The 118,632-nt window shown below is 50.8% G+C and overlaps 1 protein-coding gene across 1 annotated transcript; it reads right to left on the minus strand.

Annotated features, from left to right (window-relative positions):
* Window positions 1-32,843: 32,843 nt before the first annotated feature.
* PCDH19 (protocadherin 19) lies at window positions 32,844-93,405 on the minus strand. Its single transcript, XM_074882836.1, has 5 exons — window positions 91,265-93,405; window positions 87,914-88,241; window positions 65,479-65,537; window positions 62,284-62,453; window positions 32,844-37,716 (listed from the first exon to the last, which is right to left on the minus strand). The coding sequence occupies exons 1-5, from the start codon at window positions 93,403-93,405 to the stop codon at window positions 37,127-37,129; spliced, it is 3,288 nt and encodes a 1,095-aa protein (XP_074738937.1). The 3' UTR covers window positions 32,844-37,126.
* Between the last annotated feature and the right edge of the window lie 25,227 nt (window positions 93,406-118,632).

Raw genomic sequence — 118,632 nt, forward strand, 5'->3', positions numbered from 1 at the left:
CTCATTTATTGCTTATTTCTTATATAAGCTCACTACAAACACAGGAGTCCTCATCCTCTTTGTATTGTTTGGAAACAGTGAGAATGAATAGGATCTTTTCTTTTTCTCTCTTCTTTCTATGAAGGGCTGCAGTAATGAGCAGAGGATATAGTTCACTTCTCTGAGAGGGGAGGCTATTAGAGCTGGTGCTAAACACCCACATCAGAGTGGCTGCAAAGCAACGGCTCCCTCCTCTCCTCCTCCGGGAAGTCACAATCCGGCAGCTCCACTCAGGAGAGACAAAGAGAAAGGCACTACTAAAGGACACTGCCGAAAGGATTGACTTCTCCCTGTCCCACGCATGAGCAGATCCCCTTCACAATGAGGTTTTGCTGTGGGCAGTGGGGCTGAGGATGGGGGTCAGCCCCAGGAGCCAGAACGGGGCATCTGCAGGGAGCAGGGCTGACGGGAAGGGGATGCTGTGGTTGGTATCCAGCCGGATGCCTCCTGATGCTGAGGAATTTAGGTTCTCTGAAAACCCCTGCCGAGGCCAGGTTGAGATCTGCTGTGACCCTAAAGTGATTATCGCCTTAAAGTAGGTTAGTGTGTTAATAAATTAATTATGCACTGAGGTAGCCAGTTGTCTGAGGAGAGAAGGATTAAAATTACCTCCTAGATAAATTAGGAGCAAGATGTCCTGCGGGGAAGGCAAAGAAGGGAAGATCTGAACCCTAAGGAGTCCTGCAGGAAAGCCAAAGAAGAGACTAGATGTAAAACCTGTCCTGCGTGCCCATCATTGGAGTGCGTGCCTTGGTGATGGGGAGCCTGCCTGGAGTCGGCATCCCCCGTACGCAGTAACTGTCACCACCACCATCACCCAGCAAACAAACTGCACGGGGAGGCACAGGTACTGAAGGGGATGCCAACTTGCAGCTAAAGGTGCCACAAATTCAAGGCCTGTCACCAAATTATCAGTGGGATGAGATAAATGCTCCAGGAGTGCCTCGTCCCTCCTCCCCTGAGCAGGCAGTGATTACTAAGGACATTTTCATGAGCGGTGTATGATCTTTATTTTTTTCATGCACAATGACCTTTAAAAGTACTGGCTAAGCTATTTGCATTGCCTAGCCCAGAGTTTCAACAGACAGCAGGAAGACGAGCATTAACCTTAATGGCTAAATCACTTCATGCCACTCCGAAGATGCAACACTCCCATGAGTCGGCAAAAGACCATTTTCATTTGATGATTATATATTTAAACAGCAACAAGCGTCTCTAAAAGCTCAAAGTTACATGCCTGCCAATGGTCCCCTGGTTTTCTGGAGGGTCAGCCCAGGAAACATCCTGCCTGAGGCTTGAGCAGCACTTTGGGATGCTTTGCGGAAGTAGCAAGACACCTTTGAAGGCACCTTGCCGCGCTGAGGTGGGGTGGGAGAGGCCATGCCCCCAGCACAACCATGCTACATGCAATGGCTTCTCTTCTCCCACCACACAGGAGCAGGCATCGGAGAGCTGTGAATTCAGGTCTGACCCCCAAACCACCCTGCAGCACTTACTGAAGGTTTGCGACTCCTTTGCGCTGGGATCTCACACATTTTTTCAGAGAAAAAGGATTTTGTAACACGTAAGTTATATTTATACCCACAATAAAGAAACAGCATAAAGAGCATGTAAATAAAATCACAGCCCCCTCAGCACGCTGCTTAGCTGAAAATACCTGCTTTGGAGCAGGTTTATTTGTATGTTCATAAACATGAAGCCCAAAAGGAGTAAATAAAGCTGAAATAAATTCCTAGAAATTGCAATGCTCATGGCAAAATGTTGTGTGTTATTCAGCCAGCTCTGATAATTAAAACCTCCCATCCAGCCAAGGTCAAAATATGGCCCTTGGCCAATGCATATTTACTTCCATGGAAAGGTTTGCACTGATCCTAAGAGATTCCCAGTCAAGATCAGTTCACTATCCCTCCCACAGGCACACAGCCACCTCCGATAATACAGCTGTTTCCTAGCAGCTCACAGCATTGCTCTGCAATGATTTTGAAGGAAGATGAGAGCAAACGCTACGGTAACCAAACTGCAAGGTGTGCGTGCATGCTCTGACCCAGCCAGGGCACCCGCTCGAGCCTCTCCCCCTTTATCACATCAGCTTTAATGACTATTTAAAATCCGGACCTTGCAGAGATTGCAGCACCCGCTAAGCCTCAGCCAGTGCTCTAATTCTGATCCAGAGGGCTGTTATTAAGCATCGATGTCACCTCTCACAGCAGATGCCTTGCAGCCCACCCCAGCACTGAGCACGTTCTGCTCCAGCAGCTGGGTGCGACTGAGCAGCACCTATATCTCCATATATCTGTATGTGCAAAGAAAGGACACGCTGCCTACCCATGCGCAGAACAGCATTTCTCACCCAGCTCTGCTTACCGCTTGCTTACTTCTCCTGCTCACCCTCCTAAACCTGGGCTACCCCTGACAAAGAGCGCTCCACGCTGCAGAACCTCGGGGCTCACGATCCACCCCACATACAGACAGCAGGGATGATATGGGGTTGTACCTGGCCCAGCCAAAATACAAACACAAAACGAGCCATGGTGACAAGTCCAGAAGCATGGACACGGAGGGGTGAACATGCCCAGGAGACACACAGGAACCTGGAGAAGCCAGTTCCCTGCCTGAGAGGTCGGTGGCTGCTGGCAGAGGGCACAGGAGACACCGGTAACATCTCCAGCTACCAGGGGAAGATTTGACAGAGGACATCTGTCAAAGCCCTCGTACTACAAACTACTCGAGAGGAAGCATGTGATCGTATTATTGGAGCTTGTATTGTGCTGCTGAGCAGTGCTATTCTTCATGTCCTTTTGTCATTTAAGAAAGACTTTTGTGACAGCATTTGCCTATCGCTTGTAATTCCATGCAGGTTTGTGAAGTGCCCTATTTTAAAAAAACACCATACATTAGATTTTCCCATTCTCATTTTTCTTGATGTACAATACTGTCTGAATCAGTTTAAGATCAGGCCTGTACATCATCACTGGAAATGAATACAAATACCTCTTATTCCAAGTCAAATTAAATAATCAGGAGATACAGCGGCCACTTGCATATTTAATACGAAAAAACGCAAAGCCCGGCGCTTCCTGCTCCTGAAAGCACCCACACCGCTACCTCTCCATCCCCGCCGTGGCCGCACTGGGGAGAACTGATGCCAGCACCGTTCCAGCCAGGAGAAGGGCCATGAGGGTGACACCAGCCCTGCACCAATAGCCGCATCCAGCAAACCCTGCAAAGGCACGGCCCGAGCAGGATCTCTGGTGCTGCCAGAGCCAAGGACAGCACCGGCCCCCCCGCAGCATTGCTGTGCCCTGCAGCAGCCCCGGGGGCCACAGGTGGTCTGCCAGGGGTTCCCTGGAGAGCCCCCCACCACACTTCTCCTCTCCAAAAGCCAGAGGAATGCAGACACGAAGCATTGCGTTAGCTGGTTGCCAAGGGCCTGGGGACTGCCCCCAGTCACATTTAAGTTTTCATGCACATTTAATCCAAAACATACCTTGCACCTTCACACTCGCTGCCAGTCCTGTCTGCCTGGCCCAGCACGGGCTGTGGGCTCCCCAGGCACTCGGCAGCCTTTGCCCTCTCCAGGACCAGTGAGGCCAGGGCACGGCTGTGCTTGCTGCCCAGGGGCAACCACAGGCTCCTGGGCTTGTAAAAGGTGCTAACAAGGAGCAACTGCCTCATAGCAGCTCTAGCAGCCTTGGTGGAAAGAGAGATTGGGACAGCACACAGCGCACCTCTTGAAATCCATTACCTCCTTTTAATTAGCTGCAATTATTCTAATTGGATGCACAGAGGAGGAGCAGGCATGGAGGCTAGCAGCAGGAGGCTGGGGGGGACTGCTGGGGCTGCAGGTACTGACCCCCCGGGGTTGTTCCTGTATGGGGCCACAGACACCTTTCAGCTGCAGGGTGCTGCAGGGTGCTACGGCCCTTCAAGGGGCAGTGAGCGTGCAGGGGCACCCTAGCCCTCCCCTGGCTGCCACATCTGTCCCCATGGGCTCAGCAAACCCCATCACTGCCTGCACCCTGCATCTCCCCTGGCCTTTCCCCGCAGCTCCAGCAGCTGGCTCGGCCACCCAGCTACCTACCCGTGCTTTGTATGCCCGGCCATGCCTCCAGTCATCGGTATTAGCCTCCTCCTTGACTGCTACAGCATGATTTTGTTTGGGTGATGGAAGCTGAATGCAGTAGTCAAGGCTGACACATAACGCTGATTGATATATTGGTGCATAAGAGTTTTTATGTTACTGGCAAGTGACTATCAGGTGGTGTGACTAGCTGCATGCCCCTTTTCAACTCACCAGCAAAAAAATAAAGCAGTAGTGAATGCAGCAGGAATGCTAAGGGAGAAACTGCCCTGATGGGCAGGCTCCAGAGAGCAGTGCCTGCCCCAGCCCCAGGGTTTGCTGCACAGCCTGAGGGGCAGAAACCATCTGTCTGTGACAGAGGCAAGCAGTTCTGCTGCAAAAAGACAGGACCCCCTGGATAAAGGAGGCGCCAAAACTTGTGCTTGGGATGAACCACAGGGGCTCAGAGCCACCAGCGTCCTGCCCTCTCCCTGCCTGAAGCTGTGCCTGGGGATGGCCAAGCATACCCCTATCCCCTTGTGCTCCCTGAAAAGGACCTGGGGCACCCTCACCAGAAGCATGTTTGGTCTAACTCTGCACTGGCATCACCACTCAGCCCCGCAGAGCCGCGGGTTCACCAGGGAAGAAGCAGTTGCTCTCTCCTCCACTGCCCAGCTTCCCAGCAGCATCGGCCAGGATCACTGCTGCCCGCGTCAGAGTCCCAGGCAGCGAGTGAGGGAAGTGGACTCGAGCACAGGACTTGAGTAGCAGCTTTTATGAGCTTTACACAAAAAAATTATGCCTTTATAAAAGCTTAACAGCAGGTAGGCATAAGGCCATGAGAAACAGGGAGGTGGTAATGGTCTTTTGAAAGTAATTCCTTTCAACCATAAAACCAAGACTTGATGAAAATGATAAGCCATGGGATGTGGCTGCCTGATAGCGTATTAACATAAATGCTTCAAGTAGCAGCCGCAGCGGCCCCGCGAGCCAGCAGGAATGGGGGGAATTAGCAGCCTCATCAGCCAACGTGGGGAGCTGCTGCACAAAGAGCCCCACGAGGGAAGCGGCAGATAATTAATTGTTGGGCTGGAAATAGGCCCACCTGCGTGAGCCTTCTCTCCCACCCCACAGCCCAGGCAGGGGCAGGGTGGGGAGCAGGTGCTGGGGAGTGAGAATAAGACGTCTGATCCCACCCCACCTCACCCCATCCCATCCCATCTTACCTCATCTCATCTTGTGCCATCCCACCCCAGCCCATCCATTCCAGGCAAAATACTTCATTATTGCCCAGTGTTTGCTGTGGAGAGCAGGAGATCTTGTTTCTACCTCATTTGCCATCTTTGTGTTTTCTTCCTCCTGCTCCTTGGGAGACAAGCAGATATCCCTGCAGATGTGTGGGAGACAAGCAGCCATCCCTGCTCTCAGGAGAGCTGTTCCCAAATTCAAATCACCATCCCCCAGAGGGATGCTCACCTGCACCAGACTGCGGTGTTGGCAGGCTGGGGACACCCTCCCTGTCCCGCACCGCCGGCGAAGCTCCCCCTGCCCGCTCCCTGTAATGGACCCATAGTTAGAAACACACTTCTGACAAATGAATTTTCAGAATTCAAATGTCCCTTTACAAAACTAATATTCCAGTTCACTGGTGTCCCTGCCAGGAGGATGCGATTTGGTTGCACAGTCTATTATGTTCCAGAACGTGAAAGGTCAGGCTTAAATGGGATTTTTCATTGTAAAAGTCACCTACATGAATGACACGCAGTACCACCACAAGGCATTTGTAAAGCAGAATCCAGGATTATGGATGCACCATTTACTTCTGTTTATCCCCCAAATAGAAAACTGGAAAATATTTTCCTCTCCTGAGCCTTCAGTTTAAGAAATTTTCTGGAGCTCTGTGGACTTTGGGGACAGGCTGTCAAACAAAAGAGAAACGCCGGGAGCAATTAGCACAGCTGGGGGTTCAAATCCTGCCCCAAAGCTTCATTCTGCCTTGGGTCCCATCTCAGTGGGCTTGAAGACCCTCTTTGGTTGGGTCCAGGTGCTGGCAAAGCAGGATGTTGCCTGCAGCACAACGGGCTGCGAGCGCCGGGACGCTGGTGTGCCGGTGGGTGCTCTCTGTGGCCTGGAACTGCGTGATGCGGGCACATGGGGCTCGGTACTGTGCCACGAGGATGGTCACGGTGAATGGACTAATGGGATGCATCATCTGACCACACAGTGGTTCACGAAGAGATGCAAGTGCCAAAGTCAATATGTACCGCAATGGGTTCCCCTGCCGCTCAGTAGCATCCCATCCTGTCCCAAACCCGCTCTTCCTGGGTATAAGCCCCATCTCTCTGCATCATCTTTCAGATTTCTCTTCACACTTCTGATTTTTACTACTGGGATAAAAGGGTTTTGAAAGCAGCCTCCTCCGAGGACTGAGGAAAAAAGGATCAAGATGTGAGAGTCGGGCTGAGAGGGGAAAGGTTTTGGGGACAAAAGAGAACAGAGCCGCTTTGCCCTTTCAGGATCACGCATCCTGCTCTGGCTTACTGCAGAAGATCCAGAAGAAAGGGAGAGCCCTTTCAGCATGGAAAAGCAGAGAAAGGTTCAGCACAGAGAGCAGCAGGAGTGAGAGCAGCCCCATTATCTGACAGAAGTAGAAATAAGACTGGGGGAAAGAATGACTTAAAAATAAAAGGAACATTAAAACCGATGTTTCCCAGAGCATACGTGTGTGTGTTTCTTTCCATGAGGAGGGCATTTGGAGGGATAAGCAGGGTTAAAGAGCCTCATTCATCTTCCCCTTACAACTGTGCTGACTCAGAACCTGGTCAAACAAGTTTAATCTTTTTAGCAACAACAAAGAGAAGTGGAAGGAGGGTGGAAAGGAGCCAGCTTCGATGGGCAAAGAGGGAGAAAAAGAAAGCACGAAAGAAAACTTCCCTTTTACAGCTTTCAGTTATTCGTTCCACCACAGAAATCTGGCCTGATGGGCTTAGGGAGAAAAACAATGTCAGTAGAGCTGTGGGTCTGCATCTGTCCTCTCCCAGTGCTGCCGCAGCAGGATGGCGGGATCCGGTGGGGACAGCGCCGGTGCTGCTGCCCTCAGCCCAGGGCATGGGGATGGCAGAGGGAGGGTGGTTGGTCAAGCAGGGGCAGGGCAAGGAGATGCTCCAGGAGGTCGCTGGTGGGGATGGAGCCAGAACATCCCCACTCCCAGACTCACAGGCTGCGCACGGTGCCTGCCCCACCACCAGCACCTCCCGCTTCCAGGGCACTGGGAGCAGCCGCCCAGCCCGCTAACCCTTGAAATACAAACCTCAGCCTCCATCTCAGCCCTGAGTATCTTCGAGCTCACTGGGCCAGAAGAAAATCAGGGAGGGGTAAAGGAACAGCTTTTTTCCTTTTTGGAGAAGAGCTGCATGAGGACAATGCTGTTGTGTCTCTCTTGAAATGGAGGCATTCATTAGCAGCACTGCTCTGTAAGGAAAATGGCCATCATCTACGAGGGAGAGAATACTTTAAAAAATCAAATATACTGTACAAAATAATCCTACACTGGCTGGAAGATGAGGTCTTTTTCATCCTTAATTTCTGTAATTCCCAGTCATGCTGAGTATGATGCATCCTCATTTATAATGTAAGAGTTAAGGTTGGGGCAACAATTATTTTCAGGATCCTATAGTCTCAACTGTAAAATTTCACCCCAGGCTGAAAATGAAAGAGCAAATCCTCACTTTGGCATGAGCTGTATAAGACACAAAGCACTTCCACTGCTAGCGAGTTACGCAAATATAAATGCACATTAGATTCCCCACTTAACGTTTTTTTTCTGATCTTGAGCCAAAAATAAGATCTGAACTGAAATATGAATTTTTCATCGCATGTTTCTGATTCAAGATGTAAAAACAGACTTCCGAGGCTGCAAGCATCTACCTGTTTTCACCCACCTCCAGAGCCCTGGAGATGGGTTTGCTGAGCACACACCCTGCAGACAGCTACATCATCTGACTGTGCTGCCGGCTGCTGCAAAGCCTCTCCAAAATGCCTCTCTCCAGTCCTGCTCCGGATCCACACCTGGCTGCACGCTGCCAGTCAGCTCTAGAAATTAAAGAAAAAAAAATTCCTGGCTCAACACAGCAATATTAGCAAATGCTGCAAAACATAGACCCCCTTGGAAAGGCCTGCACAACAACAACCGTGCGCATAAACACAAAATCCCAGCTCAGCAGCCAGCATGCAGAGCAGCATCTGTACCCAGCCTGGCCACCATTTGCTCTGGTTTGTGTTGCCGTGAGCTCTTCTGACTCAGCCACACTGCTTTGGGAACACCCAGCCTCGGAGAGGAAATTTTTTGGTGGGAAAGTTCATGCTCTCCCAGATCTGCTCTCCTCCAGACCCTCAACAGGGCGTTTTCGCTGGGAAAGTGGATGATCTGACATGCGTGTGTTTTGCAAATGCAGACACAGGAGCCCTGCAAAGCACAGCAAACACCGAAACCATGAGAGCTGGGGCGAGCAGAGACCCACGTGGATTGATGCCGACTGCAGCTCCTCAGCACCCGTCACCAGAAAACACCCACGCGTGTGGGAAAACCTGGCCATGGCACAGTGTGACCTCTGCTCCTTTGGTTTGGTTTGATTTTTTTTTCTTCATTTTATTTATTCCTTGCCGCTGGGTCACTGGCTGGCAGGTTGGGCAGGGCTGGCAGCGGGATGGGAACCCACGCGCAGAGCTGCTGCCCCTCCTGTCTGAGCACGGGGATGCAGGAGAGGAGCCCAACAAGGCGAAAGGACTGAAGCATTTCTTTTGGTCATAAAATCTGATGGTGCTACGGCAGACTGGGGAAACATTAATTACCATTATTGTTGCTCTGGCCATTAAAAGGAGGAATGGTGTCTGCCCTGGAGAGGTCTGCCCTAGTCTGATCTGGGAAAGCATCCCAGGACAGCCCTTACATACCTGCTTAAAATTCAGCTCATGTCGAAGTGCTACCCTCATTTGGGCTGGAGTAAGCAAGTGCTTAAGGGATTTCTTTTTCTCCAAGCAGAGCCAGACCAAGGCCACACAGACACAGTGCTGGGAGGAAGAACAACAGGGGAGGCTTTTCCCTTTCAAAACACCAAGATGCTTTGAAAGACACAGCAAGGCTGAGTCTGCAGGAGAGCCCACGCCACTAAGAGGAGAGGAGGGGTGACAGATGCATTTGCAGGCCACGAGGGAGAGGGAGGCACCGAATTTCTGTGCAGCTGCAGACAGCTGTGGGTGCAGCTGTGCAGGGAGGGGCAGACCCTCAGCCCCTGCGCCTGCGCCTGCCATAACTCAGGCAAGCACGCCCAAAATGAGCTTCAGGCAAAACCCTTGTCTTCAGTTTAAGAGTGTAAGTGGCTGATCTAAACCAGCCCGGCTGATTTACCTGGAGCGGATGGTGGCAGGGGCTGCTCCATCTGCAGATGGCAAGAGTGGCAGCCCCAGCCGGCAGCAGTGAACACCAGAGTGGGACGTGCCCCCAGTAACTGCCCCAGCACCAGCTGAAGAGTGGAGACCCCCATCACTGGGTAGCCTGCAACAGCTCCCCGAGGACCTCGCTGCTGATGCTCGTGGTGTGAGAGGAAAGTCAGAGCACCAATTTTTAAACCTGACTAGAGTATTTACACACATGTACATAAGGCTGAGGGATGACAGAATTATATAATTTGCTTGGTACAGATTTGCCGCTCAATTTTGCAAAATGTAGCGTGTGATGCAGATTGCTATGAGTGTTTGTTTTTAAATACCAGATTAAATGGGCACATAAAATTACCGTAGCCTTGAGCTGATCCATTGCTCTATGACATTTAACGTTGGGTTGCATCAGTCATGCCATGTTGCGTTGCATCACATAATGTAATGTGACATGACTGATGAATCCAGACCTCCTGCTCCATCACCAGGGAAGCCTCACCAGCCTGAGAGTCATTGCTCGGACCGATGGCGCAGCTGGTGCTGCTGCGCTGCTGCTCCTCCGTGGGCTCTCCACCCAGGGCCCCCCCCAGATGCCCAGGCACAAGGGAGGCACAAGCAGGGTCACTGGAGCCTAAACATGCTGTAACAGGCTTTTTTTTTTTTTTAACTCCTTCTCTTGGCTCTGGAGTTGCTCCACAACGAGCTCGCCTGGTGCTCGGCACTCCCGATTATGCCTCAGCCCCTAAGGAGCCCTCAGCATAGGCAGTCTGCCGGCAGGGTTGAAATGCCTCCAGGCTGGCAGAGGGCTGCACACCCTAAGTGGGCTGACGAGATGGGGATGAAAATCCACACTAAGCTGCAGGGAAGCAAAATGGATTGGAGAAAGCATTAGCTAAATCCCCCGGTGAAAGAAGCAAGGGGGCTTGCTGTGCCGCTGCTGCTGCCTTTGAAGCATGGGAGATAATGCTCCTCCTCAGGCTGGGAGGGAGGAGGCAGCCCAAGGACCTTGTGGTGGCTGACTGGAGGTGAAGGAGAGAGGACAGGTGCTAAAGAGGCAGATAGAGCTGTGAAAGGGTGCCCTGCACCTCCTGTCTGTCCTAAACCTGCTCTGAGAGGGAGATGAAGAAAATCACAGTTTTTTTTCCCCAAACCCACCATCAAAAGATGACCGACCGCTTTGCAGCACTAAGTCCACCTCCGCAGGCCCAGCTGTGCTGCAATGATGCAACTCATCGCCCTCCATGAGATGGAAATATTGCGCCTACGCCCTGCAGGGTCCCTCCGTCACCCCCCAGCGCAGGCCGCAGCCTCAGCCTGGGATGCTCAGCCCCCCATGGCTTCTCCCTGCAGCCCACCTGCCTACAACTCCTTCTGGGCATAGCCTGTAAATCAGATCAAGGAAATGATCTGGGCTAAAAATAACACAGATATAATCCTTTAAACTGCCAGGGAGGCAATCAAAATTACGATATTTAGGGATTTGCATGCAGTAGCTAAACGAAAATTATCATATTTAAATTAGCAAGGGAAGGAAGGTCCATCCAGCAGGGCCAACGCAGCGGTCCGCACAAATGCTGGCAGCAGCAGAGCCCCGCTCCCTGCCCGCTCCCCAGCAGGACCAGCCCCTTCACGGCAGAGCCAGGATCCAGCCAGTGCCTGGACTCACCGCCCCAGTCACTCTCGGCAGAGAGACAGTTAATTGTAGTAAAATGGGAACAAACGAAGGGAGCCAAATTGGCATTTAGTACTTGGAACAAGTGTTATCCCCAACAGAGCGTGCATGACTGCCTTCCAGAGAACGACGAGTCGCAGGCGTGCAGGGCACATTCCCTCAGACAGCACTAAATAAGCGCAATTTATTCATCTACTTCCACTCACATAATTTTTTATAAATAATTATTCCCTATATGTGCCACTCTGCCTGGATGCTTAGCATCAAAGACACAGTTGGAGCAGGGTCAGTGTGTTTTCTGACCAGCACGTCCACAGCAGCACGCAGTAACACATCCAAACACATGTGGTGGGAAGGGAATGGGCATCTCACCGTACCTGCTGGGTGCTTGCTGGTCCTAACCCAGTGTATAAAGCCTCCGGGGATGCACAGGGCTTAAGCACCAAAATGCATGGGATTTAGGAGCCTCACCCCTGCTGAGCCCACAGATGTGGGCTGGGACACAGGAGCACCGCAACTGTCACGTGCGTACACCCCAAACCACAATAGAAATGATCTGTGGAACATAAAAAACTGAACCAGAAAACTGCCCTAAACCCAACATGAGGTTAAGTTTTGAAATATCTTGCCACAGGATTTTGCAGATGATGAAAATTTACTTGAGTTCAAGAAAAGAAAGGAAATGAGTAAGAGAAAATTCTCTCAGTGGCTGAGGCATCCCATCCCATCCCATCCCATCCCAGCTCCCCCAGCCCCACCGCAGTGCTGGGGGCGGCGAGAACCCTCGGGGAGGCAGTGAGGCAGGTTTGCCTCTTCCTACGCGCTTCCCAGGGCTTCGGCCAAAGCCCCTCCCAGGGCCAGCAGCTCAGGCTGCCTGGCCCTTTGCTATGACCTGTTATGACTGCTCTTAAATCCTTAAAACAGCTTAGTTTAAATGTCAGTGAAAGATCACAGAGTAAGAGCACATCCGAACTCGACTATCACGGTTCAGCTGACAGGAGGTAATTTGTTATGCTGCTGTAACTCGATCCTATCTCTGGCAAGTCCGCAGATGCTAACATTAGTTTTAAAAATGGGGCGTGGGCAGTCCAGACATGAAAGGGGTTTAGAAAACTTTGCCCAGGGTAGAGTGACCGCCATCAAATTCCCCTAAAACATAAAATCCCTCCTATCCCTTTATTCCCAGCAAAGGTGGAGTTAAACATTCCTCTGCAACCCTATATGCACTGATAGGTTATTTAATACCCTTCCATGAAGACTTGCAGGTCTCCCCAGTGCTCGTAGGTGGTGAGGGCTGCGGGGGGACAGGGCACAGGCCATCCGTACAGTGGGGTTGGGCTGCTCTCCATCACAGCCACAGCCCAGCTCACCTCTTTTCTATGATTCTCTGGACACTGTAAATAAAATCCATTTTTAAGGTCTCAAACCAATGAATTTTCCCAGCAGATCTTTACAAAGTTATTTAGTTCAAGTGTCTTTGTAATTGTGATAGATTGAGACAATTCGTCCCAGCTGTAGAATGGGCAGCAGGAGGGAGTGGGGACAAACGTGGACATCGGCTCAAGCCCTTGTAACGGATTTTATTTACACCGGGGACATTCATCAGGGCATGGCAGCCTGAGAGGCACAGTCCATCTTCAGCTCAAGGGGGAATGGTGGAGGGAGGCACAGCCCTGGGAATGAACCTGTGTCGAGGGCTGTACAGAGCCAGGCTAAGGACAGCAGCCTTCCCCTTCGGACAATCTGCAGGGCTTAAACAGCAGAGTCATCGGTCACCCCAACTGACTGGCATGATTTAAAAGCCTTCCAATTCTGATCCTTTAAGGAACAAGATAGAAAACTATAGCAGTACCAGGAAAAAGAAGTCGCTAGGACACCCCAGATCCTGAGAGTCAGCCAGCGGGAGCAGCAAGGAAGCTGCTATAGCACAATCTGCTGTAAGGTTTGATGCTAAAAGAAAAAGAATTAAATGTATAATTTTACACAGCACTTTAAAAAAATCTATTTTCATTTTCAGAGATTGGATATCCTCCTTGTCCTTCTCCCAGGTCATTTTCTCTCTACTTGGCCTTATCCTGGTGATTTCTATCATGCTTCCAGCAGGTGTGAATGGCGAGTTGCTTTGCAAACTCTGCTCCCTCTAGACTTAGATTATTATTTGCTATTGATTCATTGCATCCATCCACAAAGATACGTATTGCAAAATATCCAGGAGCAGTACAAGAAAAGCAATACAAAATACCATTAAAAATGTAAAGAACCAGTCATCCAGACAAGATGCAGGATATGAGCAACTGCAGGTTCGTCAGGCTGTGGCATTGGCTCCCAGCTTCTCTTCAACAAACCCTAAGGAATTTGAGGCAGAAGAAGAGAAAGAAAAAGTTAGTGTCTAATCCTGGCTTTGACCACAAAAGCACTTCCATGGGAGCGAAGGCAGCAGCTGTTGCAGGAGGTAACAGTGGCAGGTCCAACTTCTCCCCAGTCCAGCCAACAAAGGGGAATATGTGATGGTGTGCATCATGGCAGCAAGGAGGGATCCCAAATCCCCTAAAGCCCAGTGTCAGGCACCCCACTCTGTTTTCTAGTGATCTAGAGCAAAAAAACTTCCACCCTGTGTAACCCCATACTCTACAGCTGCCCAAAGCCACAGATGATGTAAGTTCCTTGTGGTCAACCACACTGAAGGACCTGGTTGTGAGAGGACCCTCAAAAGCAGACCTGCTGCAAATGCAGGCAGGATGCTGAGGGGCTGTGACCCCTCTGTCACAGCTTCAGGGGGGTGAGGGATCCCATTCCCGCCCCAGGCAGGGCTCAGGCACGGGGACTAACCAAGATAGTTCCTCTCTGGGAAGAGCAGCAGAAGGCACTTCCCCACCACCCTCGCTCTCCCGGTTGCAATCCAGGTGTGCAATTTAAAGCTTATCTTTGCAGACTCCTCTCTGCAGACTCCGCTGTGAGCAGCACCTCACCGTGATGCTCCGAGGGCACCCAGAATTTCCCCATCTCCCTTTTCCTGGTCATTCCCTCCACATTGCTTCTTATCCTGTGCAAAAATGAAAGAGAAAGGAAGGGGAAAAATATATAGCTCACTCTATACTCCAAGCAGAAAAACCTATGTACGCAGAGCACACAAATCATCTAATTCAGGCCTTTGTTTGCAGGAGTTTAATATTCATAATGCACCTATTTTTATTTTAGTGCTACCCATGAATATAACTGAATAATTGCAGCTGATTAAAGACAAAAAAGAAAGGAAATGTTAACACTGAGACAAACAAACACTGACTGTGTGGTAAATAGAAACACTCAAGGATTTAATTCCCTGAATAAGAGAAGAGAGGGGGCAGTGAGAGCAGAGAGCTCCTGCCGTTGAATTCCTCAGAACTGATTGCAGCTCGTGTTCCTGGTTGTACTTTCCTACAGCTAATTTATAGTGCTAATGTAGTTTTCGCTGTACAAACGGTCGTAGCCCCAGTGTAATACTAGAAGATTTTCTTTTCCTATCAAATACAAGACTGAATTCATGTCTTCCCTCCTGCGCAGGGCATCACTGCCTCTGCCACAGCTTCTACTGGTGGATCATGTCCAGCTGAGCCGGGCAGGCTGGGACCACTTCAGCAGGGCAAGGGGAAAGCAGTTTCCAGGGGATGGGAGAATGACACTGGGAAAAAAATCCCTCTCCCTCCACCTTTCCATGCACTTGGCCCTGGTCCTCACACCTCAGCATGGGGAGGTACCACCAGCACTGGGAGATGCACTGTGTCCCGCTGCATCCCCTGCCCTCTGCAGGGAGCATCCATCGGTCCTTCTTCTCTATTCCTCCGTCAGGCAGCAATCTTGAAAAAACACAATTGATTTTCTGACTTCTGGTCAGATTTTCCACCAAATTTAACACCCTACATGTCGTGCTTAAAATACAGGCTCTAAGAGCATAAGGCATTTATTGTTAAGGTTTATTTTATTATACAATATTACAGCCATTCGAGATAGATTGTATCCCCTGGCAGTTTCTGGAAAGTTTTTTTCTTGTATTCATTAGAAGGAAAATAAAGTGCTTGCAAAAACTGGGAAATCCCCAATTTCAGTTAAATTGAGAGCATTTCAGGGACTTCACCTTCAAGAAGGCAGCAAGATAATTTACATTCTGACCTAGATTTCTAACCCAAATGTATTTGCCTGAATGTGAAATGACATTTCATTTGCTCAAGGGTTCTATTTATTTATTTAATTATCAAAGAAAAGGCGTGAGGGGAAGATTCTCTTTCTCAGATCCTACCAAAAGTGTTGGGAAGAGATGAGACTAATCCCCTGGTCACATGTAAGTCGGGGTTAGAGTGGTCCCTGAGAGGTCACTGCACCCACACATCTGCTTCATGTGCTATGCAAGTCCAAAAGCTGTGCTGAAGCTCCAGTAAGTGCTTTTGCCCAGTGGGACCTTAGCCCATGGTCACTGAGCTCTGGTCAACATGGCACCAGGAGCTAAGATGACAATGTGAAAGTCCAAAGATGTTTGGGATAATACAAGATGCTCCCAAATGTTTCCAGAAAGCTGGAGTCCCAAACAATGTGAAATCAAGGTTTTTGCATGTAGGAAAAATACTATCTCCATCTATGGGAGAGTCCATGAAATAGCTCTGAAAGACCTTCAACCACTGAACAGTTTACCTTCAGAGTTTGGGAACCTCTGTGTTTCTTCCCCAGGTAATTCATCACTTTAGAGCTGAGAAGGACCAACAGTTGCTGTTTTGCAGGACAGAGAGCAGCAGCCAGCAATAGAGCAGGCAGAGAGGGGAGTCCTGGTGACCCCACACCTCCTACGGGCCCTTCCACATCTCCTCCTGAACCCTTGCTCACATGCTCCTCTAACTCACAGCATAGCTGCTGCCTTTATAAATGTGTAATCTCACCAAGAACAGCACTGCACCTAGTTTCATGTGATAATCTTTCTCTGTGCCTCTTCTCCCCCTGCACATTTCTGACAGAGTCATACCGTATCGGGCGGTTTCCTGCTCCGGGAGGAATGAGGGCAGCAGCAGATCTGAGTCAGGCAGTGGCAGGACTCTCCAGCAGGCCCTTTGAAGCTCCCCACCTAACAGACTCTGTAAAAGGCACATAAGGACAAAAAAAGAGCCTTAATATTGCCCCACACAGCTAATCATCATGGAGAAAAGCCTTTGTGCATTGCGAAGTGCAGGTCAAAGCAGCTCAGCTCGAGTGCAGTCAACAACCCCTTTTTCTGACACAAACAGATGCTCATCACAGAGAGACAGATGAATGGAAAAAGCTGGAGAAAATGACATAATCACAAAGTAGCACCTTTGAATATGAGTGTGCTAAGATAAAACTTGCCCCTGCCCTCCATCCACTTACCGGCAGGTCCCTGGAATAGTTATGCCTGGTACATGACAAGAATCTAGTCATTAGCTCTGTATTTGCTGGCAGCCAATGCCTGACCTGCTGAATTCATCTGGCTAAGAGGTTTATTTTCCTCTACTTTACTCCTGACAGTGTCATCTTTCAAAAGGCACGTGTTTCTCTGTCCTAGAAGCAGCTTAGAATGGTCCCTCTGAAGACAGGAGACACTCAGAAAGATTCCCAAGTGGAACACCTGAAGTGCACCTTGACTCCTCTCACTGGGGACCTGTTCCTCAGGGTGTCTGTGTCCACCAACACCATTTAAGTCATCGGGAGCTAAAAACTCTCTTATAGCAACCATGGAGTGTCCCTCAGGAGTCCCTGCCTCTTGGCTTTGCTGCTGAGCTTCTGGCCATCAGGGATAGCCCCATCCTTACAGCCTGTAGCTTTCTCCAGATGCCTCTGGAGATGGCCCCACCACTCTCATGGCTGAGGCTGTCCTTGTGCATGTGTCTGCACCCCAGAGGAGCCCTATCCCTTGGCACCAGCTGATAATCACCCCAAGGTGCTGTGCTGTGAGCACCCAGGTCTTTACCTCCAGCCATTCCTCCCCTGTTCAGACTCGGGAGATGCAGAGTTCAGCCCCTGTGTGTGACTCATCTGGGCGATGGGTGGATAATGAGAGGGGCGAATGTTTGTGCTCCACGGAGCTCCCATTGTTCCCTGCTCTTTGTCTTCCCGCCTGACGCTCACTGGCCACCTGCCTTCCTCCCCGGTCTTTTGAAGAGGGATTCTAGGGATTCTTTGCTTCCCTTTGTTGCTCTCGCTGCCTGTGCCACAGCGAGGCAGGCTCCGACCTCTGAAAGGAGCCAACAAAGAGGCAGGGACACAACCAGCCTGGGATGGGGAGCACCGCGGCACGGGATGGTGGGAAGAGCAAGACTAGGTAGTAGTCCAAGAGTTGATCTCCCATGATAGAAGCAAACAAAATGAAACGAACACAGCAGAGGAAAAGTATGAAAGTGAGCCCGCCGTTCATTACAGGAAATATTCATAGAGTGGAGGCTCCTCGTAAATTATACAGGAGGTTCTTGATGAGAAAGGCGGTGAGCCTGGCTAGCGCCTTCCCCCACTGGCCCCAGCCGCCATGCCCGGGCAGCAGGCAGAGGCTGGACCAGGCATGGCGGCATGCTCGCCGCTTTCCCCACACTCCTGCGAGCTGTGCCAGGCCCCGCCAGCAGCAACAAGGGCTGCAGCCGGGACACGGCTCCAACCTGGGCGGGCGGTGACACAGAGAAGTTGCATGTGGCAGCATCCCTCAGCAGCAGCCAGGCCCGAGCAAGACTTTCTGCAAGCACAACTGGCAGCACGTGTCTGTCAGGGGGATGCAGTTTCTATTTCGTTCTTGCATCATCCAGAGCCATTAGCGTCTGTACAAAACTCCGTGCTACCTCTTTCTGCCATAACAGTGGCTCCAGGAGGCTGTGAGGGCTCCAGCCCTGCAGCCGGCAGGGATAAGCCTTCTGCTGTAGGTGAGTGTGTTGTGCCCACATGCCCCAGAGGACCCTGCTTGGCCATGGCCAGCTGCCTGGCATACACCCTGCTCCCCATCAGAGCCCCCGCTGCCTCGGGGTGTGAAGCCTTTGCATTGCCTCCCCACAGCTCTCCTGCCCAGGAGGGGGAGCAGCCACTTGGGCACCACCGAGGAGGGACTCAGCTGGCACCAGCCACGAAGAGCAGAGCCACAGCATGAAGAGGTTTGGCAGTACAGGCCTGTTCTCACGCGTAGGAGCCACGTCCAGCCCGACCACGGTAGACAGGGTGACTCTGCTCAGCTCAAGCCACATACTCCTGCACTGATCTATGTTCAGGACAGAAGACAAGTCTCTCCACAGGCATAAAACCAGCACACTAAAATGAATAACTATCCATTCAAGCCTGCAGACTGTGGATGTAGTTAAGGGAATAAATTGCTCCCAGCTACTGGGTGCCCTCCTGGCCCCAGCCCACTAACGTATTTGTGCGAATGCCTGCAGGTCACAGCCTGGTTCACCCTGCCTCACCTGACGCATCCCAAAATACCAACCCCCTCAGGCAAAAATCACAGAGCTGAATTAACTATGGTAATCAGCTCCACGCATTTCTCCTACCAAACCCAAGCAGCACAGCCTCTGTCGCCTGCAGAGCCAGGCTCCACGCCGAGATGGCCCTGTCTGGCAGGCTGCTCCTGCCCGGGCTGCAGCTGCCTTTGCAGCGTGACCCTTCCAGCCCCTTCCCACCCTGGAAAGTCTGTGTAGGTGCTGTACTGCTGCAGGACATAACTGCTGCTGGGAAGCTGCTTTACACTACAAGGAGTGCTTGCATATAAAAAGGCTTACAAAAAGCTGCTATAAGGAAGCTACTTATTGCTGTAGCTCCAACCTAGTAGAAATATAGCGGGTACCATAGCCCACATCTGCTTAAGACCCAGCAGTGTAAGGTTTATTTTTTACCTAAGTTATTTTTTACCTCCCTCTGGTCCTTGATTTATCCTGCATGGGAGGATGTGTACCCTCCAAAGAGACTGCAAAAGGCTTTGCAGAAGAGTGCAAAAGAAGGGCAAAACATTTAGCAAAGATGAAACATACGTGCATTCACTGCACCGACACTTGCTGCTCCCATATCCTAGAGGGCTGGAGGTGGCTGGCCAGGGCTGTGGGAAGGGCTGCAGGGAGCACCAGAGAAGTGAAGGGGGCTGCTGGGTTGGCCACATTAGCAGCTCTAAGCCCAGCCCTCCCTCCCGCCTTTGCAGTGCCAGGAGGGGGGACTGAAGGCAGGACAGGCAGGAGACCACTGGATGGGCAGCAGGAGGTCTGGGAAAAGCATCACCTTGTCTTGTTCAGCCTGCAGCTGTGACCTGCCTGGCACAGGGGCATCGCCCTGTTTGCCCCCTGCAGCCCAGGGACCTGGCGGGGAGATGCAGCTCATCCCTGGCCTTGGCCACGACGGGAACTAGTGGCCTTGGCCAGACGCCCTCAAGGATTTTGGCACACGCTTCCCACCATCGCTAGCAGGGACACAGCTGCAGCGGTGGGAATTTGTCGGTAGAAATCCCTCAGTGTCAGCAAGGCTGTGTGAAGGGGAGGGCAGGGGGAACCTCTCCCCCAGCCCAAAGCCCCATCCTATTAGCACATCCTGATTCCCATTCCCAGCCTGTTAGCACCACATAGTCCCCTGCACTACATCCCAGGACCTCAGGGAGCAGTCAGCAGGCACTAACCTTCTCACCCTATTTAAACCAGGGAGCTGCTGTGCAAAGAAAGGGGAGCAAAACCCAAACACCCTTCCACCAGCCACCCAGATGCTTGACTCTGGGTGAGCAGCATTCCATGAGAGCCGTATCCGGGAAGGTCTGATGGGACAGAAAACATGCACAGGGGGTTTAGCCCAATTTCCTCAGGAAATGAGGCTGGCTGAGTCACAACTATTAGTCACAGTGCCTAATGAGTTCTGAGACCTTTGGCCAATTTCAGACAAAATTGACTGAAAGAGGAGTCCTTGAGGCACCACGTTCCTAGGAACTTTGGCGGGTGGCAGCCCGGGCTGCAGAGCCTGCTCTGAAGGGGGATGCAGGAACCCACCTCGCCAATCCCACTGCTAGCAGGACTCTTGGCTCTAGCCTGACTGATGTGACCTAAATCAGGAACCGCAAAGGGGAGGCTTATCCAAATGAAACACCCACAGCCTAAATTTTCTCTGTGGTGCATTCCCAGGGAGTGGGGACACCAGGACGGGCCACAGCTCACCCGAGGGGCAGTCAGCAGGAGCAGGCTCTGTGCCCAGCAAGGAGTTTGCTCTGCTCCAGCCCATAGTTTGCTGATTTATGTTTAAAACACAGACAATTAAATTACATGGGAGCTGATGCTGCTTAATGCATAAAGGCACTGAAATGCCAGGCCTCATCGGGTTGCCATGTAAATCACCATGGTTAAGCGGGTAACTGAGAGCACAAATAGCAGGGGCTGAGCATGCGTCACCCAAAACTCCCTGCCGGCAGCAGAACCCAGAGGTGTTTTGCAAGGATGAGCAGGGCTGAAGGGGAGCAGCCCTGCCAGGGCACTGCCAGCAGCGGGTAAGCTGGCACAGAGGGCTTGATCCCCCCAGGGGATATTTTGTTTTGGGGATTACACCCCAAATCAGACAGACACACACAGAAGGGAGAGCCAGACTCCAGCGATTTACACACCAAGCGGTTCAGGTTCCAGTGAACTAAAATCAATACAAATAAAGGAATAATAAGAAGAGACACTGCGAGGATGGATGGGAAAGAAATAGCTAAGCATCCCGCTAGGAAAATAGCACAAATCCTGCTGAGCTCCAGGCAGCTCTCTGCAGGGCAGGTTTAGGGTGCTGTCCCGCTTCCCCCCTCATCCTGGCCACATCACCCTGCCTTAGCCCAACACCAGTGCTTGGCTGGTAGGGTGCTGAGCCGGGTCGAGCAGCTGAACCAGCAGAAAAACTAAACCTGTAAAACACAGCCCAGTGCTGGTGGCAGAGCACAGGAGGAGAGCTTACAGCTGGCTGGGCTGTTGCGGAGGCAGCAAGCCCTGGTCCCTGCGCTGAGCGGTGCAGCTGGCTCAGCTGCAAGGCTGAGAAGTGGTGGAGCAGAGCACTGTCCCAGCTGCCAGTCACATCAGGATCCCTTGCAAATCACCATCCAAGCCATGCCAGGATTTTCTCCTGCAGGGAAGAGTTTGCTCCTCTCCAGGATGCAGCCCAGCCTGGGAAGCATCTGCAGACGTGCCAGTGCCCTGAATGCTGCGTCAGAAACAGGCCAGAAGCCACCAAAAGTGGTGATGCTTTGCTTCATTTGCCCTTGCTTAATAACTCTGAGCACCTGAGTTTTGTTGCTCATTAATTAACCCGTTGTGACAAAGCAGCTTTCCTGTCATGTGTCATGGAAGAGGGAGCTGATTGTGGGGATGGGGAAGGCAAGGGGGAGCAGGGGGAACGCATGGGAGACCAGAGGAGCAGCTCCTCTCAGCCGGTTTTCTCAGCAGGAGCAAGGGAACGTATGGAGCTGTGGGGATTTCATGGGAAACATTAGCACTGCCAAAGGTCACCCGTTTCTGCAAGAGCTCCACAATTCAAACAAGCAGCCCTTGCAAGCCAATTAGCAGCAAATGTGTCAGATCTGGATTTTATTTATGTAGCATCTAGCAAACAAAAGCAGATTCCAGCACCATCTAACAGGGACACAGAAGTTGGCAGGGCCACGTGCCAGGTCACCTCGGCCTGCTCGGTGCATTCAGTGTGCCCCTGTGGGTGTCAGGTCTTTTACAGCACCACAGGCTGTGGCAAGAAGAACACCCTGCAAATTACCACTAGTGCCACAACGACATTCCCAACCCATCCCTGGGCATATGAAATTATTAGGTAGTAAATTTAAGCTGAAAAAAAAAGGAAACCCTTTTCCACACAGAAAGCAATTACATGGTACAGTTTATTACCACCAGATGTTGCGGTAGCCAAGAGCACAAGCTGCTTCAAAAGAGACCAGACATATAAACAGGGGAACAGATCAGCTGGCTACCAAGCCCTGCGGCCTGGCTGCCATCCTTGCCTCGGGGCATCCCCATGCTCCTCGCTGCTGGAAGCCAGTAGGCTCTGCTATGGGAAAGCTCAGCCCCTGCTTCTGAGACCTTCTCCCCAGTGTCTGCTGCTGGCCGGTGTTGGAGGCTGAGCACGGAGCGGAGCCCTGAGCTGGGCTGACACAGCCACCCTCGTGCTCTACTCACAAGTGGGAAAGTGCTAAAGAGCAAACCTGGAGTCAACGGCACCCTGGTAGGAGCCTGCAAGTGATCCAGCTGTGCGCTGCAAGGCAGGCGTTTGAGGGATGGTTTAGATCCAGGCACCAACTCCTGGTTGGGGGTAACTACCTGCAGAGGATGTCGAGCTTTTTCCTTGAAATCAGTATAATGTGCAACAAGTCAGTCCATCCTCATGGCTCAGACCATAGGCTTTTCTGGGGCGCTGCAGCAGACCCTGGGGATGAATTTCACTTGCCTTGGCTGGACTAGCACCGCTGGGCACCAAGGGCTGGAAGCTGGAACCCCCCTGGCAGAACAGAGCAGGAGTCCATCCCTGACAGCCCGGGCAGGGCATCCCTCCTTGCACTGCAGGCAGGAAAGCCTGTGCGAACACGGGGTTCACACCAATGCCCCCCAAAACCTCCTCCACACCTGAGGACAAGAAAAACTACTCCACCCCCTTTATCACCAATTTAAATCCAACGTGCTGCTGCTTTGTCCACTCCGCGAGTCGTTCAGCAGCAAAAAGCACATGGTGCTGTTGGATTAATCACTGCCACTCACTGGCACGGTTCACACACACATCAGCCCAGCAGGAGTAGTACCGAGCTTTGTCATCGCAGAAGTACTTTTCAAATATACATATAACAAACCTAACATCAAAGATCCTGAAAGAGAAACTTCTTTCAGATGATATCCCAAGCTCAGCCTCTACAGAGCACAAACAGAAGGGATGAATGATGCTGGAAACAACAAAGAAGTAAATTGTCTCCTCTGGATGAACTCAAGCTTAAAATCTAAAAAAGGAACTTGTCTTGCTTTTGTCTCTGCTGAAAATCCACCTCCTGCCTGGACAGTACATGGCTGTTCAGGAGGCAAAAGGCAGTTGGAGAGCTGGGCTAGAGCCTGGTCAAGCTCTATTTACCACCCCCCAGCTCACCAGAGAAACAACAGAACCTGAGCATTTGCTTTGATCAGCCTATTCAGATCTTCATCATATTAATGTAATATGTTAATTAATAGCAATAGGTCACGCTTCTGAGGTGCCTTTCATTCAATGATCAAGACAACTCTACCAATGCTCATCTGCAACCCCCAGCACCAAGGTACACCAGGGTCTTATCTCTCCCTCTGAGATGATTAACAGACGAAGAGGGAATCTGAGCTGCAAACACATGAGGGATGCTGGGCTGGAATGGGCTTTACAGGGTGGCCCTTGGACACCTGCGGATGGCTCATACAGAGAAACACCTGGCATCCTGCTAGAGCTAGCCAAAGTAGCTCAGGCTTCAAACCCTCGCTGCCAACCACTTGAGCTGCAGTCCCTAGGGTGGCAAATGTGTCATGGCATCATCAGGGATCACGTCCCCTGGGCAGCAGGAGAACAGACAACACCCCTCTCCGACAGGCAGTGGTGAGCCAAAGCTGCGAAACACAAAGCAACACCCAACCACCGCATGTCACTTGAGGAGAGGCATCCCCAGCCATTATATAAATTGCTGATTCGCCATTTAACAAGTTAGCATTAATATTTATTGCAGCATGTTCACAATTGTAAAGATCTTCATTTAAAATGTTTTGTGCCTCACACCCTGTCAGCAGGGAAAGCACTATAAGGCAGAAAGCAGGCTTGCAGGCTCTAATGCAAAGTGATGGCTCCAACTTCAGAAGGGAAGCCTATTTCCAGCAGGAACATCTGCTCTCAGCGTGGAAAGCGGGTACCTAGTCGAGAAGGCTGGGAGCAGATGGAACCGGAAGGTTTCTCCTCCTCTTGCTGCAGAGCCGCAGCGAGTGAGGTTCACCACCTTGCCAGATTGTCTGCTGGGTGGTGCCGCCATCCCAGGCTGCATCCCCATGCTTTCTTCCCTTCTTGCTCCAAAGCAGGCAGGGAGCCGGTGGGAGAAAAGCACTTTAATTGTTCGGTGCAGCAAGAGCAAACCCGATTTAGATCTGGTGCCAGAAGCCACGCCGCTGGTGGTGACGCAGTTCTCCATCTCTCGCATGCCTGCGGAGTCGCAGTGGGGCTGGTGAGGAGAGGTTCGCGTGGTCTGCATCGCCGACGTCAGGGAAGGTGAGAACTGTCTGAGTGTCAGGAGGAGGAAGGAGGAGAGGTTGAGCTGAACCAGGCAAGGGAAAGGTGAGAGGACTGTGAAGCAAAATAAAGATTAAGGTGGAAAAGTGAGAAGAACTTAATGCTAAGATCTGTTAAACCTCCCTCTTGCAAAGCCTTATGCCGGTGCTTAACTTTGCAGGCTGTGAGTAATCCAATTAAAGTTGTTAAATCCCGCAGAGACTTAAATTCAGGGGAATTAATGATAGCGCGCAAAGTTAAGCGCACGCTTACTGGGTGAAATAGTGTGAAAAAGACTCCTTAGGAGAGAAAGCTTCGTGACTTGGAACTTTTAGAAGTGGAAAAAAAACCACCATTGGATATATCAAGAAATAATCTTGCACTGGGTTGGAAGAAGCGTTTGATGTGACCTAAAAGTCTCTTCCATCTCCGACTTCTATTAGTCTGTGACAAGACTTAAAAGGTCATCTAGTCCACCCCTTTGCTAATGCAGATTATTCCCCACAGCACAGTGCCTGTTACTTTGTCCAGTCCAGTTTTAAATGAAAAGCCTTGCAAAACTTCCTCTTCCCAAGGACCATTATCCTCCCAATTCTAATGTGCTTCTTTTTGTCAATAGTTCTGTCAGTATAATGAAATCCTCACTGTGCTAAATTGCTAAAAAAGATCTAAAAGTCGAATCTTCTTCTAATATGACATGAAAGTGCTAGTATAAAAATAGGATTGTATTAGCGATTCTCCACTGTATTGTATTAACATCCTATTTCACTTAAGAAAGGCAGGACTGAATTATCTGCGGATTCTTCCAGCCACTACTCTTACAAAGCTGTGTATTTGGGGTTCAGAGCTGCATGACTTCCCATTAAAGCAATACAATAAAATCCTATGCGGCATGCAAAATGCTGAGGCAGGAGTTTAGGGCACACGTGCCAAGCATGGAGCCCGACCCCGTTCTTCCTTGCACCCAAGCAAAGTCCACAGGCTCTGCGAAGCTGGCGGGGATGTGGGAAGAGGTGTGGGAAGGCAGTTAGGCAAGACTTGAGGCCCCAGGGGTAGAAACAAGGACAGGCAAAAGTCTAAGAAAATGCAAGGGTTAAAACATTCATCCTGGAAGTGCAGTGCAGAGGTGGGATGGGAGTCCTGTTTCTCCCATTCACAGGTCAGGGCTCCCGGCCAGCCCAGGTGAGAAGAGGAAAGAGCTGGTGGCAGAGACTCTGCATCCTCAGTACAATCAAAACGGGCATTTGTAGCCAACGTTGAGGGCATGCCAAGAAATTCAGCTGCCAGGAGGAGGACTGATGCTCACAGCACACTTCGAGGAACGAAGCTCCTGGCATCCTTCAGAAGGGATGGGGAGCAGCAGCGGAGGGGTTTGGGACCGGCATCGAGCCAGTGCCTCGGCTGGGAGCCGGGACAGGCAGTGCCCAAGCAGGCAGAAAACAGAGGCGATGCTCTGAGCTGTCTCAGCCACCGTCAGCATGGCCCCAACCCCAGCTCGTCGGCGGTTTGTGCAAAACGTCTGCCTGCTGCTCGGTGGCAGGTACAGATGCTTCCCGACTGAGCTGCGGCTTTGAACAAGCTTTTAAACTAGAAACTTTGCACATCCCATCCATACGCAGATTCAACAGAGTTCAGTACATTTTTGCATTATGTTGCAATAAAACCCAACACTAATATAGCTCCATTTTTTTCCTGAAAAACAAGTTTGGATGCTTTGAAGGCCCCTGACCTTCAGTAAGCTGTCCATAACATCCCATTTACCAGGAATCTGGAAAAAACAGTTTCATCTTGTTTCAGCCCTGTTGTAGTCACTATTCCCAGCATGTTCTGCTGCCGTGCCCTCCCTGGGATTTACAGGGGCTTATTTTCCCAACACATGCTCCCTCGTTGCTATTCTTTTTCTTTTTTTTTTTTTTTTTTTTTTTACTGCATAGCAGAAAGCTATTGAGTAGAAAGCCAGTGGGAAGCCACAGCTATTGTATCTCTGGTTTAGTTCCTTATCTGCTGAGGGGTCCTTTTGTGATTGTGTTGAGGAAGGACATGCAGACAGTGCCTTTTATCACCAGCACGGCATCTCCGGAATGAAAGGAGAGGCAGCAGGGATGCAGATGTGACGTTAAAGTATAAAAATCCACCATATGGTAAAGATTGCTTCAGCTACAGTCTGGTCAAGATGTTGACACTTTGGTTATGAAAAGCAATATGTATCTCTCTCTTGGTGGTTTCTGTTCAAATTAAATGTTTTGTATCAGGCAGAGAACTAATAACGAGCCAGGTTTTCCCTCGACAGAAGAGTAGTAACAAATATGGAATAATGTGAAAGCTGACTTGAAAATTACTATTCCCAAAGACGCAATAAATGTAGAGATAAGATTTGCTTAGAGGACTCGAATGAGATAAATGTTAAAGGTGCTGCTGGTGGGAAGAGAGTCCAAGGGGAGCGGGCAAAAGTGAAAAAGTAGCATTTAAAAAACACAGTCTGACCTGTCAACATTTCTGTTAACACCAAATACCTCCCAGACACCAGAACCTGCTTCAGCCTTCTGCAACACCCCCGCCTCCTTCCTGCAGCTAAGCATAAGCAAAAAAACAGAAAAAAAAAAAAAAGGGTGTCTGGGTGCGAACCATTGTGCGTTCAAGCCAAAACAGCCAGGCATGCCTTTTTCAGTGCCTTTGAAAGGGATGAGATGTCCCAACACATCCGCACAGACATGTGTCCGGAGGCCAGGTGTGCTGCCGGGGAGCAGCTCTGCAGGCAGGGCTCAGGCACAGCCCCTCGGCCGGGGTTGTGCTGGGGGTGACATGGAAACGCAATTGCAGCCGCACCAAGAGAAATCGAGGTGCAAAACCAACACAAAACTAGCCGAGGTTGTTCCTCCAACCAACTGCATTCTAGAGGAGCAACAATTCCAGTCTGACTCAGGCTAAAATAAACTTTGCACATCAAATATTTAATACCCCAAAGTCTCTTCCCGAGGCTACGCCCCGCGGCTGTGTACCCCGTGCAGACAAGCTCCCGTCCCAGCGTGCCGAGCTGCGCACACCTCTCCCTGTGCACCCAGCATCTTCCGGTGCTTAATGCGAGTTAACAGCAGTGGCAATGACTTATTTAAGAGCAGATCAAGAAATATCCCAGCTCTCTTTGCAGACTTCAAAAGCAGCTGAACGCTACCGGTATCCTGCGATAAAGACACAGCTTTGGTGTACCGTCTGCCTCAGGGGAACCTCGCACTGCCAGCAGTGGGAAGGGGAGATGTGGCCACTGTAGGGACATCTCTGCAGAGGGGGGACCCTGCCACCGTCCAGCCCCAGCTCTGCAGCTGCAGGACCCACTGGAGGTGGAGGGGAGCCAGGGTGACCCTTCCTCTGACAGGGGCCGCATCCTGCCCATGGCTCTGGCGGACACTCAAGCTGCCCAGCCAGACCCCATCACCTGCCAAGGAGGTGGGATGCAGTTGCTATGACAACAGGAAAAAAATAAAAGGAAAAAATGTTTTTCTGTGAGGGCAGCATGGCACTGGAGCCCCCAGTGCGGCTGTAGGTGTCAGTGCTGGGCACCTTCCCTGTGCCACGAGCCAGGGAAGGGGCACTGGGGGATACAGAGCCCTGCTGGGGTTTGGAGACTGGGACAGACAACAGAGCAGGGACAGTGCAGGCAGCCAGACTCACTCCTCACTGAGCCCATCTCCTGCCTCCCCCAGCCAGGCCAGCCATCGCTGCGCTACGCCTTCACACCTATGAGTACATTCCCCACAGAGGCAGCGAGTGAGCAAGAGGAGGGCTGGGGAGGGGTTTGGCAGGCGGGTTGGAGGCTTTCCACTGAAATTTAAAGCAGGAGACTTCAGCCTTTGTCTCAATCACAAGCATGGGCAGGTGGGGTTGGAGCAGGAGGACAGCAGAATTGCCATGCTTTAATAGAGACCTTGGGAACGGCTTGCTGGCTGAGGACGAAAACGTCCTCCATCAACACATGACATTTCCCATTGGGAACTGGGGAACCAAAGCCCCATCGCCAAATTCTCCACCCCAGGCTGAGGTTGATAGAAGATTTGATATTGATTCACTGGGGCCAGGATTTCATCCTGTGATTTAAACCTAACTTCTCCAAAGAGAATAAGATCAATTTTACAGAGAATCAAATAGATAAAGAACAGCCTTTGAGCCAGTGTGCAGGAGAGGCAGAGAGGGGAGTTAAGAAAAAAGGTTCTTTCCTTATCAGGAAAGTTAAAAAAAAAAAAAAAGAAAAGATAGAAAGGAACCTGGAGAATGTTGTTTGTTCATTTTTCCTTTTCCAGTCAAAACAACCCCGCCTCTGTCTGCTCTCCGCATGGGCACCGCTGGAGCAGAGCAGCAGAGGGTTTCTCATAGCAGGGCTGGCATGGAGCTGCTGCAGTCCCCAACCCTAGAGCCCCCCCGCTCCCCCCATGTCCAGCCATTCCCAGGTGGCCCCTGCCCCAAGAAGCTGCCTCAGCACTCCGGGGTGGCTGAGCAATTCCAAGGTGCTGGGGGCTCACACCTGCAAAGCCTGCCCCAAGTGATGGGAGGTGACGAAATACACTGGTGATACAGCATCGGTCTGCATGGGCAGGAGAGCCACCTGCAAAAGGGGCTGGGGAATGACAGCAAGGTGAGGAAGGCAGAAATTTGGGGCTGGAAAGGGGAAACCAGCTCTGCCACAGCAGGGGAGCCAGGCCATACTGGAGCCCCCAGCACCAGGGGTGCAGGGAGCCCCTGCTCCAGCTATGCCCACATCTGGGGACATGAGCTCCCACCAAGCAACCCCCACTCCTCCTGTCCAGGAAGCTGGAAAGCCATGCATTGATCTTCTCTCTCTTGGAGGTTTTATTATCGTAATTCCTTTTTATTTTGGCCTTGGAAGGCAATTCATCACCCTCAGGCAGCACAGACTGGCCCCCGCCAAGGCTGCTGCTCTGCTCCTGCGCCGTCTCCCCCTAAAGCACCAGGCCAACTTTGAGGTTCTTCTGTCCTAAAGCTTTGCAAGGGATCAGCCTCGCGTTTGTCTTTGACCCTCTGCGGCCATCCCAGCCACCTTCACTCGCCCTGGGCAGGGGCACCTGCAAGCAGCATGGGACCCGTGGCAGAGGCTTCTGGAGACAGCCATCCCCCTGCCCGTTATTTAACTGCAATCCAGAGACAATTTTTCTTGGGAAAAGCTTTTAAGCTTGATCAGTGATGGGGTTAATATTGTTTGCCCTGTGTCTCAATTTTTTATCTGTATTAATGGAAAGTGCCACAGCAGGGTTTTCTACAGCAGTACTACTGTGGCGCTTTGCTGGGTTGGGGTTTTTTTTTTTTTTAAACTCTGGGTTGCAATGACTGATCACGCTGCAGTACAGCAGCTACCAACCACGTCCCCTCAGAAGCTGCCCAGACACCCCTGCCAACAGCATGATGTCTACCCTAAAGCCCAGAGTTTGTCCCCAAAGAGCCATCCTTCCTGCTGCAGCCTGTTCCCGTCACCGAGGGCTGGGAGCAGAGGAGGGAGCCATGCTGGGCTGTGGCGGCAGCAGAGGTGAGCTCTATAATTGTACACCTGCCTGTGTTTGTTCTCTGACAGCTCTTTGGGGACACTTGGTTACATCACATTCAAAAGAAAAGGACAACAACACAGAACAAAAACCAGATGCAAGTTAAACAAGTGGAAGGCCCATTGGGGCTGCCGGTGAAGTTGGACTCTGGTTTCTGCCCAAGGTGAGCGACTGCAGGCAGCTACGCAGCAGGAAGCCAGTCCCACGCCTTTCCCCACCAGCACCACCCCATGGGAGCAGAACCAGGATCCAGGAGCAACAGAAATGCAGGACAGGGACCTTCACTCTCCCATTCCCTGCCCTGCCCAGCCTGCAATATTCTGTGTTTGCAGAGCCCTGCTTCAAACAGAAATATGTTATATATATTTTTGCTCTGTGCTTTCAGGCCTTTGATCCCTTCAATTTATTTGTTCTTGTCTTTGTGGGCTTAACAGTCAAAAGTGTATGATAATTCATTGCTTGTTAATCCAATTTGGCTCTATTTAGATATTCCAGTTTAACATCAAATATAATATAAACTAATGTCCAGAAGAAACAGAAATGAGATCCATGTGTATGAACCAGCTCTGAACCTTGGCCAGTGAGGGCTGGCTTCTTTCTTTACTAATTTATTCTCTCTCTGACTTCACTGAGCTGGTCTTTGTGGCTGAGCCCCTCCCCACAGCCAGGGACACAGCAGGGCAAGGGGCTCTGCACCCCTAGAAGCTCTCTTCCATGGGAGAGCAGGGACAGCCAGCCACTGGCACAGCCCCGGGACGCCTCTCCTAGGAATTCTGGGGAGCTCAGGGGACCATGAACTGGGTCCCCCCAGGTCTGGGGCAGTCTTGGGGGGCAGCAGCTCCCTGGGGAGCCCAGCCCACTCACAGCACCCAGCTCTCTATACCAACTGCTCCTGTTTATCAGTCAAGCATGGCACAGACCAAAGCCTGCAGCCCAGCAGTGCCAGGGAGAGACCTGCCTGGCCACAGCTAGCCCAGCTCCAGAGACCTTGCCGGGACTTGCTTCAGCTCAGGATCCAGCCCCCAGTGCAAGGCAGCCTGCCAAGCAGTAAGATTTAGCACACCCTTACGGGCCAGCAGCATTTCCAGACAGGCACACTTGAAAGAAGAATCCCTTTTTTATCTGCAGTGGACTCTCAATCACGCTCCCTCCTGCCGCCCAGCTCGGCCCTTCCTGGCACTGTTATTTACGCAAACTTCAATGCCGTCGCCACTGCTGCTGCTGTCTCAGCAGAGGAGATGCTGCAGCTCTTTGGGGTACTCCAGCGGGGACAGAGGATGGCGACAGCTGTCCGGGGAGCACAGCGGGGACGTGTCACCAACCTGACATCTCCAAGCCCCCAGCTCACTGCGAGCAGGAGCCCACAGCCAGCGCAGCAAGCTGACTGGCACTGGAGGGGTTTTATAAATCAGGAGCGAGCCCAGCACCCCTGGGGTCCCAGCAGGTTCTGAGTGAGAGCTGATCTGGGATGCCTCAAGGGGAGTCCTCCCTCTGGGCAGTTTTTAGCCCTGTTTTGGCTCTCAGCGTGCACTCAGCCTGTGCCGGGCCCCTGGGGTTGAGGCTCTGCATTTCCCCGCTCCCAGCCCCCTGGTGAGCACCAGTGCAGCTTGGGCAGCCCCACAGCTGCTGCCTGCCTTCCTCCACCTCCCACCACTGCTGTTCAAGGGCCGCTCACTGGGGCCATTCCCCCCCTAGATGGGGTCAGTTCCTACCTGGGAGATGAGCCCATGGTGCTGGCACAGCTCCGGCACTGGGTCCCTGGTGCAGGCAGTGGGCACAGCTCAGGGATGCTGTAATAGCCCACTGCCTCTTCGGGCATGGGCATCTGTGTACAGCAGCAGCACTACTCCCCAGACAGGTTGCCAACCCTCAACCAAGCCCCAGCCTCCCCTCCACAGCCTGGCTTTATCTCCTTTTACCCACCTGCCAAACAAATCACTAACGAGGGTGCAACCTGGCACCTGGTTGGCTGCAGACCATCGCCCTGGGGTTCCCCTGCCAACACACACCTGTGCTGGAGCTGACCCCAGGCAGTCGGCCAGACCCAGCTGCATCGCTGGAGCCTTTACCGTGGGGTTACAGTGGTGGGGGGCCCATCCAGGTGTGGCTAACCCCAGCTGTCCCCTGCTCCCTGTGTGCCCCAGCCATGCGGGATGATGCTCGGGTGTGCAACTCAAGAGTCTTCCCGGCGCAGGGAAGGGGCTTCCCATGTCGATGCTCTTGTTCCAGTTCCACCTTGGTGTCACCCTGGCTGGGCCACTGAATGAGCAGAGCTGATTAGGGGAGGGCATTTACCCCTGCTAGCCACAGAGTGCTCAGACACTCTATGCATAAGAGCAGTCCACGAACAGACCGTTAATTCAGAGGCGGCGGACGCTCCTCGCCATCTCCCCCCAGCCTCCAAAGTGCCCTCCTGAGAACCTAGGGAAAATAAGTCTTTTCTACTGTGTCTCAGTGGAGGAGAAGTGTGTGTTGGAGGTTCTTCCTACCCACACTTAGCCCTCTCGGAGCTGTTTCCCCCGAAGGTGAGGGGGTGGTGGTGCGGAGGACTGGCACCGTGCCCGGTTTGGTGGGGGCAAGGAGAGGGGCTCTGCCATGGCCAGAGCCGCGACAGGGCTCAGAGCCTGCCTGCCCCACCGGGTCACCCATGGGGACAGTGATGACCCCTCCTCAGGGCCAGGAAAGCTCTGCCTGAGGCTTGCAGCCTCTCAGGTGCCAAAGCGGATCAGCTGTGGGAGAAGCGGATGGGAAAAGGACTGGGGTGGCACCCAGGGGACCACACGGGCGCCCAGCCGTGCGCTGGCTTCTGCAGGACCAGCACCTGGAGCCCGTCAAAGCTAACCCACTTAGGCATATTTAACCAAACACTTACTTTCCATTTTATTCAATAATTGCTTTAATACTAAAATGCATTAGATGCTCAAAGCAGAGAAAAGAAAAAATCACATTTAGGTGGAAAACAAAGTTCTCATCAGATGAAAAAAACCCAATGTGGCAGGTACACCATTTTGAAACAGAATCATAATAATTTAATAAAGCTGCTTCATCATCTTCATAAAATAGACAAAATGGTGATTCTTTTTTTTTTCCTTTTTCCGTTTTGTTGTTTACAATGATTCAATCACTGTGAAAATGTACATAACATACATATCAGCATATACAACAATTTATTCTTCATATACTCAGCAACGGAGACACCATGACGAGACGTACCGCGCTCAGTCCCGCGGCAGCCCTGCCCGCTGCCGCTGAGCAGCGATGGTGCCGCCGCCGGCTCTTCCCGCAACGGGAAGGTGCTGGTGTTCCGGTGCGAGGGCCGCGGCTCGTACCTGCCGCCCTGCAAGGCTGCGAGGAGGCGCGTGCTGCTGAAAACCAGTTTGCATTAGATGTGTTCGAAGATTACATCCCAGCTTAGGTCAGCTGAACATCAGCTGATGCCGATAAAGGATCCGTCTCAGCAGTGCTCGCAGTGGGGTCGGCTGGGCTTCTCCCCGACGGGGACCGCAACTCACAGGTTGGATCAGAGATTACCCATAGCTGCGAAAGCAGCTGTAGCAACAAGATCATCAATTTTCCCCAATGACAGACAAATGTGTTTCCATTCATAATTAGATTTTTTTTTTCCCCCAAGAATAGTTTCAACATATTCATCAGACAGTGTGTTCTTTACAAAAGCAACTTGTTTCCTATTTGGAAAAAAAAAAAAAAAAGGAATTCACTTCTGCACAACGTGTGATCCACAGGCCACCTCCAGCTTCACAACGAACAGGGAACGGCAACAACGTCAGCAGGACGGTGCTCGGGGGGTATTTCTCCAGCCGTCAGTCGTCCCCCCCAGCCCTCCGTCATCCCTCCCGGTGCAGCCCTGCAGCCTCGAGGGTGGGAAAGGCCAGGGGCTCCCCAGGGAGCAGGGAAGGGTCCCTGGGCCAGCATAGGGTGGGTTCAGCCCCCTGTCCCCCAGCCCTGGGGCTTTTCCAGGTGGGGTCCTCCTCATGCTCGTGGGAGAATCATAGGTGGTTGCTGCTCTACTGGATAAACAGGATAAACAGGGGAGCAGAGCAAGTTTGCCTGAAGAAAATTAACAGATCCCAGCTATTTTTCCTAAACCAAATCTGAGGACAGGTTTAAGTTATTAAAAAGCACAATAATTACATCTGGAACCCCCCCACACCCAACCCCCCTCCCTGCAGCCTTGAACATTTTTGCATGACCAGTTCCAATGCAATAGGAAAAAAACCAAGAGAGACTGCGATTTGCCCAGGAGCCCTGAACTCATCTCAAGTGACACAGAGGGACAGTGACAGGAGTAGCAAAATATTCAGGAGAGGGACGAGGCGGCAGATCCGGGGCCGCTCTCCGGCTCTCCCCTCGGCCCCGCAGAGCGAGGACATGCCAGGGAAGGGCCCCTCACTCAGCATCCCTGGCTGCAGCCCGGGTCAGCCCAGAAAACTGGTGTTTAAACGATTTTCTTGGAGGCATAAGGGTTTACTGACCTCTTTAATGCCCCCTTTTAATACAGAATTATTTCACATTCCTCCTCGGCTGTGCTTTTATTCAGAGTGGCAAGGAATGTTTCCTCTGGGTAAATTAGAGAAATGTTTCTTGTTTTTTTTTCTTTCTTCCTTTTCAGTTAGCATCTATTTTTCATCCAAAACACTGGGCTGGTGGTGGCAGCTCCTCAGGCAGAGGGCAATGCTCAGCAGAAATTAACGGCTGGCACTTTTCGGGCAGCTGGGGATGATGATGGGGCACCCAGGGACCAGGGGAACCTGTGCTCCCCATCTCTGCGATGGGCAATGGGGGGAGCCGTGTCCCATCCTGCTGGAGGTGGGGGGTGGACAATGGGGTGACGTGGGGCTGTGTCCCTGTAAAGCCAAGAGGATCTGACAGACAGGGCATCGCAGGCTCTTGTCACTCAGCAAACACATACGAGAAGCTTCCCCCCCAAAAAACACCCAGAGCTGACAAAAACAGGTAACGTCAGAATGAACCCAGCCTAACAGTTACAGAAAATCCAGTTACTCCAGCAGCCCCAAGCCAGCCCCTTTCTTCTTTGCTTGTGTTATAATAAAACACGCATTTGTGGAAAAAAAACAGAAATAAATGACAGCAGTAACAGTACACAGGCAGGAAACACTGCAGGAACAGAAATAACATATCCCTGAAAAATGGGCTCAAACTCCAGAACAGAGGGGAAAATCCCCAGTTCGCTTTCCAGAGGGATGCAGGACAGCACATTAACGCGTGGGATGGGAGCTGAATGAGGTAGTCATCAACACCAGCAAGGGAAGTGTCACAAATTTCATTAGACAACCGTTTTTTGTCAGTTCTTTCCCAATTCCTGGCCCTAGTGAGTGACAGGGGGAACAGACTGACTGTGGACCTGTCTTGGACCGGCTACAGCTTCAGGCAGGATCAATTTGCCCCGAAGCCTGGCTGGAGCTTAATTTTATTTTGAGGATAATAATGACTGGAGCTTGTTTTCTTGTTGACATTTTTAATTTAAATAAATCAAAGTAACAAATATTTTATCATGATATGTAGACCTAGAAAGACTATTTCTCTAGAAACCACTAATTTCAACTTGCTGGTACAGCAAACATTGGCAAGAGCTATATATTTTCCCTTCCATAATCAATTTTAAATTCTAGGAAACATTATTTAGGGTAGGAAAATCTGGTGAAGGGTTAATAATAATACTACTACTACTATGCTAACTGAAATCCTCCTACCTTACTCATACCTCACTGAGGAATTATCACTGCAAGAGAGCAGAGAGCTGTGAAACCCCTTCCCTCTCTCCCTTCTACAAAATGGCTATTAAAGTAGCTCAATTTTTAAATCAATTTTATATGAGTAAATTTGTACCCACACAAAAAAGTCCTTAATTATGAGAAAAAATAATGAATTTCTTTCATTTTTTCTCCATTAAGAAGGCACATTAATTGAATTAGTAGCGTTGTTACATATCACCTGTCTGCCCCTAAATTAACATCACTATTGCTCATTCCATACTTATTTATGATGCAGGGATAGAAAGAAATCAGAACAGTCTAAAATCCATGCCATGATGACATACAAGCACACACATACTTGGCATAATCATGGTTGGGAAATGCTGACTTGGAAGTGTGTGTCTAATTGAGAAGGTAATTTAGATCTCTTAAATAATTCCATCACTTTGACTTGGAAATGATTGGAGATGGGGGATATCTAAATCTGGGAACTGGAAAAAAAACAACCAACCAACTTTTGGAAAAACTTTCCATGCATTGCCTTGAAATTATGCAAAAGAAAAGGATAAGGGGAAAAGTTCGGCACAGTGCATCCAACAATTGCAATCCAGGCAGAATTTTCCCCAAAACGCCTTCCTGTAATGCCCTGTCACTGCCCTGAAAGAGCCAGGGGAGGCTGCAGGCGATGGTGGGGGCTGGAAGAAGCGCTTGCTCCACCGGGTCTGAAAACTGCAGGTTCCCCAAAGTTTAAGTAAGATGGTTGTGATTTTTTTTTTTTTAAGCTTGAAAGCCTTTTGCCATCACTAGACATACAGTAATTTGCAATATCAAATACAATAATAGTACAGATAAGCATGTGACAGCAAAAGGATTCATAAATGCAGGGGTGCCCATAGCAAAACAGCAACATCTTCAAGTACAACCAACCTTGCATTGGGCGAATATTAAAACTCACCCGACTGTTGTTTTGAACAGTCGCACACAAGAAATGGCCGCTATTTTGTCTAGACTACAAAACCACCAGGGTGATTACTGAAGATGTCCGAATAAGGAATTTGCCATTCAATTCTTTCCAGGAATGGAAGTTTATCTTCATTTTGATCTATAAAAATATATAAACCCCGAGGAGGGGATACCGAGCGCTCCTGAGGACCAGGGGGGTCTCGCCTCTCCCCCCGCCACCCACCACCTCCCGGCAAAAGCAAAACACCCGCTACTTTGCTCCGGCTGCACACCCCTGCTGCCTGTTGAGACAAGTGGGATTGTCACATTAACGATAGCTTCATTTATAAACAATACATTTAGGGAAAGCTTTTAAATACAGCAATCTGTGAACCATTGGTAAGCGATAAAAACAATCTGCGCTGGGAGTCGTGCGGTCCCTCATCCTCCTCCTCCTCCTCCTCTCGCCAGGTGCCGCTCAGAGGACGATGTCTTTTAGTCTCCGGGCGCCGGGCGAGTCCTTTTCCCGGCGTTCTTGCAGGAGCGGGTTGCCCTCCTGCCCGCCGCTCTCGCTGTCCGCCCCCCGGGGCTCTGCCTCCGTTGGCCGGGAAGGGCCACTGTTCCCAAAAGGCTCCCGTTCCCGGTTGCCGGCACAGTGCCCGGCACTGTATGGTGCCGCCGGCTTGCCGGACAAAGGGCTCTTCAGGTGGAGGGGCGAGGTGACGGGGCTGACGGCCTCGCAGCCGTTGCCCGCCTCGCGGACGGCGCCGCTCACCTTGGGGCTGCAGGCGGCCGGGTCCACCGTTCTTTTGCCTTTGGGGTTGGCGAGCCGCTCGTCGGCGAGGGGCTCGCCGCCCTCCTTGCCGAAGGTGGCGAAGGTCCTTTTTGTGCTGCAGTCTGCGTAAGGCTCCGTGTCCACCGCCGTCGCCTCGATGGAGAGGGCGATGACATTCCTCCCGTGCTCGGGGGACTTGGCGCGGCTGGGGACAGCGCCGCGGGGCATCCAGCACCTGTCCGAGTGGCCCAGGATGCGGCACTCCTCCCTGCAATGAAATCCTTCGCTCTGATCTGTGTGGAGAAAACACAAGGGCCAGTGAAGGGGGGAGCCCCGCCGGGGGTGCCTGCTGCCCCCCAGCCCACACGGGGCGGGGGACCCCCCGCCGAGCCAGGCGCTGCCCATCACTCCCACCCAAACAGCGGTTATCCTACCCCAAACAGCAATCATTTTTAAGGCAAGGCTTGGAAGAGGGATTTTTACTGCCATTTCTCTGCTGCTCTAAAGCCTGGAGTTCAATTTCCAACAGGTTGTGTGTCATCTGCCACCGCCAGACCTGGAACCTGGGGAAAGGAGCTACGGCTGCGGATCCACCACCCTGGGTCTGCCCCAGGTGTCAGCCGCTCACAGTCAGCAGTTTCTGGGTTTAGTAACCAGTACTAAAAGCCACCAGGCTTGGTTTGACACAACATTTAAGCTTGACTTTTTGCAGAGGGGAGAAGGGAGTGGAGGGAAGAGGGTGGTTTCTTTTTTTTTTGGGGTGTATACGTGTGTTTTAACTTTTCGCTTAATCCCCACTGACCTCCCACACAACAGAGGCTTTATAAATCTCCAAAACTGCCCACTCCACTGAAGATTAAATGTGTCATTCCCAGCGCTGGGGCTTTATTCATATGAGAGCAATAAAGATCCTTTCTCTCAACTTGGGGCTGTCCCAACACCACTTTACAGGGCTGAAATATGGAGTGGTGGTTTAACCCTTTCCAAGGACCTTCCATGCCCAGATCTGAGCTCCCCCAGGCAGGTGCAAACCCTCGTGCCTGGTGCTAGCGTGCATCCCCACGCTGCCAGCCGCCACCAAGGGACTGCACGGCCTCTCCCCCGCACTGTGAACAAACAAACAGGGGCCCAGGGAAGCAGCCAGGCTCAGCCAAGTGCAAAGCTGGAAATCAAATCCGGGAGTCTCAACACCCCCAGCCTTTGCTGAGCATCCTACCGTGCCTCCTGCTGAACACTACAGGCTCCCAGCTGCTTTTCAGTCTCAGCTTATGACTTTTCCTTCATTTGATAAGAACTGGTAATTGCAGCTAGCCCTCACAAGCACAATCTTACCCTATGCAAAGACACAGCTCCTTCCTATCGTAACCTATATACACACAAAGCAGCATTAAAGCAGTAATGCCATTACCTATACAAGACTGCGCTCGGTCGGTGCCAGTTTGATGGATTGAAGCCTGCAAAGGTGCAGACTCAGCCTGGGTTTGCTTCCCGTCCATCTGCAAACCGTTCATTTTGATGCTTTGTACATCTGTGTGCATAACCTCCGCTCCTCAGACACATTGGTATTTCCACCACATTCGAGCACTAGGGCGGCTGATAAAAATTCTCAGCACATAGCACAATGCACCAAAATATGAGCAGCTTAACACTTACAGAGAATAAACGAGTAAAAGGCAGACCTCAAAAAAAAAAAAAAAAAAAAACAAGAAGGATTTTTTTTTAAAGGAGAAGAAGCCAATTAATTGAAAAATCTATGGGTAAAACATTGGCTTTTTCTCTACATCACAGCAGCTAGCTGGTGGTGCGGAGCGCGGCGCCGGGTAGCTGTGTAGGAGGTCTGGGTTTCGGCAGCCACCTTTACAGCAGTTTGAGAGAAGGATGCTCTAAGCCTTACATGCAGAATAACCTGCACTGAGATCTAAAAGCCCATGCTCTTATACTTTGATTCTGTTACTTTCAAGTACTTGAACAAAATAAAAAAAAAAAAGAAAAATTGCCCAGAAAGTGTTGCTGTCTGCCTATTTATCCACAGCTTAACTTCAAAAGGGTGCTACAGGCATACAAAGTTGTGTAGTCTGGCTGTGATAGCAGAGGACTTGGTGATGGCTGGAGGGGCTACAGAAATATCTTGGGTTCCCATCTCTGATGAGACACTGATTTATTTTGCTGTGTGACCTTGGGCACGTTGCTGGAGCACACATCACTTCAGTCTCTCCACAGACGTGAAATGCCAGATCCGGGCACACACTTGGCTGGCTGGTCCAGCACAGGAGGGCACGGGGGGAGCTGCTGCTCCTCACCTTCCCTGCCCAGCATCACAGCTCAGCCCCAAATCCACGGGACTACCACAGCCAAGGCAAACCGCACTCCGGACAGAGCACAGGCAGGTTTGTCTTGCCTTGACCCATTTATTCCAAGTTGGCACATCTTACAGTTAAAAACAGATTGAAGACTTCACTGATTACTGCACTGCAAGTGGATATTCCTCAAACCCTAGAAAGGGACCCATGCTTTAAGAGCAGTTTTATTAAAGACCACTGGCGTGGTGCCTATCTGCTGGGGAGATGATCGGCTTTGGACACCAAGATGTTTGTCTGCAAGTCGCACCAGCGGCAGCTGAAATGCAGGCAAGAGAAGAGATGAAAAGCATTACATTAAACTATACTGTTTCAATCTTTTATTTTATGAAGGGAATGTAACAAGTACAAAAAACGCTGTGCTGACAGGCAGAGGGGCAGGAGTCACCATCCATTCACAGACCTGAAAACAACAGGTAGCTCCACAAGACATTCTGCCTTCCTGCTCCTGTCCCCACCACATGACTCAGCTTTGGTCTGCAGAGACCATGTCCCACAGCCAGAAACCATCCTGTTCTCGGGGGCAACACGTGTCCAGGCTGCCCAGACCAGCCCCGACCTGGCAGCAGACCCAGAGACCAGCACAGAGCCCTGAGCAGCAGCCGCCCCTCCATGGCAGAATGAGGACCTTCAGCTACCCACTCATCACTGTCTTAACCCTGTAGTTGATATAAAATACTATTTTCATGCCACAAGCATGCCCTGTTGATACACATGAACACCATGCCACTCCTAGGTCCAAAGACAGCAAGCTCAGAGGGGTCTGGGCTCCTCCAGTGGGCTGGACCCAGGGCTGTCACCTCGCATCCTACTCCTGCGCAGGAGGAGCTGCTGCCCCAAAGCAGAGGCAGGCACGGAGCCGCCAGGCACCGCTCCTGGCGCTGCCCTTTGCAGCTACGTCTGACTCACCCAGCCTTAACGGCACCCAGGACAGTCATTCACATTCACGGGCTCTTTATTGTACTGTTCTGTCTTGTTTTTTACCACTTTAACAATCGGAAATAGGACAACAGGAAATTCTTTTACAGCCCTAGACCTGCCCTAGTCAATATGACTGTTACTGTCTGCACTAAAAAATGTTCTTAATGCAAGGAGCAAAGCCCAGGTAATAACCACCACACTACGCATGACATGACGAGTGGCAGACAGCCAAAACAGGCAGCGTCCCACCTCCCTGCCCACCACACCGATGGCAGAGCTTGAGCAAGCTGGCGTGAAACTACTGCCCGACGAGAGGCAAAAGGAGGAGGAAACAACGGAGGGGCAGCACTGGGTGAGCAACACCACAGCTTCAGCACTGCTTTGCACAAGCCATGGAGCAAATGCCTCATCCCACACAGGAGTGCCCGAGGAGCCCGACCGCCCCGCTCGCTGGAGGAGCCCAATGCACTGGGATGGCAAGGAGCCGCCAGCTGGCACAGCCTGGGGAAGGGCAACACCATGGCCCGGGGCTCTGCAAGCACCTGGAGCTGGGCTAGGCTTTCTCACAAGCCAAGCACATCGCGCACACACTGTGGGGAGAATCCTATTGCAAATCTGGCTGTAGGGATACCCGTGTCCCATGCAGGCTGTCCTGAGTGATGCTGAACAGCTCACCTGAACACAGGTGCCATGCACGGGTGATGGCTGTGCAGCCTGGCACATGGCGTGTGCAGGTCCCACAGCAGCAATGTCCATTTTTCAGCCAGTCTGCCTTCACCCAGCACAAATCCAGAATCTCGTTTCACAGAATCACAGAATCATCTAGGTTGGAAAAGACCTTGAAGATCCTCCAGTCCAACCATGAACCTCACACTGACTGTTCTCAACTCCACCAGATCCCTCAGCGCTATGTCAACATGACTCTTAAACCCCTCCAGGGATGGGGACTCCACCACTTCCCTGCGCAGCCCATTCCAACACCTAATAATCTGTTCTGGAAAGAAATGCTTCCTAATATCCAGTCTAAATCTTCCCTGGTGCAACTTGAGGCCATTACCTCTTGTCCTATTGCTTGTTACTTCGTTAAAAAGACTCATCCCCAGCTCTCTGCAACTTCCTTTCAGGTTTCAGAGCACCTTAGGGCAGGGTCGTTTTTAAAATGTTCCCCAGGTACAAAACGTCCTGGCAGACGTTCAAGAGGTAAGAAGTTATCCTGAAGTCAGGCTTAGCAGAAAAAATGTGTCATTGCTACACATAAGCTCTCACATAGCAAATATGAAATAAAATAAAACCAACATCTATCCCTGGAATAAATATGCTCCTCAACAAGTATGGCAAAATCCATGTTGAGCTCCAGATTTCAAACCTGCTCTACTTGCACCTCGGGGGACCAGCAGAAAGGCAACTAATAACGAGCCCCAGCCAGCCCCCTGCGGGGTCTGAGCCAGGCAGTGGGCTGCTGAGAACCAGCGGCTGCAGGAAGACCTGGTGGGAGAGACGACAGCACCCGGGGCTCCTCTGCGGGCAGACACACAGCCCTCATCACTGGTGGGGAGCGGGAGCTGGCAACAACGGCGTGGCGACACAAGAAGGAGGGAGGTGACACGAAACATGGGGATGGCCTGAATTCCTGGGGCCGAGTGCCCTGATGCCTGCCCAGTCGAGACCCTCAGCATTTTCCAATCCCACTGTGAAAGCTCTTGGCCAGAAGAGGAAGGAGACAGGATGGATGCCTGAGAGCTGGAAGCCAAGAGGAGCCCAGGAGAAGCTGGCAGAGGACACGGGGTGGGCACTAGAGCAACAGAGCCTCCAGCTTCCCCCTGCACAGGGCTTTCTCTGGTTTAAAGGAAGGATTTAAAAATGTCCAGGGTGTACAAGTGCTTTCAGTCTGCTATTCAAAGCCTGCATACCTGCGGCAGAGCAACATGAAGCTGGTGTGCAAGGCGCCCATTCAGCTCTCAGAGCAATTGAATTATCTCCAGTGGAATCGCAGCGCTGGCCAAAGAGACAAAGTTAAATCGTAGCAAGGTGCAAGTGCCTGGGAATGTAATATTCCTGATAAATGGCCAGATGACATGTGCTGTTATACAATCTAAGGTGCAATTTGGGCGATGACAATAGTCCCTGGAGTTTCCATTTTCAAACAGCCGCTCAGTTCAATCCAATCCATGTCAGAGCAGCTTTGCCGAGGTGAGTAAGTAGAGCTCATTTGTGCTATTACATGGGGAGCAAGGAAAAGGAGCAGAGGAGTTGCTTGAAAATGAAAAATAAGAAAGAAAAGGCCGTCTGGAAGAATCGCAGCCGGGCTGGGATGTGCACAGGGCAGGGGGTGCACGGGTGAGCATTGTGCTGAGCAGCCCTGGCCCAAAGGCCCCAGCTCCGTGCCAGCCCGGGGCACGTGTGCCCGTACCTGGGCCAGTACCACGGCTACCCTCATGCAGGAGCCTGGCTTTATCTCTGCATTTCGATGTTTCTTCAGCAACCGTATGATTATACTGTAATCACGATGACACTGCTCCTGGGTACAGCAAACAGCACGATCATTAAAAAATTCATTTCAAAATCTTCCTGGAAGCTAATAAATTTTACAGCAGTTTCAATCCTTTCTCATTGCAACAAAGAAAAGCTTAGTTCCAGACAAATTAAAAGTAAATTGATTGCCTTAGGGGAATCTATTCAAATATCACTTTTCCATGTTAGAAATCTCTTCCTGAAACAAGAAGAGGAGAGCCAGGGAAGCCAGCACGGGAATGATGTGGAAAAGCAAATCATTAAATCTCAGTTCATGAAACTAAGGGGGGGAGGGGTGGGGTCGGGTGGGAAATCAAACTTAAAATAAAATGCAAATGTCTCACTGGGGTGCGGGCCTAACATTTGTGATGGAATTTATGAATAATAAATATGAATAAATAGTAAACATGAAGGGATCAAACACTGCTGTTGATGTTTACTCATGGTTAGCCATCTTTCATGGACAATGCGCAACTGCATTATTTAACACTCTTCTTCCAGCTACTTTGGGGTTTATTTTCAACTCCAGAACCTTAATTTTCTCGGGGATGTATGCCACAAGGCGCGAGGCATGTCCCCAAGCCCCCGTGCAGCACCCACTACCCTCGGCACGCCAGCAGAGCCCACCTCCCCTCCACCCCGCCAGGAGCGGCTGTTCCCGGCTCAGGAGCAGCGATCCACCGCATTACACTCCAGATAAAATAATAAGCTCGAGCAAAATACAAACAGTCCCCAGCCATGGCTCATCATTTGCTTGTAAATTAAGACTCTGCACCTCTCCCTTATCTTCTGTAATAGCATAATATCAGGAAACAAGAGGTGGGGAATAGTGTATTATATTTTTGACCTATAGGCTTTTACAGAGCCTTCTTCGCCTTTCCTAATAAGAAATCTCCAGTCTATGCAGAAATGTAATCCTGGCGTGGCTTCCCTTGCACAATGCTCAGAGGATACTAATAACCAGGGACAGTGACAAATGCTCTTTACCACAACGAGGAGCCTTTCTTTTCCTCTCTTTCGCCATTGTTCAGGATTTATGCGAGCTAAAAAATGCCGTATTTTTAATCCTGGATTGTCTGTCCCGACACAGGAGGTCAACAGTGCTTGGACAAAGCAACTGCCTGCAAGGAATTATTTTAACAAAACAAGGGATGTGAATTAGATTAATTTATCAGGCAATTGCTGATAAGGACTCATGGCTGAATGCAGCTCATGGGCAGCGCTTCTATAGTGGTCTAATGGAGAGATGCGACGGGGCTTGTGCTTCCAGCTGCTGCAGACACACACAGCTCCCAGGAAGTGCCAAGGACCCACACTGATTTACACCAGCTGGGGCGTTGGCCCATTCACCTCTTCCTCTGCTCTGTATGACCATTAATAATGCCCTTTCTTCTGCAGAATGGTCCCTGTATCATGAATGAAGACAGACACACCGACAGATCTGGGTTGCCTGGCTAGCTACACACCAGAGGGCTAAGGATAGATTTGATACAAAAGATTTTCTTCAGAAAAATGCCTTCCTGGGCACGCTGAAGCCGTTGGGATGAGAAGGTGGCTTTGGGAAGGAGAGCGATCACGCGAAGCAAGAGGAGCTGGTGTTTGGGCACGCCGTGCACTCCAGCAGAGTCAGACCCAGAAGGGTCTGGGATGCAATTTAATGCTGGCTGCCCCCCTTTATCCCGGGACTGCAGACCAATCCCCACCTCATTCACGAGGCAAAATTAATTCCCTTTCAGAGGGCCAGCAGAACACACCATTTAAACTCCAATTAATCCTTTTCTTAAGTGGTCCGAAGAGCTTGTGCTGGCCCCTGAGCGGTGGGGATTTCACCTCCGAAACTCCACTACTCATGCCTTGATACAGGGTTCATTAGCATCCTAACCGATGTTAGAATGCAGGATCTGGTCCTCGGAGAGGAGAGCACTCTGGGATCCGATAGACCTTTTCCATCTCAAACCATTACAGCTCCGTAATTCATAGGCACAGCTCCCATTAATGCTAATGGCAGTTACTGTGCTGCCTGCACGAGTGCAGAATACAACCCTTTGAGTTCATTACTGGAATTCAATTTCATTAACACTGGATACAGAGGGATTGTCCTAAATACACTCTTTCTTATATTTTTTTCATGTTAATGTAACCATTTGAGTATATTATACCCTGCAGAGATGGAAACATTTCTAGTCTGTTTAAACACATTTCCCACAATTGGGAGCAAAACTTTGTCTCCGTTTATGCCTTTGACACCAGCTGCCTTCCATTTAATGGGACTTTAGTCGCTAAAACAAATTAATCCAAAGGTTGCTTTTCTCCACTATTGTCAAATCCAAAACAGACAAATTCACATATTCTGTCGGGGTAACGTGGGACCAGCCAGGCAGCCACATTCCAACAGCAGCAATAAATCGAATTATTACCCTGTCCCATTCAAAATTAGGCGTTGCTCAGAAAATAGCTACTCGACAATTCTGATAAAAATCCAGCAAAATAGAAATGACAGTTGGGGGAGATAAGAAGCAATTCCCGGCTGCTTGTACCGTGCCAGCTCCTGGCCCAGTGCCTGACGGAGCAGCATCCCTGCCCTCGCTGCAGCCGTACTGACGTACACCCCTCAGGGGGCTCATGGCGAACGTGTTACCATAACCAGCACCTCCCTTGGCCAGGACAAAGCAGAACAACCCATCCTCATCCTCTCCCCGCAGGGAGGCGGAGGGCCAGGGTGCTGGCAGGAGCAGGGATGCAGGCGAGACCCCCGCCTGCCCCCTCCACCCGCATACCCGCCCAACTCAGCTCTCCCTTCCCTACAAGGTTTCTGATGCTTCCACAAAACAAGTGAGAAATAAAGGAGCTGAGGTTATAAACGCTGATACATAATTTACTCCTATTATCAAGATTAAACACATCTTTGCATGCTTAGCATAAAACAACTGCCTTTCCCCAGATTTCTCAAGGACATGCATAAACTTCATTATTATCTAAATAATCAAAAGAGTATTTCAATAGAATATTTAACTGTCTGCCTACTGGAAACTCACAGCCTTAATCTAACACTGATCCTCTGTTGTCCTTCATGTAAATATTGTTGGGACGTCAGCCAAAGCCTAGGGAAGTGAGCTTCATCTTGGTGGATGGGAATCTCTCGTGTCAGATACAGTCAGCCTGACTAATGAGACCTACAGCTTGCCAAAACCTACAGCCTCGCTGTCTGTTCCAGCCATTGAACGCGCTCAGAAACCCAGTGGCACCAGCCCAGCAGTCTACAGATCCCAATCAACTATCAATAGCTTAAGTGTAAGTGATTGTGTATGAAGTACGAGCCAAATGTGTTTCCTTTTTCAGTTTTAGGACCTCCAGTATTGTTATTGCACCAGTAATGCTTGCACGGAATTAATCATAGACGTACCCACAAGGCAAAACATTATGAGAAGCTCTTTGTACTTTCTAAAAGTGCGCAGCTCTGAAGAGTGGAGGAAGCTGGAAGGCTTCCCAGCACGATGGGGCGTTCCCCACTGTCAAGAGATAGCTAGGGAATTTTTCCCTTTTTTTTTTTGTTTTTTTTAAACCAAAAGCATTGGTTGCTGGCCATCTCTCATCATAATATTGACCTCTCACTCCTCTACCCTGAAGCCCAGCATTATCCCCTCCCTGGTACTCTACTTTAACTCTTTTTTGGATGAACATTTTTTTGGATGCTGGTGGATCCTCTCCTCTGAAGCACAAGGATGTCCCACAGAAATTGCACAGGGAACTGGGCTGGCCGTGGGGACAAGTCTGCAAAAGCTGGTCTACATTGTCCAGCACCCAACAGCACCCCCAGTCTGGTCCTGCACCACGACTCACCGTGACACACGAATGTTCCTGTTCCTCTCTGCCCTGGCCATGGAGCTACACGGAGGGCTCAAACAAGGCTCCAGCTCCATGTAAAGAGAGATAATGGTAATGTGAGGGGAACATCAACTGTGGGTTAGACTGGCCCCATGGCCACCAGAAGAGATCATGGCATTGCCAAAGCCTGGGAATCTGGCCCATTTAATTCTGTCAAAACTTTGTTCTGGTAATTAAATTTACCTTCATTAATTAAGAGTGTGATCATAGTGCATAAATATGCATGTAAAATTACTATAAGGTCAAGAGTCAAATCTGAAACCTCATTATAAGCTTAGGGAAACTACATTACCTGCGAGTCACGGATAAGCTCGGTTTCCAGCAATGCAGGTGGGATCCCACCCCATTCCTTCCCATCCTGTCGGCCCCACAACAGTGGGGGCAAGATGGAGAACAAGCCCTCAAGTTTGTCTGCAGCTGTAAACTGAAGAGCCACGGGGAGATGGCTGAGCAAGGGGAATGGAGAATAACCATATTTTCATGATCTGTGTAAGTACTGCAAGGAAAGCAGTCAGTTCCGTGGCTCCAGCCCTCTTGGCCCAGCTGATGCCAAACCACAGGCACCCGGGCACTGCTGCTGAGCCCACGGCGGGGGTCTGAACGCTGCCCTGGGGTCCTGCCACACACCCCCTTGCTGTGGCTCCCACCCAGGGACAGGAGGCTCCTGCTCCCCCAGACAGGCTGCTCCAGCGCTGCTGGGGCACAGTGGACTTCTGGCCCAACCTCTGCCTGCGCAGCCTCTGATGTTTTCTGATTTCTCCGAGGCATGTTTCTGCAGCACTGCCCCGAGGTCAGGCTGGATTGTGTTGGCTCCTGGCCCCGGTTCACAGGGCTGTCAGCTAAATTGCACCACGGCATCGTTACTCCCGGTGATGGTGTGACAGACAGACAGAGCCCAGCTGGATTTTCAAAACCTAAGCACTTTGCAACACTGACAGGCAAGAAAAAAAAAAAAAACCACCAACCCACAACCCTCTTAGTCTGAGCAGGTTTTATCTGGAAAAACCCAAAGCTAGTAAGTATAAGACCCCACAAAGTCACTCCTCCTGAACCACTTTTCTGACCAAACCTTTTAACTGTCACTGGGAAATAAAAGTGCAATAGGTACCAGCCCCAGCCGGCGTTACCTGATTAGTCTAGTCCCTACCGCATCCTTAACGCAGCCTTTCTTCAAAGGGATACAGCAAGGCTGAAATGACTGATGTAATTTGGTGCTTTCAGACAGAGTTAGCACGAGGAGAAGAGTCAAGTTCATTACACTGGAGTTCGCCACAGGGCTGCAGAAGCTGAGAAGATGTGGCTGGTGCTGGGGCTGAGCCACCAGCCAGGTGCCTGCTTCTGCAACAGGAGCATAAGATGCATCATAAGCAAGTAGGTTTGACCCAAACGTGACCCTCTGCTGTGGAGTTAGCCTGATTTTCCCCCCGAGCATAAGAAGGGGCATGCAACGGGAAGGCGGGCAGTGCGGTCCTGCAATAATTCTGCTGGAGCCTCTTTACAGGGATCCACCCTCACTGGCTGCAGCACACAGATGTAATGCTGCCTCTTTGCCACTGCACGCTCGCCTCATTTCTAAAACACTTACACATGCAGCATGCATTAGAATTAAAAAACCATTAAACCTCGGAAAGGAAAAACTTTGACAGGATGCGTAATATACTAAGTATAATTAATTAAATTGGATGAGGCACTGGGGGACGAGAGAAGAGTGGATGGAGACTGTTCTTGGAAAAGGGATGGTAATGCACTAATGTTCAGTGTGTGCCATTAAGTAAGAAACAGCCTTGGAAGAGACGAGGATGAGCGACGGGGGCTTCAAGAGCCGGCACCAGCCAGTTGGGCACCTCGGATGCATAGCAAAGAAGGTGATAGCACGGAATGCGGCCAATTAGAGCTCTAAAAAAATTATAACAAAGGTGGAAACGGCACCCGAGAGATGGAAGAGCAAAAATGGTATGCAGGTTGCTAAATATGCCCTACCAGTGACAGCCTCCTCCAGAGAGCTCCTCTCACCCACCCCACCAGGGCTTGGGGCGATGGACCACCTTCATCACCCAGCACCAGGCTCCTTGGGGCTGGCACAGCCGTCGGAGCAGGTGAGAGGAGATTCATACTGGAAAGCATCTGGCTCTCCATGGGGTTATTCTTTAGTTATTTGTACCCCCGGGCGCAGTTCCCGAGCACGGGTAGCACCCTGCTGCATCCATCCCCCTCAGTGGGTGCAGGCAGCTGCTGAGGTGGGGTGGGAAGCAGCAGCCAAAGCTGGGGCCGGGGAGGGAGCATCAAAGGCAGCCCCAGTTGACACAGCAGGCTCAACATGATGAGACAGCCACAGTCTGGCTGTTCAGCAGGACAAAGTTTTAACAGGCTTAACAACAGCATCAGCACTGATCATTAGGCAATTACAACCGCTGAAAGTTGACAAAGCACCAGGACCAAATGAATTATCTCCCCAAATCCTGCAGGCAGGAGTATGGAAAAGAGAAAAGTCATCATCAACAGCCTCTGATAGCTCACCGAGTGCAGAAGCAGTAACTAAAAACTAAAGTGTTGCTCGTTTACTTGCTGTTTGGAGAGATAAAAGGGAAAGGCCAGGAAATGAGGTCTTCAAAAACACTCTCATCATTTAGGGAGCGGTGGGAGGGAAGGTCCTGGAAACACTGATACAGCCAAGATTGCTCAGCCCCTGGGGATGGCTGATTCAGCGAGGAAGGGACTGTGTCTGCTCGGAAAGGGAAGGCAGATTTTGGCTGGGGGAGTTCACTCCTGAATCATCCCCAGCGTGGTTACTTGCTCAGTTCTGCACATTTCTGCACATTCCTGCATGGCGCCAGCCAAGGGGATGGCCATGAGCTCTTCTCCTTGAGGACGTGCCAAAACCCACTCTTCTGGGGATCTGCAGAGCTTAATCCATGTGGGACCACGGTGACTCCCTGCTCCGCTCCCTTGCAAACCACGGGATGCTCAGCTTTGTCACGCTGTGCTTCTCAAGCACAGCCCTTCACTTTGAGTGACTAGGCACGCTTTTAGGAAAAACATGCAAATGTGATTTAAAGACTCTAAGTGATACAGAATATATCACATCCCTTGGGAACCTGTTCCAGGGGGTAATTATTCTAATTCCTAAAATCATGCATCTCATTTGCAGCTAGAATTTTCCAAGGCAAGCCTCAATCCTCCAGCAGCAGCTCTGCCTTGTTCGCTGAATTAGAGAGATTCTCAGTAGCAGATTTCTTCTCCCTGAGTTAACTTCTGAACACAGGCTTAGATGACCGATATGTCAAGCAAAGTTCAGAGCACGTCCCCCGAGGATGCCATCTCTCTTGGGTCCTATTTCAAGCTCAGTGGTCTCAGCTGAAAGAGTCCTGCTGGATTCAACAGGCTTTGAGTTAGGTCCTAAATCTCCAGACTCATATTTGGAGAATGAAAGCCACTGCCTTCAGCTATACCCAGAAGCTCCTGATGCAGAACAGTCTCCAGAAAGCAAGGGGACAGTTTTGCACTGACAAAGCATCTCCTCTCCACCTGTCTGCCATAGCTCGGTGGTCCCTGCAAGGCACGTCTGCCCAGTGAAAAGCTTGTGTGGATTTTTATAGTGAATTAATTGGACATATCTACCCAATAACAATGGAGGAAGACTGACAAAGCAGAGGTCAGGCGATGAGGGAATTGCAGGCGGAATTGTTCATTTTAATTACTTGTCTTCATTAATGTGAGGTTCCTGGATCATACAGTGATGACTAATGGGTCAAAATATTTGCATGAGTGACTATACTTTCGCAAAAGGACATGTGGCTAACGGGTGGAACAGACACAGAATTTTCTTTGGATTTTACACTGGCGTTTCCACCGCAAGATGAAGTAACTTCCCAGAGCCCAGCAGCATACCAGAAGGGAGCAACCCTAAATGCAAGATAAACATTTTTGAGGCACAAAAGTGCACAGAAAAAGCATGGCTGAAGGTGGAAATAAGTGATGAACGAGGTAAAACATGGGTTATACCTGACCTGTTTGTGTCTCCCTGGCACCTGAATGAGTTGGATACAAGCAGCACGGCTACCTGTTCTCCTGACAGCACCGAAAGGAAACAAAAGTTTGGAACAAGCCAAACACATTCAATTTGCCTGAATAATTTAAGCTGCTGAGTTATCATGCGCTTCATGGACTGTCATTGAGAAAAGCTGTATTGCAGGGGAAAGGTCTGTAAATCAATGCATCTGAGGGACCAAAACTAATCAGAGAGCGGCTGCAAAAGCACCGCCTGTCAGAACAGATGCAGGACATGGAAGTCAACCGGGAAGTGCCGCGAGGCAGCCGGCAGCCCCGTGCTCCCAGGGACAGCTCTCAGCAGCTGTAGGAGATGCAGCGAGGCCCGGCAGAGTGGAGCATCGAGAAGACACGGCTCCTGTTGAAACATGCTGGTGAGCAGTGATGTCAGCAGCACAAATAACTCAGCTGGTAAATGCCAAGAGTGAAAACCAAATGAAGGTGCTGTGTATATATAGTGCCCACCTGAGTGTGCCAGACCCTCCCCAAAGGTATTTATACCCTCCACTAATGCACCTACTACTCACAAAAATACTTCTGGCTCTCTGACCTTTCCTGAATTATTACTATGAACAGTTTTGACTTCAGATTTCTAGCCAAATTCCTCTTCCCAAAAGGGAGATGCCCCTTTATAACTTCTCACTGAGCTGCATCAAATCCAGAAGCACAGTTAGTTGAATTGAGAAGGCTCTCCCTTCCGCAGGGCAAATCCGGAGGCTCCTCGCCTGGCTCAGGAGCGGTTCACCTATTCAACAAGCTGACTGGAGAACGTGCCCGAGCAGACGAGGCAGGACCTTCTGCTGTACTCGCACCAGCTACTCTCCTGCCTCGTCTCTTTAATGTAGCTGACACTTCCAAAGCAGTCAGAGGAAATCAAGTGCCCAACCTATTTTGGTTTGCAAGCAATGCAGACACCCACCTTCCTCGGGCTTCTCGCAAAAATTTCCAACAACACTCTTTGCTCTTTCATTTTTCACATAAACCAGTGTAAGAACAACCACAAAACCTAGTCTCTCCAGCACGCACCCAGCAGAGCAAAGTTTTCACCCTAGAAAGGACCAGAAACTCCTCACCTTTACCCTGCCATCAGCCGCAGGTGCTCAGCACCCCACAGGACGTGGCACCCCCCTGCCTTGCAGCCAGCCCCTCCTTGCTGCAGGGATCCTCCCGTGGCCGTCCCCACACCTCCAGCCGTGTGCCAGGGAAGCTTTGTGGCGTACAGCTCTCAAGTGCTTCCGTAAGATGTAAGGTAGCATCTGTGGTGAAATCTCACCGAATGATCCAAGATAGTTTTCTCCAGCTGGGACTGATTGAATATAGCCTGGGCACCGGATGATGTGGGAAATCAGTCGTAGCAGAGCACAAATTGCATGCATAGAGGTAATTACTGCAGCACAAGGTTGGTAGCACCACTACCCACATGACAGTTTATCTCAGCAATTTTCATTTCCTATTGCTTCAATTCAGAGAGGGGTTTTTTCATCTTTTTTTTTTTTTTTGGTGGTTCAATTTTCTCCTTTTCCTACAGGGACTGACGTTAACTCAGGATTTCTTCAGGATAAAGCTCTGCTTTCACTACAATTACTCATTCCACACATCCAGACATCCTCCTATTTACTACACCCAGACCTTGAGCCCAACCCAGCTCGACCTGACTCCACTTCCTTGCCCCAGGTGTGACTGTCACTGCCCAAAGGTGAAGTGACACAGTGGTGACCGTTGGTCACCCGCTGCAATGTGCTGTCACCCGCAGCTGGCTGCGGATATCAGTAATGAAACACAACATGTGAGTAGCTAATGAAGCTGGTTACAAAGCAAGTCGTTCTCCACACTTGAAAAAGGGTGAAAATACAATAAGGAAAATGGAACAAAAAAAGGGTTTCTGCTGAAAAATAAAAACACTAAGGGAGCTAATGCCAAGAGTGGGGAAGCTGATCATTACTATTAAAGATACTCAGAAAAAATATGGCCACATTATGCTTACTGTGATTACACACATTGTGGCTAGCATATATCTATAATATACTAGCTATAAAGAACTTATTTTCCAAACAGACACAGGGGTTAAATGCAGGATGGAGAGGGAAATCACTGAGCAAAGGAAACACAAACCCAGCCGGAGCCTGGCACAGCCCTGTGCTCCTGCTTCCCAGCCCAGCCCGCCCTGCTGCATACCTGTGTGTCTGCCGTGAGGAAAGGCTGCCAAACTTCTTAATAATTCTGTGACCCATTTAAAAATATCTACTCTCTTACATTCATATATGCTGTATGAGAAATAAAATATAGCGCTTGTGAGTTTTGAGTGGCAGCACTTCCCTTAAGACGGATAAAAGCTGCAAGTTCTCTTTGCTGTTTTGTGCCAATTATTACAGAGTTTTGACTTATATATTATTACATAGATCATTTAGTAAAACAACCTACATACAAACCCAGTGGTATGTCTCCCTTCAGCAGCTATCTGCTGGAACAGGAGCAGTTCAGACACTTACCCATATACACCATATTTCAGAGACAAGTGGGCTCCTTCCTCTGCACCCAGGGGAGATGCAGTCCCCTGCCCTCCAGCTCTCTGCAGTACACAAGCGTAATTAAGAGAAATTTATCTTTATCGCACTTACAAAGTTAACTGCACCACTTTTTTTTTGGGGGGGGGGGAGATAAAAACAGGCACCTAACTTGTACCACCCCCTCCGGAGACGCCGGTCCGGCACTGTACCCGAGTCACCCCTGCGGTGCCGGGTGCATGATTTGATAGAGCAGGAGGGGATTTAACCTGATGGCACCTTCCTGTGCCCAGAAGGCTGCTCCGAACCTCGCCGTGCCGCACACCCCGCGCCCGCAGAGCCGAGGGTCAGCGCGCTGTTTGTGGCGATTATTCCTTTAATAAAGGGCCCTGTATTTTCCAGCGGCTGCAAAATTGATGCAGGTTGCCATGGTAAGCACACACTTTCCCATTTAGTAGAATAATAGACAGCTTTGTATAATTCACTGATTTCAGATGATTTCTCACCCCAAGAGCAAGTCGCTCAAGTTACATAAGTCACCTGTTGTTTAGTCAATCTGGCAATTTTAATTAGAATAAATTTTTATGATTCCTCTTCGCAACACTTAGAGCTGCTCTGCCACCAGAATGCCAAGATGTCTGTAAATTATACGGGCTCCAATCACATCTTTTTTTTCTGTTTTAATTACAGTAACATTGCAGCATTAATCATGTAAGACTCTGTTAAACAAGTAACAGCCATCCTCCATCATAATTAAAAAGAAAGGCCAAGCAAACAGGAGCTTTGGAGTTTACCATATTTCCTCTGAAAATTGTATTTTAACTTAAGAGTTTCACAAACAGTAGTTTTATTTGGCTCTAATTAGTGTTGTGAAGGAAACACCGAAAGGTTAATAAGAGATGGTTAGTTTGTAATGCAAGTTTCCCGGTGCCAGCCCCAGCAGTTCAGTCTGTTTTCAGAGTCATTAACGATGTAGATTGATTACAGGAGGAGATCGGGAAGTGCTGGCTTGCTGCGTTAGCAGAAGGTTTGGTTTTATTCATATACCTTCCCTACTGTTAAATATGATGGCCATTACCTTGACCATTTTGCTAGTCTTAACTGCTGTGAGACAGAAAGTGTTAATGGTTTCCTTAGAGGTTACTGGAAAAGGAAAAAAAAAAAAGGAAAAAAAAAAAGTCCACGTGAGCCTTTTTTTGGCTTGTTTATAAGGGAAAAAGAAGCTGCAAGCTTGACTGAACTGTTTATTTATCTTAGAAATATTTGAAAATCCAAGTATTGTGTAGTGGTTTTGGAAAAGGATGCTTTGGGAGAGCCAGGGTTAGCACCGCCCCGTCCTTCAGCTGAACCCTGACAAAGATCTTCTCCACGAACCTTCTGCTTGGGCTGGAGTTTAGGAGCAGTTAACAAAACCAAGCACAAACAGAAGCTGAAACTCTCTAATCAGAAATATCGCTTCTTCATATCTCCTATATATTGCTCTCCAGTCACCCAGCAAAAATATGGGTAAGCAATAACTAAATTTGACAAAATCTCATTAAAAAGTACAACAAAATACTAGAAATTCTCCAACTTTCTGGGTTGATCATTCATCCATTACAAACCTACACAATGGGGCACAGATCCAAGTTTTAATTCTCCTCTCAAAGTTGCCAAACTGTTCACATCTGGTGAGTGTTTTCTGTGCTTAGATGGAAAGGACTTGAGGTTCTAAAGGTTGTAACTCCTGTGACCCTGGACTGAGTAACTTCAGTGATGGAGTCACTGCAAGAATTATCTTTGATGGAAGGAACCTGAAAATGGAAGAAAGAGTGCCAGGAATGTGGGATATATGATAATGCTTCTTATGCAATCAAAGGAGGTTACACATCTGGTTTTTATTTAGTTCTGCTGTTGCAGGAAGGGACTGGCTTTCATTTATTGCTATGGATATGACTTCAGTGTCACCCCTGCCCCACCATCAGTTTCCAGCAAGGACTTCTTCAAGCTGTGCTCAATGCCACAGAGCTACAAACCTAAGGAAGAAGCAACACGAGGGATCTGTCCGTGCCAGCCAGAGTGTCCGTGCGTGGATTAAACCTCCTCAAGTGACCGCTGCCCTGCTCTGCTGCGACGCAACGCAACACGGCGGTGAGGGCAGCTGAGCCCATCGGTGGGGCAGCCTGACCCACTGCCCAACTCTGCCTGTCCAGACCACCCACCGAAGATGGAGCTAAGCACCACGAACCTGGCAACGATAAGTGTCATCCTGAAGAGAGACTTGTTAATCTGAGTGCTTGACAGCTTTTTTTCCAGTTACATTCACTGGTCTAATAAAAGCTCTTACATCCCCCTGCGAGCCCGGCTGGGCAACATCAGCAGGAGCGGGTGCTTGGGGAGGATGGAGAGAGCATTGTACAAAAAAGCATCACTAACCACCAAGCAGCCATCCACAAACTGACTTAGATGCTCAATATGTAATCATTTAAAAGAATAGGAATCATAAGACAATCAACTCCTCTTTCCAAAGCCCAGCTTACCCACTCGTCATAAAAATCCTTCTCTGGGGTTTCAAAGTACTGTGAGAAGCTGACTGCTCCCTCCAGGCTGGCCACTGCAGGAGCACCACTGAGCTCACTGAGGCTGCTTTACTGAGCGATCCATGCAATAATACAGAAATCAGAAGAGCTGTAATAATTGACATTGCCCTGTAAAGAAAGCTTACAGCGTTTATCCATCTTAAGGGATGTGCTGTCACTCACATATGAATGTTATACTTTATGTCTTGTGCTGCATATATGAATACAAGAAAGTAGGTATTTTTATTAATTTGTAGAAACTTCCAGAGAAATGCAGCTGTATTTCCAGCCTCCAAAGCCCTAGAATATGTCACTTAGGTCTTCACGTACATACAGCTCTAAAGAAAGGCTTTTCTGCAGAGTAAAAGGGAGTTGCAGGTGGAACGACTGCTGGAAATCAGCTTAAAAAATCAACAGTTTCTAATACCTGTGTTTGCCTCCTGTTAATACCATTAGTCATGTTCTCAATTCATGACTGAAATGCACACAGATACTATGGAGATGAGCATAAGAACCAATTGGAATATTCTAGATAAAACCTGATCCCCTAAATGACAATGTATCTGAATAATTTGGGATGCAACCGGCAAGAAAAGTTTCAGTGAATATCATGTGCCCAGCGCTCCTTTACATCCAAGCCTATTCCTATACTGGGCGATAGTATGAAGAAGACTTAACGTAAGCATTTAAATGTAACCCATTTCTATTCAAAGAACCCTTCATCTTGCTGGAGTTTATGAGACTCAGAAACAATTAAACCACCTATGTGAGCAAAGTTACTCAAATGTGGAAATGTATGCAGGATCAGGTCTTTCCAGATGACATTTCACGCCAACCTTTACTGCTGATCTGGCACCAGAAAAATGGAAGTGATGCTTTTAGCAGCAATTCTCTGTAGAGACACATTACTGACATTGCTTAAAAACCCTCTCACTTTGATTTTAAAGCTTTTTCACTATTTTATAGCTGTGGTGACTATTTCTAACACAGGCTTTTTTATGATTTGTGTGTGTTTATTATTTTCGTATTTTCTTTTGGATTCTATTTATATCTTAAACAGCAAATCACTGCTTCATTGCACCAACGATTTTCCTTCTACAACTGATGGCAAAAATAGTGGCCAGCACTGGGAATTAAGATAAGTTTGAAATCTGTTGCTTCTAACATTAAAAACACATATTTGAAATAGTTCCTTTCTGATTTCTATGCTGGCAAGTGCTCCTATGACTTATAGAGTACAAGTATGGCTCTGGCTCAAGGCAAGGTGAAAAAGGTAGCAGAAAACATCTAAGCAGATCTAGGTACCCATATACATTCACACAAAGAAAACACACCAAACCTGCACAAACACTATGTTTGAAAGAGGGCAAAGGGATTTAAAAAAAAAAAAAAAAGTCCCAGAATGAGCAAAACCAAGGGAGGAATAACTACCTGAATCACAAAACAGAGTATCTAGCCTCAAAGATGCTAATTCAGGTCCTGAGGGATCTAATCAACCTCTTTGTTGAAGTAAAGATAAAACTTTTTGACAGCAAATGCTTTCTGATAAAATGGAATTTTCAATTACTCTGCGAAACATCTGGTCCGCGCTGCCATTTCCCAGGAAAAGCACTGCCACACTCTGCAGTGTTGGAAAACATTTCATGCTGAGATTTCCCCACACTGCTGGGAGGAAGGAGTGTCGTGAGCTTCAAACCCCACAGCAAAGCTCCCACGGCTGCTGGCATCACCCACCGCTGTCCACGGAGGCGATGCTGGTGGTGGGTCTCCTGCCCCACACCAACGCGCACTTCACCTCCTTGCTGGAAATCAGGGTTTCTTCCAGTGCTGAATTTTGAGTCAAGGTTACACCAGGACGTGGATAAAATCCACCCCATATTGCAGGGAAATAGGCTAAGATAGGAAGGGGGACCCCAGGATTTACCACCATCCTCCAACAGACTTCTCCAGCCAACCCAAAACATCGCTGAGCTCCAACAGCCACCTGAAAACCTCCCTTTCTCAGACAAAATCTGTTTGGAAGTTCAGCTGAGGATGCCATTAGGAAAGGAGTGCATATAAACTTCTAGCAATGCTTAACACCTCCACAAATAAACAAACAATTAAATGGCAGCGAGGCAATCCTGGAAGGTGGAGCTGTGCGGTGCCCGCCTTCTTCAGCGTCCCATTTGGTATCAATTAGCAGGGGAAGGAAAACAATTCTGGGTGATAATGAACTCCGAATTGGGTACATATTAGAGCAATTAAAGCCATTTTTTCAACTGATTAATTTATAATCAATAATTAAGATCCTGAGGGAAAGAGGGACTGGGCAGAAGTCCTACTCCAAAAATAAGCAATGTGGCTGAGCTTCAGGCTAAAGCTCACCACTAAAGCTCAACACCCTCCACACTATGGTTTGCCATTTTCCTGGAAATCTAGGTCATTTCCAAAGCAAGAGAAAAGGCTCCTGCCAGCAGGACATGCAACTAGTTTCACTCCCACCCAGGAACAACACCAGGGCAGTGAAGGGGTAGAGAGTCCAGAGGCTACCTGAGCATCTGCAGCAGGTCCCTGGGGCTCCCATGGCCATGTACTCACCACCAGTGCCAGGCTCACACACTGGTTTAAGAACACTAAAGGAGCTTGGGCCCATCCATGCCTACCCCATGGCTACCTCTTTCTGCAGGAAATACAGCACCTCAGTAGGCAAAGGCTAGCCAGACAGGTCCACCCTAACCCTCCAGTGCCACCACAGAGGGATTGGCCTCTACCCCCAAGCTGCAAGGATTTATGACAGCCAGCGTCTTGCCTCAGCAGATCCAGGATTACCCACCAAGCAGATAAAGACTCCTGAATTATCTGGATGAAGTCTGAGAGTTGGTCAATCATGAAGGACTTGTGGTGGTACAAGCCAAGGTCCAAGCCCATCAGAGCCTGGTCATGGGGGTCCCTTGCTGGGCTCCCAGGCAGATCATTAGCATCACAGAATCACAGAATCATCAAGGTTGGAAAAGACCTTGAAGATCATCTATTCCAACCATGAACCTCACACTGACAGTTCCCAACTACACCATATCCCTAAATGCTGTGTCAACCCGACTCTTAAACCCCTCCAGGGATAGGAACTCCACCACCTCCCTGAGCAGCCCATTCCAACGCCTAACAACCCGTTCTGTAAAGAAATGCTTCCTAATATCCAGTCTAAACTTTCCCTGGTGCAACTTGAGGCCATTCCCTCTTGTCCTATCACTTGTTACTTGGTTAAAGAGACTCATCCTCAGCTCTCTGCAACCTTCTTTCAGGTCTCCCCTCAGCCTCCTCTTCTCCAGACTAAACAATCCCAGTTCCCTCAGCCGCTCCTCGTACAACATGTGCTCCAGACCCTTCACCAGCTTCGTTGCCCTTCTCTGGACACGCTCGAGTCATTCAATGTCTTTTCTGTAGTGAGGGGCCCAAAACTGAACACAGGAATCGAGGTGTGGCCTCACCAGTGCCGAGTACAGGGGCAAGATCCCTTCCCTGTCCCTGCTGGCCACGCTATTTCTGATGCAAGCCAGGATGCCACTGGCCTTCTTGGCCACCTGGGCACCCTGCTGGCTCATGTTCATCCGGCTGTCAATCAACACCCCCAGGTCCCTCTCTGACTGGCAGCTCTCCAGCCACTCCTCCCCAAGCCTGTAGCACTGCTGGGGGTTGTTGTGGCATCCACAAGCAACCTCTGAAGACTTGTCCAACGTATCTCTCTGGGGTTGCATGAGACGCAGTTCAGGCAGGGATGGAGAGCAAAGGCAAACCACAGGGACATGAGCAGTCAGGCTGCCCTCTGGCCATGGGCCGTGTGCTCAGGATGGTGGTCAGCCCACAGGTCCTGCACGTCCTTGGCACTGAACTTGTGTTTCCTCCCTGCCCTGTCTGACCCGAAATTGGGAAAAAATTACCATGCCAAAGCCATCGCTTTAATCATGCTGGAACTGCTGTTATCACCATCATCTCAGCATCTTGATTTTCCTGATTATTTTCTGCACTCCCTGCTCAACAAATCAGCTCAGAAAGTATTCTCTTTAACCTTTTTTTTAGCTTCTGTGACAGTAACTGCTAACCTCCCTGCCTGCACTGCTCCTCTCATTGCTCCACGAACATCTCGTTAACCTCACAGGCAAGTTCCCCCTGCTCCTCCACACAAGACAGCGGGGGTCCCACAGGACAGGAAAGCAGGAAAGCTGGTCCCCTCCACACACCTGCCTGCCTGCCTGCCTGCCTGCCTGCCTGCCTGCCTGCAGGCCCGGCTGGATGGCAATGCAGCGCTGGCATGCCGGTTTCCTCCCAAAAATAAACCAGAGCCAAGTGCACCAACCCCCTGGCCATCATGGGACTGGGAACCAGACACACAGGTTGCCTTTCAAAGTTGCCTTCTGGAAATACTCCTGATTTTTGAGGGGTATTTTACATGCAATGAGGAGTTCATGTTACAGTGGATTGGACCGTATTTATTTCCATCTGACTCCTCTGACGAGCTCTGCCTCCAACTCATCCTCTTTAACTTATTTGCATTGTTATCTGGTGCACAACAGAGCCAGCACGCAGACTTATCAGAAATGTAATCTCTGTAAAACCCTATCTGCACTCCATTGAGATTGGTTTTTTTGACGAAGAAATGTGACAAAAAATTAACAGATGTTGCTCAGACCATTCAATGGGACGGGAATCAATTATGAACATTTTTGTTCCTACAGTCATCCCTTACTGCAAACGCATCTTAGGAAACCCTCTCCTGATCGAAATGAAAAAGCATTTCTTTGTAATAGAAGAATAATAAATGATAGCTATCAGCCTGCATTCTCTGACACGGCGCCGGTCCGCGGAGAATTAAACTGCCACTGTACAGTTATATAAATGTTTAATTTTTTTCATCTTTGGCCACAGTAGGGTTGTCTGGAAATACATTATCGCTGCGGATGCCATCCCTCTCCAATTAGCATGGCTGGCAGCGTGGAATGGGTAGGTGACCTCCACATTCCCCTCCTCGTGGAGTCTTACAGGGTTAACTACGGCCATTTAACAGACTCTATCGAGAATTAATACAGCGATCAGCTTCTCTCCAGAAAAAAAAAAACATTCGGCGGCGCAGATGGCAAGAACTCTCTCTCCCCCGTTTGACTCTTTTATGACAGCAAAACAAAGGCTTTTAATGATGTTTACCATGAATTGAATTAAACAGCTGAAGACCAGTTCATAATCACAGCATTTTGTTTTCATATCCTTAAGTCTTTTAGCAGTGGGGCTTCCAGTTGAGCCTCAGCTACAGCTTATCTCAAGATATAGCCAAGCGCCCCGAGGCTCTCCTGCGCTGGAGCACCAAACTGCATTCAGGCTTCTTAATTGAAAAAGACAGGATGTTTGCATAGGATGTTTGCATCCATCAGACATTAAAAGCGACATTCATGCCCAAGTACAAATGACGGCTTGGGCTCAGCTGAACTCCTCTGACTTCTTTCCTCTAGCTAATACCGGTCTGGTTTCAGAGCAGGACTTCATCCCTGCACATGGGGATGTGTAAGAGTTGAAACCCCACCACCTATTCGGGGGAAAAAATACAAACTTTCACCCACTGGCCTGAGCTAATCCCTCGTGGGATGCCTGACTAATTGCCTACACACTCTGATGACCTTTTGGAAAAGTTGCATGGACAGCGCCTGCGCACAAGCTCCAGAGACAGCAAGCAGCAAGCGTGGGGAAGGGCTCACTGTCTGTGCTTCGGAGAGGAGCGCCGGCAGGGACCAGCCCCAGGCACGGCGCCGGTCATTCCTGTCCTAATCCCAACTCCACTGCTCGCTCGCTGTCAGGCGGCTGCTCAGCGCCTTGGGTTTTCCACTTGTGAAATAGAGGATAATCCTAACTGCTTGCTTACCTGACAGGCGTGGCGTGAAGATTAATTTCTATCTACCCAGCACTGTGACGATGTACAGTGTTATCCCCAGCGAGCTCTAAGCATCCTTATTGTGCACCCACCCAGGCAGCACCAGAACCACCGGATGGTGCCTGTGTGGGTCAGGGGGGTGGTGGGCAGCCCCCCAGGGCGCACGGCGGTGGCTCACCTTGCTCAGGGCCTTGGGACCCCATGGAGGGGACGCTGGTGTTCAGCACATCATTGACGGCCGTGTCGCAGTAGAGGCCCCGCTGCACGTCATGCTCGCTGTCCGTCTGGTCGCTCTCCTCATGGCCGCTGTCCTTCAGACTGTTCCCCTCCAAGTCCTTGAACGTGGAGCTGCTGGGGGAGACACAGCCATGACTTACTGAGGGAGACAAGGTGGCACCCAGCACCCTGTGGCATTGCAGTGAGACCTGCAGTGGGGATAAAACTGCCACAGCTCAGCCTCGTGCCCTGCAGGGACGGGGATGTCCCCAGCCATCCCCAGCACCCAGTGGCAGGGCTGGGACTGCTCCCCCAGCACAGAGGGCTGGGATAGGGGCTGCAGGGGTAGGGGGGGCACCCCCTGCTCAGCATCTCTGCACCCCAAAACAGCATCCAGCCTGCACCACCTTGCAGGCTGCTTCTGCCCATGGGTACTGTGTGAGCCTTTGCGTCAGGCTGGTGTGGGTATTGTGGAAGCTGAGAGTGAAGCAGGATTTGAAAATACAATTTTAAGAGTATAGATTAAATGAGCTGTTTCTATAACTAGGCTCCCTGACGTCATATTATCCCATATTGAAGTTACACAGGATCTAAACCCTAACTTTTTAGGTTATAAGCCAAACCCTAATCACTTAAAGTTTGAAAACAAAAGTCTTCCTGGAAATGGGAATTTCTTTTCATGATGACGACACCATTCTTATTTTTAAAAATAACTCGGTGATTCTGGGTCCAAGCTCACGCAGCTCTAAGGAGATCTGATACACAGTCCAACTCCTTGACAACCCCTGCAAGTGCAGCCACTTCTGGGGGGACCTGAGGGTGGAGCTGCTCCCAAATTTCCCCCAAGGGCTGAGCAGCTCCATCATCCCACCAGTACCCAGCTCCTAGGCCAGAGAGATGGAAGAGTTTCGTTTCTGGCTGCATTTGGGATCCTTCTGCTGCTACCCGCTGCCCTCCAAGGGGTGATGGCCCAGGACACCCAGCTGCAGCGAACCGCAGGGACGTCTTGAGATGTGCCTGCCCTGGGTGGCACAGCCATCGGGGCATCCCTGCACCCATCTGCACCCATGGCCCCAAACTTTGTCGCCGGATGATTTGGTGTGGTATGTTGGTGGAAGATGTGGCCTGTGCTTCAAAGCCCCAAAGAGCTGGAGATTTTCATTACTTTGAAAAGCCCTTTTGCGTCTCCACGGAAACCAAGCAGACCACCTACCATCTGATGCTTTGCAAAAGCACGCAAGGGGGGAGCTCTGAAATACATATAAATTGGTAAACCTTCAAACATTACCTTTTAAATAAAGATGTCCCTGTTGAAGCCACTGGCTTTGATTCCAGGCGACATCAAAGAATTTTAAGTTAAGAAAGCACTACAAATCTACAATTCATTTGTGTGCGTGTAGATGAGCGAGAGAGGCAGGCAGACAACACAGGAAAAGTACAAATAGATTAATTAAAGTGCTGGATTTGAGGAGATTCACTCACCAAAGATAGAAGAGCTACAACATCTTCATAAAGGCAAAGGATGAAAATGATGCCACAGTATGTTACAGAAAATATTTTTTTTGTTCTTAGATGTCTGCACAGCATTCCTAGTACCCGTTGTACTTAAGATACAAGACAAAGGTAGAAAGCGAGGGGAAACGCTGTCCTACACGGAGCTACTGTTCATAACGTGCAGGCAACCCGTGTTACAACGCATTTATCTTCCCCGCAGTGAACCAGACCGTAATGCAGCAGCCGCACGACATGTTTCCGCGGCTGACACTTCTCTAAAGGATGGGCAGGTCTTGGGGAATCATCAGCAGCAGCATTTCCCAAACAATACAGCCTCAGAGTAAGCCCTGCTGCGGCAGGCGGGAGCGCTGCTTGCCTTTATCTTAGGTGTGAACGAGGAAAGATTAATAGATTTGGGGTTTTTTCCGTATGCCTGAAGACACTCTGGCGAGGAGCAGCGTGGTGCAGGCAAGCCATCTCTCTCGCAATCGCATTAGCATCGTTAAACATCATGAGCCACGCAGGCAAATATACCTGCCCTCCACTAGCTGAACCCGAGCTGCTTAAACAATGTGCTCGCAGCTCTCTTACTCCTTATATTTTTAAGATGTAAACAAATGGGATCTCAGCCAGGCAGATAATTGGATATTTTTACTGCTCAGATCTGATCTCAACAGTTCGGGGCCGGCTCCTGCTCCCCGTTACACCCCTGCTACCGCAATGGCTTCTGCAGAGTCCCCGGGCGTGACCCCACTGGGCAAGGGCACGGGCATGGGCAGGGCCCCAGCTTGCTCACCACACACCTCGGTTGGTCCTTGGGGAGAAGGGGGGGAGGCGGGCAAAGAGCTGCCGGCCACCTCCTGTGCCCACATCCTGTGCAGGGAGACGGCCCTCCAGCCCTATGTGGCGGCCTCCTGATGAGTATTGATTGTGCTGTGTCAGTGCCTTTCCCTGCCTCGGAAACAGCCGGGGAGGCAGCGGCAAGCCTGGCCACCTGCCCCACGGGGGGATGCTCACCTCTAGTTTCACATAATCCAGCGGGGTTCAACTGGATAACCCTGCTGTTAACCTCCCCAAGACATTTCCTCGCCACTGCTAAGCTCTGAGGATACCAGTATTTTATCCAAAGGGTTAAATTCCCCCAAGGGTAATTGCCAGGTTGTAACTGAAACTGATGATTTCCTTTTTACCCATGGAAGAAAAAAGCCTAGCAAAGTGCTGTTTTGCCTCTGTATTCAAACTAAAACAGTGAGCAGGTATCCAACCAAATTACTTGCCGCAAACAAATTTTTTTTTTTTTCTTTTCCCCCCCCTCACATGGCAGGGAGATCTCACCATCCAAATCTATCATTTTATTCCTGTACATTCAAATAGAAGAAACTCTATGAATTTGAAAGTTGTCAGGGTAACAGCACTCCACCTAACTCACTGCAACTTCCTGGTGCGAAGGAGCCGAAGAGAAGAGAAAAAGACTTGCCTTTATTGCAAACCAAGAGCAATGGGACTTAATAGGAAGTAAATACTGTTTTTAAAATCAAATGATTACTCTTGAAACGTTTTGCATATTAAAAAAAGCAAGTAGTATATAACGCAGTAAGGAAGAACATTAAATAATCAGGATTTGGCTGGGCAAACCCAAGTGCTTTCAAGCGAGCCTACGTACCTTTTTATTAAATGAGCTCTGCTGTTCACGTAGTTGGAATCAAAGGAGTAGTTTTCAGTCTGGAAGGAGGAAAAGAAAAGGTAGACGGTTACAAATCTGATTTCCCCATGACTGGGAACAGCCAGGTTTGCTGGGCCAGGAGAAAAGCCAGCAGCAAACCCCACGGGAGGGAAGGAACATCCCAGCATGGGTCAGACCCCAGCGAGCGGGACGGAGCCAGGCGCAGAAAACTCCAGTCCCTGTTGGTCTTTCCACGGGCTTTCACCAAAAAAAAAAAGGCTGGCTGGTGACCACAGAACAATTTGCAGAGAAGAAACAATGTGACTACGCTCTGTTACAAAACTAATTGCTTCTAATTCCCTGATGGACTCGGTTCTGTGTGTGTCAATTTGACTGAAAGTTCAAAAGGTATTTTTCTTATTAGTGTATAATTAACATGTTAAAATATTTATTGCATAGATATGTAAATGCCAGCAAGGTAATCCCCTGCTGGAGAATTTAATGCGGGCACTTTTCTTTGTTTTACATCATTTCATTTGCAGAGACAGTGGGCTCTGTTATTAATAAAAAAGCAAACAATGGGTGACATGCTTAAAAGTTGGACGGGAGTGAAAGCAGGGGAGAAAAGCCAATGGATTTGTCACTTGCAAGCAAAACCCACTAACTCGCGCTGCACTTGAAACACCGTCTTTTAATCTCAGATTACATAGCCCTGGATTTCTGGTGCTGGCAGCAGGTAAGGAATCCAAAAAAGCAACCAGAAGGTAGGGAAGAGAGCAGGGTCTTACCACTCAGGAGTCCACGGTGGGAGCTGTGGGGTGGGACGTGGCAGGACATGGTGGGAGCTGCATGGTGGGATGCGGGGGGAGCTGTGCAGGGGGATGCAGTGGCAGCTGCATGGTATGATGTGGTGGGAGACGCATGGTTGAGTCACAGTGGAAGCCATGTGCTGGGACATGGTGGGATCTGCATGGCCTGGCCAGGATCCCACCTTGGCTTCAGGGACCCATGAAGATGCAGGTCTCTTTGTACGAGTCAAGCACCCCACTCCATCTGTCCATCCACCCGAAGTCCCCCCAGATCTGCAGGGAACCCACCTGGGCTCCCACCAGCATCACCCCTGGCCCGGGGAATGCTCCTTGCCCCCATCAGGCACCCTGGGCAGCAGAAGGGGCAGACTTTGCTCTGCCCCCCTTCTTCTGGGATGACTGTAGCATCCTCCCAGGACAGCAGCGGGGACAGCCACCTGCCCCAGCAGCCCTGTCCTGCCTCCTCTCTGCCGCCGTTCCTCCTTGCCCCAGCCCCCCGGCCGCTCTCCTTCCCAAAGAGACGCTCTGGGATACTATGGCCTGTTTTTTATGGCAATTATGAACATGGTAAAAATAAATGCATGCATCTTTAATGTCTCAATAAATAAAGGAAAGCAGAGTCTGCTGCTAACGTAATCACAATGGCAGGATGCAGGGAGTGGGGCCGCTGCAGCAGAGCCGAACGTGAAATCCAATCGTACCCCGGCAGAGGTTACACTGCTCTGCCAAGATAATAAAGCAAAGGCAGCGCTGGTTACGTGTGACCTTTTCTGAAATACAGCACAATATCTAATTTACCAAACAGGAACCTCCCAGAGAGAAACATGCAAGGAGCTGCGAGCTGGGGGAGTTGGCCTAGCACTCAGCACAGCTCGGTTATTACTTTCACATAGTAATTACTGCTGGAGAGTCACGCAGGAGATTTACTGCACAAACTACTGGTCCCTGCAGTTCCTGCATCCTCAGTCCTACAGGACGACTTTGATGGTTAGAGCTTGGGAGCAAATGGACACATGTATTTTTAAAATACACGACACCCAAGACTGTAAATGACACAGAAAATGCCTGATCCTGTGTTTATCCATCAATCCTGGCGCTGCCATCCCAGAGGGAGAGATGCCACCCCACAGCACGTCCCCTTCGGCGGCCCCCCGGGAAAGCGCAGCCCCGCAAATGGGCTCTGAGGGCAGCCAAGAGATGGAGGGCAGGAGAGATCGGAGACAGTTTGGAGCAATCCCTGCTCGGTGGGGAGTCCCCTCCACCACCCTGCGCTGGCAGACGTGGGAACGGCTCCAGCAAGCCCTGAGCCTCAGCTGGCTCTGTCCCCATATCCCGAGCCCTGCTGCCATGCCCAGCAGCAGAGTGAGACACCCTGCACCCACCACTACCTCCATCAGCTTCATCCCTATGTGTGCGCATCTCAGCCCTGGGAAAACCAGGAGAGGAAAAACAGGGTGGGTGGGAACCAGAGAGCAATTTTCAATATATATAGGTACATCACAGAGCTTTAAAATGCTCAGAGCACTGACACCGCATGGCCCAGGCTTCAGGGGCCAGTACCCAGGGCCATCCGCAGGGAATGCTGGTGCCACTGAAACCCCACCGCTGGCTGAGGAAATGCCTCATGTGCTGCCATCGCGTCTCCTGCCGCAGCCCAGATACAGACCTTGCGCTAAATCCCCCTCTGACCAACATCAACAGGAGCTTTGCTATTGATTTCTGACCAAAAAAGAAGACCAAATCCTGGCTCAACTGAAATCATTCACCAATGAGCAAATTCCTCACGATTTACATTGATGGACTGCAATAACATCCTTCCCATGCAGAGTCCCCCGTCCACACGTCGCCCCTGCTCGGGATGCTCTGCACCACGTCACTAGTCCACACACAAGCGAGCGGGTTCCCGTGGGGCCAGTCACAATATCCATTCCCAGGCTTCGAATCCCCTGCACCACCAAAAGCAGCACCACTAATGATGATTACTTCCAGATTTTGGACAAAACAAGGGTGAGAAATCTGCTTCCCTGGGCTGGGGGTTTGCACCCTCGGCGAGAGCTGCCTGCCCTGCCCGCACCGGCACAAGGGTGGGTTGCCTGCACTGCCCGCACCAGCACGCTCCCGCCGGTGCACGAGGCAGCCCAGCAGTTTATGAGGCCTCTCCTCAGCCGTGGGATTATTCGTCAAGGTTATCTCCATGCAGGCTAGGGGATCAAAACAGAAAAATAAAAAAGAAATGAGATTTTTCATGGAGAAGGGCTGCTTTATAGCTTGCATTATTCAATCGAAGTTCACTTGATTTAATTCTAGTTCATCCTGCGAAGTGCAATCACTTACAGAGGCAAAAAGACAGGGAAGGAGAGTGTCTCTGGCATGTCAACATTGTAATTGGGAAAGGATCCCCTCCCTCTCTTAACGAGGCCCAAAGAACAAAGTCAAAGCACAAAAAAGAGGGAAAAGGTAAGTCTGACTGGCGCCAATGAAAGTGTGCTCTTCATGAAGTGCATCATCGAGAGCCCAGCCCTCATCTTCTTCATTATTTTGGCAGAAGGAAACAAGCCGTTACTTTCCCACTGATCAGCATCACTCCTGTAGAAATTAAAGGGAAGCCCAGCCTCAAGCCCAGCCTCTCCTTTCCATGTCCAGAGCCAGATATGGCAAGGACCTCCTGAACAGCGCTGCCAATTCTTATCTCCTGCTCATCATAACACAAATAAAGGATGCTCACACTTGTCAGGATCTGACTAGCCCCTCAGCCTCTGCACTATAAATAAACAATACATTCAAGACATCGGGAAGCACCGAACAATACCTAGCATAAAGTCTGTGGTCTCAGCCTGCATTTTTCTTGGAGGAGAGAAACTCTGCTGTCCTCCAGGGTCGGGAGTTGCTTTCCAGATGCAGGCGTGTTGGTGTCAATGCCATCAAAGAGAGAGCCCTGGCTCGGCACACAGCTTACCAGTGCCTAATTTGAAAAATGCTTTTAACTGCTGCCTTAGCAACACAAATATAAATATAACAACAGACACACTCAGAATCAAGCAATCAGCAGGGAAATTTTAAACTTTTTTTCCCCCCCCAGTGGTTGCTTTTGGTTGAGGACTGCCAATTGCATTACATTAAAAAAAAAAAAAAAAAAGATGTACAAACGTCAGTACAACTCTTCTTGACCTGGACATCGGGGGGTTGACTTTCCTGTTAGCAAAAGGTCCGTTAGCAACAGGGCGCTGCTCTAACAACTGCTCACTCTCTGCCTTAGGAACAGAAATAAACCCCGGAGGATCCAAAGGCGGTTTAAGGGGAGTTAACGCAAGTGCCAGAGGAAAGGTCAGTGGGCTGCAGTGACTCTGGGCATGACTAGTGCTATGGACTGATGGAGAAATAGAGGATGCTGGCTGGGGTCGGTCACCAGGATTGGGGAGACGTGTCCTGGGCCGTGCCAGGAGGCTCAGATCAGCGCAGCCATGTCCCTGCCAGCCTGGCCGCCTCGGGGCAGATGCCCAGGATCTGGCTCTTTCTCACTCTTCCCTCTTCTCAGCTCTTTCAAATGTGTTTTTTTTCAAACCAAACTCTGTGGCAGTGAAATCCAGCTTTCCCCGCTGTGTCCAGATCCAGACTCTTGAAGGAAGGTTTGGCTCCTCGGTCAACACATCAGCCCCCCAGCAAAGTCCATGGTTGTTTGAAACTGGACCCATCTCTCCCGACCCGAAGTGACAGGTATCCGTCCCTCCGCCAGCCTCCGCCTCTGAAGACGACTCTTAAACCATCTCAACGCGGGTTTCTTTGCCCTTCTTCTCACTTCAGGGTGAAAACATTTCTATCTTTCTACAAATTATTGTAAACCTGCTGCAACCTCCTGCCAAAGCATGTAGGGACCCTTCACAAAATCAGCTTCATAAAAATGACACATTTAGCGCCACTTTTTCAGGGTTATCCCTTGAGCCTCTTTTTTTCCCCTAAGTGTCTTGTTAATAAAGCTTGCATGTCACCCTTTATTATTAAAAAACAAAGCGGACCTTTCTCCAAGGCTGCAATGTGCATCTCTCCTTTTGGGTTTCAGAAAATCCTCCTGAAACACGCAATGGCTCCTCATCCTCTGCATCAAGCTGCACATCTTCACCAGGAACACCGGTCTCCTGACCTTCCCTCCATGCTGCAGGCATCGTCGAGGACCACAGAAATGACAAATCGTTCCCAAAAATCCACTGGGCCTCCCCGGTGGGAAGGGCAGGGCTTGTAAGACCACTTTTAGTCCTCCTGTATCCTCGGTCCTGTTCTCCATGGGCCACTCAATCACAGGCTCCAGCATCTGCAATAAAACTGTTGCTGCCTGTTAGATCTTGCCAGCACTTAATTCTTATGATTTGAACTATATTGCAGGTGATATAGAATTCATGCAAATTATATAAAAACCCTCCAGCTGCACTTGGGAAACAGGGAAAATTTCAAAGTAAGGACCAGGTCAAATGAAGTACGCATCAGCAATGAGGGAAAGTCATTATCATTTAGCAAGCTGCTTATTTACCCCATGGGAAATAAATAAGCAGTCAGAGACACTTTCCCACCAGGAGCAGGCGCGGTATGAAACCCCACCAAACATCAAAATCTAGCCCCAAGGCCCCAGGAGGAACAGCCAGGCTCGTCCTGACGCTCTCACACCCAGCAAGGTGGCTGGTCTCTCTTCACACACCGGCGGGAGACTCACCAGATCCAGGGCTGGGAGCAGATCACAAAGGATGTCAGGAGAGATTTTCCTCCATTGTGTGTGATGCCACGTAATTAGCCCCTGCACTGTCGGCTGCTGATGAGGACACCGCTGCCTTGGAGCATCGGTCAGAGGCCAGGACTGGTGGCTGCAGACCAGCCTGGACGAGCAGCACGGTGCTTGACCCACTTGAGGAGCTCTGCTCCTCCTTCCCCACGCTCGCCACTGGCTCTGCTCAGGTGCTGATGGCATCTGCAGGTGAGAGCCCTGAGCACCACGGCCACAGTCTGGGAAGATGTAGCAGGAGACAGACCTGTCTTTCCCAGTTCCTCACTCTCCAACATCGGCACCTCCCGGCATGGTGGGTATCAGAGATGTGAGAGCAGCATCAGCCCAAGGCTTTGGGTTAAACGCCCGCGCAAACTCTACTCAAATAGCTGCTGGCGCTTCTACCATGGGGGAAAGTCGGCAAATGTTGATGGACAGAGTGGGGTGAGCAATGCCTGCATCACCCCAAGGAGCCCACCACCCTCTCCTCCGACAGCCGAGCTGTGCTGTGGCTCAGAGACCGCCTTCCTCTTTGGAAAGGACCCTCCTGGCCACCGGTCCCCATCAGCAGCTCCAGCCTGCTCCACGGGCACTGGAGCACAAGCCTGGGGAGAGAGGCAGAGGGATGCACCTCTGCTGCGTCAACAGCCCCGGGCAAGACGGAAGGAAAACATGAAGCAATTCCGCTCTTGTTAAGGAGCATTTAAGAGTCAGTCACCTGGAGGAGTTCAATAAAGGTTAAAAGGATCTGACCTCTGGCATCTCCCTTTGCAGCCATCTACCTATACCCCAGCTCACTGCTAAAGCCTATAATACAGGAGATTGCAAACTGTGAACTAGCAACATAGTGTCTCTGAAAAAGTAAGTGCATTTAGCATCTGATATTGATGTTTTATAATTAGATGTAATACAGCAGATCATTTTCCTGCCCTTGATCAATGAAACCAGGGTTGGTTTTGGGGTTGGGCTTTTTTGCAGACACTCTGATTGCTGCCTAAACCAAATGGAGCGGTGCCTCACTCAGTTCAGCAGGAATGAGCAGAGACGAGGATGTGCAAACACAGCATCCATTTAGATTTACTATCCCCGAAATATAAACAGAATATTTATTTCTGACCTTTTAAGCACTAATTCCAAATTTAATGAGGCACAATGAACATTCCTCAGAGCCAGACTCCATGGCTGCTTAACACCACTGACCCTCTAATTATTACTGCCGCTTAAATAAAGGGCATTTGGTTCTGATGGACATTATTAAACACTGAAGGAACTGAGTCCAGCCTCCATTTTCTCTTGATGAAATAAAAAGCATTGCAGAGAAATCACTGGGAGAGTTCATCCTTTAGCATCACCCCGTTCATCAGAGTGAGAAGTATCAAACCAGACTGTATTACGGCACAGGCATGCCCACTAATCCGCGTTGAACTCCTGTTCCCTTCCCAAATAAATACAGGCTTTGTCTTTTTTGTCTGAAAATGGATCGGAGGCAGGAGGAAAGGAGTTGCTGTGATGTGATTTTGAAAAAGGATATAGGATTAGAAACCCAGATTGAATCCCAAGAGCGGCAACACAGAATGAAGCCATAATTACACTCCTGAAAGCCACAAATAGTGTCACCTGGTTGATTTTGTCAACATAGCAGAAATCTAAAGTATGGTTATGAAGAGCAAAAATGCAATAATAAAAAACCTACCTTACTATAGATGGCACCTATAACGAAAAAGCTCTTTGATGGCTGTGGCACAGGGGTCCCTCCAACAGCACCGCTGGGGCAGGCACCCTCTTGGCACCACACCCTCAAAATCGATCAAAAAAGCAAAATACTGACCCAAAACGGGGGCATGCTTTCTAGGGGAGAGCATACAGATGTCTTCCCTGGACCATGAGTAGCCAGGATGCTGGCAATGCCCCAGCAGCTGCCCAGTGCTCCCCCCGGGGCTGGGGCAGGAGGGATTTTGGGGCAGGGGGGCAATGCCTCCCTCCCATGTGCCCACCAGTGGGCACAGGGCCGAGCTCACCAGCCCCCTGGGGCATAGCCTCCTGTGCAGGGATGCTGCCTCGATACACCGAGGAAAATTCCCTGTGGGGATATAATAGCCAATAAACCTAATAAAAGGGTTTTTTCCCATCACCTATGCCTGGGACTTTCAGATGTGTAATGGATCCATGTACGCGGCTTCCAGCCTGGACTACACCCCTCCCTAAGTAGTGCGAGAAACAATCTGGATCTAATCAGCAGCCCCAAGGTAATGGGCCATGACTTACAGATTTGTTAAAAAACCTTTCAGAACTGTCCTCTCCCTGCCTCCTGCCATTAGGAATGAAAACAAATATAACAGAGGAACCTTTTTTTAAATGTTCCCATCGCTAGGGCTAAATAAAACTCCTTGTCATTCACCTTCTGGAGCGGCAGGTCAGACCGATGCGTTTTGTAGGGAACAGGAGAAATCACAGATTTGTCACTGCAAAAAAAAAAAGAAAAAAAGAAAAACCAAAAATCATTGCAGCTGAGTTAAAAATAGCAAAGGCGTGAGATGCCGCTGCCAGCTCGGCACATCGGAGTGATGGGATGCCGGGGCGGCCGCCCCGCCGGCTGCATCCCTGAGCTGCACAAGCCCTGGGGCGGGCGGGGGGCACGAGGGCACACCGAGATAGGGCTGGGCACCGAAATGGGCAGCCAGGCTGCCACAGGGCACCTCGCTCCGCTTCTGCACCCCAGAGGAGATGGGGATACCCCCGAGGCACCCCAGGGCAGTGGGCGAGGGGGTTCGTGGTGGCAGACAGGATTTCCCCGCTTTGTGGCTTAGCGGGGAGAAATTCAGCCAGGGGTACCAAGACTGGTGCCGTGGTAGGCAGCAGCACCGGGAGCAGCCGCAGAGGGGAGGATGGGTGGCACGGGGACCTCGGCCATGCCCTGTGTCTCAGTGCAAACCCCATTTCTTCTGATTTTTGAGCAAGCAGCGAGCACTTCCCATATCACCTGCACACCCCACAGACAACTTCATTCTACGGCTTCACCGGAGGCCTGATCTGGTCCCGCGTGTGCCCTGGCATGTGGCCGTGCGCATCCACGCACGGCTCTGGGGTGAAACCTCCGCACCAGCAGCTCCCACCTGGCTTCAGCTAAAATTCCCCAGCAACAGTGGATAACAAAACTGAGGTGAACACTGCCCCGTGTGCTCATCCTGTTAGCATTTACATTGTTTATCTGTATTTGCACGGGAAGGCTTGCAATTGGGATAGCCTCGGCCAGCTCCCACTCTAAGCCTCGAGGGGATTTTGCTCACAACAAAATTATTTATCAAAACAAGTTTTCCCCTATTTTAATTTTTTTTTTCCTACTTGGGCAGGAAAATGCATCTCTCCAGCCCACAAAATTACCCTGCAGCTATGAGACTGACCGCAAACCTGAGCAGGACTGGCCTTCCCCCCTGCTGCCATCGCTGTCCTCAGCAGCCGCAGCACCACATGCAGAGCCCGGGTGGGGAGCGGGATGCAAAGCCTGGCTTGGTTCAGCTCAGGTCCCCTCAAAACCCACTGCCCCCTAAAATGTGCCACAACTGGCTCCAGCATCCTTGGGGACACACCAGAACCCTCCTAAAAGCCCTTTCTCCACTCTGAGCCATGCTGCCAGCTCAGGAGTGCCAGAAAATGGAATAATTTAGCCCAACAGGAGCCTGTTTTCTCCAAGAATAAACTGTAGGGAAATAAATGATAATAAAGTGCTCACCAGATTAGGGGATCTCTGCTCCAGTGCTAACTGGATGCCCCTCTCCATCCCCACACTGCCCTCTCCCCCTGCCCGACAGCCACCCCACATTATTAACAGCCTGGTAAACACAGCCTGTTGGTTATTACAAAGATGCCAAAACCTTACTACTTCTTGTTCCTTCCAGTTAATGTACCATAGCCGAGGATGAATTGCTATTACAAGGAACTAAAAATAAAAATGTTTCAGAGGCCGTAATTGGCTTGTCTTGTTGGGCTTTTTAAGGAGCCAAAGTACCAGTTCCAGGCTATTAGCCCTAAGGTTGTAGGAGAATGGTGTAAAATATTTCTTCATTAAAACCCTACCTTCTCCATAGAGGTGTTTTTCTTTAGGGTTTTTTTCCCCCCTTTCCATCTTCAGGGTTTTTTTTATTCTTTTCTTTTTAAAAGACGTGTGTTATCAAATAAGCTTTAGTTAAAAGAGGGCTTCGAAAGCCCAGAGGTGATATAAATAGACAGGGCTCGGTGCAGCTGGAGAACCAGCCAGAGCCTTCACTCATCTATTCAGGTCATTTTTCTACAAAATTTACGTAATATTCCTCAGTCGCATCTGTAATCTTGGGCCATTTTTAATAAACAGCACCAAATCTTGCAGTCCCTAGGGAGACGAGCCCTGTGCCAGCAAGCACCCAGCCCACCGGCGTGGGACAGGGACCAGCACCATCGCAGGCTGCCATCCCCCTATGAGTCAGTCAGGGGTGCCCAGGGCACTCCCTGGGATGGGGACTCTGGGTTTTTTTTTCCTTTTGAGGGTCTTTGGTGCTACTTGGTTATTAAGAGCTTTAGTTACTACCACTACTCCATATTAGCAAGAACCATGACAAAGCCAAAACCATTTATTCAACCCTTCTTTCAAAAGAAGCAGATGCTCTGCTGAGAGAGAGCACCAGCCATCCTGATGAGGATGGTGACGATGCCCCAGCAAAGCAACAATTTACAGGCAGAACTTTAAGATGGGCTTTAAGTCCTGCCACATGCAGAGCCTGTTCCAACCGATGGGAGCACCTCGGGGCTGCCCTCACCACTCACACAGAGCTGGGCACAGCAAAGGTCCCTCTGCGACTACAGCTCAGAGCAGCATGGCATTAAAATAAATAACAATGATATCAATAATGATGATGACCAATCTCTAGATAACACTACACAGCAGGGGAAGCTCAGCAGAAAAATTACAACAGACCCTTTTACTCTCTGCTTCTGCGCGAGGAGAAGGCTGACACATTCCTCTGTGAAACAACAACCCAATGGGTATTTACTACTTTGATTTTGTGATTTGAAGGTTGCTGCTAGAAGACAACTATTTCTGTTAGGTACAATTGCTATTTTTTGATAGCGTCTAGGCAATACCTTGTTAAAAAGGGCAAAACAACAGTTATTAATTACCCTAATTAACCCAATTCATGAGACACATTTGTGTGGCTGTCATGACAACTGCTTTGACTAACTTGCCAAGAATAGCTTAGCTGTCCATTCAAATAAATCCCTGATAATTACTAGTCTAGTTTACTGGGCTTCTGTGATAATAATAATTAGTGCTACTGTACAAAAGGTCGTGCTAAACAGTTTATGAATGATGCATTTCGCATGGTGATTACATGAGTCACGCAGCATCCAGCAAACGGACGCAGCCACGTTTCCAACGTGGCGAGATGCAATTAGATGGGAGCCTGTGGCTTCTCTGCTTGTGGACAGCATGGCGAACTGAGAGGGAGTCATTAAGGTCAGAGGAGAAACAACCAAGGAGAAGTTGGGTGAAGCTGGGAGGGCCACTGACCTGCCTCCTTGACAGCCAGGGTGTCCATCTGCCTGTCTGAACAGCCACCACAAGCCAGGAGATGGTACTCCACACCTAAGGAAGGCAGTGGTAGACACTGAAAAGCCTCCAAGCCTGACCTGTCACATGTTGGTATCTCACTTTGCCACCTCATTTCCCTCCCTGTCAATGACAGATAATCATGGGTCACCTCTCTGGTTTTGGCGTACTTCCTCATTATTAGGTTTCAGGATCAACAACAAAAGGGGGGTCAGGTCACCAAAGGCAACGTGAGCTGAGGGTGGACAGCTCCAGCCCTCTCCGTCTCCATCTCTACAGTAAGAAACCCTCCAACCTGCAGTTTGGGTGTCCCCACAACCAGCAGCAGCTGCAGCCTGTCCGGCAGTTGCTGGCTGTCCTGCAGGCCCCAGGCATCGCTCAGCCCAGCATCGCTGCTTCCGTGGCTGCTGCGGGCATGAGAAGAAAGGGCTACCTCCCCCAGCACCTTCCTGCGCTCCTGACATGGTTAGGCTTTCATTCACTTTCACAACGGGAAATCCAGGCCCGGCAAATGACATTTTTCCTTTGCTGAGGTTCGTAGGTGAAAACTGATCTGTGGGATTCCCTCTGGCTGCACCTATACAGAGGTGAGAGGGGACAGGACCGCAATGCCCCACCGCCAATGCTGCAAAACCCTGCAAAACCCCGGGGCAGACAGGGCAGCGGGGCAGGGACGGAGGCAGCACGCTCACATTTAATAGAGAGGACAGCTGTCAGCTCCATGGAAATCTATGAAATCACCCCATTTAGAATAAATTCTGATTAAATACCACATATGGTCCTTATTGTCCGTCCCTTGTTACCTATCACAAGAGGCATCTGCATGTAAACAGGGTCTTAATCTGCAAATATTTGTCTGCTACAGCACTCTCCTCCCTCACCCCCACCTGAACTTGCAATTATTCTTATTGATTGACTTTAAGAGAGCACCATGCACATGCCTCGAGCTGCCACGCGCCAAGCAAACAAGGGAACAACGCCGGGCTCCGCTGTAATCATTACCAGGGCGAGCAATTGCCCTGTCACACATGGCAGGTTATGGCTTCAGACTGGAGGCAGCAAGGCCAGATGAACGCTTAAAACGTCGTTACAGTGTGAAAAGCAAGGATGTAGAAATGACACCTCCTTTCTCAACAAATCTGTTCCTGAGCATCTCCCAGCTCTGCAGAGATTTCATCTCATTAAGCCTGAAGAGCCAGCATGGCCCTTGGAGGGGGTACATGGGCTCGCATCCTCTTTGCATGCCAAAATAAGCTCTGATAAGGACGTTTTCAATCTGGGAAAAGATGGATTTGAAGTTCTGAGAAGGATTTCAGTGCTGGAGCCTGAGCCCAGGCTACCTGTGCATCACCTGCAGCCCTGGCCAAAAGTATGTGCTAGAAGACGAGGTGCTTATATTAGACCAACGAGGAGAAATTAGGGAAACCTGATGCTGAGCAGAACCTTCTCCAGTTTTCCCAAGTGAAGTTCGCAGCCTGGTTCAATATGTTAGTGCCTAATGAAGGTTTCCCCCATATTCTGCAGGGTATAATCATTCTCCTCCTAATGAGCGTGTGTTAATGGCATATTAATGCTGACAACAACTAAGTGCAGAGAACAAGAGATGAACATATTCCAAAATTTGTCTTTTTTTTCCAAACAAAGGAATCCATCATGCAGCTGAGCGAGCCCCAGCCCAGCGGGAGCCTGTGGCTCCCATGGCAATGCTGCCAGCTCTGGTCCACGGGCTCACCATGGGATGCAGAGCCCGTATGGGACCATGGCTTTGCTCTCTCACTAACCCAACCCCTGCAATTAATTGACGTAGAGGGAAGGATCTCAGCCCAAGCACGGTATTTCCCCCCCAAACAGGGGACACAGCCACAGTGGGGGCTGAACAAGAAAGCAGAGGAACCGCTTGCAAACGTCTAGAAAAGCGTTTCACTGGGCAGACAGGTTTGGATGCTGTTTCTAAGCCAACAGCCATGTGGATTTGATTACTAAATGTCACTGAAGCTGGGCCCCTGCCAGAGCATCCAGATGTGAATCTGAATATGAAAAGTCCAGGAGGGAGCAGGTGACGGGAGTTGCAGACGTGGGCACCAAGCCCCCATCCTGGTGCTGGTGTCCCAGCCCATCTGGATTTGAGTTACCAAGTTTATGTAAGCTCGCAGGCATGGAAAAGAACACACATAAAATGGGTGTTTTCCTGTTGTTTCATCTTTGTTTGTGAAGACGGCTCCCAAAACACTGACAGGTCCCCAAAAGTAGCATCAATCTGCCCCACGGGCATGCTGCCCACTACCAGGTGCTGCAGGGAGGTGCGGAAGCCTAATTCCCTAATGGTCTCACTCCCGTGTGCTCCCACCAGCACATACATTTAGACTTTCAGATCGATAATCAATGCTAGAATCAATAGCAGGGAATTTAGCTACATTATAAAAACAGTAAAATCAGCCAATACTGAGAAATGACTATTGAGTCCTGTGTTTTCTGTACTCACTTAGTCTAATAATGGTGAATGATATTTTCCAAGTACATTATTCAGCAATAAAACTGCCGAATTATTTGATCTCTTTCTAACCTTTATGATTCTAAGCACTCTTTTTGACCCAGATTGAATGAGGCAACATCTGCAGAGCCTTTCACAAAATTGTACTCAGCGTGCACTATTGTAGGTCCGCTGCCAAAGATAAATGTTATTATTTTAAAGCCATCATCCTCCTAATAGATGAGCAAACGCACTGCATTAGCATAGCCTGCAGAGCTCGAGCACGGGTGAGAAAATGCCAGAGGGTTTTCGCTTAATGGAATTTTACATACCTGACTTAGGATGGGTTAATGCAATCTAGCAACACGGGAATTTTAAAACCTGCCCTGTGGCATACACCTGCCATTACAAAAGATGGTATAATCCGACAAGCTCCAGATCCCCGTGAGAACTAAGAAGGATTCACGTCCAGATCTCCGGTGGCCAAGAGGGCGTTGAGACGAGGACCTCATCTACATGGCTCTGACGCACACAGACCTATGCTGTTTATCACAGACCCGCCCCATGTGCTGGGTGTGAGGAGGAGGAGCGGCTGGGGTTACCTGCCGTGCGCTGAGGGTTTCCCTCAGCGGGTGTATGCAGTGCAGTGCCTGCAATGCACGTCTGTCCGCTGCAGTGTTAGCAGTCGCTGCCCTCCAGCCTTCGCCAGTCTAACGAGAACTCACCATAATTCTGTGTTAAACAGGGAGTCACTTCGAGGCTAAGTACTAACCACTTGCCCGGCTGACATCAGCCATTACTTCACTCCAAATTTAGACTAGAAACTAGAGGAAGACACTGAAGCAATGATGCTGTGGTCTCTTCTCCAGCAAACCCTCCAACATGTGCTATGGGCAAGCTCTGCCCCAAAAGACACAGTGAAATTAGGAGCCGTCAATGGCCTCATTGTCCCTTTGCTGAACCCTGGGCCATGCTCTCTTGGGGACGGCGGGGACCGGGACCACAGGAGACCCCAGGAGACAACTCATACCACAGCCCTGTGAGGGTAGCACTGCCTGCAGAGCACCCCATCCATTGCCAATTCAGAGCACGCTCTAATTTAAATTATAATTACACTTATAAGTACACAGATTACAACTATTTATGCTACAAATAAGACCATCCTGTATTTTAATTAAGAGAAAATGATTGGAACTCAACTATAGCCTCTACTGGGAACAATATCTAATCATTTATTGAAGCAAGGCCATGCCCAGCCCTGTAGGCAGCCTGGCAGGGAAGGGGGAGTGGGCAGGGTTGGGGGTCCCCCCATCTGAACCCTCACACCAGAGTGGGAGCCACTGTCTGAGGGGACGAGAGGGGTGAGAGGAGAGGTCTCCCAGGAGAGATGGAGGGCTCATCGCTGGAGAGCTGGCAGGCAGAACCTGTGGATGGAGGCAGGCAGGGGATGAAGGGCAGGCAGGGCTCTGCCCTTGCCAGCTGAGGGGAATTTAGGAAAGACCCAAGCAGGGCACCCGCAGAGAGGGCAGGAGCTGAAGGACCTGGGAGGGCACCTGGCTGAGGAGCTTCTCTGGCTCAAAGCCCTCAGGAAGGACTTCAGGAGATGGCAGCTGGAAAATACAGCTCTTCCACAGAGCCAAGCAGATGCACAGAAGGTTATTCAAAGGCTGTGTGCACTTGGCCTTAACGATACCTTCGCACGCAGTGTGTGCTTTATGCAAAGTAAACGACAGGGAGAAACCACAGAGTTTAAATCGCTCAATAGAACAGGAATTCATTTGGAAACTACTATAAGAAAGGTCACAAGTATCATGCAAGACCACCCTTTTGTTGTAATTTAAAAAAAAAAAAACGTACTATAAATCTTTCCTAATTTAAGGGAATTAAATCTTATCTGCCGTGTAAATATAGTTACAGGAGGTTTTTTTATAGACTCAACAAGTAAGAGTTATGCATGAGGAATTCAAATTTACTAAAAGGAAAACAAGACAAGCCTCTCTGCTTTCAGTGAAAGTGAACCATAAAACCCAAACCAGTAGCATAAAAACGAATGAAATATCTATATGGTTATATGACATATTATATACTTATTTATATAATTAGGTACAATATGTAATAATTCTATACACTTTATATGCTTATAAATATATTGTGTATATCATATAGCCTATAGTATACAACAGATAATATATAAAATATACAGTATGTAATATATAATGATAGAATCACGTCCATGTTGAGCACTCTTGGTCTTGCCATCAGAGGAGAGGGTTCTTACTGTTAAATACAGCTTGGCTACTGCCACTACACCACACACCAGCCCTCATTCCTCCACAGACCCTTGCAGCGAACCCCCTTGGTCCCACCCAGCTGGGACACTGCTGCGGGCTGGAAAGCCCCTGGAAAACCCAAAGAGGTGCTGGGATGGGGTCACAGCCCCGTACCACCCTACAAAACATACATGGCTTAGTGGTGGACTTGGCAGGTTTGGGTTTACAGTTGGACTTGATGATCTTAAACGTCTTTTCCAACCTAAATGATTCCATGATTCTATGAAAAGCCAAAGCCTGTTGAACTAAAGGCTAAATCACAGCGCAGCGAGCGTGGCCATCAGTGAGAGACATGGTTAAACGTGAATGGGAGCTGGAGTATTTATCTCTGTTGCAACGTACTCAAATGAATTTTTCCAAACGGAGAGCTTGGAGCGATTACATTAGGAGATGTATAATTTGGTTAGGCTGACCTCGGAACGGAATAAAAAGCTGCTGATTTCCATAATGTCAGCCTCCGACGCTTGGAGAGGTCAGGGAACATGCAGCAATACACAAAACACTTTGGGAGTAGTTAAGCCGAGGGACTTGCCGGGACTTGCTATTGCGGGGGACATTTGGAGTTAGTAGGGAGAGCATCCAGGGAGGTTTGGGGTTCCCACCCTGCAGGCTCTGGTCCCCCGGGAGGTGCAGCGTGCCCGCTGGCTGCCCTGGCAGGGACTGGTGAGCCTTCCCCAGGGAGAGGATAACCAGTCGCTACCTAAGGCTGAAAGCACCGCTCCTCTTCGGTGGGCTCTCGGAGAATAAAGGCTGCCGCTAGCTCCCAGAGAGGGATGCACAGGCACAGAAACACAGAGGCACTAATGAGAGCCATGACCTGTGCTTACCCATCGCGGTGCGCATCGCAGGCACAAAAAAGTGCTGAGTTACAGTGACCTCCCAAGGAGAAAACAAGACTGGCAACGCTCGCTGCGAAGTCAGCCTTCCGACTAGTCGAACATCATCGCTGATAATGCTTTAATTATTCTCTCTGCTGAAAATAAGCCTTATTTCAACAGCCTGGCATGTCTCAGCACCACAAACTTTCTCAGGGTTGGAAATTATCTCCTTTTTTTTCCCCCCTGCTCTATACACAGTATTACTCAGAAGCAAGCCAAATCCCTTCCAATTATGTATCATGACGTTTCCCCAGCGTTACACTAAAGCAAGGCCCTTCACTTCTAAATGGCATGGTTTATAACAAATTGTCTGTTATACCAGACAGAAACTGATTTCCTCAAACCCAGCATATTAAAGTGAGTACATTCATTCTGGTTGTAACACACAAAATGTGATTATAACAGACACTTTGGGGGCTTTTTAAGGCTAGCAGAGAAGAGGAGGATAAGCTGGAGGGGAAGAAAGAATTGACAAGTAGAGAAATGACAGAGAAAGAGGAACAGCCACGCTGATTTCATTTCTTACAAAACAAAAATCTTTGTGTGTTGGAGAAATGTGCTTTAGTTAACACCGCCAGATAGCCAGAGCAAAAACTGCCGGTGTCGCCTGAAATGAAAATTGCTCTATTGTGCTTAGAAAACCATTTCCTACAGTTAGGAGAACGCTTTCCAGGTAGTAAAAAGCATATCTGAAACCAACAGGGCCTTATCCTGCAACTGTTGCTCGCTCAAATAATCCCCACTGCCACAAGGAGCCCAAACGAAATCAGTGTGAGTGAGGATTACGCAGGAGTGTATCAAGGTTGGGGGATTAGACCAGGATTATCACTAAAACCAGTAATTCCCCATCTTACTGATGGTGGCCACCAGCTCGGGAGATGGCAAATCACCACTGCCACGACCCCCCCAGGGCTGGGGCCGCACGCAGGTCCGGGAGCTGTCGGGCATGTGGGTCCTTGGAGGACTCGAGTCCTGCTGGATCAGTGGCTGCTCCACCTTGACCTCCTCCAGCGGGACCTGCCAAAGCAGCACCAGAGCAAGGCTGTGCCTAATCCACACCCCACTTATGGTGTAACAGCCATGCTCCTGCTTCCCTTCCCTGTCGCTGCCACGACGGAGCCATCCTGGACCCCCAGAAAGAGTCAGTCCTGAACCTCCATGTTAATTCCACATGTGGACGTCTGACCTCTCAAACAAGGCTCGTCCATTCCCATTTCACACCTCCTCGCCTCTCCCATGCTGGGTCCTGCCAGGGACCAGCCACCACTGCAACCCCAGAACAGTCCGAGGGGCAGAGCAAGCTGCCATGCCCCGGGGGATGCTCCTCGTCCCACGGCAGCACGTGATGCTGCAGCACCGTTTCCCAAAGTGGCACAGATTTTGGATGCAAAACTGTCTCTGAAACACAGATGCAGCCATTACACGCACATTGGTTTTTTTTAAAACCATGAAGTCAAAATCCAGGCATGTAAGTGTTACCCAAGGGTGGCTGCTCTACATGCGAGTCGTGTCCCGAGGATCCTAAAAGGCTCAGCATTCAGACCGGTTTCCACACCACCCCAATGCAACGTGCATTTTTATCAAGGAAGCTGCTTAATGGCTCCTGCTAATTTTGATTTTTAATCTCCTGGTAAAACTTCCAGTAATATACGCGCAAAACCTGACAACAAGCCCTTTTGGTTTCAAAGCTGACTTCTCCTCCAGCTCGGTAGGAAGGAAAAAAAAAAGCCCTCAGCAGCAGCAAAGCCTCTGACCGGCAATGCCCTTGCAGCTCCAACATGTCCCACTCTCCCTCCTGCAAAACAAGTTGAAATACTAACGGGGGCCAAGCCTCCCGCTGTCAGCCACGATCACCAGAGCCGCTCACAAATGCTTTTTGCCATCGCTGCCTACAGTCACAAGGATGCTAAAAGGCCATGGGCAGGGGTCCCCGAGTGGTACCCCAGCACCCAAGGAACCACCGCAGGTCCAGAACTCCCCTGGGATGCCCCCCGCCACCTCCCAATGCTCTCTTGGCAGCTGTGCCCTGGCACAAACAGAGCTGGCAGCTGAGCCCGGCCCCCACCCAAGGGGAAAAGCTTTTCAAGGGTTGTCTCAAACTTTTTTTGCATCCTCAGAGTGGGTTTGCAGCCCCCACTCTTTAATCCTTTCTGGATCAGCAGGGAAAGGTGAGGAGCACCAACGAACCAAATTACCACCGGCACGGCACTGCCAGCCCCGAGACCTGCCACCGTGCGTACCGCTGCCGCGGGAGGAAACATTTTCTGAAGCTCCACAAACAACCCATCCTTGGGGACTTTTATTTCAAGGTTCCTGACTGTTAAAGTAAATGAGCTTCACATTAAAGACCAGCTACATTGCAAACACACTGCTGCTAGGACAGCGCGTGTCTGCAGAGGCAAGCACTTACTCCCAGCCACAACCATCATATGCTAGGCGACACCGTCAGCGACACGTTTACCTCTGTATTTTATCTTTTATCAACCGATGCTTTGCCTTCCCATCAGGAAAAGTCACTCCTAGGTGGAGCAGCAGCAATATCTCCCCGATGCTGACACCTCGTAAAGGCTCCCAGGGGAAATGCCGGCGGCCTCATCACTGGAGGCGATTCAAACCAGCCCAGACAAAGTCCCGCTGGATGCACTGCAGGGAATGGTTTGGCTCTGGAAAGCCTGGGCAGGAATTGTATTTATTAAATCGTCACCACCTGGAGGTGTACCAATAACACACTTCATAGGCATATCATCACACCGCAACACCTGCTAAGGCACCGACGGGCTACGGTGGGTACGAGGCTGCGACGCTCCCCCGTGGAAGCATCCTTTATGGAGTTTCTGTGTCACCCTGTGTGCCAGGACAGGGCTGTCACTCTAGTCACCACTGAACCTACTCACTCTCAGGGGCCACCTGGATTTTTAGGAGCCAGTAGAACCCACACCGCCAGCAAGATAACTTCCCTTGCAACAGCTGGAAGCATAATACTGGGACTCTGCCAAAAAACATAAAAATTCCCACCCTAAAGCAAACTTCCAAACAACTTCCAGTTGAGATTTCTCCTCCCCGTGTCCTGGCCCTGCCCTTTTGTCCAAAAGCATCCCCAGGGAGCGAGAAGATCCCTGCCAGGACACGCTGCTCTCCCTGAAAGCACCCACCCACGAGCTGCTGGTCCCTTAGCAAGACTGGAGAGCCGCCAGCTGCCCTCCTGCACGCTCACGGGGCTGCTGGAGGGCACATTTTAAGCTGACACTCCATGGCACTCGTTACAACAGACACATTTATTTCTCCAGGCAAGATACCAGCTCTTTGCAGTGCATCCCACCTGCACGAGTGATGGGGAAATGAGGCAAGCTGGAGCCACAGGGAGAAGCAACAAGAGTCCTGGCTGCTTCACACGAGGGTGCACAAGGTGGTGGGGCTCTTTGGAGAGCACATGCTGCCGGACCCCAGGCTAACCGCTACGTCGAGGAGGAACACGGGCAACCTTGCCTTCGGCCTGCAGCTGCCTGTTAACTTTATCAGCTGCGCTATGATGTTCCCAATAGTCCTTCCCTCCTTCCCAGCACTGCAGACCTCTTGCTGCCGGCGCGCACTTCTGGCTAATGCCAACATGTGATGGATTTTATGACTGAATTTTGTCTGTGGCAGTGAATCACAGGCTGACAGGGTGCTCCTCTGCTTGATGCCTGTAGCAAGGCACCAGCCAGAGATGCGCTTGAGACCCCTCTCCAAAGGAGACCGCTCCAGAAAGGCAGGGATTCCTCAGGGACCACTGCCCTCAGCATCCCAACAGCAATGGTCACCCACAACCTTAGGATGCATGCCCCCAGGCAGCACCCTGAGCCCCAGCTGGGACCCAGCAAAGAGCACAGGCAAATCTGAGCATCAATGTGATGGTGGTGTTTCCCACTCCCAGCCTGTCCAGGCACAGCACAAAGTGCAGGCGGATTTAGTAGCAGCTCCTCTGCCTTATTTAACCAGAGACAGTCTTATCCCAAACTGCTCTGACTCAGACTCAGATGCAAAGTCCCTGCCTCTCTCCATTGGGGCATCTGGGAGGAGCAGAGCCCACTCAGTTCTATGGCTGGATACATGCAAGTAGAATATATGAGTGCTTATATCCAGGTCATTTCTATTCACTTATTGCTGAGAAACTCTATTACAGCCTTTATATGAACACCTGAAGTTAAATCAAGCTTTAATTCTGTGGACCAGCACGGAGTTGCTCCTGCCATACCTTCCCAGATGCAGGGGGGGCTCCCAGCCCCGCAGGCACAGGCAGCTGCACTGGGCTGTGCTGGTGTACCCATGCAGAAGTTGCCTCCTCACAGCATCTCAGCGGGTAGCCTTGAGGAGGCAATGCCATACGGCGAGGAGCCTGTCCACACAAGGGCGAGAGAGGTTCAAAACGCAGGCTGGGCAGAAGAAGGCTAAGCGCCCACGATCTGTCATGGAGATCCTGACAACCCCCTCCTGACCGTCTGGTCATCGAAGTGGTCATTTGAGTGACCAGCAGTTGGGCTGGGAGCACCGCAAAACTGGGCCGACACCAGTACATGACCTCTCGGGAGCTGGTTCTGTAGCCTTAGTGGAGGTTAAACACCAGGGTTCAACGAGCATTTTGCCAATACAAAAGCTGCAGGATCAGGCCCGCCGGCACCAGTCCTCTCCAGCAGCCCTGCAGACTCTCTCTTGCAGAGGGCCAGGCTCTGCTCTCCATAGCGCAAGTATAAATCTGAAGCAGCTCCACTGTCTTCAGCAGCATCATTTTGCATTTACACCAGCACACTGAACGCAAAACAGAGCAAGCCATAAATATTTCAGCTGCTTTTCCAGCTTTGTTATTCTGTTCAAAGCAGGAAACATGACAAACCTTTGATTGCTTTGCTTAATACCAAACAATAATTCAAAGAGAGACAAACAAGCAACATTAAATGATGCCTATGATGTACAGGAAAGCCGATGAATTAGAAGAACCTGATGAGAATGACGTGGATCGGAGTGGCCCCTTTCCCTGCCTTCGGCAGGTACCATGCATCCCTCCCACGCCAGCCGGCGTGCGCCCGTCCTGCATGGCGTGGGGACGGCACCGGGCCAGGCGTGCGGGCGGTCACAGCGCAGCATCCTGCGCTGCCTGCATCCCCAGCACGACCCGCTGCCTCCAGAGCAAAGCTGCCAGCACTGCTTTCAACAACCTTTTAAAAAACTCCTGTGAAGACCACGAGCGTCTCCTCCCTTGAGCATCACCGCACTTAAAATCCACTTGCAAAGCAGCCACCTCCAGGCTCCCGGCAGCACAGAGGCAGCTTGGCCTGGCCCATGAGCGCCGGCATCCCCGCCTGGGCATCTCTGAGGGTCTCTGCAGTGTCTGGGGGTGAAACATCCACCCATCACCATGTGTCGGGGCTGCCCCAGAACCTGCAAGGTGGGTGCCTGCCGCTCCGCCCTGCCCGTCCTCCATCACTACCTCGCCCCGGGGTGTCCAACACACGGAAAGCACCACTGCCTGTTCTCTCCACGTCGTTTCGGCAGCGCTTACACCAACAGACCCGCAGGCCGTGGTCCACGTGCAAACCCGTTATTGATGCCCCGGGGGCATGGGCTGCCCACCCGCACTCACCTCTGGCAGCGGCATCCCATTGATGATGAGGTCAGGCTGCTGGGGGCTCTGCCCCGTGAAGGTGTGATGGTAAATGTGGTTGGAGCCGGTGTTCCTGTTGTTCTGGCTCTCCACGTTGAGGAAGGTGCTCTCAGAGCGGCGGCAGCCCAGCGGCAGGGTCTGCTGGTGGTAGTCGAAGTAGTTGAGGGATGAAGTGAGAGAGGAGCAGCTCACAACGTTCATTTTATCCGTCTCTTCCACATCCCGCGGTACCAGGCGGATATCATTCTTGCTGATTTTCTTCTTCTTGCTCGATTTCTTTTGATGCCCGTAGGAGTATTCTGCAATTCTGGGGGACAGAATGAAAATGAATAGCTGAGAGCATCCCAAACCCTGCCCCGCTAAATAACAGGCAGAAACCCGGAGGGCTTGGCCCCCATCTCCATGTAGGCTTCTTAGTCATGCACATTACGTCATGTTTTGGGTCTGGTGGCATGACATGGTCTTTAGCTTATTTTCATATGTATAATGCTTTCAGGTCAAATATGAAAAATAATGGGAAGGAATAATGTCTCTGTTTTTTTGTAGTGTTTGTAATTGCTGATATTTAGTTACTAGGAGTAAAGTCCAGCCTGCAGAAGAGAAAAATGGAGATGTTAAAATCCATGAACTGAAAAGGGTACCTGCATTCATTTCCATGCATAATAAGGATTTTAAAAGTGATTTAATTTGGTCCCTGTAATGAAAATTCAAAATGAATAGCAGATTTTTTTCCCAGTTCATTTTCCATAGCAGTAAATAAAGCAGACCCAGAAGCAGTCCTAGCTGGCAAGCTCTATTCTCTCACACTCCAAAGGCTGTTTGTTTATTAATGCTTTATCCAAATTGCTGGTGTTTTGACTATCTCCTGATAATACCTGATAACTTGAAATCTTTTCTCCAACCACATCCTATTCCTCCCTCTCCCCCCGACATGCACACCCCCTTCTGCTGGGAAATGCTTTCGCCTTCTAGAAATTGGAGAACAACAACTGTGTTTTGCAAAGAGAAATGATCCTTTTTGACCTTTTTTTTTTTTTTTTACTGCATGCTTTTTTTTCTCTGCCTTTCTTTCCCTCTTTGCTTCACACCTGCTAAAAGAATCAACTGATGAAGTGCCTTGTTTGCCTTCTGCAAAAACACCAGAGGAAAAAAGTTACCATAAAACACCACTCGAGCAAATAATGACAAATATGACTGCACCTTGCATTAACTGGGTATGCTCAGAGTGACTGTGGCTCCTCTTTCCACAGGGAGCAACACAGCCCCAGCCAATGCCCCACAGATGAATTTGTACATGCACAGCACTAGGCAGCTCGGTATTTCCCAGGGAAGCTCATCAAATGCTACCCACAGTCAGAAATACACATTTTAAAGTCGGGACTTTGCTCCTCTTCTTGTTATGGTAACAGCATTAAAAAAAAAAAAAAACAAAAAACAAAAAAATCCAATAGCTGCAACAGAAATAATGGGATGAATAAATAATACAGTTTATCTAGAAAGGCAAATATTGGACAAATATTCTTGTTCCAGAAAGCTAATTGCCTGAGCATGAAAATGCCACCAAGTCGAACAGCTCTCATATAACCTTATGTGCCTCATAAATTAACACATGCTATGAAAACTCTCCAGAACATCTAAAATAAGGCACTGCAAAGCCTAAAGGCACGCACCCAGCATGGGGAGAGGGTGCCCTATGGTCACAGCCGCTGCTGAGCCTACCTGGCGCTGCTCTACCTCTGCAGCTGACTTCTCCTGCTCAGATGCACACTGATAACAGCCCCTGCATCCCCCTGAGCGTGCAAATAAATCAGGGGCAGGCAGGGATTTCTGTTGTGCCAACAATCTATATGCTGCTGACTCGTCTAACAATGCTTGATGAAGCTTTAATTGTTTTGTTTACCTAAATGTTTAAGTTTGGCAATGCGAGAGCCCAATTATTTCCTGCAGGCATTCATTTTGCTGTCCTTTCTCTATTGACCAATTATTTAATTAAACTGCACTTCATTAATCCCTAAGCCGTCACAGTAAACCCAGGGCTTATACATATGTGTGAAGCTGTTAGGGGCACCGCCACAACGTGTTTTTAATCCATTCAGGTCCTATTCTCTTCTAATGGGCCGAGCTGGCAAGAAATCTGGTGTACGAGCTTTCACTTGAAGCTAGACATCCCATAATACAGCACAGACCGACCTTTATTTGCAGATGATTTTTCCCCCATCGAGCAAAAAGGCTTATAAACGCACTTTACGCTGTGAAAACGGGGTATAAAACCCAAACTCTCCAGCATTATTTCTGCGTAAATAAAACTTTAAAGACTGCACATCCCTCTGCGCCACAGAATTGCTGGGGGCGAGCGTGCGTTTCCAAGGTAGAGCAAAATTAATTTCCATCCCTCCCCTCTGAAACGACTCGGTGCCGAAGGAATGGAGAAGTCATGGCTATTTCACTAGTAACAGGATTAAACCATTTATGAGGCATTGCAGCTGCTCTTTTATGGCATCTGATTGATATTCATGTGTGGTTAGCATTTGTCTCCTAACTTGTGTAACACAGAGAATAGTAAAAGAGAGACAATAATCGCCGGGCTGTTACATATTCAGGGGACTGGATTTCCCCTATCAGCCTTTCAGCGGCTCCGGGCGTGGGGCTGACCTCCCCTCCAGCATTTCGGACCCAGGAGCACGCCTCCAGCCAGGGCAAAATAACACAGCGCTGCAAAAAATCCTCCCTGGCCCCATCGCTCCCAGCCCAACCGGCCGCGCTGGGTGCTGGAGCAGTGTATCGGGGGGAACTGGGTGATTTTCACCACTATTTTATCCAGTTGGCCCCATCGTCAGCCGTGGCGAGGAGCCGCATCGGGCGCACAATAGCTCTTTTGAACGGCGAGCAAGGGCTTACGGATGCCACCGCGGCCGCTCGCCCCGTCTGCTGCGGGGATGCTGCGGTGGGCTGGGGGGGTTCCCCCCTCACAAGCACCGGGGAGCTGCGCTGGGGACCGGGGGCTGCCCACGGGAACCAGCCATGCTGCTGTAAAACTGTTCTCCCCCCTTTCTGCGACGGAGCACATAAAATCAGGGATGCTGCAACAGATTGTCAAGCCGCACAATTAAGTCGATTCGTTACTCGGCACAGATTTCTGTGCTTCTCCCAGAGAAGAATTTTTTAAAGCTTCGCAGGAAATTTCCTTAAGAGGGACGCGAACCGCACTTTTGTTCCTAAAGCAAATGTAACACCACCCTCCCCCAGGGATACAGCAGCAATGGAAAAGTAACTGTGATGGCAAAAATCAAAGCAGACCCGGCAGGTGCACAGAAACAAAGATGTCTTTACCTGCAGTTGTAGGTCCTGATTTCCTTGTTATCCCTTTTGCACTTGACTGCCACGAAGATCATGGTGACAAAAAGAATGGCTGCGATAGACCCCAGGGCAATAATGAAAATCAGGGAGAGGTTAACAGATCCTATGGACTCCTGGGCATCCAGGGCTGGAGACAGGTATATCAAAATCAAGGCAGAAGCCGAGAGAGATGTTTTTCCATGGTCGTGAGCCACCACGATCAGCTCGTAGGCTGTCTTTGCATTCTCCCCAAAGGCTCTGGTGGTCCTTATCTCTCCATTGACCTGGTCTATCTCAAAAAATCCTCTGTCTCCTTCCACCATTTCGTAGGAAAGTCTGCCATTTTCACCCTCGTCGTAGTCATCTGCCTTGACCACCGTCACCAAGTAGCCAACCCCCGCGTTCCTGGGGATGTACACCTCCGCGGTCCCGTTGACCAGCGGCGGGGCCGTGATCACGGGGGTGTTGTCATTGACATCCAGGACGATCACCCTGACGGTGGCATTGCTCTGCAGAGAGGGATTACCCCCGTCTTTTGCCAAGACCTTGAACTCAAAGGCCTTCGTCTGTTCATGATTGAAGGACCTCAAAGCATAGATATCTCCAGAGTTGGGGTTGATGGAGACATAGGTGAAGACAGGCATGTCCCTAACTTGGGAGGGCACGATCTGGTAGGAGACACTGCCATTGAGGCCCAGGTCAGGGTCCCTAGCTGAGACTGAGAGGAGGTAGGCCCCCGGGGTGTTGTTCTCCTGCACGATGACCTGGTAATAGGGCTTGGAGAAGTGGGGATGGTTGTCATTCTCATCAGTGATCTTGACAGTGAAGGACTTGGTGGCCTGCAGGGAGGGGACGCCATTGTCCTTGGCCTGGATGGTGAGGTTGTACTGGTCCCTCTGCTCCCGGTCCAGCCGCCCGTCCACCAGGATGGTGGAGAAGCTCTCGTACTCCTGGAGCCGAAAAGGCACATTGCCCAGGAGCTTGCACTGCACCCGCCCGTTAGCCCCAGAGTCACGATCCGAGACCCGCACCAGGGCGATGACGTACCCTGGTGGGGCGTTCTCGCTCACCTCCACCAGCTCGCTGTTGACAGAGAGCAGATTGATGAGGGGCGGGTTGTCGTTAGCATCCTGGACGCTGATAGTCACTTTGCAATGGGCAGGGATGGAGTTAGGCCCCAAGTCCTTGGCCTGCACGTCCAGCTCATAGACGTGACCCTCCTCGTAGTCAATGGCACCGCTCACCGTGATGAGGCCGCTCTGGGGGTCGATCTGGAAGAGCTCCCGGGCCCGCTCAGAGACGTAGCTGTGGAAGGAGTAGAGGACCTGGCCGTTGGTGCCCTCGTCCGGGTCAGAGGCGTTGAGGCGGATGACCGGTGTACCTGGCGGGGCGTTTTCAGGCACGCTGACGGTGTAGGCCGGCTCCTCGAAGAGTGGGTTGTTGTCATTAGAGTCGATGACGCGGATGCTGAGCTCCACCGTGCCGAAGTTGGGCGGGTCACCACCGTCCAGCGCCGTGATCACATAGCTGTAGTGGGACTGGGTCTCGCGGTCCAGGCTCTTCTCCACCACCAGCTCGGCAAAGCGGGACCCATCACCCCGCGTCTTGGTCTCCAGCCCGAAGAGGTCGTTGGGGGTGATCTCATAGCTCTGCACACCAAAACTGCCCGAGTCCGGGTCATAGGCACTCTCCAGCGGCACCCGGGTGCCAGGGCTGGCCGTCTCCGAGATTTCCAGCTCGATCTGGTCGGTGGGGAAGCTGGGCGCGTTGTCGTTGAGGTCCTTGATCTCCAGCTTGATCACGCAGATCTCCATGGAGCTGGACATCACCTCCAGTGAGATGACGCACTTGGGGCTCTGCCGGCACAGCAGGTCCCGGTCGATCTTCTGCTTGGTCACCAGCAGCCCCGACCCGGGGCTGATGTCCACCAAGTGGGGGGCCGAGTTGGAGACCACCCGGAAGGCAGCGGGCTGCCGGGGGTCCAGCACGAAACCGGCGTCCCGGGCGTCCTTGGCGACGTTGGCGATCACCGTGCCGGCCCGCTGCTCCTCCTCCACCGAGTACTTGAGGTTGACGAGAGCCCCGGCGCCGGCCCACAGCAAGGCGGCCCCCAGCAGCGCCGGGAGAGCCCCCATCGCCGCCACCGCCCCCTCCGGCCGCCGCGCCGCGCCCCGACGGCCGCCGGCCGCCCGCCTCAGGGGCCCGCCGCCCTCATGCGGGCAGCGCCCGCCGGGCTGCCCCGGCGGCGGCGGCGGGAGGGCGGGTGCGGGCACCGGAGCCGCGGTCCCCCCACGCCAACGCCGCCCGCTCAGGCGCTGCGAGCTGGCGGTGGCGCGGATGGGCCGGGCATGGCGGGCGGGAGCGGGAGCCGGAGCGGGGTGCCGAGCCGCGCGACGCCGAGCCGAGCCGAGCCAAGCCGCGCCAAGCCGAGCCGCGCCGCGCCGCGCCGAACCGAGCCGAGCCGCGCCGAGCCGAGCCCGCTCCCGCCGGCGCTCGCTGCGGCGGCCGCACGCCACTGCCCGCAGTCCGGAGCGCCGGCGGGCGGCGCGGGGGCGGGCGGCGCGGGGGCGGGCGACGGTGAGTGGCGGCCAATGGGCGCCCGGAGGCGGGGCCGGGGCGCGGCGTCGCCGCCAATGGGGTCGCGCCGAGCAGCGCTGCCGGCCGGCGGGGCGGGGCCGGGGCGGGGCCCGCGGAGCGGCGCGGCCGGGCGCGGGAGCGGAGCGGAGCGGGGTGGCTCCGCCGTGCCGGAAGCCGTTGGCCCTCGCGGCGCCGAGCCCGCCCCGGTGCTCGGGAGCTGCGGGTGTCGCCGGCGCTTCGGAGCGCCGCGGCAGCCGCTACGTCGCCGCGGTCACCGGCGGTTCCGTCTTCAGCGCCGCGGGCGCGCACAGGGCGGCGGCAGGGGGGACCCTGCGGGCACCGGCGTGGGCGCCGCCGGGGGCCGGGCAGAGGGGGAGCACCGGCTCCGCGCTCAGCGCCCCCAGGCCCGTCCAGTCGCTTTCCCTCCGGCTGCGCCGCGCCGCACCCCGCCGGGCAGGGTCCCCCGGGAGCCGGCGTGGGACCCGGGGCCGCCAGGCTCTCCCGGGCGGCTCCAGCCCCGGCAGCGCTCGCTGCTCATTACTGGGGCAAGCACCACGGTACCGTCTTCCTTTAAAGATGCAATAAACCTTCCCCTTGTCCGTGTGCCGGTGCCTTACCTCGGGTTTCCGCGCGGCCCGCAAGTTCCCGGGCTCTAAGCAAAGGGGCACCGGGAGGTGTCACCGTGCCTCGGGCACCGGGGCCGGTGCTGCCCCGGGCGGGATGCGGCCGCGCTGCCGGCCGGTGCAGGCGGGGTGGGGGGCCAGGGGGGCTCCGGCGGCGCTCAGCTTGGAGCTGCAAACTTTCCGACACGCCGTTTCCCCGCCCCGAGGTGAAGGGGGGGGGGGGGGGGCAGGGGGCCGGCGCGTTCCTGCGCCAAACCGCCGCGGGGAGCCCCGCCGATCGATGGCAGGCGGCGCCGCGGCGGGGAAAGCAACGGGACGGGGGGGTTACCCGGCCGGAGCTGCCACCGTCGGGGCGGTGGGCGGTGGGGAGCCGACGCCTCACCACGGTGCAAACCGACCGCTCCGCGGGCACAGCCCGGGCACCCCCCGCGGCGGCGGCGGCTCCTCCCCGGCCCGGCCGCACCGTCGGGCCCGGCCGCGCCTTCCCAGGCACAAGGGCGCCATCTAGCGGCCGCCGCGGGGAGGCGGAGCGGCCCGGCCCGGCCCGGACGGCGAACGGCGGCCTCGGCAAACTCACCCGTCCCCGGGGCCGGTGAGCTGCTTCGGCGGCTGCGGGCAGGAACGGCACCGCCAGAGTGGGAGCTGGATGGGCCCCGCGGAGGGCGGCCAGCACACCACCCCCTCCAGGGAGAGCGTCCCCCGGGACACCTGAGGGGACACCCCCCCCCCTCCTCCCCGGGGCGCACGGGAGGGACGCAGGGTCCCTCTGCCGCTGGCTACCGTGTCCCGGAGGAGGGAAGAGCCTTTGCCGGGTGTTTCTGCGCCGCTGCGGGAAGCAGGAGTCACCGTGACCCGCGGGGGTGGGACGGGGGGAGGCGGCAGGTGGGGACGGTGCGAGTGGGCAAACCCTTTGCTCCCGTGTTCGCGACGGCTTCCTTGGGAAAATTAATTCTGATGACTTGAACCGTGCCATGTGGATTGAAAACCTGGCTGAAAGATCATAAACAAAGGGTAATTAGAAACAGGGGGAGGTGTTTATGGGGTACTGCAGGGATCTAGGTTAGGTCTGCTCTCATTTAACACCCTCATTAATGACCTGGAAAGAGGGAGTAAACTACACATTAATGAATTTGGCAGATGATGCTATATTGGGAGGTGCTGTGAGCTCCAGCAAGCATAGAAAATTAACACAAAAAGGGCCTAGTGAGATTAGAAACATGGGCAGGAAGCAGCAAAAGGAGCTGGGCCTTGGACAAACGTGAGTGCAGCTGGGAGGCAAATGCAAGTACGAGCCGACAGCAGAAGGGGCAACGATGGCTGAGCCAAGCTGGCAGCACAACACCAGAGCCGGAGTGAACACCCCAGTGACAGGCCTGGGGCGACAGGGACAGCAAGGGGGACCCAGGAGGCTTCTGTGCACAAGGGCAGCAGGGAGGGATCAGCCACCGGTGTCCAAGAATGATGCTGGGAGGCTCAGGTGTGGCCAGAGCCAGAGCGTGGGGCTCCCTCGGCACAGACGCGTTGGCGGCGGTTCAGAGAGAAGCCACTCAAATGATCAAAGGCACAGAGAGACTGATTTCTGAAGGAAGATTAAAAGGCTTAAATATATATATTGCTGGGTTAAGAGCTGTCCATGGGGAGACAAACTAAGAGCCTTACAGATCTGGTTGGTGTAAATAGAGAGGGAGGGAAGGAATTATTTAATAGAGTACAAGGGGCATCACCAGAAGGGATGACAGGAAATGAAGAAATGGAGCATTTAGGTTGAATGTCACAGGGGAAAAAATCCCCTCTGCTGACAACGAAAATTATGAGGCTGCGACGTGGTTCCCTGGAGGGAGAAAGTTCTGTGGCTTGAGATATTTAAAACCAGACAGGATCAGTCTGAATATAAAGGCGCCTGGGATGAGCCACTGGCAGGGAATGTGCGGAGAAGCGAGAGCTGGGCAGGGCCGCACCTCATTTTCCAGCTTTTTCCGCTGAAATGTTTCTTTATATATCGCATATATAAAAGATCTGCATTTTTTATTTATTGCGTATATGTATTTCTGCTGCTGTAAAGGAAATCACTGACACGATGGATGCTGTGCCAGGCACTTTGTAGCCAGGCAGGGCTGAAAAGGCCCTGAAATCAGAGAAACTTCACCTCCGTATAGGTATGGAGGAGGAATAGAGGGGGGGTTAAGTGACTGGTATGAGGTTGCTGAGCGAGTCTGTGGTGTATAGGCCCGGTGTCGGTGTCCTTGCACAGTGCGATGTGCCCTGGAGCACAAGGTCTCCTGCAGGTTTGGCTTCTGTAGAGCATCTAGTATCTCAGTGGCTTTCTGCAGGATGCTCTCCAGGTGACCAAGGAGAAGCCAGGCCACAACTGGCCAGCTGCACGGCACCCGTATCCTTGGTTAATGCTCCATCCTTTCACCCCCAGCTAATGCTTAGTTTGCCAGAGGCTGTGACGGGATCCCTTTGGAGCAAAGCAGGCATCGATTGCAGCCCCACCCCTCCCCATCTCCTGCCTCACTGGAGGTCTGAGAGTGCTGTCAACAAAATGGATTAATAGTCCTATTATCAGTTCAGATGGATGGCCAGGGTGAGGAGAAAACATTGCGTCCCAGGGAACTCAAGTAGGCACATTAATAAAGATGCCACACGTTGGCTCTGAAATCTAAAAGCTTCGCTCCACTCTTTGCAACACAATTAGTTTATCCAAAGTCCAACGCTCCTGTCGCGATGCGCCTGCTGATGCCTCTAGCACCGGTGCGTGGTGGCCTGACTGGGAGGGAGGGAGCTGGTGGCACGGTGGTCCCCGTGTCCCTTTGACCAAACCCCCTGCAAGAGCTCTCTGTGCAAGGCAACAGCGGTTTCGTAGCACTCTCCTCCGGTCATGCTGCCACTGGGGAGCTGCATCATCCCCCTTGGAGCCTGATTGCTGCCCCTTGGCACCAGGCTGAGGGTCTGGGGGGGTCATGGGGCCAGCCTGGCCCTGGCCCCGTCCCCTCACAGCTGAGGAGCTGGTGTGACAGGGCAGCACCGTGGCCTCACTCAGCCGGCTCATTGATGGGTATGGGCAGTGCGTAACAAAGATATTGGTTCTGGTTCTGCCCACACTGTAAAATAAGGAAAGCTTTTAATTAAAAGCAAGTGGTACAGCTTGCAGCCCTTTGTTTGAGTGCTAATGTGAATGACTTTCCTTTCCAGCCCAGCATTTATAGCTGTCTCTCTTGTACCTGTCAAAAGTAAATCTCGGGATCTAAAACATGTATATTTAAAACTATGGTATCAGTGGGCTGTCAAGCCTGGGGTTTTTTATTAAACATTCCTCGTGCAGGGACTGAGGGGAAAGGATGAGGCCAGCAAAGCCATCAGCCGCAGACAGGGCAGCGCAACAGCCTCACCTCCTGCCTGGCTAGCTCCTGCCTGCACCCCTGCCTCTCCTCCCTGCCTCTCCTGGGATGCGCTGCAGCTTCGGGGGCTTGACACACGCCCTGCCTCCCTCTAGCACAGGCTTCCCGCTGGTAACCGGCCGGGACGGTGCTGCCCAAGCCACCACTCGCATCCACTGCTACAGCAAGAGGGGAGCAAAGCCTGCTCGGACGCAGCTCCCGCAGCACCCCATTTCTCCAGGTGCACTGCAGAACTGGAGAAAACACACACAAAATTTTGACATTTGTTTTAAACATCAAAGACGAACTTTATCTTTTTAATTTTTGAGAAACTTCCCTTTAATTTCACATTTCTGAAGTGTTGTTTTTTCCCTTTCCAGCACCTTTTCCTTTTAGCTACTAGGTGAAGTAAAATAAATTATGTAGGTTTATTTTTTCCTTTCTTTGCTTGTCCAGAGTTGCAAAACTTGAAAGCTTTTCAAAGCATCTGGGTGTTGGGAGTTACAGTTTAGGTTTGTGCTTTTTTTTTCCCCTAGCAATGTTTCTAATATCACAGCAAAGCAGAAAAAAAACCCCTGTAGTATAGAAAAAGGAAATGAAGAAATAGGAAAACTCAGAGCAAAATCCCTAGACCATTCAACCCTCAGACATCTGCTGTGTGTGGAGAAAGGGAAGACCTGAAAAAGAGGAAAATACAGTATTTTATATTTGGAGGGGTGTTTGGAAAATAAGACTAAATATTCAGGTTATAATTAAACAAACATTTTTTTCCCATCATGTGGGAATTCAGTGCATGGCCACTCTCAGGAGGCTTTGGAGTGAGGACTGCCTGGCCAGCTCTGTCCGTCAGCCCTCTAAGAGCCAAACTTTATCGAGCATCCACGGGCCTCGCAGACATCTGTCCGTGTAATTCTGTTAGCAGTTTGCACATAATGCAGATAAGGGACCGCTGCTGTAAAATATTGAGTCTTTAGACTATAAAAAACTGTCTTTCTAAGCTGAAATCTAACTTTATTTGTACTCCCGCAATTCCACCCAAGTCAGCAGGGTTTCCTGGCTGTTAGTAAGGGCAGCGTCTGGCATGCTCCTTCCACAGGAGAGGTTAAAGTGCCAAAGAGAGGACAGCATCACTCTGAGGAATTCGATAAACTCCTATCACTCAATAGTTTAATTCACTTTTACTGATGCAGCATCTTTTATCAAAGATTACATAATGCTGAATAATCATGAAGCACATAATGCAGAGCCAGACAGGCAGTTATAATCAGATTTAAAGCCTATATTAAAAAAGTGGCAGGTGCAGGACTAATTCTCCGCTCCCACACTGGTGTCAGTCCAGAGGAAGCCCGCTGGAGCCACTCCCAATTTACACAGCCTGCCTGACAGCAAAACGTGGGGAGGGGGCAGAAATAATAGGATGGTGCTTTCTGGAGGTACTTAAGGAGCCAGGCAGCCACATCGCGTGCGAATGGAGGCAGCGCAGGGCACAGCGAGGAGCTGGCTCTCAGCAGCCTGCACGGGGCAATATTAAGGTGAAAGGCAGCCAGCATCAGCAACCACTCCCTTTCCAACGTGGTCTATCAAGATGCGAAGCAAAAAACGCTGCACGATTTGGGGGGCCATTAGAGGCGATGCCACCTTTCTCCCCATCTTGCTGGCCCACGTCCAGCTGGCTGCTGCCAGAGTTCATTACCCCGCGGCTACTCGATGGCCTGTGGCAAACAAATGCGCTGGTTCTCAGGCAACTTCCCAAAGGGCACTTTAGGAAAAGGGAGGGGACCCGCAGTGAGAGCCCGGCACAGTGCTGAGCAGGTCAGCATCAAGCACTAAACCGCATCCTCGCAGGTGACTGACAGCCGGCCCGCTGTCTGCTGCAGGATCACACCAAAAAAATATGTGGCTTAATTCATTTAATCCCATATTTTACAAGAAAAGCTGGCCTGAGGGTCTGAAAATAGCCTGCGCCCCAGGGTCATTGCAGCACCCGGAGGTGCTGAGGGCAGAAGCATTCCCTGGCAGCATGGTCCCAGCGTGTCTGCGCAGCAGAGAGGAGCTGTGAGCAGCGCCTCGCTCCAAGGGGTGTTGGCAGTGGCAGGGACAGAGCCTGGCTCCGCACAGGCTCAGCAGCTCCCACCAGCGTGCCCCACATCACAGAGGACCACGTTCATCAAGATGCTCCATGCTCAGTGTCTGCAGCACACTCAGAGCTGTGAAGGGAAAGCGAGCTCAGCCTCACTGACGCTGTAAGCCCGTGGTGCACATCTGCCTGGTCCTGACCACAGAGCTGAGCAGGACCACCAGCCTTGTGTGGGCACCAGGGCCATTGGTCACCCTCTGAGGTGCTCCCCTGGCCCCTCGGGTGCAGCAGCACATCGGCACCCGGCAGCCTGCGGGGACACACAGGTTTCAGTCATGCTGACTAAATATTTCCCATGCAATCAATTCCAGCGTATAAAACCATCAAACAGGATAACCTTGTGATCGAATGGCCAACAGAGAAAAGTGCTTAATATTATCCACTCCAGATAATGAGCTGTATTTCCAGCACAGGCCCCAAACACGCATCACCGTGCACTAAATGCCCTGCAATTGCCTGCACGACAAGTTAAGCAAAGATTAAAAGCGAGGAGGAGAGAAGAGGGAAGGTAGAAAACACAGCACAAGGAAACTGCAATCTGTGCCATCAGCGTGTGCAGGAGCAGAGCCGGGGGAGCGCTGCAATGCAGTTCAGTGCACAATTGTGTGGTGGACCTTCAGGACGGCACGTTGGATGCCTGCCTGGATTTACAAACCGTGCGTGCTGTTACCCACACAGGTGAAGAACAGACGGCCTTAGGGTTTACAAGATAGCAATGCCATGGATGAATTAAGAGGCAACCAAACTTCTCTCTGCAGGAGATCTGCCTGCCGGCGAAGGTTATCCTGGGCGATGGGAGAATCTCTGCTCTTTCTACCCTGCTTACAAATAGCACATCTTAATTCAGTCTCTGGGTCCTTGCATGGACAAGCAGATTGCGAAGGTTGGGGGAACAGAGCCACTTGAGGAAGGACAGTGATTTAGAGAAGTAGGGCAGTGCAGTATCTCTGGTCTGAATGGCTACACGGGTAACACACAGAGCTTAGCAAACTGCCCAGCCGCTCCAGCAATATCTGTTCCATCTTCCAAAACAATCACGAATACAACTAAATCACTTATTCTACATTTTTTATTCTACTTTTCTCCCCACTTTATTCCTGCATGCTACTTAGTCTGCTGTTGACCCCGTGGGATGGAAAAGAGACTGCAATGCTTCCTTCTTCCAGCAGAAATTAGATACCTGGCACTGGCGGAGAGCTGTCAGGCCCCAAACATTTGCTTCTTTTACACCTGAGCCACAAGCCTCCTGCCCAACATGCCAACAGGCAGGAGAGAGCATTTCTGGGATATACAGCCTCCTGCCACAGCGCTGAACGCCAGCTGGGAGATTTCAGCAGTGTTCCTCAGCTGGCACGATTTGCCCCAGCTCTGGAGCAGGCAATGGAGACATGTAGCGCCAGCTGAGGAGCAGCCATGGGGCTGGGACCAGGCTCTGGCTCTGTCCCACCAAGGTCCCTGCGTCAGGGAGTCTGGCTCTGGTTCCTCACTGGTATTGACTTAGCAGCATCCTTTGGTTTGGCATTCCAAACAGTGTCTGCTTGTATCCTACACCCAGCAATTAACAGTCCAGGCACCGGGTCCCAGCATGCTTCCCTCCTTCCTGGCAACCCCTGCCACTTCTGCAACTGAAGATGTAGGAAAATTTGAGAATACACCCATCAAAACCCCGGCTCTCCCCCAGCATCACCGCGTGGATCATTTTCACCCACCAAACTGAGAGTCACACGTTATGGCACACCGCCGGTGCTGTCTGTGGCGAGCCTGGTGTTCCTGCACCACAACACAGCTGGGCTATCGGTGGTGTTTCGGCAGAGCGCTCAGAGATGTGAATGTCAGGGAAAACAATTTGTCACATAACATTACCTACAAGAGAAGGAAGAAAAGGCTAGAAAAATGCCTAACAATTGCTGTAATTACAGCCTCTTCAAATGGCTACATGATGTCAGACAAGGGCTGGCATAGCTTATCATAACTGAACCCAGGGTGGGTGCTGTTCCAAGCCAGTGATTAATAGTCTGCTAGGATTTGTTTTGGCATGATGAAAAACTGAGCGTGGTGTCTCAGAAAGATGCCAGATGGACGGCCCAGAGCAGAGCCCCCAGCCAGGCGCCGGCACGCCGCAGAGCAGGGGCTGGCAACGCCGGCGCAGGTGGTCACCCCGAGCCGCGTGGTGCTTGCTCCTTATTTGTGGGGTAACTGCATCCTGGCAGGGACTGGCTCCTGCTGCTGCCCCAGGCCCCGGCGCTCCTCACGCTGTTCCCGGCACCTTGCAGAACAGGCATAATGCTGGGTGCGAAGGCCAGCGTGCAGGCAGGATTGCTGGCTCCCGTCCTCCCGCACAAGCACGTGAAGGCAGCCGTGTCGCCATCCTTGCATCAGGTTGTGTCTCCACAACCAGTTCCTGGGCCTCATTTCCAGCAGGAGTGCCAGGACAAAGCCTTCCTCCTGCAGCCCAGGCTGGTCCTCCTCCCCTTCCTCAGCCTGCAGACTTCATTTGCTCCAGGGCAATGAGACATCAGCCTCCAGGCAGCTGAAACAGCTCCAGCGGTGCAAAAGCCTAAAGCATGGTCCCTCAGAGGCCACCCACCCGCTGCTCAGTGGGTGTGCAGGGTGCCCAGCCCAGGAAGGACTTGCCCTCCTCCTGGGACCCTGGGCCAAAGTGCCACTGCAGCCATGGCCAACGTGGACCCTGTCCTTCAGAGAAGGACATGGCGGGGAGGTGGCAACCTTGCCCATCCAACCACGGACATCACTCATCCCCGTGGAAAGTAAGAGGCAGATCTTGGCTGTCCATGCGATCAGGTACCAACATCTTAGTGTCTGCTGATGCCAACATGTCCTCCAGTGTGAGGCTAAGGATAAAAGTGAGTCCAGCTGGGCCACAAGAGATATTGTTTGGATCAGGCTGAGAGTCACTTATACGGTGTTTTATTCACCATAATGGATAGCTGTGCCTGGCAAATGAGTAATAATCTTGTTTAAGGGATCACTCCTGAATCACACAGTGTTGTTGCCAATGCTGCAAACTTTTCTTGCTGGTCTGCAGGCCAAATCCTATCCTGGAGCAAGTGATGCTCAGAACAGAAGACCACAAATCAGGTCGGAAAGCTTTCTTCTCCCTTTTTTCTTTTTTTTTAAGAATTGGAGATAATATGACAGGTAGCATCCTCCATCTCACAGTCCCTCTGATTTTCAAACTTCATCTCATTTCAGTCCATCAGGAGTGCTATCTCACCCAGCACTTACCCAGCCTGCTGCTCCACATCCAGCTCAGGTGTTTCCCAAGGACAGAGCTCTGCCTGGGGTAAATGGTTGGTGGCTAATGGAAGGAAATAGAGGAAAAAGTCATTTACATCATCTAAGCGTTTATTCTGTACAGTGCTATTTTGTGATCATCTATAATTTTAATCTATTAACAGTAAAAGATGCACCTGTTCTCTGGGTTCATCTTGTTTGCAGGTGATATAAACAAGACCAAAGGACTGGTCTTCTATTCGAGAGCATTTTTGGAAATTCCATATTTTCACAATCATGAGTGACTCTGAAAGCGAGGGGACACTTGCAGAGGGGCAGCATCCTACCTGACAGAGGACCTGCCTTTTAAGCAATACCTGCTCCAACGCGTTACATGCTCAGGAGCAGCAAAGCGTGCTGCATCGAGACTGCCAGCCGGCTTTTGCAACAAGACACACCACTGCCATCACCCCAGCTCTGGTTAAAGAGCAGCAAGATGCAGCAGGCAGCAGCAGCCTGGGGACAGACACCCAGATGCCGTGCAGAGCCTGGACCAGAGACCCAGGGTTGGGGACTGATGGGGAAGGTGCCAGGACGCCAGAGAAGGCAGTTGCCCATAGCATAGCTCTGCACTCACGTCCTCCTGAAACTTCCCCTCCCTGGTTCTCCATCCGGCACCCAAAACCCTCACGCAATTGAGCTGAGGCTGCGATTCAGGGCACCGAGCTCTCTTGCAGCCAGGGAATAAATAATCATTAAAGTTAAGACAGGTGCCACGTTCAAAGGGAAAAGCAGCAATAACTACCTAGACCACATGGCAGAGTTACGTGAAACACTACGTGAAAACACACCCTTCCTGGTAGAGATTTAACATATAACCCAACCCTACCAACGTGATTTACTTTAATTAGCAAGCTAATCAGCTGACGGCGCTGTGGAGCCAGGGCTGGCACTGGGTGACAGCTGAGGGTCCTGATGGAGAAAGCCTCCAGTGTAAGCCATCACCCATGCAGCCCCTCTGCACCCCACACAGGGCACCCCAAAACCTGTGTTAAGCTGGGAGGGGTGCAGAGCCCAGGTCAACGGTTCTTCTGCGTCCATCTGTCTGTGGGGGAAGGCCTGAGCAATCAGCCCGTGACCGAGATCAGGTTTCCAACCCTGAAGAATGAAAACACAGCTCGTTGAAATTCTGCCGGCCTTCACAAACAAAGCCAGCGGCTGCCTCCGGGCTGGCTGCCCCAGCCCTGCCTGCACAGCCCTGCCTGCACAGCCCTGCCTGCACAGCTGGGAATTCGGGCTCACCCTGCACCTGGATGGGGGACCCCACATAGCCAGCAACGCCACTGCTCAGCCTCCTGTAAACAACCAATAAAGGGAAATAAATACTAAATAGGTCTCTTGCAATGCACACAAATGCCACAGGGACCGTTCTCTTTAATGCAAGCTGGTTCCCCCCAGGAGCCTCCTTTTAAGTCTATTTTCTTCCAAGCCCGGGACCATATCTTCCCTTTCCTCGCCGCTATCAAGGCCAGCAGCACAGGCAGGCTGTCCCCTGCTGCTCTCCCCAAGGGGATGTTCCTGCCCGCACGTGGAGATGTAACACACTCCCTCGGATTTTGAATAAGTCACCTATCTCCAGAAATCACAGCCACCACCAGCAGCTTGTCCCACTGGGGTCTGGCTGTTGCCATCACTCAGGCACTGAGATTTTCATGGCTTTGGGCACCTGCAGAACCTGAGCTGGAATGGACAGAGCTGGTTTACGTATTCTGCAAATTTACAGCAAACAGTTTATTGGAAACATTTAGCCCTCTTTCTGTTTATTAATGAAGTTCAAACATCCTTTGATTTTCTTCCTATTTGCTCATTATTTGAAATTGCACAGGGATGCTTTAATGGGGATATTTCAGAGCTGGGACCGCCTGCCCACTGTTCAAAGGCAGGCAGGCAGCAGCCACAGCACGTCCCTGCTCCGGCCCCGACACACTCTGCGGGACGGAAACCTGGCAAGGATTCAGGCTCCCACCACCGCCCCCCAGACCTCCTCTTTCTGCAGGCTTTTCTGCAAGCAGACTTTGCTCCAGATGCAGAAGCGCTTGCTGAGAGCAATTTAAAAGGGTTTGCAAACACCAGCATGGTTCTTATTGAAACAAATATCCACCAATCTGCGCCATGCTCTGAGAGCACCAGCTCCAGGAAAGATCACGTCTCCCCAGCTGGTTCGGACACGGTGCCATGGGAGCAGTGTCAGAGCCGCTTGGCCACAGGCAGCCTCCTGCCAGCGCTGCCCACACTGTGGGGTGCGTACCCTGGCCACCCTCCCAGCTGGCACACAGCCACAATGGGACCACACTGCCAGCACTGGAGGAGAAGGGGGAGGTGAATGCAGCTGGAGGGCACGAGAGGACACCCCATCACCAAAATGTCTCCTGCGGTAGCAGCACCCAAGCCAGGGTAGGCAATGGGGTGGGGGAGTCATTGTGGGCACCAAGCACAGCTTCTCCGCTGGGAGCCATCAGTACCTGCACGGGTAGCAAAGCTCCACGTATGCGAGACCACCACGCAGGCAAGGAAATGCAGAGCAGGGCCATGAGATGTCTGCTTTCCCTGCTTCTTCAGCCACCTGCCTGACCCAGACCACAAGGTCTGAGGTTGACCCTGGCTGGTGAAACCAGAAGGCAGAACTGTGGGGTAAGACACAAACCCCTTGTTAATCCTGGTTACACCAAGAAGGAGCATTGGTGACACTGCCACATCTGCCAAATGGCAGAAAAAAGTGTCACCCCGGGGACAGTGGAGCTTCCCTGCCCCAGCCGTGGGACGAGCAGCCACCGCGGGGGTTTCCAAACAAGGAGCTGACACCGACCAGCAGAAACCTTTTGTGTGGATGTTCCCAACCTCTGCCAAAACTTCTGTGGACTGAATATTCCAGACCTGCTGTAACATTTGGGTTTTTCACATATATCGCACAAGCCCAGTTTATTTCGGGAATTATATGGTGATGGATAGCTAGATGCAAGGAAAGGCCATTATACTCTATAAAAAGCTGCACAGTCTTCCTGCCTGCTCCGTGCTCTGTGACAAACCATCTGCTTTGCCTGCACCTCCCTTTGTTTATCCTGCTCAGCTCAGCTGAAATTAAAATTGACAAAAGCAATTTCTCCCGATCAAGTTGGAAAGATAAGGAGAACGGCTGCTGCACACACTGCCATAGAAACCTGGGCTACTCCAGCGTGATATCCTCCTCCTCCTCCCTGTGCAGCAGCTAAGCCTGTGAAGTGAAGTGCCCAGCTGCAGTGGGAAGATCCTCCTGCTCACACCAAAGGAGAAACACAGATGGATTTAGCCACGGGAGATCTGTCTTGCAAATGCAGTGCTGAGAAGGAGTTTTGTTTTATTCGTGCTCCGATCCCCTCCCCTTGGATTCAGAAGTACAAAGTGGCCCCTTTGATTAGAAAAGCACATTTGGATGAATTTGGAAATATTTCTCATTTAAAGGAAAGGAGGGGGAAAGGCAGCATATTTTCTCAGAGAACGTTTCTGGAGCGCTTGAGAACCTTCTAGGTTATATTTGCACCACTAAAGCACTTTTCAGCTCAAAGCACTTTGCAAAATACAGGTCCAGGCTGCAGACACAGCTGTAGCTCAGCTCTGGCACCAAGCCTCCAGGATTTGGTCCCCCAGCACTTAAGCCCAGCCTCTGACAGTACACCTGCACAGGGCCGTAAAAACTGTAGGATGGAAGAGAGCCCCTCCCCACCTCCTCTCGGCTCAGGGACCTTCTCCTCAAGGGGCTGGAGCACAAGCCCCCCCGCTTTAAGCCCAGTGGGGTCAGCTCCTGAAACCTATTTGCGTCCCACAGTGCCACACCGTGCATGCAAAAACCAGGAGCTGGAGGCACAGAGTTCAGCTCTTAAAAGACAGGGGACCTTCATATTTCTACATCCAATTTCTTTAGACATGTTAATAGCACGAGGCCTCTTTTCTCCGAGATGCAGGAGCAGCTGCTTGAGTCTCCACTGATTTAAGCTAAGGGCAAGTTTTACATTTTGAAGAGAGATTTTTGGGGTCTGGTATTTTTTTAAAGCCTGAGAGCAAAGACAGACATCAGAAAAACATCAAGCTGCGAGACATGCCATTTTCCCTGTGCTGGTATAACTCAGGAATAGCTGAATAAAACTGCAGTCCATGTTCCTGACAAATTCCCCGGTGGGCTGAGTAAAGGCTGGAGAAATTCCACCCCAGAAGGTAATTGCTTTTTTTCTTTTTATTTCCTGAAGTTATTAGAGTTTCAGGAAGGCCTTGCAGCAGAAGCCCCTTGACTCGCAGGAGCAGCAGAGCTGTGTGTGCTGGAGCCCGCTGACATGGGCTGCACGTGGGGCTGGTGGGCTGCAGGGACCAGATTTTGCAGAGCAATGCAGCCAAGTAAGGGGACCATCAGATGTCACCACCCGTCTGCTCACTAAAGCCACGCGTGGAGGGTCAGGAGACCTCCAGGGCCTGAGAGGAGACCAAGGAGCGCTCTAGGTGGGAGCAGGAGCCTCATCTACACAGACTGCACCTTCTGCAGGCATCCATGACTCCATGACCGCTTTTGACAGCAAAGAAAAGCTCTGACAGCTCAGGTGAAACACAAACAGAGGGTGCCTTGATTCCCAGCCAGCATTTAACCTCCTCCCTCTACCCTGCCACTCTTACATAGGAAGCCCCACTGCTCCACAGCTCTGCAACGAGACACCAGGCGCTCACTGCCACCAATTAATCAAGATGACTGTTTTGATTGCGTGACACATCAAAGGGCAGATAATGCTGATAAACCCCTCCGCAGCAAGGCAAAACCAGAGTGACAACGCCAGCAAATCAATAGAGCAATTCTGGATTTGCATAGGATGTGTTACCTTAGGATCTAGATCTGCTCCTGGGTTTGTCCAGGATAAGCAAGATTACATCTGGATCAATCCCAGGCTTACTGGGGCTAAGCAAGATTAGACCACAGATCAGCCTCCGTATTGATCGTATAATTTGTCACTACTATGCTTGGGAAAAAAATCCCCTGTGCAGTTAATGGAGGCTGCACCAGCACAAGGGAGTGGAGATGCCAGCCCTGCTCCCCTTGCTATATTCATTAGACATGTCATTCACTCGGCACAGTCATTGTTTTCTGTGAGAATGTACTTAAAATTCAACAGCACGCTCTTCCCCACATTTAAATAGAAACAGAGATTTACCCCCAGACATATATTATGCATTAAAACAGTATTTTAGGAATTAGAGTAAGAATTCACCTGACAACTCATTTATCTGTGGCTAATAACCCTCCACAAATCAGCACCCCATGAACGCTCCTGCCCGGACAGGAGCCAGAGGGACCATGACACTGAGATGGCACAAGCAGGGGGAGCAGCATGTGGTCCAGGTAGTAACTTGGGGGAGAAGCAAGCTCAGCATCCGAGAAAGCTGGGTACACAAAGAGAATGGAGAATGATCTGCAACACCACTCGCTGACAGCATCTGCTGGCATCACCCGATGCGATGTGACATTTTGGTGTCTGGGATGGGGACGTGACTTCATCTAGATCTTGCTAAGTTGCCCTGGGATTTTAAAGGGTTTGATGATAATAATAACTGGTTGCTTTTTTGCGTGAGCTGCTTTTTATGCATCCCTGACTGTAAGAGTTAGAAGGAATCAAAGACTTTGCAAACCTTCTGGCAGCTTTAGGGATTGCAGCCCACTGTGAGCAGGGAGGAGAGGGAAGAGCTCTCCTGGCCTCTGAAGTCTGCTCCTCCTTGGGGAGCAGCAAAAAGTTATTTCTGCAATATTGCAACTGGATCAGTCGAGGAGGAGATGATATGAGATTAATGAAATAATAGTGTTCTGTGGGCTGAGTGGGGAGCAGGGCAGGATATTGCCCTGGCAATGCAGTTGGCAGCTAGCTGAGCATCAGGCAGGGGAAACCACGGACGCCAGCCTTCTGCCTCTGACTTTTTGCCTCCAGCAGCAAGGACGACTTCTGTCTGTATCTCTCCTGTGCCCTTGTCCCCTCCTGAGCAAGAGGGGGTCATTCCCAGGTGCAGAGAGAAATTACTCAGTCATAGTAGGTGTAGAAGCACCAAACCATGGCTTGCTTTGTTCGCAGCGTGATGAGTACAGTGCTTGGTACTCATTTATCCAAGCAGAAACATCTCCCAAATTTCTCTGCAAATTTTCCTGAGGTATCCATGTCCTCTTCTTATTGACTGCACTATTGAAAGTGTTATCTGCTGAAGACAAGCGTTCTCGCATGCATGATGGATAACACCAATAAATCACCGGGTCACACTGCCACCAGGGAGATCCTGCTGGGGAAGGGCTGCAAGGACACCTGGTGATGGGTTTGTGGGCTCCCCTGAACCCCCCCAATTCCCCCTTGCCTCAGAGGGGCCTCAAAGCAAGGCCAGGGTCTGGGCTTGTCCTGCCCTGCGCACCAGGACCCCTCAAGGGCTCAGCCACCTTCTGCAGACACTGGTTTCTGTGAACAACCCCTGCACACGATTTTATTTTCCCCTGCTTATCCCAGTAAATATGTTTCAGTTAATCCAATTTGCTCTCACATTGAGTAGTGTCAAACGCAGCAGCTGCCAACCAAATATTAAAGATACAAAAAAAAGCAGCTCCAGCCCCTTGCTGGTGGTTTGGGAGAGAAGGCTCAGCGCGGACATCCACACATTACAGAGGGCAAGCAATTCCCTTGGCCCCCCAAGAAACAGCTGGGGTACCCTGGTGACCAGAAGCAAATAACACAGGGGCAAAGGACTAAATCACATTTGTACATCTTTCTCCCCTACGTTTCTCTGCATTATTTAAGAGAAAACATGTTCCCCTAGTTTTTATTCTTTCCTCTTTCGCACTTGATTCCTGCTGCTGGTGGGTGAACTAAATCAAACCCTCCAAGCCCAGGTTTTGAAGCAGCGTGAAGCCACACTGGATCTGATCCAGGTCTAGAAAGTTGCCCCAGTTCCTGCAGCAGGACAGATCCAGCTCTTGGATCAGACAGACCTGGAGTAGCACAGACCTGGGCTCAGCAGTGCCAACAGCTGCCACACACTGACTGAAAGCCTAGAGCCCAACACTTGTAGCTTTGAAATGCAGATCCAGGTCCAAACTCTGGGAAAGAGCTGTGCCCAGGGAGCAGGCACATGGACAGCTGCCGCTAATTCTGCCCAGGACCATCACAAGCACCGAGAAGGACCAAGACAAAACAAGAGTCCGGGGCCACTGTGGTCAGGCAGTGTTTGGAGCCGAGGGCAGGCACCACGCACCAACACAAGCCCCAGGTCCCCCACCCTCACCCAAGTATCACACAGGTCTGGGGCTCTTGCATTGCCATGTGGTGACAGCACCACACCGGGCTGTCTAGAGACCCCACAAGGAGCCCATAAAACCCCCACATCCTCACCGCGCCAAGGCCTTGCAGAACCAGCATCACTTTCCCCAGCAGAATGACTCCTCACCTGCACCATCTCAGCAGACACCACGGGCAGGAGGTGAGGGTGATGGAGGGGCAGCCCCCCACATGGCCAAGTATGGGCAGGGGAGCTGCTTTCCCACCCCCAGCAGGCTGAGCTGGAGGCAGGGCACACGTAAGGGCATGAGGTTAGAGCAGGCGCCAGCATCTCTATTGGAAAACCTACCCCTGCAGAGCTCAATTGATTTTTTTAAATTAATCTATTTACAGCAGTTGGAGTTGAGCTAGCTTTAGGTGCTATTTAAGCTGCTTTCCCTGTGCCTCGCATTCAGCATTTGCATGGTGGGATTAAGTCAGATGTGGGGAGTGGGAGCAGAGGCATGAGCATCTCTGGGTGCTGCTGCCTGATGTCTGCACACCCAGTGCAGGGCCTGAGCCTGGCAGGAGCCGAGCCTCCTCACAGCCCTCCATCCTGCACGCCTAAAGCATCCCCCCAAGGCTGGGGAAGCAGTGAAGGAGCCCCAAAAGCTTTGGGGTGCAGTGTTGGAGGGCCAGACTCCACCAGCCTGAGCTGCTCCAGCCCAGCAAGACCCCCAGCAGCCTCCACAAGAGACCCTTCATGCTTTGGAAAAAAGCTTAGCAGGGAGGATTTCTCCTCTCTGTCATTAACCTGACATAATGTCTTTCCTGCTGGCAGCTTTCAGGCTCAGCAGGTTTGTTATAAAATTCATTATCAGATATTGCAATCACAGTCACCTTTATTGGGCTCTGCATTTACAATAATTAGGCCAATAAACACTGATTTATAAAAATGACAAACAGGAACTCCCAGTAAGCAAGAAAAATATGCTTTCTTTAGTGAGCAGTTTCTCACAGGACAAAAAGAAATTGTAAAAAGGCAGAAACCAATCACCATAGCTGGTGGCAAACTTAAGCAGGTTCTCCCAGGAATTTCCACTTGCCAGCCAAGACCTCACCAGGGACAGACCCAGGGAGAAGACCCCAGGGCCTGGCAGCCCAGGAGCTGCACCACTGGGGTGCATCTCCCTTCCCAAGGGCTGCAGCTCCCTCCTGCCACAGAGCCGAAACAGCCAGGGAGCGGGGGAGATGCTGGGGGTGGAACGGGAGGAGAAGATTGCGGCAGGTGGCATGGAGAGGGAAAGAGCAAGGAGGGGGCGGGAGGAACCAGGAGGGAGAGCAGGAACAAAGCAAAGGAGGAGAGAAAAATCCAACAGAAGGGAAGTACCTTAGAAGGGAGGGAGGAAAAAAAGTCCCCGACAGGTATAGCAAGGGGAGAGCAGAGCAATAGAGAAAGAAGGTGAGATGGAGCTTCAAGACATAACATTAGGAGAAAAATAAGAGCCTCAGCAGGAGGGAAGGAGACAGGAGAGAGGGGGGGTGTCACCTGAGGGGAGGCAATGCAGATGCTTTCTGCATGCCCAGACTGCTCCAAGGGTACACAGGGCTGGGCTCAGCCCACTGCAGATGGACTTTGTGGGGCACAGGCTGGGCACAGCCCCCCTGCAGCAGCCACACATGGGTACATCAGGTGGAAGGTGAGGGCAGACACACCACACATGGTGGAAGTGTGCCATCGTGATCCCAAAGGCAAAGATCACCAAGTCAAGAAAGGAGCTGAGCTGCAGCCAGCCCAGCTGCAGGGGAAGGAGGCAGCAAGCTTGAGGGCACAGAATGGGGCCAGCCACAGCACCAGTGGCCCAGCACCACACAGGGTGCGAGCCAGCCCTCCCACCTTAGGAGAGCCCCATCCAGGGGTCTGTGCACTGGGACTCAGGCACCTCCCAAGAGGGCAAGAGTTGAGGTGGGACATCAACTCCTGGGACAACCCACAATAGCTCCCACCAGACACAGCCCTGGAGAACCAGGAACCCTCTGACTCGCCACCAGTCAGCTGCTCACACACAGCACCCAGGTGGGAGGAAGCCCGGTGACATGGCAGGACCGCAGTGCCCATGGCCCCCGGCAGCCAGCCCGCTCTCGCAGGCGGGCGAGTGGCGCATGCCATGGTACATCACCACCAATATGCTGATCGTCTCCCCTCTGCACCCCCTTTGCAGCCCATCTGCCATCACACATGGCTGAGGCAGAGAGGAAGCTGCAGAGGAGGAGGAGGAGATCCCGTAGCACCGTCGCCGCAGTGCGGGCACACAGCCCAGCCTGGCACAGGTGCCACTCCCCTGCGGGAACAGGGCCGGTTAATGCACATAGTGCTGCCATGACCCCACAGCTCCCACCTCACCTGCACACACCAGAGCCTCCTCCCTACTCTGTTCGCCACCTTTTTCATCTATATTTGTCGCAGTTTCCCCTTGCTGATCCTCGGCTCTCAGCACCCCACGCTCCTGGAGCCACTCAGAGCCCTGCAGCCCTTCTCTGCCAGCCAAAGGCCATCAGCAGCACAGCCCAAACCCCCCTGCAGCCCTCCCATCCCCTGTGTACCCCACAGGCAGGGGCAGCTGAGCAGCATTGGCTCCAACCACCTTTGCTCATGGGGAGCACCTGGTGCCCCAGGTGGAAGCGTAGCTGGCTGGAGTACCCCCCTCCCCAACCTGGGCACCCCCAGGGCCCCCCCAGCTGCTGATGAGCATCCAGAGGGGAGCCAGCCCACAGCAGCACCACCTGATGAACCCCAAAATTCATAGACCTTCAAAGCCTCCCACTGCTTCTTTCTATTTGAGGCAGAGATGGGCAATCACGCTGACTTTGGTCCATTTTATTTGTTTTATTGATTTTCAAAATAGCTGCTTTTTTTCCAGAAGGACCCTGGAGCCATGAACAGCTTGACGGTATGTATGAGAGCTGAGAAGGAGGCAGAGGCTGAACTTGAAGCTCAGGGGAAGCAGGTAAGGCTGCATGGAGACATCACTGAGAAAGGACCAGGCAAACCCCCATCTCCCAAGCCTCAGGATCTCCCCAGAGACCTCAGCGCACCCAGAAGACTGGGGCATTCATCCTCCCATCACCGGGATGCTGTGGCTGCACATGGTCTCAGAGGACAAGGGGAAATTATGCTTGTGGCGTCACAGCACAATTAATTGCAAAGGCCATCAATGGGAGATTTAATGACAATCAAAGAAAAATTAACTGCATTGAAATTCCTCAGTTTAATGGATACTTTCTTGTTTAGTAGCATTCAGGAGTAATCTTAACTTGGCCCCTTACTTGCTTTAGTAAGTAAACATTAATACATACATCAGGTGACAGCAAAACAACGCAGGAGCCTGTGTGATACTGAACTGACCTGACCCAGTAGGAAATGTTCCATATGTTAATATTAAATATTTTAGGTTTACTAAGCGTTGATAATACACTGGTTATTGTCTTCACACAATCCCAGCACGATGCAGCCATTTTTACCAAAAAGTTTCTTCTCCCTGTGGGTTTTCCACTGTTGAGTTCACGACCAATACAGAACCTGCAGTCCCTCGAAGGGGAACCTGGTGCCTCCTCCCACACCAACGGGCTTATCGCTGCTGCTGGAGAAGCTCAGAGCATCCATCTGTCCTGCAAAGGACCCACACACCTGCAGTGCAACATCTGCACTTGCTCAAGAAACCAGGCTGGCCTCACCCACCTCCTTCCCCCTGCACCTCCGACACAGTCATCACCAAATTACCCGCTTCTAACTGAGCAGGCTGGCAATTAACTGCTGCCAGCAGAGAGCCTGCACCACCCTGAGCATCTGTCTGCTGCCATGAAGGTGGAACTCAATAACAGCCCCTGTACAGCGCGATGGGCACTGGGGGGGCGATTACTGCAGGGCAGAGGGAGACACTGACCCCTCGCTCCCCAAGTTGTCCTCTTCCTGGTTTCCTTTCTTGCACATCCAAGAGGAGCTGTAGACTATTCCTTCAGATCTTAACAACCTTTAAACTATTTTTAATAAAATGCTTTTCGGTGTGACACCAGTACACATGTAGCTTCCAATTACATTTTAGCACTCCCAGTAGGAAGTAGCTCTTTATTGGGAGAAGTGACTTATGATAGTGCAGGATTATGGGTTTGGTCTTTGCATTACAGATATTCAAAGCCTGGTGAAAATAAAAACTGCTCAGCACGTATTCTATAGATGAGCTAAGCCTTGTGCACAGGGAAGCATTTCTGAAGAAGTTAAGTGTTTGAAATAAAACCGTGTAGTCATCTAGTAGAACAGAGACATGAAATTGTTATTTATCAAGATGAAACCGGCATTTGGATAAAATTCTCCAGCACTGTTAATAACTTCTGTTGACGAGGGAGTCGCAACAGCAGCAATGAGGTAGACATCCCCCTGAGCTCAGAGGAACAGGATTTTTCATGGGCTGTGAGCAAGGAGAAGTGTGTGTCTTCAGTAATAACTTTCCGAGAGGCTCCATCAGAACGGCCACCATGAATTTATCTTTTTCTATTCTCTCCAAAAGCTTTGTCAGCTTTGAATAATCTGCTGTGGCTACAGGCTGCAGGAGTGCCACATGGCCACGTGCATCTCCAACATGAAGTCCAACTCCCTGAGCAGTTTTATCATAATGATTAAATTTCTTAACTTAAATCAAGGATGTCTCTGGAGTTTCCTATGACAATGTGAACTTAAGATAAACAATGAATGATGAATAGGCCAATTACTGAAACCTCCCTTCAGCTGAGGCCATATGTGGCTAGTTGATAAGAGGAAGTATGTGTCCTCTCATCTGGCAAATGTTACAGAAAATGGGATGGTTTGAAGCAGAGATGGTTCTGTGTAATCAGGCACTGGCTAATGAGCAATTTTCTTTCATTTATGACTTTTCCTTTTTCTGTTTGCTGTCCGGGATGTGTGAAGTGGGAAGGGAGCCGGCAGCCCAACTGACATGCGTGCAAATGTTTCACCCTGGTATAAATCACCGCTTTCTGCCCCCACAGTGGGTCCCAGTCCAAGACACAAAAGCAGCAGGAGATGGCTAACAGCTGTGTGATGGTACTGCACATCTCCCAGATGTGAAAAAACCTTTCCTGAAAGACCCACCCAAACCAGGGGAACAGCCATTCTGTAAATCTGCTGGCAGCCTGCTCAAAGCTTCATGTGTACAACAGCAAAGGGGGACAGACACCTTGGACCACAGCTGCAGGACCAGGGGACAGACACCTTGGACTGTGGATGCAGCACCCCAGACAAACTGCAAGCCAGCGCTTGGGACATATTTTGGGGCTGGAACACCTGAAAGAGCAAAACGAGAGGCATTTCCCTTACTGAGAGACCCCCCAGTGGCACCCAAGAAGGGGCAAAGGCCGGCAGGGGTGGACGCAGCGGGGTTCCCCTGGGTGCTGCAGCTCTGTGTCGCTCCCCCAGCTCCATCGGGAGCAGGTGCCACCACTGCCACCACACTGCCCTGCAGCCGGAGCCGCGAGGCACTACGTCCTGCGGTAAATGATATGATTTACTTACTACCTATGGAATTGCCCAATTAATTCACTATCCACATTAATATTATGGCTCATTTTTAACTTTACTGTCTCCATCGTTCCAATTTAGTGCTGCTCAGAGATGCTGCCACTGACCTTAATGGGTTTTTCATTATAACAAAGAGCACCATATTAATCACGATGGGTTTTCGACTAGAGGTTGCTGCCCTAGCCCCACTGCTTTGGGGAGCTGCTTTTTAGTGGTTTCAGGGACCTGTTTTATTTCTGCTGGGCTTCTTGCCCCCACTCACACCATGTATGAACCTTTGTGCTCTCCAGGAGGAACTCCTTGGTATAACATTTTCAGGCACTGAGATTTTATGCAGCAGTCAAGATACACTGCGGATATGATAGATTTTTCTGGGCAAACTGGAGCAAGAAGTAGAAAACTGAAAGGATGCACCAGTTGTAGCCAATGAGCCTCTTATTGTCCTGTATAAAAATCAAATGCCTTTTAATCATTTCAAATGTTCTTCTGGGTATCAATTAGTCACACATTAATATCAGTATTGCTTTTCTTCCTCAGTTCACATCAGATTAAATTCTCCCCTGTCATATACACTCGTGCTCATTAGCTTCAAGGAAAATTAGTGATTGTTCCCTCTTCATTGGCATTGATGGGAGATTTCCATCAGAACTGCTTTTTATACAGAGAAACTGATTGTCATCTTAAAGAGATTGAGGGTTTTTTCCCAAAAAATTGTTGTCTTTTCATGGAAAATTCATTTTTTTTTCTTTCTCTGAAACCCTGAACACTGAGCCACAGCACTGGGGAATGGGGGGAAAAAAAAAAAAAAAAACAAAACAAAAAAACAACATGCCTGACCAGCATCATTCTGTTGTTTCTGTTCCTCTCTGCATCCCAAGTATCTGTCTCCCTGTCAGGATCCAGCCCACAGCTGCTGAGGGGAAGGACAATTTGGGTTGCACAGCATTTTGCTGCTGTCAAAGGCAGTTCAAGGCCTTTGGATATTTATGGATATTTATTTGGTGTGGAGGGGTCTCATCCTGCTCCCTGCCCTGCACGGGGGCCGGGGCACAGGGGCTGAGCTGGCTCTGGGGCTGCATGTGCGTGCATGTGTGCATGTGTGCCTGCATATGTATGCAAGCATTGTGTGTGCTCACCCCTGTTGCTCCCCATCCCTCCAGGCCAGCAGTGTCCAGTTTTGCAGACTACAGCAAAATGAGGTCTCCAGCTCAGCAGCAGGACCCTCCCGCACCCCTGCTGCTCACCCCAGCCGCTCCATCCCTGGCACTCGCCAAGCGCTGGAAGGGACCGATGATATTTATTGAGTTTTATTAACTCCCAGCCGTGGGAGGTTCTCACCTCTTCCAGCTAATTCAGACACCCGACTCCTGCCGGAGTTACAGTGATTGCCATTAAAAAGCTTGACATTTACCTTACAACAGTAATAAAATAATAATGCCTAATTTGGTTTACGAGTGGTATTTGCAGTGTTTCCTGTGCCTTGAGTGGGGGATATTGTGAAGATCGCTGCTATGCTGATCAATTATGTCTGCTTAACAGCACTGCTGTAATTCTTTCCTGTAATCATAACCATCTTTCAGTAGAGCTGCTCCAAAGTTTTCCTCTGAAACTGTAATTTTGACAGGAAAAGACAATGTTTTCAAATACTTCAGTTTCCAGTGAATAACAAAAGCTTCAGAGGTGAAACTTTCTGGTGAAAAGTGAAGAAAGACAAACCTGGTGTCTGCACAGATTTACTGCATTTAGATTTCCAAAATCTCTCAGATGTTTTCAAATGCTGTCTGTGATTGCTTTCCATTAAAAAATGCTATTTCTCCTCCAGATAACCTGCTGTCTTTCACTCATCAATATAATTCCCTTCTGTTATTTGCCTCTCAAATATTAAAACTCACCGGTGTGTTTTACAGCCCTGAGCAATTGCTACCGAGTCAAGGGAAGTGGAGGTGGCCCGGGAGCTGCCACGGGGCTGAGGGGTGAGGAGCTCCTGCCATGCCGGGGCCAGGGAACCCAAACCCCTTTGCAGGGAGCTGATACACACCAGGGCACGCACGCCCCTGTACACACATATGCACAACGCTTTCCCTAAGCTATTCAGCAATTCCGTTTCTGTCCCACTTGGATTTACTCCCAGGTTGCCAGCAGCGGTGCCCCGACACTCTCGCAAAGCCAGCACCGGACCCGCTAAAAGCAATTTCTTTCTCCATTTCTCACCCTGAGCAAAACTCGACGTGGATTTTCTTTTTTTCAGTGCAATTTTAATTAGTGCATGATGCACTCTGGGTTTTTATGAGAGTAAACAGCTTGGAAAAACAGTACGTGCCAGCTCCTCTACACCAGGGAGCCTCATCCTGTTCAGACTAGAAACTTCACGCTGGATTTCTGAAAGCCTTTCTTAAGATGGGTTCATTTCCATGAAGAAATGGTACGATTTCAACAAATGGAAATTTTTGAACATAGAAAAAAAAAAAAAAAATTAGTCAGGAAATTCCTTCTAGGTCAACTCTGGGGCAAGGCTCTGCACAAAGCAGGCGCGGGATG

This window comes from Strix uralensis, chromosome 13 (assembly GCF_047716275.1).
Source record: "Strix uralensis isolate ZFMK-TIS-50842 chromosome 13, bStrUra1, whole genome shotgun sequence".
In the NCBI taxonomy this organism is placed as follows: Eukaryota; Metazoa; Chordata; class Aves; order Strigiformes; family Strigidae; genus Strix; species Strix uralensis.

Excerpts from the sequence above, each read along its gene's own strand:
- PCDH19 (XM_074882836.1), bottom strand. The coding sequence starts at position 93,405 with ATGGGGGCTCTCCCGGCGCTGCTGGGGGCCGCCTTGCTGTGGGCCGGC. Across the intron at positions 65,538-87,913 it reads ATGGGATGCCGCTGCCAGAG|ACTGAAAACTACTCCTTTGA; the intron begins GTGAGTGCGGGT and ends TCCTCCTTCCAG. Across the intron at positions 37,717-62,283 it reads GTCCCAAGGCCCTGAGCAAG|ATCAGAGCGAAGGATTTCAT; the intron begins GTGAGCCACCGC and ends TTCTCCACACAG.